Genomic DNA, 139,804 nt, shown 5'->3' on the forward strand with positions numbered 1-139,804 from the left:
ATTATATTATATTATATTATATTATATTATGTTATATTATATTACTCATATTATTATTATTTCATTATTTAAAAAACTTGCCAGGAAGTTGGCACTTTGTTAAATAGGACAATCTAAAAATTACATAAAGTAGGAAATTTCCAATACTAAACTCCACTCCACCGTTCCAAATTCCGCCTCCCCGTACAACGGACTGAACCAGTCAGGAAGTTGGCACTTCGTTGAATAAGAAAACCTAAAAATTAAACACAATACATGCTACTTACTAAAGGAAGACGAACAGTACTTGTGTGGATCCACTGCAATTTGAGCGACGATTGGCGCCTCAAGGACGACGAAGACCAGCACCATCGTGGTTTGGGGCTGCACCCAACGCTGGCTGAGCCTGGGCCTGATTCGTCCTGAACAACAACCAACGACCATAGAATAAAATTATCGTGAATTGCGAGCCTTGAGCGTTACCGTCCCTGGCGACCGTAGCAATCAGTATTGCACGTTGATCTACAGCTGTTTATTAGTAATTATATCGTTTTATTCGCGAGCTGTTCTTGTACTCAGACGGTATTCATTTATGCATCGATCGTTGCAGTCGACAACTCATGAAGTACTCAGCCGAAATCAATTTCTAATTAGATTACTTCAGTCGATATTTGCTCCTGCACTCAGCCTGAATTAAGTTATACCTGAATCCTTTTAGTAGGCAGCTGCTCGGCACTCGGCAGTTTATTAGTATTTCTTCGCCCGGTATCATCTGACGACACATAATATTATGACTATCATCTCGAACGATTCTTGACGCGCCCAAAAGTTGGCCAACTTCACACTCGTTCAACTTATTTTTCGGCATTTGCTCCAGAGTTCATTTTTATGCTGCGATCCTGAAAATTAAAATTAATGTCTCCTGCAAGAGAAAGATTAGTTCACAGTTATCAATATTTCATATATTTCAGTATTTCAAACATTTCAGATATTTTTCAATATTTCATCTTAATCTAGAAAGGGTGCCCCAATACCATGCTCAACGGCGGCGTGCTACCCGGACTGCATTCGGGGCAAGAAAGATGATGCGAACGACGCCTCCCCGTACAACGGACTGCAATGCACAAATGCAGCCACTGGGAGTGAGCGAGGGCTTCCTCACCGCTGCAGTTCCCGAATAGCTCCTTAATTGGCACCCCTATCAAAATTTTTAGCTGGTGGCGACCCTGAATTAGGAACCGCCTAGGACTCGGACCGAACGTAAATCAGCTTCTCTATGTCCGCTTTTTGGTTTACATTCCGGTCCCCGAATCAGACAGCTACCAGTGCCTGGTGAGGGAACTGAGGGGATTCTGCCAACTCTTGCCCTACTCCTAGGAGACCATAAAGTCGGCCAGGAGGTTCTGACTAGTCGCTGATTGCGATCAGGTGGCCAACTGACCCAGAATAACTAACGCGAACATAGCAACTCTGGGGCAGAGGCTGAAGTATACCCCGAATTTTGTTAGGTACGGAGAACTGGCAGGCGGCTAGCTACCTTGTTCGTAGCGAAGCGAGTCGTCCCATCACTTCCAAGCCCTCGCGAGCAGCAGCCACACCGAAGAGCACAGCAATTGAGGCGAGACGAATTCGCGACGTCGCTTTACATGGGATAGCGAAGTATCGTTGCCCCTCCCTGACTTACACAATTCACGTGAAATTCAATTTTTTAAGCTCCGATATTTTTAGCGTTCCCATAACTTGAATCTCGAAAACAACATTACTCATATGGATGGATGTATAGTTGATATATTTTATATTTTTCGACACTATATGCATCTATTTCTAATATTACTCTCATCAACAATTTTATGAATAAATTTAATTTTGAACAAATATTTTTTAATTATGGTGAAGATTAAAATGAAATTAATGAATAAATTATGATAAATGAATATATGATGAAATTATGATAAATGAATAATATATATTCATATATATATATATATGAATAAATTATGATAATGAATATATAATGAATAAATTATGATAAATGAATATAATAAATTATAAATTAAATGAATAAATTATATGTATGAAGAAGATACATAAGAGTGCGGCAACAAGGATCTCTTCGCTCACCAGCCAAGAGTGCAGGGGCTATAGACATTTTAGATTTAATTTGCAGGTGTTAAAAAATATGGGGGGGGGGGCTGTTCCGGTGCGCATGTTCCTTAACTTCGGGAAAACTAACGTGTCGAGATATTATCCGTAAAACAAATCTTCTTTTAAATATGGGACAATAAAAAATTCAAGGAGGATACTTAGATTTAAAAGTTGAAATGTGATTTGCTGATTTCACTTCAGTAAGTCCACCTCTTCTTTCCCAAATTGATCGAGCATATCACGGCCTTTAACGGTTCACAAACCAAAACTAATTTGAAAACTTGTTTTACATTACCTTCAAAATGGATTCATGACTCAAAAATGGATTTTTGGTTCAAATAATCTCTACATGGCTGCAAAACTAATTAATTTGTTTCTTCAAAAATTTGGCTGTGCCTGGAAGAGTGGATACATTCCACTCTTCTAATTCCCCGGCCGGCTTGGTTAGAAGGTTGGTGCATGCATGGTTGAAATAATAATTATTATTTCATTTATTATTATATATTTATTATATTATTATTTATTATTTCAGCCATGGGTGCATGTTCCACGCAAGGTGATGCGGGATGCGTTATGGACGTATTGGGTGTGCTATAGGAGCGTGTAATTAATCCCAGCAGTTATATAGACGATTCGATAATCACTATTATTATCGCTATTATTGTTATAATTAAGTGATTCCTACAACAGGTAAATTTTTAAATCCGGGCTTAAATTTGACAAAGTCACAACTTATGAGAACAATTTCACGTATGTATTTTTCGGCGAATGTACGGATATTCTATACGTTCACATCTGTAACCTGAACTAATTTCAACGTGAGAACAAGTTTCAGAGCTAATAACAACGATCAAATTCAATCTACTTACTATGGTAAAAAAATCATACATAGATGTAATTCAATTTATTTGAAAAAGCTGCGTTCAATACACACTCCAGCACTTCACGCGAAAATTCAAACCCCCATTTCATCGAAAGAATATTGTTAGGAAGTAACCTAATAAATCTTAATGCAGAGGCACTTGACCACTCGATCACCGTACTCCATGAGTGCTACAGAAACGGAAGATCGCAAAGGTAATCACATTGAAATGTCTTTAAAAAAAATCGTATAAGTATTTGGGAGGGTTTTCTCACTATATAACCTTGTAGAGTTTGGATGAAAACGAAAAATATCTTGTGAGTATTTTACCAAATAATTAATAATGCAATGCGAGGTTAAATATTATGTAAAACACATAATTTAAACACATTGTAGAAAGTTTAGGAATCAAAATCTTTTATCAGTGTTCACGAATACATCGCTAAACTGAGAATAAGCGTAAGGTTATTTTACAATAGTTATTATTTTTTGGTGCACTTTTTAATTAAAAATCTATCAATGCTTCCCTGATTCTTTCACACAAACAATTTCACGAAATAAAGAACATCATACAATAAAAAATGCTACCATCAGACCGCACTGCAGGATTACGATATCCTATTTAAATGCGGGAAGCAATACCATGATGCAAGGTTGTTATCTACTGCATGATCTGCATTAAATAAAGTGAGCACAATGCAAAACAGTAATTAGTGTACAAGTGACATCAACAAACTAAGGATTTGATTGTGAACTTTCATTCGTTTCATAAACTTTGTCAGCTTAATTACACTGACAAAGCAATTAAGTTTCTTAATTTTATATGATTAACATCTCAGTTAAGATAAAAGAAATAAGGATTTACTCTCTTTTATCTCAAGTACCGTAAGTGAGCAGTAACAAATCACAAGAAGTAACTAGTATTAAGTAATGACTAATCATAAGAAATGCTTAATCTTACGAAAAATTGTAAATACCACTAAATAAATGTCATACATTCAAGACGAGCGATATAAATGAATTAGAAACCGACTCCTATATTCTGTATGCTAAATATACCGCGGCACTTCAGAGATATCATGACTAACACAACAGAGTAACGCGGACAAGCAACAAGCAACGTCTAGTTCACTACAGGAGTTTTCCCGTTGGTCGCAGACCAGAAAATGCAGCTGAAGGCGCGTCGGTTGCAGGCGTCATGGTGGTGACGTGCCACCAAGCAAGAAGACGGGCGAGCATGACGTAAACATGGCTTAAGATTATATAAACGATAATCAGTGAATTTAATACATCTTAGCTAAGAACTTTAAGTCTAATTCACTTGCCTTTATTATTATCTTGCAATTAAAGCCCACTCATATCCATTATTCAATTCCACGTCTATTTATGTTACGATACTTGAAATACTTGAAAAAGGACTAATATTAGCACCTCATCATCCAAAAGTGAAATAAGGAATCAAAACGTTTCATCAATGAATTTCGCAAGTAACTTGATATAATCACTACAATAAAATTAACTCAGAAATTCTCTAAGGGACACAAGTAGTCAGGAAGTTGTGAAGTAACTTGATATAATCACTATAATACAATTAACTCAGAAATTCTCTAAGGGACACAAGTAGTCAGGAAGTTGTGAAGTAACTTGATATAATCACTATAATACAATTAACTCAGAAATTCTCTAAGGGACTAAGCTTAGGGAATAGGACTACAAGTAGACAGGAAGTTGTGAAGGTGCTGGTCCAGCGTGCAGCCATAGAGGCAGCAATGCTTGCGTAGCATGCCTACGGTGGCGTCCTCCACGGGCCAGCCCGGCAAGACGCTGATGGGGGCGTGACCGGAGGCCACGCCACGGTTGCTGTAAACTCCGTTGTCGTCTTCGTGTTGGTATGCGTTGTAGAGGTCGGTGAAGGAAGGGTCGTACCAGGTTTCCGTATCTACGATGGGAGGGCTTCCCTCGACCATGGATTCCTCGTTCTCGGCGCTTGTTGGGACAAATAAGACTTCTGAACTGACGGCAGGTTGACTTCTGTCAGACATGTACCCTAGTTTGTCGACATTTGATGGACTAAACCAGACGCCCGACTCAATCAAAGGGGGACTATCATTTGGCGGAACTGTCCTTTTCCGCCCGTTTGAAGGACCAGAGGATGTTCCCGAATCACCGTCGAGGATGATCTGGTTTGATAATGAATCGTGTTTATCATCGCTTGGTATATCATACCAGTTTTCTCCCGAGTCCGTGAGTGCTGGACTTTTGTTTGATTCTTCTGATTCATTGTGTGATTCTTCTTCTCCAACGTTTACTCGGTCGAACAAAAATCCCAAATCCCCGACAGAATGAATAGCTCTACCGTTCGTGGCAAGCAGCGTTCGATCTTCGGTGTTGTTCAACATACGGAACGTAAATAAGTCCAGCACTGACATTGGCCTGCGCCTGGCATCTCGGTTTGAGCCTTGCAATCCTTCATGGAGCGAATATCCCCCAATTGCTCGAGGCCGCGTGTCCAATGAAACCGGTTCTGAGGTATGATGCAGCCACCTCATCGGGTCGGCAGCAGAGTCGACACTGAACTCATCTGGAAACAAATTACATCTTTAAATATTTATAGATAAAGTTCAGCTGCCTTGGTACAGATTATCGAAATCCCTTCGTTTTTAATCTATGCCACTCAAGTTCAGTGTCGATACATTATTATTTCGTAAGATATTAAAATAAAATAAAAAATATCGATGCGACTCAAAGTTTGTTGTTGATAAATTTCATATCAAATTTTGTGTTTTGATTATTATTTTCATTATTATGGTTGATAGCTAAATTAAAAAATAATAATAAATAAAATTTACGACGATAACGAAATTCATCGAAACACAGCCACGAGTATTCAAGGAAATGCCATATTAATAACTTATTCCTGCACTTCAATGTTGAAATGAAATAAATAAATGCCTCACCGTCATCAAGTGATCTTTTCCGTCGCCTGGAGAGGTTGCAGAGTTTCTTTTTGAAGGAATAGAACTCCCGAGCCTGGCAGAGCTTGTGCACCTGGTGGAGGTCGAGCGCTGCTGTAGGCGGGGTGTGCCAGACGACCGCCGCCGCGATCACCACAAGCACCGCGAACGGCTTCCCCAACATCCTTGTAGCTTGAGCTCTTCAAATCATGGATAAAAAGGGCTTTGCTATATAAATGCGATCACGATGTAACAGCGTTTATACAAAGATTAAAAAAGTTAAGGCTTCACAAACGAATAAATCTCCAGATTGTTGTTATTTTCCTATAAGTAATCGTTGATACAATTCATAGCGCTACTAGTTGAGCATTCTAGTTTAAATAATTGAGAAGTCAATACAAAATATGTTCACAAATAACAAATGAAAGGCAAAAAAATGACACCTGGGTCCAAATAAAATTTCAGGTCATTTCAGAGTAAAAAGTGTACGCGGATGATATTAGATGATCTACTAGTGAACGATAAGCGTGTAATGGAGAACAGATTATCCCGGGGCTGCGGATTGCAGTACACTGTTACATTAAACTGTCTCGCGTCCTATGACGCATTTAAATAAGAAGCAATGGTTTTCTAATAATGATTCAATATTTTGCGTACTTGGCAGGTTTGAAAATTTTTAAAACAGTTAAAGTATTTCTGATATTTCTGAGAGACAAGCAAAATGGAGTGTAATAAATGACTACAGAATACAAACGCTATTAAATAAATATTACCTTGAACCATAGACACAATTTTAAGACCATTTCGTATATGGTTGCAACCTACGAAAATAATCCGTCAACTAGTATTTTTGAGGTTAAAATAATTTGTATTCGAGGAACTTACTATTTTAGACGATTAATAGAATAATTTCTGCTTCAGGAGTTTTTGCCGTTGCGGGTTCTCTCCTCCACCCATGCACACTGACAACGATGACAAACCAAGCAGCGAAGTCTTACTCAGTTCACGGAATGAAGATGATCAACTTCACGCTTGGCGTTATTCTCAAGCTACACGAACTAATAAATTGTCTTAACTATTTCAGTAACATAGGTCACAACAAGTAATATACAAGAAAGATAACACGAGGGGCATAAACATCTATAGATATAGTGTGTACAAATATCGGCTCGACAGCAGATCTATCTAGGACGGGAATCTGTCTAGCATTGAGTGGACTCCAGCAGCCGTCGTCTTATATGCTCTAGTTTCGGCCTCGTGTTTTGCATCGTAAGCAGCTTTGACAATCCGCGCTAGATACAAGGAAAAAGAATGATCAGGCATCAGCTGACTACTCGAGATGGCCATGGTAATTATTATTTGTGTTGGTGTGTTGGTGTCGTTAATGATTGCTTACAAATTATTAAAAGATTAAACAGATTATCTTTTTCAACTGTAGCATGTCTTGATTTGATTTTTTATTCACAAAAATTGATCCTGAAATGTTTGACGTTCACATTAATTATCGAATTTTCGACAGACCTAAAAAATTTATTTAAAATAATTGTTTTCCTTCAACAATCAGCCTATGAGGAACGTAACAGTTCAAATAGGTCTGAAGTGCGAAGTAAGTTTGCGCTGATAGCCAGAAATATTTGCAAATAAATACGAGTAATATTCTACGCCTGATATTTGTTAGCTAATTCTTTCACAGTTATTGGCTATAAATGATCATTTTTTCTGCATTATACTAATGCTTAATAATGCTGATGTTGCACCTCATTATTGTGTCCAGAAATCATAACAAATTCTTAACCATCCAGTCAAGGCGTCTGCAGCCAATGAAAGTATGCTTATTTATCGTTAAGTATTCAACAGATCAACAGCTCAATTATGTTACCAAGTCACATGCACCGAAAGACGTACGCAAAGAAGTACAATTTACTGAAGCGAATTACGAATGATTTTGAGTTTCACTTCAAGCAGATGTATTCACAAGACAGTAATAGTCATCCTTGAAATTAATAGAGCAATTTGGTGATAAATATCAATCCAGTGATATTCAAATTAGTCCAGTTACCCTGTTAGATCTGCAGGTTGCTCGACAGCGTGACCTTTACATCAGGCTGAGACTTGAGTCTGCTAAAGCCCGACAAAATAAAACCTAATTTCAATAAGCCATATTTATTTTAGTGTCTGCGTTTTTCTGGAACAAATGCTCCAATATGACTGCTTAAGTTTTGCTTTCGAATTAAACAAAGAACGGAACTGAATTAGCGCTGTTGTATATCCATAGGAACATCAAATCACTGATAATTGGGGAAATTGTTTTCAATAGATTAAAGTCAACTGAGCTCTCCGAATGACTGGCTCCGAATTACGGTCAACATGCTCGTAGAGACTGTCTAATAAAATGTAGGAAAACGATTATATAGAAACAATATTGCGTGGTGCGACTCAGCGGGTGATTTCAGTTCAAAGTATAAAATCCCATATAGAAAAAGACACATGGATTTAACATTCGATACCTAAATGCAGGGCGAACTGTCTCAGATACATGTATTTTCAGTCACACTGGGTATAATATGTAGTAGGCATGAAATTTAGGCTTTAAAACCCCTCATAATTACCTATTGTTAGATAAATTTTCGTTTTACGCAGTTTAAATTTCACAATTTTTTCCGATTTTATGGGTAAATTATGTGAAATAGTTTATTTACTCCAGAAAATCAAACACTGGCATGCATTTTGCAATTTTTTAAGTATGTAATAATTTGAAACCCCCAAACTAAAATTCCTTTCATCAAAAAGTTATATGTACTTCTCATGCAATTTACGAACTATTAGTATTTATACTCGAATGCAAAATTTTATATTTGTCTTAAATATAACATATTAATCCACAATGCGGTAAACTTACGAGAATTAAATTAGATTTAAATTTCAAATTACAAAGTGCACAGAAAGACCACAACGCGTTAAAGACTATCATTATGCAGATCAGGAAGTTACTTCCTTTTATGAACACTTTGCATTGTCAGCTAGATTTTTGTAAACTCGATCAGTGACACGTTTCCTGAAAAAGCCTTTTTTTACCTGCATTCAGAAAAAAAGGCTAGCTGAATTTGAGGAAATGCGATTGCTACGTGAGTCTTCCTGTTAAAGTTTTTCCATGCGTGACCTTATAATTACAAAACATCGAAGGCAAATGTTTTTACATAATTTTTTCGACATATTAATTTGCAACATTTAACCACGAGAAACTTCTGCACCCTAATGTTTTTTCCAACCATATGGCTACACTGAAAAAAATAGCCCGGCATCCTTTTCCCGCCATATTCGGTGACGCGTTTTAATTCAAAACAAGTAATGTGCAAATGTGGTAACTTCGGCGTATTATCTATTTCATACACTATATTTTTATTGCACGACGGAAGAGCATAAATGTTTTGTGAACAGAAGTAATTTCGTATATTGTGTCTGATGTTATTGCATTTTACTTTCTCATAATAAGTCTGTTGGAAACTAAAAAATAATTTCGTTTGTTGTAGCTCTCTGATCAGTGTGCTACGTGCAACACTATGGATACTATTGAGCACTACCTACCTGCTGCATTGCCAACGACATGCGCAGCCCAGACAAGAGCTGAAAACTAATTTAAGATGTTTGAATGTACAATTTTCTTTGTGTGAACTTTTGGGGGGAGGTAATAAATAACGATGATGATGTGCAAAGAAAAATCTTTCAACTTGTGACTGTATACATTTTGAAGTCAGGTAGGCTAAATGAACTTTAGATAGGCATGCTAAATAAGAAATGCAGCTCATATGTATGTGTAGGCCTATGCAGAATTTTTACGTGTGTATGACCTAAGTTATCATAATTTTACTAGTCCACCCAACTATGTTGTCAAAAGCTGTGCTGATTTCTGATGAGTAATGACCCTTGTTTTCTGATATTTTCTTATGTCATGTGTACTTTTTCAATTTGGAACTACCTATACATATCTTTTTGTATGATCTAAGTTATCAATATCATACCTATATTAGTCCACCTAATTTTGCGGCCAAATGCTGTGCTGAATTCTGATGAGGAAGGGCCTTTGCTCTTTGATATATATTTTTTTTAATGCCCTGTGTTGCTTTTCTTTTGCTTGCTGTCAGGCTCAGCCATTGCATCCACTGACTTTTCATAAGCAAAAATAAGTGGTCTGACCTCCATGCCAAGAGGTCCAAAACAGGCAAAACTACACAAGCTCTCAGGCCCAACGGTCATCCTTGCGGTTGTCCTGTGGCTTTAAGTCTACCCTGCGTGGACATCCGGAGAAGAAGAAGAAGTTTGTTGTAGCATTGCTTTTACCTTGGACTTAGGAGACTGCATGTCTGCCTGTCCAAGATGGTGTTGAAATTTGAGTTAGTAGGTTTTTCTGAGATTGTGGGGCACTTACTGTAAACTTGTTCTAGCTTATACATATAGTAGAATGTACTTATAAGACGTAAGTTGCATAATATCTCAAAATATCTGCCGACTGTCATCTGTCAGTGCCTCACTGGACAGTGACACACGAGGATGAGGCCCATGAACCGTCACTTATTTTAAAACACTCAACTTGCTACTTATCAGTAATAACATATGATTATTATTGTCAAACCACCACTTGTTTGGTTTGATCGTAGCTACAAAGCTGTATTGAACTTGCTAGAAAGTTTCTCAGACCACATTTCGCCTATTAGCCTATACTAGGTAGTCTATTCTGTTATTTCTCTAAGGATAAAATGGACAGTAATGATTGTAGGCCCGCGAGTGGTAAAATTTGTATAAAAAAATTAAAAGTGCTGTTTCAACTTGCGGCAGCAGTGGCACTGTCTGTAACTGTAAGGGTGTTGGCACTTGGCAGTTGGCATTGACGCTTGACAGTTAGCAACTGCCTTAGTAGCGGCGTAGCCTACTGCTATTGGATGGTAGGTACCTAGCTACAGTGCTACACAGTACATGCTGCATAGCTTGACCTTTATTGTAATTTGTTAATTTATATAATTTTATTGCATTTTGCCTGATGAATATTAATATCCATGCAAAAGTGAGCTGCAGCTTTATTTACATTACAATATTTTGACTCTAGTCTCCACCCACCGTCTTCAAATTTTCAGCCTAAATAATAAATTTTGAATTTTTTACAATTTCTTTAGTTACCATATTGGTGTGATTTCTAAGAAATCTGACCAAAACTTCCTTTATTAATATAGAAGAAATTGAAATTTTAAATGTGTTATTTATTCCTACTGGCTACAGTCTACCATCAACAACACTGTGAGTCTGTGACACATACCTATTAATGATATTGGTCACCACTCCTGGCACTCCAAACTACAGTTCACACTCAACAGATACTGCACTTACTTAGATTGCTTCTCATCACTAAAAATCTGATATTTATAATATTGATCAGAAGTTAGAACTTGGCCTACCTACAATTTGCAGGCACAAGGATCAACAACTACATGATGACTACGAAGCGGCTAACATAAGTTAGATTGGGAATAGGCTAGTATCAATAGTATGGTTATTGGCATTGCCAAGGCATAATGCCAAGGTTATAATAATAATAATGCCTTGGCATAATGCCAAGGTTATTGGCATTGATATCAGCTTAGACTCTTTTGCTAATCTGTATTTGTAAACGATTGCAGATTATTTGGTCCAATGGTTTTAATTGTGTTTAATGAATAAGCTGATCTTGTATTTTATTTAATGAACATATTTTAATTACAGGATATGTGTATCATTGAAATGAATCCTGTGATCCTGCATAATTTTCTTAGTAATGTGTGGCATAAGATTTGAACCTTATGTAATTTTAATGGCCTATAACTGTAGTTTGTAAAATAGGCAGAAACCAGCAGTGACCCAGTGAGCAGTGAATGGACAGACTGGAAAGTTGAGTGGTTAACTCTCATCTACCAGTATTTGTGTCAAACCAGAGAGATTTTGGAGTCATGCATTTTTAATTACCTGATCTTATTCAGGATTTCTTCCATATCTTATTTATAATGATGTTGGTATCCTGAAACTTCTTTGCTCTTGCAAAATTAAAGTCGTCAAGAAAGCCTTGTTTGCCACTAGGCAAGATCCATTTACTATCCTTTGTCTAAATTGTATGTATAAACCTGCAAAGCAGCATACATAATATTTACAAACAATTTCTTAAAAATCTTGTGAAACTATTATTTTTTCACTCAAAATTTGGAAAAATAAGCATCTTAATTGAGTTAGGTCAGAAATTATGCAATATTGGTTTAGAAGGTTTTTCATAAATTTTTCATAATTATAAATTACAGTGCTGTTTGAGAAACATCATGTTGCATTCAGAAGAGTCTATGACATGCAGGGTTGCAAAAAACACATTTTTTTTAAATTGCCTAACCCACCTAGATTTTATTCAAGAACCCTGGGTGAAATGGTAAAAAAAAATTCACTTATTTCATATATACCTAGCTCATAGTCCTTTTCAGTTATATTGACTATTCAAATTTTATGCTGGAGAGTATCAAGTATCAACTTAATTTCATTTTCCGTAGCATTTAATCAAATAATTGTAAATTTTTGCACAGTGAGCCAGTGATGCATTATTAACCTGTTGTATCACTATTCAAACAGTGTTGTATCACTAAACTGATCCATCTGTGTAAGGCACTTTTACACAGAGATCAAATCAATGTAAAAAACTAAATACAAATCAATGTAAAAAATATGTATTGAGTCAATTAACCCACCTCTGCAGTTTTCTTGTTTATCAAAACTCATATTTTGCAAGCCTTTAAAAATTTGTTAAATTTTTCTAAAATTTGTTAAATTTTTCTAAAATTTGTTAAATTTTTCTACCGTAACTTTTTAAAAATTGTCGGAGCACTGTGAACTTGTGCCAAACATTGAGGTTTCTAATATGGTACTTGCTCAGTAATTTCCAGGCTTGTATTGCTACTACTGATGAGGGCTGCTAACTAGGAACCTAAATTATGCAAAATTCAAAACGCACATTAAAAAAACCCACTAGCAAAAAATTTCCCTGAGTGTGTTATGTCTTTAAGAAACAATACATACCTAGACAGTTTGATATTACTTCAACATTGCCAGTCATTTTGTGAAGAATTTTAATATATGAATCTATTTAAAGAGCCAAATTATCAAGTGGTTTTATGTATACATGACAAAACCAATAAAAGTCTATTGACTTAGCTCCCCTCATTTCACACACTCAACTGTGGGCTTTTAGTAATATCTTTTTTTAAACCTGTTTTATGGAATTGCTCACAATGAGTGTTACAAAAATAATAATATCAAATATGAAATTATAGTCTCAAGAGGCATCAGGATTGGCAATGAGTAAATAAACTGATTAAATCATTTGATTTTTTATATATATTCAAATATATTGAGTGGCAGTCTTTAATTTATTTTGAGGTATCAATATTCATGGTTTAGTATAAATGTTAATGACAAATTGGAATATAAACCTGTTGCCTTTAGTGTGTAATAGGTTCCAATGAATTGCATGATTTTGGTACAGAGGCATCAAGTGTTGCAATACAGTGTACATAGATAGCAGCTTAGCTAATTCTTATAAGGCTATAAGTAGTCTTTAACTATATGACTACTGGTATTTGTTATATATTAATTATAATATACAATTCGAATGTGTTAGCTAACTTATATATTGAGAGGTTGAGATTGTATTTACCTTTTAGAAAGATTTTCCACCAATCTTTTAGAAAGATTTTTTGATAGTGTTGTTCACTGTGCTATCAGCTACCTATCTGTTATGTGACTTCAATGTTTAGAAGATCCACATTCCTGAAGTGTTGTACCATAAAATGGGGTAACTTCGACCGGCGGGGTAACTTAGACCACTTTTCGTTTTTTTAACAAAAACCCGCACAACTCAAAAACTATTTGACATAGAAAAATTTTGTCAATGGGCATTAAAGGCCTAATACTGAGGCTACATAACACAATAGAAAGATTTAAAAAGTTTGCATATCCAATAGGTTAAAAAATTAAAAATGTGACCCACAAAAAAAGCTATTATTTAAAGCCTGTCAGAGTACCCCCTCCAATTTTTTTATTTTTTGGTTAAATAACTCCAGGTTTTGATGCATTGTAGTAGAACTCTTCTAGTTACATATGCAAATGACAAATTTTAGGAAAGTGTCATAGTTTGCAAATGGGGGCCACCACCCCCAAATGGGGTAACTTAGACCACCTAATGTCAGCCCTGACGGGGTAACATAGATCGGCTTGGAAGTTAATGTAAAATTACCATATATAATATATTTTATGTTTGACAGCCTATTTATGTTTTTTCTTTATGTTTCAGACGTTTGACAGCCTATTTATGTTTTTTCTTTATGTTTCAGACTCTAAAGAGTCTCATATATGGTAATTTTAACTTAATTTCCAAGTCAGTCAATATTACCCCATCAGGGCTGCTATTAGGTAGTCACATTTCCCTCATTATGCAGCAGCGCCCCCCTTTTGCAAACTATGACACTTTCCTCAAGTTTGTCATTTACAAATGTAACTAGAAGAGTTCTACTACAATGCACCAAAACCTGGAGTTATTTGGAGTTATTTTACCAAAAATATAATTGATTTTACCACCCGGTCTAAGTTACCCCAAGAGCTGGGGTAACAAAGACCATCACTTTTTCTGAAATTACATAAAGACTATGAGAGGCAGGAGCCAGCAATTTATGGCAAGTGAAGCTAGAGTATAGACCTGTATTTTGCATGTTTCAATTTAAGTTTAATTTAGCTAGTAAAAAAATGGCATAGTGGTCTAAGTTACCCCATTTTACGGTATATTGAAGCCAGTAAAATGGTCGTTATTTAGCTATTTACCTTGCTCCATACAAACTTTACAAATCTAATGAATAGACTTGTCAATAACTGTTACTCAAAGTTGTAAAGACCACCTTGGTCATTCTTGAATAATTGCAATGTAAAAAATAACATTTCAAAAAAGACAAAAAGCTGAAAAAATCAAATGAATAAAAATAAAATAAAAATCATGAAAAAAAAACAAATTAAAAGAGTCGGTGATTTTTTATTTTGTTGATATTAAAAAAAAACATAAAAAAATCACCAACCTTGAGGGGCACAGTGTATGTAAATTTCATTAGAAAATAATTGTTTTAGGACCAATGTGAGTATTTCTATTTCATATTGAGAAAAACTACATTATATTTGAATTAACACCAATGTTGAAGTTTATATTGAACTAATATATAGTTCAGGTAGGGCTAACATAAAATAGTTACAAAAAAACTCTGTGAACTCAATTTCTTTTTCCTGATGTGACAACAATTGCTAAGAACTTAAACAAAATCACTAAATGGTTTTTGATATGAAGGAGAAATCTGGTGGTCACTTTTTTGATATCATGTCATTGTGATAGCAACTTCCTTATGTCTAGATCTCTCAACTAAATGACTAGAGCAAGTCATGGGACCTAGTATCATTTATTAAACTTTATAATATGTGGGACTTTCTCGGCCTCAAATCAATGTAGGCTTTTTATAGAGGCTTGATACATAGGTATATGATGACTGTTTTTGTTCAAAAATGCTTAATAGACTTTTCCTTGGTAGCATCTATCCTATATTATTGTTTTTGAAGTTTAAAACCATAAAATCAATTTGATGCATTTGTTAGTTTTATTTAAAGCCCACTTTTCACTCTATGGGCTTTTTCATAGTAAAAAAAAACAGCCAGCATTGGTATATGTGGGTCGCCTTGTGCAACCCTGAATTGACATGTATGGTATATAAAACTGTGTCCTAATAAACTTCAACTTTGATGAAATTGCATATCAGCTTTTACTCTATAAGAATGATAATTAGGCTTGAAGTACGAGGCGTAGTTGGAAGCTTGTTTTCAGTCAAATCTTCGTCTCATATTGCCATGGCATGAATCTCTACATTATTCCTGGAAATAAATATTCATATTTGAATGCTAAGCAGTTGTATCAGAAATGAAAATGAGCCTTAGACTTTGAAAAAAATTTTGAATCTTTGATATTTCCACACAACTAGGGTAGATCAAAATGGTTCCTATCAGGTTAGAGGGGTAATAACTGAACATGTACACATATCCTTTCAAATAGAAATTCTTAGAACTGAACTCACTTTTATAACTAAGAAGTAGTTTTAGTTTCAGCTTGCAGATCAGTGTTGAATATATTTATCTATATTCACATGCTTTCAAGGTTCCAACATAAATTTATTTAAGCAAGCTGATGAATATTTTTTTTTCAAAAAAGACTAAAGATTAAAATGAATACATGAGAATATATTTTATTCCTAAAATTCCACTGGTAAAAAGATCACGTAGCAAACAAGTTTATACATTTAAATGGCCAAATTTTAATGTCATTAGTTTGGATGATTCTAACTTTTGGTTTTTCACACACAATTGTTTTTCCTTTGCAGAAACAGGCATTTATCTTGATACCTCAGAATGTTTTACAGTTATGACATTCTGCACCCTCGTTCAGGCAAGCTGTCCATTTTGTGGCTAGTTGCCACTGGCAGCTTCAAGTATGACAAGAGACAGGATAAAGACTTCAATAAAGTCATCAATGTAAATGTACCCAGATCTTGGTAAGAATATGAATGTATCCCTTCTAATGAACTATAAGTATGTCATCTTGGAATGATAGCACTTGCCAATAACATTTGTGATCTCAATAATTAGGTACCGGGTACCTATGTCTATATTGTTGTCTTAATGTCAATAATTACGTACCTATGTTTAATTATATTGTTATTGAGTTCATTGTAATTCATTGTCCAGCTCACAAATTCTGAAGCATGTGCAAATCAAGAGAACTGGTGATGATGAGAAGCCCAGACATCTTTCCTTGTACCTCTCGTCTATGCTGATGTATGGGGTTGTGAAGATCCATGAGAGACAGGTTCTACTTCTTTACCGTAAGTTTATAATTTAGTGGTCATTAATTGAACCACAACTGTTGTGTTCAAGAATGTTCCAGCATTACGGTATGGCAAGCAGTTACTTGCTTTTTCACCCTCATTTGTTCTGAAGCTCCTCAAATAATTCCCTAGTATAATGATAATACTTCACAAATTTACTCATTTTATGTAATATGCTCTACAGTGAGGCAATCAAAACGAGTCTCATGTTAACCAATGCTCTTAGTCCCACTCCCACATCTTCTTGTTTTGTATGAAACTTTTAATCAAAGTTATGATGGCAAGTGCATAATTTTTGTGCAAGAGTGATGATGTTGCATAATTCAGTGATTCTCTTTCAGATGAAGCAGTCGAGTCCAAGATCCGGCTCTGCCAGAACAGGATTCTCATTGACCTTCCTGAACACCACATAGCTGCTGTGCTTCAAAGTGTTGAGCCCTGTGGCCCTCTGCTATTGGCCCCGTGTGATGTGCTCCCTGGAGCAATTGAACTTGATCCTGGGAATATTTCTCCAAGGAGTAAGATATTATCTCATGCTATTTGTTTCAATGTGTATTTCATTTAGGTATCTATTCATATTTCTAATACTAAGTACTCATTGCATTGTCTTTATTTGGATAAATGTTTGCTTAGCTGACAACATTGCATCTAATGATAATCATCTATGTTGTGCAAACACCAAAACAGTTGATAGTTCTTCTTATGCATGGATCTTATCTCTACCTTTGAAGGCCAAAAAATAATTATCTATTTAATTTTTAAATGATTGAAATTATACCACAATTTTTGGTACAGTATATATACGTTTGGCTAATTAACCTTGTGAATTAGGACCATTAAATTTTCTTTAAATCATCATTCTACTTTAGCTAATAAGTTAGACATGACTTTGTGGTTTGGACCTCTAATTTTTATGTAAATTTTTGGACACTGTTTGTACCTCTGAACCGATGTTCTTATTATGATTAAAAATTGTTTTTCCTTGTCTGATCAAGCAGTGTTAACAATTTGAAATGAACAATTAAGATTGCGAGATGGCTTTGCTATTTCAGAGATGGCTCCGGGAAAGGGACCGCTGGAGTATGATAGTCTCAGGCAGCTTACTTCGGAAAAGTGTGTATAAATTTGCTGTTATTCTTATGTATGGTGGAAAATTTTTGCCATTTACCATTTTTGTTCCTTTCGGTGATTGGCTCATTGCTGAGTTTGGCTTGGAAAAGTGCTCGTTTCTCGCGTAATTAGTATAAATAATTGCTACCGGTAATCATGGTCTGGTAATTTCCTTCCATCTCTTAAAAGTTACTTGGTATTGTTTCTCAATTGTTGGTTAAATTATTAAGCATTAAATTATTTTCAGCTGACTATGTTGTGGTGATTTTCAAGTCAGTTGTGACCTTAAATTTTTTGTTTTGCCCAATGCTCAATGCACTATGAACTAACATAAAAAATTACATCATTACCTTTTAACATTGTTAAATTGCTAAACGAATTGATGTTCTATATTATATCACAGATCTTCGGGGATGCAAACGCTGCAAATGCTAGAGGAGGACTGGGAGCACCCAGCCCACGTCTCCGGCCCTCACTCTGTGGCTCACTTGGACGACATCACCATAAGAGAGGTCAGAGGCCGCCATTGCTGCTAACCATACGTAGTCTTGCTAAATTAGGATGTGATCTCTAATTTCTGTGTGTAATTTTCACGATCCAGCAATTTTTGGCGAATATTTGAGACATGATTATTTAAAGAATTCAGTGTTTTCAAGGTTTTCTTTGATCGTTACCTCATCTCAAACCCAGCTTTTATTTTGAAAGAGACACTCGTATGGATAGTCTTTTTCTATATCCATATTATAATTTAGTGCAGCTTCATTCTCATATAGTATATCAGTATATGACAGCCAGTAATGCGAATCTCGAAATCCTGACTATTGTAAACATTAGCTGAGCATTTCTTCAAGCTTTTACCTCCTGAAAGTTGAATGCAATACATGCACCCTCACATGTTTTGGCTTCTTATATTGTCCTTTCTTCATTTACTTTAATGTGTCCTATCGTATGACTGACAGCTAAGTTTGGACTGTACATCAATTGAATTAATTTTCACATCTAGTTTTTTTTCGCGTCTCCAATTGTTTCTTCCGTCGTTCTGATGTATAAGAATGAGCGACAAACAACGTCGCCTTTGCTTGACAGTTTTTGCGTAGTGAATACTGCAAACTTCGGCAACAAGACTAATTTTTCTTTTCTGAACGTACATAAATTTTCACTAGAATTCCAACTTTGGAGCTACACATGGTATTCGATTTCAAGGACGACTCTAATGTGTGCTTATATCGTGCTTACATTGTAGGGATGGAGTGTTGTTGGCTTAGGCAACGACATCTCATAGATATATTTTTATGCTTATGTACAGCATAAGATTTTATTTACTGCTTCATCTATTTCCACTTCAGAGCTTGCAGAGTTTTGTTGTTGTTCAACCATATTCTGGTTGCAATATTGAAGCTCGTCTTCTGAAATTACATGCGATGTATTAAATCGAAGTTTATTATTCTGTATGGATTTGATATCTATTGACTTTCATAATTGCAGGTGGACTTGCGCCAAGTTCCTGTAAGCTTGCCTGCAGAGATAGATTTCGGGCCGCCGTTCTCTGAGCTGCCTGAAGATTGGATGAGGACAGGGATTCGTTCTGCCGTCCCTGAAATAACCCTGACAGCCCCTGATGTGCCTGCCCCTGATGCGCCTGCTCCTGATGCGCCTGCCCCTGATGCGCCTGCCCCTGATGCGCCTGCCCCTGATGCGCCTGCCCCTGATGCGCCTGCCCCCTGATGCGCCTGCCCCTGATGCGCCTGCCCCTGATGCGCCTGCCCCTGATGCGCCTGCTGTCCCTGAAATAACCCTGACAGCCCCTGATGCGCCTGCCCCTGCCGCTGCTGTCCATCTTACTGATGCCGTGCCCAGCGAAATGGTCACTCCACTTCCTCCTCGCCAGGTGCCTCTTCTGTTTTAACAAAGCATTGGCGCTTAGTCGGAAAACGTTCTTAGTTTACAATAGCGTTCAACTTTAAGCAAGCAGAGTTATTAGGTAATGGCATATTCCGAAATGAATTGGTGATTAAAACAAGTACCTATTTAGTATTGGTTGCACATGAAGTCGGGTAACCAGTGGTTGAAGTTCAGAGTACCAGGATTGAAGCAGAGAGGCGCGGGTTCTATCCCAGCTCTGTGCGCCAGCTTCTTGTCAGAATCGGCTAGGAGGCCGGGCGGTTAAGCACAGCAAAAATTGAGTAGTGAGTTGTGTGTTTGAGACCACATCAAGCTGTGAATGTTCTGCGATGTTAAGAATCGGCAACAGTCCTACGGCCTAATAAACGCTGAAACCGCTATTATTTATTATTGTTGTTTTCTTGTTTAGGACTCATGAGGCACTTCATTTTCCTTTAAATTCAAACAGGTTCGTTCCAATATCTCAGTGAATTGTATCCAATAATTTAGTTTGTTCCATTTTACTTTCACTTGTTATATCTCTACTGCTAACCGATACAGCATGCGAGTCACCCAGTGATCTTTGAATTGTATCTAATGCACTCAAAATTCTCTTCTGACCTTAGCATTAAACTATAATATTCAACGCTTATTTCCTTGTATGCAGAATGTGTTCAGACAACTGTGCCCTAATAATAGCACGTTTTGTGAGAGTTTACTTCTGAATGATGCACAACCTTCATCAGGTGTACATTGTTCGTCTAAATAGGTGTCCCATATTTTAGTTATTTAAATCCTCGGAACAGGTAATTTGGTAAGTAGTAGCTTTCACATATTTTTTAGACGCTAATTGTTCGACTTTCAAAATTACATTGGAGCACGCTTGTATAAACGACAGCATCGTTCAATATGCTGCAAATCAATTAATTTTAACGCATCGAATAGTTTCATTTCTGTTTCTTACGGGTTCAGTTTGATGCTTCTGATTTTTTCCAGGGAAGGATGGCAGCCCGAAGAAGACTCGACGAGAAGCTGCAGCAAGAAGTAGCTACAAGTGTTGGTCAGTCGTAATTGTGTTTTTCCTTTGACTTACTATAATAACTTTCATTCTTAACTAGACGATTTTTTTTTGTGGGGGGGGGGGGTTGTGTGAACGACGTGCAATGCCTTCTGCGGGACGGTTGCGGGCGCAGGCTTCTTGTATGTGGGAATTTGTACCTTATCTGGAAGTAAATGTTGTGTGGGGATCCCTCATTTTTATTAATAAAAAATCTTATTAGAAAACACCTTGAAAATCTTAGAAAACCTGCCTGCTGACTCACAACTAAAATATATTTTCCAATTATTAAACATTTTGTAATCATCCTACTATATATGTATTGATAATGAAATTTAACCTTACCGTATTATTATTCAGGATTTTTTTGCATGAATAACTTCAAAACGATTTTGTTTTTTATTAGGAGTTAACAAACATTACATTATTCTAATCATAACAGAAGTCGTGCAGTAAATTTCATGGTTCGTGGTGCTTTACGTTCTAACTATTGGGACTGACCATCACGATAATGATTTTACAATTTACGATCATTAAAAATTTTTCAGTTCTATATATTTCCATTGCCGAAACTGAATTCTGTGCTATGAAAGAGTTTGAATCTAGAGGGCGGAGTCAAGAGTTTCAATAAATTTCATTATGACTTCACCGTTTTACTGAATTTGACTGAAATTTTGAATTCCTATCGAGAAGTGACGTCGCTGTTGATGCTCGATAAAGCACATCGTGTGCTATTCACTATTTGTTGCTCTCGCTCCCGACCTTCTCCATATTTTTAAGGCATTTAATTAATTCACATTGTATGTTCTACACCCACAGTGCGCATTCGTCAGCTTCGAACATTCGTTGGTGGTTCGGAATAATTATATGAAAGAACGGAGTATTTATTGATGACCCTAATGAACAATGATGGGTAAATTTTAGCTGTTCGATGTCGAAGTATATCACTTATCCTTCCTGTTCCTAATATAATAGTTATCGATCATGCCGTGGAAGAAAACGCTTTTCGTTGGGTCATTTTGAAAGTGTTTTTGTTTGTATTGGTTCTCGCAACAATTGTAAGACAGCTAGCATAACGGGCAGAGGTGATGTATCTTGCTAGCTCTCATAGTTGTGTGTGGTATTTTCTGTGGGTATTGCAGAAGACGTTCCCGCCGTAACAGAAGCTGCCTCAGCCACTGCTCCTGTTATATCTCCGCCGTGAGTATTCACGTCACAGCCATAGCGTATTGTTTCCTGTAGCACTCATTAACCCCTTCTCAAACTTTTATTTTCACTGTAATATTACTTGAAATTTAAACATCGTAATTTTCGTTGATAATTGTAATTTTTATATTTTAACGTTCACGTCAAGACAAGTGTGGTGGCGATTATTAAATTAACACCCATTCGTGTCTCGCCAATGCCAATTCAAAATTATTTTGAATTATTTGTCTCGCCAATGCCAATTCAAGTTTAATTCGTTTGTTAAGTTGTATAACTTTGGTGGGCGTTGATTGATTTTGAATGGTTCTCCCGAAGACAAACATAATGATATAATTTCGTGAAAATACCAGCACCTGACAAGATTCATGTTTGTTATAATAAAAGATCCTGAATAAAGAAAAATCCTATGAACTGAGTGCCCTTTGAACTCTCATAGTCCGATTCTTTCCTTCGACTTGTATTTACTCCGAATAGCTATCGATTCTATTTGCTTGAAAAAAAAGCACAAAGATAAAATGAACTTGCTCATAAAGGAAATGGTAGTGAGAGCTTTCATTTAAGTAATCACCAGCTTTGAGAGGTTTGCGATCTACTTAAATCTTTCGGGTGCCCTTCCATCCAATTCGGTGCAACAGTTCACATCACTTGTTATATTAAAAGATCCTAAATCATATCAGGATCATATCATATTCAATTTTATCAGTATTCAGACTAGTGCGTAAACTGCAACTAACAGCGCGTTCGACGAGCAGGCTGTTCTCTGCCATCGAGTCAACGCCTGCTGGCGCGGCCGACGCTGTACCGCGCGCTCCGATCAAGCCCAAGCGCCGCACCAGCCCGCTTCTGGACGTCACAGAGGCGCTGCCAGCAGCTCCTGTCATTCCTAAGCGACGTACTCTTATCATGAGCGGCTCCGAGGTTTGTTCAACTTGTACCTACGACTTTCATTAAAATGTTCATGTTAAGGTTTATTCATTTTTACTAAGTAGTGACGGAAACTAGATAAAATGCTATGAGGTTTTTGGTTTCGTGCTTCAGTTTCAGAGGCCAATACGATTACACAAATCTCAAAGCAAGTGTATTGAACTAACGTGTTGTATAAGTATCTTACGTAGTGCATGTAATCGATCTAGAGCAAATCATGGCAAATGACCAAGGTTCGATATTACGTCGTCCTCTTTTTGCCCAGGTTTGAATACTCCTTGATGTTGTCGATAGTTCATGTGAATTATCGACATTCTTGTGTCGGTTATTATGGCGTAGACATAGTAAGCCCTTGTGTAAGTCTAAATTTGACAAAATTCTTGTACGAATATCGTGATTCAGTTGGCTCTCGCGCCCATCGACGCTGTTAAGAAGCCAGCTGCTGCTCGGCGCATTGGCCGTAGACGAGGCATCATCATCGACAAGTTTATCTACATTCCCAGGGAGAAGTTTCGTTTCCAGCTCCAGGAGGGCCATGAGACGCTCAGAGCTCAGGTAAGGCCACCTTGTGTTAAGAAACAGAGAGTTTAGAATTAAAGCCAACCTATAGGTATGGACACCCCTGACGAGATTGGAGTCTGATAGTGATCAATATTGTCTTGAAGTTGCTTTCCATTCCAAGCGATGTGAGTTTTTGCGATTACTCAACCCATATGCACGCAAGTCACCATAAATGGCAACTTGAAATTGCATGACAAGAGGCTCCCACGGTCCCTGGTTTGTGCTTGAATCTGCGTTATCGCGTTTCTACCAATCTTCTTTCTATCCATTCATACATAACATTTCCCACTAACCGCGCTCAGGAATTGAAATATTAACCATTTTATAAGAGTTGTGGCCCACACGCCAGAAATAACGTTTTTTTCTGACCAGTGAAGTCTCTGCTCTGGTAGTTAGTACAAGAACGGAACGGACACAAGACGGAGTATGCAACTAATTTATTGATGCATTAACAAGCGACACTAGACAAAACTAACAACTAGCAATCGCAGACTCTTTATTCTTCGCATTTCGAATTTGCCGTGTTTCCGTGAAGAGTTAATCACTAGTCTTCCGAGATAATTCAAGCTTCATTTTATGATGTACCTAGTAAAAAATCGTACGGATTTCTGATCTGTTTGGTGCAGAATTGTTTTTCTTTACTGTTTTGTATTTGCTGCATTAGATTCTGCATAGCTGTTCCTATATTAAGTGTCTGAAGTGGTCGCACAAATAACTGAATCAGCTATGTCAAAATAAATTTTGGCACTGATATCGGTCTGGTTTTTACAGAACTCACGGGATACTATTGTTGACTAAATTTTGGTACTGATATCGGTCTGGTTCAGTGCCCCGAAATTCGAACCTATTTCGCGGGATACCCCCGCGAAATTGAACTAAAATGTTTGTCTTACCAGTGGCCGTCGCGTCGAATAAAATGAATTTAAATTTAAATCGATATATATAGATAAAATGAATTTAAATTTAAATCGACATATATAGATAAAATGAATTTAAATTTAAATCGACATATATCGATAAAATTAATTTAAATTTAAATCGATATGTATAGATGACGAAACATTCATAACAAGAATGACCTTGTGATGAGTTTAGGACTTCGTAGTCCGTAGTCAAGGTGGTAACGGTAAACATTGCCACTTGCTTACCATTCTACATTGCTTAATCGATGTTATCAAAAAAGGCGGAACTTGATTGTCATTTGTCGTTAACTATTTATACAGTAGAAGTTAACCGTAGAACTAAATAAAAAAATGAAGTGCTTGAAAATATTGTATTTGATCCGGTGTACTCCCAATGATATTCTTGTTGTTAGGGAAACTACAATACGATCTTTTCTCGCTGTTTTCTCACTCGTTCGTCTCTCTTGGACTTGGTCGTCCAAATAAGTTGTTGGCATTTTCATATTTCTGGGGAATTGCTTATTTCTATGATAAACCCTGCTTCAATTAATAACATGACCTACTCTACACGTGAAAGTCTGTTATACGATAGGAATTCTAAGGTTTATTAGATGTTTGTATGAATTCGTTGCAAGTGTGTTCTGTAAGAGTGTTAACGTTTCAGGAAGAATTTGTGCGGAACTCATCACGCGACACTACAAAGCAACTGCAGATTTGGATCATTTCGACACTCCCATGCTTCCGCAACGTTCTCGCAAGGTATGCATTATTTCAATATTTGACTACCAGCATTGCAACCTAATTATTTTCAGTATAATGTTTTCATATATTTTGCATAGTCGTATTTTTTCTATTACATGTATGTCGTATTATCTTTTTTAATTATCTCTATTGTACGATTGTATTCGCATAGCCAGAGTTACTCAAACCACGTTTAACATCAAATGTTGTTTTCAAAGGTTTGTTTTTCAATGAATGAAATGCAGTAAACTTCAGATTTCAAGCTATGTCTTATGCTCTTTATAGTAACAATTTGCAAGATTAGTCAAGTGATTATATCAGAATCATTAAGATTGAATCTGAACACGTGCGTCCTGCTCTCTCTCCTACAGCGGGCGTTTGGGGACACGTTTGAGCGTGAAGCAACTGGCAATGACTCGCGCCCGCTGGGTAATTTATCGTCCTTCCAGTCTTCCAAAGACGCTTCCAGGTGCGTTGCCGCGTCAACTTAGATGTGGTTTGCCTCAATAAGTAGTGGAGGTATTTTTCGCCGCTATTCTGGTCTTCTCTGGGTTCTTAAATTTTTATTAATGTATGTAAATCTACACGTTAGTATTACTTGAGATAACGGCAATCCCTTGCTTATGTTTGTGAAAGGGAAGGCTATAATATACTTACCAGAACTGAGTGAGAAACCATTAATTGTTAAAGGTATGTTCAGGCTGTAGAAAATACATAATTTCGAATCAAGTTGTAAATAGCACGTACCCCAACATGCCATGCATATATAGCTTTCCTATTCTTCGCCGCTCTGTAAAATTTATCCCCACCCCAGTTATTTTTTTCGTCTTTTCACTATGCTAACGCTACTTTTTTCATGCCTTTTCCGCTGTCAGGACTATTTGGTGCTTTCAGTTACCTGGCGGTGATCAGCAAATCCCGATTTAACGTCAATTCAACGACCGAGATAATCCGCCTTATTTACGGTGAACTATTTCAGTTTTACTGCTACTAATCATTTAGTCGCTAAGCCACTACGTATTTGATTGTAATTGGTAGTATTTAACATGAAAATATCAAGCATATAATTGTTAACAGTTTGAAGACTCCGGATGTGAGCGCGCTATCCATCGGGAGCGCAGGCGCCGCGTCAGCAAGACCTGCCGCTGCAGCGCCCGGCAGCGCCTCACTGCCCCTCAGACGAGACCCGTCGCTGCGGCCCATCCCTGGTACGTTCGTGCTAGTTACTCGTAAACTATCTCGTCCACGGTGACGTAGGCAGATGAATAAATTTTAATCTACTAGTTGGATCAAATATGTTGAAGGTTGGTCATTTGCTGCCTGCAAAACGGCTGGTTCATCTTCCTCGAATGAAAGATAGGCATCTATCTTACGGAAGTGAATAGATATATGCTGATGCAGCAATGGGTCTTTAGCAATTTTTTATTATAGGTTTGATTATCTGCTTCAAGACAGGAGTCAGTTTCTAGATCAGTGATCCCCGAACTATTGCCGACCGAGGGCCGGTTGATGATCCGTTAACCTCCTTAGCTGCTGCCTCTTAAGGCGCAACATATGCAGGTGAACGAGTTGCAACCGGCGTACCAAGCGTTTGTGTACTTATTTTCTTAAAAAATCTTTTCTGGTTTCGATCGTTTTCCAGAAAATCTTCCCTATAATTTGTGACAAAAGAAAGACCTCCGAAAAAGAGCAGTACATTGAGGCAGTACTGCTCTTTGAGCAGTCCTCAGTGCAGTCCATATTCAGATAGGCGGTTTAAATGCCAGACAGATGAGAAGTGGGAGGTGGAGAGCTGATATAGACAAATGAAAAGAAAGGGTGGGAGATTGAAATGCCAGACACGAGAAGTGGGGGTGGGGGTTTGACATGCCAGACGTAGATGAGTGGTGGTGCCAGCTCCAGACAGCTTCGGCGTCAGAGATGAAATCTCTACACTTCCTCCACGTAATAGAAATACCATACATGGCATGCTGATGCCACTCAGTCTAATTAAATTTTACGAGTGGCTTAATGTAAATCGCGTCGTTGACGAGACCCGCGGGTCGCAAGTTGGACCACTGATCCATATGATCCTTACATTCCTATTGTTTTATCCTTCGCTCGCGAGTGGAATTCTTTGTACCGTGTGCATAGGATCAAATATATTTTAATTCTAATTCACGGTGTTGGTTTGGTTCGAAGGTTTTTAATCACTTACGTGTTCTCTTCCGATATGTGGACTTTTATCTAACTTCAAGTTTAATGATTATCTCATAATTGTTCCAGGTTTTTTGTCTAACTGATGAAATTATATTAAATTTTAGTGGATCGTCTCTAAATTTCGAAGAAAATATTAAATTAACTCACCATATAACTCAAAATTAAACAATATAACTCAAAAAATCCGCAAATGAAATTTTTCCCACTCGTCAGAGGAAAAAGCTACGACTGAAAGCCCATTCGTTGCTGGCCGCGACGAAGATATTCAAGTGGCGGCGATGGAGGACGCTGGAGTCTCGCGGCCCGATGGAGATCGCTCGCCCGCCGTCCACTTTGCTCCTGGTCTTTATGAATCGCCTGCCAGAACCGTCGGAGATCTGGATCTTGCACACCAAGGTATGAGACGTTGAAGTAGTGTCAACAATTGTTTTATTGCTGTATATGTATTCATTACTGATGTTAGGCTTGAACAAAAAAAATTGAGGACAAATTAAAATGAAAAAAAATATGACTATAGGTCCTATTTCACAAGCATGACGGGGCTATTTTTGATTCGCGTACGATAATAAGATAAAATTCGTGTAACATTGAATAGATTTGCGGAAACTGTACTTCAGTCAGAATTGGCATCGCTCTTTTAGATTCCAAATTCTTTACGAAGGAAAGAGTATTTTCTCGCTGTTTTTGTAGCAGATTTTAAAATAATTTTCTTTTGAATGAATTCTGATGATGCATTTTGTAGATAAGAAATAGTAGATAACTAACTTTAAGATTCACAATGCTTTTAACCGGATGTGCCCGTTGAGGACAGATGTACGGACTGTAACGATGGAGCTTGAGGACAGCCTGATGCCGCCACCTGCGGACTTATACTCAGTCGCTACAGGTAATTTCCTTGCCCCGTGCTCGCTAATAATAATAATAATAGCGGTTTCAGCGTTTATTAGGCCGTAGGCCTGTCGCCGATTCTTAACATCGCAGAACACTCACAGCATTTTGCGGTCTCGAACTCGCAACTCACTGCTACAATTCTGCTTTGCTTAACCGCCCGGCCTCCTCGCTGATTCTGACCAGAAACTGTCGCTCAGAGCTGGGATCGAACCCGCGCCAATCTTTGTACTCTGAACTGTAACCACTGGGCCACCCTGCACTCATCAGAGGAAGTGGTTAATTGATAGCACACGCAATTATTGAGCCAGGCTGTTGAAATATATCTCGAGGCTAAATGTTTTTAAAATAGTGGAGATGTTTTGGAGTTAATGCCAATTAAGGCTGTTACTCCCGCGGCACAAAAAGTCATTCCCCATTGCCTTCTGTTCTGTGACTCCTTTGAATTAGTGGGTGCAAAAGTGATCCTACTTGTAGAAAAATACGTTAGTACAGTTTTTATTTCCTGATGAGGTCAGAACATGGATTTATTGGTTAATTCTATTTCTCCTTTGCAAGAAAAATATCGTTTTGAAATTATTCACATTTATTAATATCCCAATTTCGTTGACTTCAGAGCTCTTAAATTTTTCCAAGCATTTTGGATTAATTGCCTTAGTGTTTTCAAAATGTATCCAATCTTCAGCTTCTTTATTATAATCACATAACAATCAATCTGTCACATTTCTCATTTGTGCGAGAAATTTTTAAATCCACAATACTTGAATTTAAAAATCAATTTTACCTCAGATGGCGTCCGGCAGCTCGTCAGACATCGTCCTCGCTCCCCCGACGGAGGCCTGCAGCAACACGTAACCGAGGCAGAAGTTCACATTCAGCCCTCAAAGAAGAGACCTTTGCCTGACATTCTGCCCAGGTAATGAGGTCTTGTGTGTCTCTCACGCAGTAGTGGGAGTTTGAACTGTAATTTTGCTGCGCCATAAGTTCGCTACAGATGGTGATTGATTTTTATATTATTAATAATATGTAGAACATTATCAGATAGCATTTTCAAATTTGTTGGACTAGTGACTTCTGTTCTCAAGCGAAATCATTTTGGTATCCATTCGTTTGTCGGGAGCTCTATGGAACTTCACCATCTAAATGGTCGCCATAAACGCGAGAGTGAGCGCGATCAACTGTTAACGGCTTGCGAGCGCTAATAATGAAAAAAATTATAAAGTAGCAGGCAAAGCTCGGGTGCTAATTATATACATGATTATGGAAAGCCTAATCAGTAACGAGTCCAAGTGAATTGTGTGATGTATCCAGTAAATTGGCTTGGCGTTTTGCGCGCATGACTCAGCGCGTCACTATTTCCACACGTGTTATTTCTTCTTAAATTTTCATCTCTAGCTTTGATTCCAAAAATTTACCGAGCCCTAGCTTCTAATTTTTCATGTTCAGACCAGGCTTCTTTTGATTTGACTTCATAATATTAGACTAAGCTTCTTTAGAATAGAGTACTTATATAGTCTATAAATTATTCTTGTTAGTTTCACTTGGTTTCAACATAATGATTGATAATAGTAATTAATTTAAATGTGTGATTTTGTTTTTGCATTATCACACGACTTCACACGAGTGCTAATGAAAGAAGTCGCAATTATTAATGTCCAACAGTGAGCTGGAAGACATCGCCGATCTGCCGGCTAAAAAGGCGCGGCCTGACGAAGACTTGCTCCCTGACATGCCTGCTCCTCCCGGCCCACTGGCTTCTCCCGCTCGTGAGCTCCGTGATATTCAGTCTAATCCTAGGAATATTTTATGGCTGAATAATTTGTGTAAATTTGAGATATCTAGAACACACTGTTAAGGTCGCACTCGTTCCTCTCATCAAGGCTAGCTATCTTCAGAGATAAATTGCGAGTTAGCGGAGGGGGGTAGTGTATTTCTGCCCGCTTATGCATAAATAAAAATAGCATCAAAAAGTTGAACGGTGCTTTACCGTATAAATACGAGTAACAGTACCTACGCTTTTTAGATGATTTCTACTTAATTCAAATTCACGTGTAATTGCACTTACGTGTAATTGCTATTCACTTGGAATTGCAGTGCCCTCGCCACTCGTAACGCACCTGGAAACGGCGACGCCTTTGGCTGGTCTTGAACGAGAGGATGAACCCATGGATGAGGCACGCGCTCAGTATCCTACCTTCATACCGGAGTCGATGTCCCCGATACCAAGAGTTGCCACGAGGTTTGCTTAAACTAAATTAAAGAACTAATATGTACTTAAAATTGGATGTGTCATTTTTTTCTAATCATTCGGAAACTGATGGAATTTCCTCTATTGTTTATTTTTGAAAACGTTATAATTGATATATAAAATCTCTTCGTCTCCAACACTTGAATTGATGCCATTAAACAACTTCCTAATTTTGTTCCTTATTTCTGCTCTTTTATTGGTCTATCGTATTAATTAAAAGACAAGTTTGAGAGACTCGAGTATTCCGTTTAGTTATTGAATTGCATGCGTCTACTAACGAAAATATGTGACTCGGGCATTTGTGAGATGACAGTTGCGTTTTTATATTATTCAACATTGATTATAATTGCTCATACGACTTCCTTCATTTTAGTTAGATCATCTCATTTTTAGCCCTCATAATTTGCATTTTCGCATTCATAATGCCCTCATTCATAATTTGCATTCATTATGCCCTCAATAATGCATTCATTTTTGCCCTCATAATGCAATGATCAAATTCACTGTCACAATGCTATAATTCGCCAGCCTCTCGCCTCCGGTGCCTACGAGCATTCGAGCCGAGATGTTGCTGCAGCAGCTGAAGGATCAGCATCAGGAAACTCAGTAAGTTGTTTCTAAGTATAGAATTTTCTCGGAGATATAGAAAGAATACATGTTTCTGTGAATTTGCACCCGAACGTTCCAGTTGTCTCCGAACAAATTAATTCTAATTCGCATTGAAAGGTTGTGATGAGAAATTCGAATCTGATGATTCGCTTGTTTTCAGAGAAAGGGATTCTGAGGCATCGCGGGCAATATTGTTCTCGCAGCTTCTACCTCCAAGAGCAAGCAGACGTGTGGTGGCTACCAGGTTCATGGCGTTACTGGGTGAGTGCCAGGTCCTGGAGATATTACTCATTCCCTAAATTACTGGAATATTTTTTAAAGCTTACTGAAATTTCATGAAAAGTTGCGAATTGTTGTAATTTTTTTACATTTATTCAAGATTTAACCGCACTTCACATTTATTTCAAACTTATTTATTTTTTAGGTTTTTATTGTTGGGGATTTTTTCAAGTTCAAGTTGAGAGGATACATTTTAGCAGAATACTAATGATCACAATTAATGTGCATTACAAGAGTCATTATCTCACAGAAAGGAAACGCGTTTCGTTGTAGCTATACTTTTGAGCAACCTGTGTTGCGATGCGTTTCTTTGTCGCTAGACTGTCCAATAGTTGTGTCTCAGCGCGTTCCGTTGTTGCTATGAGCTGTGTCACTGAATGGGGTCAACTGAAAGGTCTGCCTTAAGGTAGTGTAACAGGATTTCACGAGTATAGTAAGTAATTTCTATCTTATTTTCTAATGCGTTACAGAACTGCACAAGCAACAGAAAGTATTTCTGTCGCAAGAGAAGTCGTATGCGCCTGTCTATGTGCGTGTGCTGACGGACATCTGAAAGAATACTTAGCTCTGCAGCAGCATGACCGACGTCAGGGATTTTGAGTTCAAAACAATGGTCATCAGTTTAATGTCTTTTCAGCTAGAAAGTTCGTTGTGTGATTTGACGCCGATTTGTTGTTTTTTTTTCAAATCGAAGTAACTAGTCAGTATTTTTTCGCTTTGCTGTTTTTATTTCAGTTTTCAATCAACCAAGGAATACGTGCAATTTGAATAATACATTATGTGGTCTCAAATCATTACACAAAATAAAAAATTAATTTACTGTTCATCTAAATATATATCCAGATTAAGCAGAAAATTTAAACAGTAACGTAAGATGCACAAAAGATTTAATAATTAGCTTTTGCGTATGATATGGTCACGGTTTTCACTTCAGTTCTTACACTTTGCAAATAATAAAGTTGAAGGTCGCAATAAGCTAATGATTGCACGTATTATCATTAACTAATAACGTTAGATATCGTTGCTCGTATTGTATTGTAGTTGACGAATTTGTAGTTGTAGACGCACAGTAGACTTGACTTAATGTGCAGTTGTCATTATGTGTTATTAGTATGATTTCCAATAGAACGGAACATTTTTTGTATCGTTACGTTACACTTCGTTTATTTTATTTAGAAAGGATATATTGGTTACACGTTTCGCTTTTTATGACTCAATATGTAGACGAAATTCTGTCGGATTATTCTAATATTTTCTATGAATGACCTATTGAAGTTCCATTATATTTTCATATCGAAAATTCCATGTATGATTATCCCAACTAAAATGGATTACACAACACGGGTCTCTCCAACCTTTCCGAGCCTGAGGGTTGCAAGCGATGGAAAATGATATTTCATTGCAAAAATTAAGAACGTGCATTAAACGCCCTTCACGACACTACGCATATTGTTATGGCTGCTACGCTGCTTTGAGAATAAGATTGATGTTGACAAATGATTGTACTATGCCGTTATTCTTAACCTGCGCTTTCCTCTCATGGACCAGACGCCTAGCGTTGGGCTCGGAATCTCGTACCATTTTAGCATTTGGGTCCAGAAGGCCTTCATGTTATTACAAATTTCATAGAGCACTAGGAAAGGGCCCACTTGACGTTTTAATGTCGCCGTTTCTTTTTGGTTTGTTTAGTTATTGACTTTGTGAGGCAGCGTTATAGGCACTATGTTGGGGCCATCTGCTTTGAATGATGGAAATTAAGATCTTTCCCCATGACCTGCGACGAAATCGTGACTGCAAAGTTTAAATATGCGCTGCAAAGAAAGCAAGAAACTTCCTTACTTGGCTGGGTTAACTCTACCAGTTTCCAAGGCAAAAAATTTTAAATTCATATATACCTTAACGATAACGAATAGCAATTGAAACCCTTCATAGTTTCGAATTACGCTTGGATATGACAATTCTTAAACACAAGTGCCCTTTATCAATAATTCAACTGATTCATGATAATAATATACCGACTGAAAAATAATTTTATTATCTAGTATAAATAGTTCACATGTAGCCTTAATTTAAAATTGCTTTCTTCCGTTAAGTAAACCGGCTGGTGAAGCGTCCAATCCTTGTGTGTTCTCAACAGTTGAACTTGACCGGATTTATATTTGTAACAAAATCAAAGCAAGCGTAAAAAACGTGTCAATCGTCGATAAGTCTTTAGCCTCCATACAAACATTTATATATGTAAATGACGGCAGAGAAAAATTCATACAAATACATTTCCTGGCCAAAGCTCGGATAGAAACTGGCAAACGAATGATTTTTGGCTCCTTGCGTCAAGTTGGGGCCATTTGAAGCGTAACAAGAAATGGCATGGCTCCAAGCTTTGCCGAAAGAGGAGCCACTAAGATTTAATGGGTAGGGATGGCACTTCTCTCCTGTATAAACATTTTGAAGTATTGTGGAAACTGCATTCAAAACTAATGATGCAACGTAGAGACTTGATCACAGAAATTTCCCTAATCGAAGTCATTTATTACGCAAAGTTCCACTTCTGCCTTGCCTTCATATTTCTAGCAACATAACAGGCTAAGTATTGGATATAATATTGTAGATGGGCGAGATCAACTAGCGTAAGCCATAGCATCTATTTCGCACGTAAGTATGAACCGCTGTAATTTCTGCTTCCCTAGCAAGTTTCACACATATAAGCTTTATAAAAGCTCTCACCGTTACCGTAAGTACCAATGCAACAGAAAAAGCCCTTCGAAAAAATGTTCAGTCATAATGCGGCGAAGGATAGTGTAATATAAGGCACATCGCACACGAGAGATACACGACAAAACCTTGATTCAAAGACATAAGCTAAGCTCTTCTCCAGCTTGCTTGGCATAATGATGCAATTTTATAAATCCAGCAGTAAGATCCAAACTTTTTGGTTCCTCATTGCATTAATATCGCCTTAGTCCCAGAAGTGCAGACTTTTTTTTTAGCTATGCCCTTACAACTGAGCTGGCAATACCACACCGCATAGCAGCTCCCAAAACCAAGAGGTTGACTAGTTACAACAAACTTATCCTAGAGTACGTAATTCTCTGAAAACTACCGAGAATGGTGAGCGTAAACATTAGAAATAACAATATAGGTACCTGGGCAATATTCGTGAAAAATAAATAAAATTTAAAGATAACACTTCTGGAGTAATAGCTCGAACTCGTAAAACCTTACCTAGACATTAATTGTACACCACAGCACAAAAAAAATAAAGGACTATTTACTTCCTGAATGACAGACAGTGTGGTATTCACGTCAACAACGCTGCTACGACGTGAGAGCAAACCAATAAGGTTAGAAAACTATCCCACACTGAGATCCCGAGAGGCTTCACAAGGAGCAGGGCTGGTGCTGCGTTACCTAAATGTTGATCATCTCGTCTTCAGAATCCGATGGGACCACGTTGAGCGATTGGTAGCACTGACGCTTCAAGTCGATTGCATGAGACCGAACCTGCGCACGATAGCGAAAATTTATAGTGTGGTTCGCACTTGAGATTCTCCATTGATGACACTAGGAATTAAGAACAGTTAGGCAATTTTTCCTGGCGAAGAGATGGCTGCAATATAATGTAGACAAAACTTGATTCATCAGATGTCAGGGCAGCGCATAAGCATTGAAACTAGCACATTAGCTAGTAAGGAAATTCGTACGGTAAGAAAACAGCACTGTCGATGTAAAATAAGCTGATCCTACTTTCATAGGTCAAAACTTATTCGTCAGTCTCATCGACAAAAAGTCTCAAACTCCAAGTGTACGCCAGCTAGTATAGTGAGCAAGAAGCAGAGTTAGTTGATGAAGAATTAAGACGGAACAGGGCAAGAGCAACAGGAACAAATAAGGGACAGGCGAAGAGTAACAAGAACAGAGAAGGGACAGATGAAGTTCAACAGAAACGAAGACAGAAGGTAGCTTGGAGTAATAAGACAAACTCGCCTCTTGATGTGTGAGGTTGCGGCAGAAAAATGGACGCAAATATTCCTTGTCGAGTTTCAGGAAGCCTCCAAGTTGCTGGTGTCCGTTCAAGATAGCAACTCTGGGCCCTTCACTGCTCTCTTCTTCCGTCATTTCCGACATGTGTTCCGAGTCTACAGCTTGTCCCTACCGAACAATAAAGTTAATTTCAATCAAGGTTTTGTGACCTAGTAAATTTCGAAATTCAAGACAAGTTAGTCTAAAAATTTTTAAAATGTAACCGTCATGCATTTGTAACCACCAACGATTTTGTTCCAGAAAGAAGTGGCTGTTTTTGAGATCAATATAAAAAAATTATTTGAAATTATAACAGATTTGGCAGTGCCGAATTTACCACACCGATTGATGTCAAGAAAAACTGATTTTTTCAGCATAAGATCACATTCATGCCTCACCCATTCGCGTGTTTTACTCAGCGTCAGAGTCTTCTTCTTCCGCACTTTCTTGATGCTTTTCTTAGCGTCCACTTCAACATACTGAAAAAAGTGATAGTATATTTAAAACAATATGGACGCAATCATCCATTGTGAACCTTTAAATACAATTACTAACATGACAATATCGACTGAATAACGAGAGAATTATCAATAAAAATATATCAACCCAGGTCTCCTATAAAATGCAGTTTCACACTGACTCAGAAAAAAAAATTCATGAGCAAATTCACCAAGATTTCTGAATCACAAGCGAGTTAAGTTATGCGTACTGAACTATTGAGTAGTCATATTAACAAAGCAAGGGCACTTCCCGACTTGTGTTACCTTAATTAGCGGTACAACAGAGCCTCCCAGGATGAAGATGGTGAAGAGCACGATGAAGAGCGCAGTTGTGACGAGCACTCGACGCTTCTCATCGCTGAACTCCAGGTGAAGGGACAGTGCATACGCGATCGCTCCTCTCAAACCTGAGTCAAGATGTTGGTGAACCCAGGATAATTTAAAACCCCCATCAACTCAAGTTTATCAAGAGTGAGGAAATAATATTTCTAGCAATACAATCACGTTTTGACTTTTATAGCTCTATCAATAAACATCGCTAACAATATTTATAATATTTCATTCCGAGTTTGTGTTCAAAAATTTAAAATCTTTACACCTAATTAAATTTACTATCGTGCTTGATAATTGTCGCTATCACAACCTACTTTTTTGCTACGATTAGTAAATCGTCTACAGAGAGCATTAATAGACAGACTCAACACTGAACTACATGACGAACATCATCTTGGGGGTGATGGGGAGGTCACCAATGAGTTGACTTACTCACCACTGAACCACATGACGAACATCATCTTGGGGGTGAATCTTCCTGGGGGTGATGGGGTGGTCACCAATGAGTTGACTTACTCACCACTGAACCACATGACGAACATCATCTTGGGGGTGATGGGATGGTCACGAAATTTATTCACAAGGCACGCGAGAGGAAAGATGTTGCAGGCTCTGGCGACGAGGCAGAGAACAATGCTCCAGCACAGCAGCGCCACCTGAAACTGTAAATTAGGTCTTTATTACCTCTTTATATTAATTATGGATAAAATAATCATTGAAATAGAAACATTAGCAACAAACTTGCTAATTGCTTTTGCTTCCATAATTATGGCGTGAAGCGGTAACCTTGTGAAACTTGAAACACTCAATTCTCTGATGTAAAATAGATATTTCTCATATTTATTAGAATCCAAAATTTCAATTGACTATCAGTACAAGTAGCAGAGTTCGTTTCCAGAAATCTAGAGTAATATAAAGCTGTAATTCCTTAATGTTTCAGCACCAGATCAACACAAGTAAAAGTGAAATCAAATCTGGCTACCCTCTACAACCACCACAATTCATAGTCTGGGGAAAAATTCAGTTGAGAAAAACTTTCCTAAACAAACACCCGCTGAACCAAATGAAAACAATTAATCATAGAGCACTCAAGTTCTTGCAAATTTACATGGAAACGCATTCATGCAGAAAACGTGAAGCACCAGTGACCTCGAAGTGATTAAAACTTGCCCAGAGGCAAATAAGATTATTGAATAAAGTGAAATTTGACATTAGCTGGTGATGCAGTGCTTCATGAACGCAACACAAGTCCTCAGGATACAAGAAAAAATTAGGAAAACGTTTCACACACGAAAAAAGAAACGCCAAGTCACACAAAACCTCAGACCTCATCAACATGGACTAACTATTCTAAAAAAATTCAGAAACCTCAAGATGAAAGGATAAGTTTTTAGATGACATAGAAAAACAACATTAGCCGAGCCATAGCACATCAATACTTATGCAAATTTTGTAAGACCTGACGATAGGCAAACAAATTTTGTCCCAAATATTCCCTATCACATCTTGAACTATAGTATGATAAAAAAACACAAAGATTTATTCTGCAGCGAGTGAGTACTTCCAGTATGGTGGACTCTTCGTTTGTAATTAATCCTGCTCACGATAAAAAGCTCGATTATGCCAAGTGTGTACCTGGTGCTGGAAGCTGAAGAGCGCCATGCCGAGGTAGATGAAGACGATGCACTCGGAGGTGAAGGCGAGCGTGCGCATGAGATGCTGAACTGTGATTTGCAGCACAGGCGACAAGTTGTAGTGCGTGTAGTGTGACATCACAACCCCGCAGAACAGAATAGCCATGATCCCTGATATATGGTGCAAAAATGCAAGGCATCATTAAATATGACTGCAATTTAAGTTTACCTCACATTACCATACCAGAGTAAGCGATTCTGTAAAAGATAGGCTGTTTCCTCACAAATCCCGATAAATTGATTTAATACGAGATTAAAATTTGAACAAGTTCAATGAATTTTTAAATATATACAAAGTAATAATCCAAGAGCTTGTTTACTTTGTTCCTATATTCCTCCTTATCGGCATAAGCTATCCATGAAAGTTGTGACAAATTCTGTTATGCATTGCGGTAATCTATTCATCACGACTGATAAATTCCAAATTGCCTTGACTACCCTCGATGATACACATCGAACAAAATCAAGGAAAACTCATAACACCTTGCATCTAATTTCAACTCACCAGAGAGATGTATTCCTTCGGCCAGAGCATAGGGAGCATAAATGAATATAATGAGGATACAGAGCTCGAGGGAGGTGTAGTCTCTCAAGGCGATGTGCTTGAGAGTGATGGCAGACAAGAGGCCAAAGAAGACGCCAATGCCAGCAGACCCAAGAAACATGAGGCAAAACCGCCACACGAAATAGAGCAGACCTTCCCCAGGACTCATATCACCGTACGAGGCGAGGTCCAACACAGATCTGTGGGGTGTAATGGAACTTGACCTCTTAAAAGTTCGGAAGGAATTCAGCACCAAATGGTTACATAAATAAATAGGCAGTCAAGCAAGCAAGCATTTGAGACTCAATAATGAACTTCTAGCTAGAATAATAAGCATATATAATTTAATCATTATCAAATAACAGCAAAAGGAGGATAATGGCGTGGCGAGTTTTATATTCCAAGTTCACATGTAACATTAGAGCAAAAAAAAACCTACATTGACGTGATGAGTTAGTTATACATTGCACATGTAACACAGTAAAAACTGGACTGACGTGATGAATTATATATTGCTGCTGCACGGTATATATTGCTGCAGCACATGTAACATTGTAAAAATAAAAACTATACTGACGTGGTGAGGTACATATTGCTGCTGCACATGTAACATTGTAACAATAAAAACTATACTGACGTGGTGAGGTACATATTGCTGCTGCACATGTAACATTGTAACAATAAAAACTGGACTGACGTGGTGAGGTACATATTGCTGCTGCACATGTAACATTTAGAAGAATAAAAACTAAACTGACGTAGTAAGAACGATGGCAACCGCGTCGTTGAGGATGCTCTCTCCAAAGACCAACATGTAGAGGATGGGATCCACTTGCAGGGCATTGAACAAAGCCAGTGTAGCTACAGGATCCACCGCAGAGATCAGAGATCCAAATGCGAAGCTTTCAACAAATGTCAGCTGGTATACAACATCTGCCTAAAAACGAGTCACAATTAGCATCATGTGGGAAAACATCTTATAAAATGTAGGCTTAAATATGAGAGGATGTGTCTTCAAGTATACATATAACATGAATGCCAAAAAATAAGGAGAACCAGTAATTAAGATGTTACAAATAATCTTCATAGATTTGTTTTTACACTAAATTTCTATTTAAAAATAAATAAATACCCAACCACCAAATAAATGAAGGCTGATAATCTGTAATTTCATTGGTATTTGATGTCTCCATAACACATTTTCAGCTGAACGAGCATTTAGTTAAGGATGAATATGTAACGTTGAACTTACCTTGCCTAGTAGGTAAATGCCTCCACCTATCACAAGGGCCGACACTATGGTGCCCAGTATGGCAAACACGAGAATGCTTCCAATGTTCTGGAAGAAATTACCCTGCACAGATATAAAAATTCATTTTAGTGTTGATAAGAGGTTATTTATCATTTATGAATTTCCCATTAAAAATAAATTCTTAAACTTTGTTCTTATGAGATATATCAAACAAGACTGTAAAACAGTCTTCTCATGTCACTAGCAAAGGTGATGAAAAAATTTTAAACATGAAGAAACATCAACATGTTAAAAATATTAGCAAAAACCTTTTGCAACGTCAACTTATACAAGTTTAAAGTCTTGGCAAGCATGAGGACTAACACGTTGACTACAATTGCTTCATCTTGTACTATTATTTCATTTTTTGTACTGTTTATAAACAGGGTTACCAGACGGTCATTTTTTCCGGACAAATTCCGTGATTTAGCTTTTCTTAATTGCGTTTGCAGGCTAGAATTTATGATAGGGGTACTTCCTAATTAAATTTTAAATACTGCAAAAAGAAAATAAATGGAATTTTTATAGCAGACCTACAAATAAACTAGTATATATTGAGTTATTGGCCTTTTTGGCCATTTTTTGTTCTCAGATTCGGCCAATTTTAGGCAACCTGAATTATGTACCACTTTGTCCTGGAGAAATACATTTTGTGGTTCGCATATGTACCACTTTGGAGTCAACATGTTAATCAAAAGTGAAATAGAGAATGAAGCAAAGTCAAGTTTATTTGGTGTGACACCTCGACAACATGAGCCTAAGGAGCAAAGATAGCCTGGGAGCAAAACCCAGGACACAACCAAGAAATTCATTACAGGAACCTAACAAATATTATTAGTGGAATCAAAAATATTTTGGTCATACCTTATGCAGATTGTAGCCAGACTCAAAAATAATTGGAGGCAAGAACACCAAAAAGAATATTGTCGGTGAAAAGGCTTCTTCTTTCTGAAAACACGGAAGGACAAAAAATCAGTCAAGATTTTAAGGTCATTTTGTCTGTTTGAGAGATTGGGAAGCAATTCAATGTAGCAACTAAAATAAACATTATAGTTTACATCAATCACAAACACACTGAATTATTTATTAGAAGTCATCCCTAGAAAATTACCTGGAAATTGGCAATGTTTTGACTGGAAAGAATCTTCAGCACCAACCCAATAAATGCACCTGAGAAAAATATAACACACGATAAAACCAAGACATGAAGAATGATACAATGTTTGATTTTTCTAACACAAACAAAAAATAATATTAACAGAAAATGAATGAAGCAAAATGAATTGGAGAATAAATGAATTATAACATGATCATGTGAAATCTGGTGCTTTCAATAAGGTAATATACTTCTTAAATTGAAGCTTTTTTTTTTGTCAAGTGAATTCAACAGAAACAATTTTAAATAATTACCAGTATATAAACCCAGGTACCAAAAAATCCAGGATCCCATGAAGGCTTTTATAAAGAACCCTTAATTTGAGAATAATCCTCACCAACTATGACGCACGCCACACTTTCAGGGAGATAATGCAGCTTGGTCTTCAGCATGAAGAATATGAGTAGAACACACAGCCCTGAAACAAGAAAAATAAACATGTTTGCCTTTGCATTTCTATTGCACTATGCAATAAAATAGAATATTTTTTTTTACCATATTTGTTCTATTTTTAAAGGTCAATACAGTTTGAAAAAAGATAAAAAACATATTACGCGAGTCTTCTTTACAAATCCCCCAAAATTAATAATAAGCTTTGACATTGTGTATTTCTAAGGTTGAAGCTGAAATTTTTCTAACAATTGTGTCATACAGGGAGAGAAAATAGCTTGAGAAACAGTCAACCTTAACCACACCAAGTTATCTAGTAGAGATATGGTAGTTTATCAAGGTGGGACTAAAGAAGCCCTATCTGCATTGATTATTTTGCAGGAAATATTTATGTTCAAACAGGAATTATCATCCAAAACCTCAGATAGGTTTTTTGGGATTGAGATTTCAGCAATTTACTGTAGCCTGTAGGTAACTTCTTATAAATTATTTTAATTTTCAAAGTTAGACTTTCCAAGGTAAATAATTAAAATGTTTTTGATTGCATTTTTTAAAACAACAGTGATCGTATTTTTGTAACGTCACTGAAATGAAAAGAAGTCTGGATCCTGTTAATAGTTCAAGCTGTAAAAATATTGTTCGATCATTCAAGCAATAAATCATGACATAGCTAATGGGATCAAGTATACCAGTTTTTTCTGATTTTAGCAGCAATGCTTTGGGAAAGTAACAGTAATATTTCATCTACTAAGGTTGCAGAAGAAGAACATAAATCCCCAGTATATAAGATTTTATTGTTTGTAATCAGAAAAATGTAACCAAAATAAGCCATACCTAATATGCACAAGATGAGAAAGATTGATAGTGAAGACAGATGCTCCTTTTCAGCAGCACCAACTGCTGGCAGATCCTCGCTTTCATTGCATGAATCGGTGAGATTACCAATGAACTCATTCCTGTGTGGGGGTGAAGGATCATATTTTAATTGCACATTTTAATTCTAAGTACCTTACCGACATAAATATTGGAGATTTTTATTTTGACGACTGTGATCACAAAACAAAATTTTATAGCTCACCAATGAGAATTTTTCATACTTTACCTTTCTGTGTCATCAACTGATGCTGGCAAGCAGTGTTGTGGATAATACTGGACCAATTGACGGACTGAGTCTTTGGACAGCAAGCATGCATTGCCAAGTGTAGTGTTCCCAACTTTGAGGACCAAGGTCTGAGATGGAGCTGTTGTGATAGTATCCTGTTCATGACCATTGTTCAGTTGACTGTTGATATTAATAGTCACTGTGTTATCCTGGTGTTGCTGTTGAGCAGAAAGTTCAATTGATTTGATAGGACCTTCATTAGGCTTAATAGACTGAGGCAAGATGCCTTCTTGTTGCAGTTCTGGTTTGACCTCACTCAGAGTTACTGATGGAATTTTCCCATTCAAGTTGATGAGGCTAGGATCCCCATTTCCTGCTGCTACTTGATTGTTTGTCAGAGTGTTGATGTTCACTTCAGCTTTCAAGGTTTCATTTGCAGATGCCTGTGCAATTTATATGGATATTAGGAATAACATAGAATTCGTATGTCAGTTTGTCAGGCAATTTCTGAGGTTCCCCTGATGATCTATCAAAACAAAATTTGGCATCGAATTAAAATAAACTTATAGAAAATATATCTAACTTGTGAAACATTATAGATAGGTACTAAGAACCACATTGAATCACTTACCTTGGCAGGATCCTGAGAAATAGCTGTTTGATCTTCAGCTTTAATTCTTGGTAAAATGACATCCCTGTCTTGGCTATCCCCTGAGGTCTCTCCTAAATTTTTAGTAGAAGGTGCCAAACTTAGATTGATTTGTGAAATCAAATAAAAAACAACAAATACAATAGTAAAAACAGTGTGCTTCTTCATGATTGAGTTCTGATTTGAGGCTTCATGATATTTTTGGCATAGGTATATACTTCTCTTCAGAGGGAAAATTCAGGGCACAATGGCATCTACAAAAACCTCATGACTTGGCCAAAGATGTAGAATTTTTATATCTGAGCCTGCCAAAAAATTAGAATTGATTAAATTTTCTAATGACTTGCAGAAAATTATATACGTATATGAGCACCTGAAGAATGATTTGGTGGATTGAATTACATCATTCTTAGAAAACTGGCCTGACAATTGTAATATGAGGTTGTCTTAATGTCAAGTAAAACATAATTTGAGTAGCTCAAAAAATTAGTCCTTTATCCAGGATAAAAAATTATCAAAAATAATACCTTTCCTTCTCACCTATAAATGCATTACGAATCAACTTCTTAAACTTTCTTACAGGAAAATCAACATATTTGGTAAAGTGAAACTGCTGCTTTGAAGGTGCCACTTATCCCAAGATGTGTTTTAGACTACCGTCAACCGGGGCTACTTGGGACAGTTTTGAGTGTTTTTTTGTTAATAACTGTTAATAACTTCTTATGATGAAACATTTCATAAACAAGTTTAGGCTTATTTTATAGCTATTTTCTAGGGCTATCGAATGACATTGTCAAAAAAATTCCATATGCTATTCATAAGGTGCCAGAAGCAAAAAAAAAGTGTCCCAAGTAGCCCTGTCAAACGGGGCTACTCGGGACACTTGGATTAAAACTTCGTTTTATAACATTTGAAGCATGCAGAGTGTACTCATCCATTACTAACAGTACTCTGAAGTCCTCCTCTTTCATTGTAGATGATGTAGAGGCTGTCTCTTATACACATCTAGATGTGTATAAGAGACAGTGTAGAGTCTGAAACATAAAGAAAAAACATAAATAGGCTGTCAAACATAAAATATGTTATATGTGGTAATTTTATATTAACTTCCAAGCCGGTTTATGTTACCCATCAGGGCTGACATTAGGTGGTCTAAGTTACCCCATTTGGGGGCGGCGCCCCCCATTTGCAAACTATGGCACTTTCCTAAAATTTGTCATTTGCATATGTAACTAGAAGAGTTCTACTACAATGCATCAAAACCTGGAGTTATTTAACCAAAAAATAAAAAAATGGAGGGGGTACTCTGGCAGGCTTTAAATAATAGCTTTTTTTGTGGGTCACATTTTTAATTTTTTAACCTATTAGATATGCAAACTTTTTAAATCTTTCTATTGTGTTATGTAGCCTCAGTATTAGGCCTTTAATGCCCATTGACAAAATTTTTCTATATCAAATAGTTTTCGAGTTGTGGGGGTTTTTGTTAAAAAAATGAAAAGTGGTCTAAGTTACCCCATTTTACAGTAACTTTCAAAATAGCATTTTTCACCATTTTTTTCAGGAATTTTTCAACGCTAGTAAATGTAGTATTTTTCAACTTCCTTTATACTACATAGATAGGAAAAATGTTGACCTTTACACCACTATATTTAGTTTTGCAATATTCCAATTAGTTTTGATACTATAACAGTTTTACGCCGTGTTGGAGGACTGTCCCGAGTAGCCCCCCCTGTCACGAGTAGCCCCGGTTGACACTTGACGGTACTTTGAGCCTCTGGCCACTGCATTATTCCAGCCGCAGCTGGACCAGTGACACCGGGATTGGGCGCGGGGCAACAACAACAAGTCAACAACTAAGCCAAGTCATAACTTTTTTATTTCAAACTTCACACAGATTTTGTTTTCTGGACTGCACTGAGGAGCCATGTGCAGAGAGTGGATGAATGTTTCACCATCTTTGGCGACGCTTCAGTAGCAAAATTTACGCCTTCAGAAGATCTTGCTGACACATTTAGATTGTAATTCTTGCATTCAATATATTTGTCAGTCTTCGGCCAACTATTTAGAAAAGAGTAAGGTTTCCGGTACGTTGGATGGATCAGGATGCAGTAAAGCTTGTCCGGAAATCGGTTGCGATGAGTTCCTGCCAAAAAATGTAAACAAAATGTAGTAGCGGTCACATTAGAGCGGTCAGACTGCATCATCACATGTTCAGTTGACACTTGCTCTACAATCGGACTGTTTTTAGGGTAAAATTAGTTATTTGGGGTAAACCGTGCATGCAACCTTGTAAATAAGTTCGTGGCTTGTAAATAGTTTTTCATTTCTCAGCGTAAATGGCTTTTCATTAAAAATTACACGGCGACGCATCTTGAAAATGGTTGGCGACGCTTTGCGCTTAAAAACCCATATATTGGCAATGCTGCTTCCACCTTCTGCACCTGGGCTGAGGAGTACCATTTTATTCAATTTAATATTTTCTTGTTCATCCTGCCGAAATAATGGCAAATGGCAATTTTTGCATCCTAACCCACCAGACACCTCCACCTGTGGCAGCAGAGTTCTTGATGACAAGGCATACAAATCTATTATCCATCTGAAATGACAATTTTTTTCCACTAGGGAATCTCTCATGTCTGATGTCCTGCAATTGATTTTATACATTCAAGTCTGAGAGTCTCCTGTTATGACTAGAATTTTGCTTCATTTTCCTTTTGTAAATTCAGAATATCTGTAGGGTAAATGCAGTATATTCCGACACATTAAGGATGCATCGAGAAATGAAAAACTATAAAAAATAACCGTATGCGTTACTCAAGTTCTGTTTGCTTTATGTGACTCGCAAAACACCGTACTACGCGCCAGCAATTATGAAACATCACAAAATGTTGCCAAATTTATTTAAAAGCCTTTAGAATGCAAACCTACCAAATCCCAATATTCCGACACTGTGTGGCAATATTTGGCACGTGGTGAGGCGTATTCCGTGGTGAGGCATAAATTCTACTGATATGTAATTCCGTCATCCACGTATTTGAATTCCGTTTGCTGTGTGAGCTGTATTGGAATACAACACGTCTTTGAATTAGAACACTAATGAATATTGAACACTACTTAATTACGCTTTCAATTAACAACTATTAAGCTTTTAATTGAGAAAATTTTAATTTTTGTACATAGCTTGGAATGGTGTGTGTCCAATTCAAGTTGTGACGGAATTAGTTTTCATGTGTCTAAATCCATTTCTCAACTTAATCATCTATTAATTTATTTACCACTTGAAATCAGCGAATACAAGTATACTTAAAGGATTCCCACTAATATATTCACAGATGTATTTAAAAGTCTCAAACCATAATATTCTTCCTATACAAACAGTTAGGTATTCACTATTTGGTAGAGCAAGGTCAACTGTCAAATTTGACACATTTTTCGATGATCTCACTGGTACCGTCAACCGGGGCTACTTGGGACGGTTTTGAGCGTTTTTTGTAATTAACTTCTTACGATGAAACATTTCATAAACAAGTTTAGGCTCATTTTATAGCTCTTTGCGAGGGCTATCGAATGGCATCTTTGAAAAATTCCATATGCTATTCGTAATGTGCCAGAAGCAAAAAAAGAGTGTCCCGAGTAGCCCCGTCGAACGGGGCTACTCGGGACACTGGGAATGAAACTTCATATTAAAACACTTGAAGCATGCAGAGCGTACTCATTCATTACTAACAGTACTCTGAAGTCCGCCTCTTTCATTGTAGATGATGTAGAGGTAGAATAAATGACATTTTCTGTGATACATTTATGATATGATGACATTTATGATATTGCCATATACATTAATTACCGTATTATTGATGTGCAATTATCGTATTATTGATGTGATATTACCGTATCCATGAACATGCCATTGAGCATTTACAACAACCTTGTCCACTGCAAGCTTCATATCAGCAGCCTTATAGCATTTTTTTCGTATCAGTAAGCTTACAGGACGGCTCGTAATTTCACATCATTTTAATTGGGTTAAGTGAATTTACTATAGTAAAAAAGATCGTGAAAAACATACCTGAAACAGAAAGGAATATTTTAGTGACAACCAACGTATCTTTTACAGAAATAAATCGTAGTTTAGGTCAATTACTTTTCATTCTATGATGCCTGGTGCACAATTCTATACATGACATGCTATGCACAATTTTGTGATGACTGGGTGCAACTTTTATGTAAGTAAAATTTTTTAATACGGCGAATATTTTTTTTGCTACAGACCTTAGCATAAGTAACTTTTCAAAACAGCGTTTTTCACCATTTTTTCAGGAATTTTTCAAAGCTAGTAAATGTCGTATTTTTCAACTGCCTTTATACTACATAGATAGTAAAAATGTTGACGTTTACGCCACTATATTTAGTTTTGCAATATTCCAATTAGTTTCGCTACTATAACAGTTTTACGCCGTGTCGGAGGTGCGTCCCGAGTTGCCCCGCCAGTCCCGAGTTGCCCCGGTTGACGGTAGTGTGCATTGTCTCTCTTTGGATCTCAATATTTTCCCGCTAGATGGCCACATAGTGACAAAACACAGATTTTTCAGAATCAGTTCATTTTTAATTTCCTCATTTACTTCAGATTTATACCAATTTCTTATGTATAATAATGCTGGTATTGAGGATACTTTACTTGTCTACTTATAGGACTCAAAAATGAGCTTGAGGGAGAGTCTAAAAACTCTCTGCTTTGCCACTATGGATGGCCAAGACCTAGTGTTTTGGCAGTAGTTCGACGCGCAAATGTATGATGTCACCATTTCAACCATCAACGAATGCATGGAACTAAAACAAAGCTTAATATAAAGGAAAAACTAGAGAGGTGACGGAATTACCCACGATGTCGGAATATACTGCGTTTACCCTATCATTGGAGTGATTGGATTTGGATCAATCATTGGAGCTACAGTATTTCAGAGAAAAGAGAGATTTATCCAGTCAGGCCAATCCTGGCTCTGGCTGCAGAAAGTTGCCAAATAAAATCTATAGAGGCATTATTCAGGCATAAATTACCTAATCATTGGCAACAATTAACAAATTTGAGTTGATAATATTGATTCTTTCATTAAGACAGGATCTTGAAGTCAAAACTTCAAGTTCAATATCTAACATCATTAACATAATATTCAAGGAAATCCAGTGAAAACTGAGATGATAAAAACAGACATCAATTTAAATAATGTAACATCAATAGCCTATCATATTCATATGACATATCTACAATAATCTACAACTAGTCAACTACCTAGTACCTACAGGCTACAAGTGCTACAACTAGGTAGGTAGGCTAGTCTACATTCTACAACATACACCTCATACAACGGTACAACCTGCTCTCATGTCCTAACGACTAACGTTACTGCGGCAACATTATAACGTAACTTATTTACTAGGCGAATATAACGAGTTCGCTCAGTCTCCGAGACTGAGCGAGCTGTGGCCTGTGGCTTGACTAATGAGTTGACTTGAGAAGTTGAGAGCAGCGATCCTCAGCAAAACTCATGTACTCGGCTGGTTCGGAAGAGGAGTCGGTTATTGTTCATCAGTATTTTTTTCCTGTAAGTGCAACGTCATTCGTTTTCAATTCGAGGGAGAAATGCTGATGCTCAACGGCGTGCTGCGTTTAGGTATTCTCGCCCCGTGGCAATTTATCCCACTGTAGAATTAAGCGCCTCCATGGATGGACGTCGCCAGGGGATGCTGACAAGATCAAGTAGTCGGCACGCACAGGTATTCTAAGATGTCTAGTCTACTCAAGCGTATTCATGACGCGTTCAAATATCCATTATTATTTGAGGCTCCACCTGTGATTTCTGGGTACCAAATGAGTGGAATGTTTCTGTACTCAATAAGAAATTAAAATCAGGAATTGATACAGTCATGCAATAGTCTCGCAATTACTACGTTTAATTTTAGGATTTCAACACCAAACAACATAATGCAAAGAAACATATAGACAAAGTATTAAGTTCATTATTTATATTAGGACGTAAGGTTGGATTACTCTAAATTATGCTGAAGTTCACACCACACCTCTTCGAAATAAATATGTCATTAGGAGCCCAATATTCATGGGAGGGGTTTTTTTTTAATAGGTCATTAATTTTTAATAGATACCAATTATCTTGATTGACCGTCACTTTTTATCTTAATTGACCGTAAAACTATCTCTAAATGCATCTGTAGTTTTAGAAGAAAGCATAAAATTTTTTTAATAATCTGAAGCTTTGGTTAAAATATGAAGTAAACTCTCATTTGGAATGACGCGAAATTAAATTGTTTTTCATATGAGAACCAATAATGTATTCATCTAGATTGAATTGCATGGGAATACCCATGCAACCAATAATGTATTCTAAGATTGAATTGCATGGGAATACCACACTGTTTTTGCGAGTACTCAAACTAAATGGAACGCATCGGCAGCAATTGAATTCTTTTCACTTCATTCCGGAACAAGTATACATTCCTGAACCGTCGGATACAATTCCTGAACCGTCGGTGACAAATTACCTAGATTCGTTCCTATTATTCTTGCCGGACTTCACACACGAAGTCAGGTCACCATTAGCGTCACATTAAATTAAATGGACGATCCAGGCAATAACAAAGTCCTTCTCATAGTTATTTACAATCGAGCCGTTGCAGACTAAGCGCGCAATACCATCAGGCTTGACGTATCGTCAGAGCTCTGTTGCTGTTGTATGCAAAAGACCTTTGAATGATGGTAATCAAAGCAAAAATCATTTAGAATTGTTTATTTTGTACTGAGCGCTTATGTATTCACATGTTTTCAATATTTTGAGCAAATAAACTATGCGATTGAAGAGAGAAATTAGTCGACTTTCTTCAAGCCAAAATGAAGAAAATTGTACAGGGTAATGAATTACACTCCACATCATTATCTCCTCTTCTATTTACTACGCGCTTCCAAGTTGTAAAAAAAATTAATAAGTCCAGACTCGAAATTGTATCTCAATTAGGTAACAGGCAATATTTGTATTCATTAGGCATATCAGGGAATGAAGAAGCTGTAACTTAACGAAATGCCGAATTTCATCAAAAAATGTAGAACTCACCCGATCGACTGTGCTAATTGTTCAAACCATGAATATCCTGAAGGTTCATCTAAGGATAGCATCGCTGTACGCAACCTAGGTATTTAATTCGTGAACGAAAATAACTCGCGCTGTATTAAACTGAGAAATGCCCATAGCAGTTCATCACGAAACGTGTCTTATCAAAATGTTTGGTAAATCAACTCTACCTAACCTAAACACTGGCAGTCAGGAGAATCAATTTCACCACTTTTGCATACAGAGGAGGAAATGCACAACTGTACTTTCCAAACCAACATGCTTAGAAACTGCAGCTTATTAACAAGCTAGAGATCAATGATAGTGAAGCGCCTACAAAATTGACAACATCACAAAGACACGTCGCTATCAAATCAGACGTGGAAAAATTACTAATAAAATTCCGAATAAGTTGGACAAAAAAGATTCATGGCAACAAAAAAGTAGAGAATAATAACCGGACGGCAGTTATGAACATTTCCGTCGTGCATGGAAAACCCAATGACCTAACCAAACAAAAATTCTAGCAATCGGGATAAGAAGCAACAAAGTGGAAAATTTATGAAACATTCGAGAGCAAATTAAATGTTCTTAGTTGAAATTAAAAAAAAAATACCTACCCACACGAACCAGTAACGGGCAAGACTGTATAGGAAACTTCGAGGAATGTTGAGGTTAATCAAAAAGTGATAAGCAAATCCGATCCAAGTAAGCGCACGGCTAAAAATTAATATAAGCAATAGGAAAACAGAGAGCAACCCAGATAAACAAGCAATGAAAGCGTAACGCTACAACGTGATGAGCGGAGTCGAGGGCAGGCGCAAGAATGGTTGATAGAAACAGTGTTCTGTAGTTGGAAACACTGTTAGATTTATTTAGAATAATAATCGTTCAGCAATTTTGAAAAAAGATTTAGACTTATTAAGGAATATGTCATGATTACTGAATTTCCGAGGTCAAGCGCATCCAAAGTTCATCAACCGCAACATGTCAGGAATACAACATTACCTGACAAATATAAAATAAGTAAGCCAATAAGAACAAATTTTATTGCATATAAAGGAGGTACCAGGATGACATTGGAACAGACATCGAATCAACATGACGAAGATGAGTGATGGAACTTGAGATACAGCATAGACAGATGTTGCAAGCAGCAGCTCAAGAGGTTCATTAATGTATCACCTTATTTCAGGATAGCCTTCACGTCATTGCATTCATTCATTCAATTTAAGTCGGTGTACATAAAATTCCAAAAACATTGTTTTGAACATTAGAACATAATATAAAAAGAAAAGTTACGTTGCTGAAGAAAATTGGCTAGAATTGCATCACATGTAGCGCGCAGAGTTCGAAGAACGACACAATGACGCCGTCCTCGTCAGAGCAGCAGCGTCATGTTACATATTCAGAAATGACACGACCTCATGGATGACGCGACCGTGGAAGAACAATCCTATCACAAGACTTTCGAATTTATGCATCAAAATTCAACCAAAAAATAAAGTGAAATTTGTCAATATTTTTCAAACCACTCATGACCTAATAACAAATACGAACCAATTAACAAAGAGTATCAACCAGAAATTGATCATTCACCAGTCATCGTTGAAATTGACAGCCAAATCATGTTCGAAAATACCTTTACAGATCACTGAATTTTACTGACGAAAAAAAAAGCTTTATAATATGACACAGGAAAAAACTAACCGAAATAAAGGGATCCTATGATTTAATTCCGTAAAATCAAAAGAATTTTGTAGTGGATGAGAAGGTAATATTTATTTTTAGGTGAAATAATATTTATTGAACAATTTAATACCGAAAGATAATGATGCTATGCGATACGTACCCAGGTAAAAATAAACTGAACATAACATATCCGTTAGATCGAACGGAACAATAAGCTAGTGACATGACGGTCTGCAGTCGCGATACTAAAATCAAATGAATAGGATAGGGTCTTGAGACAGTATAACCAAAAATATTAATGCTTCAAGTGATAAATTGCATATTAGACAAAGTTCACAAGTCGAATCAAAACGCAAGCCTAATACAAACAATCGAAAAACAAAAATGCAAGACTTTCAGTCACCGAAGACTACGGGCATTATACAATAGAAACGAAAATGATAGTTCCATGATACCTAAAAAAATAACAACGGAAAACAAAAGAATAGCACGAAAAGGATTGAGTGCTCTTCGGCACGTGCGCCACCCTTACATTGGTTACTACCTACATAATAAGCGTTGTAGTGGTTGGTTCTCACCAGAAGTTTACACCAATACGACAGTTCCGCATAGCGAAACAGACGTCACCAAGCTTTATGTACATTTATACAGCATTAATTAAGAACTAGAGTGTCACGTCAGACGTCCAAGTGGTCACGCACTGGTCCAGGGAACTACGGCATACACAAGTGTGATAACAAACATCACATTAGAAGCCCACACATCAGTTTTAATATTACGAAATACACGGCAATTTGCGGATGAAGTTGCAGATTCAGTCAAACTGATCAAAAGAACTAGAGAATACCAACACACGAAGGAGACGTCACAAATAATACTAGACGCAAATCGTGATCAAAACCAAAGTTTTCTATAGAGATTAGATTTAAGTTGGTGCTGATTCTGGAACAAATGGCAAGAAATACTGTAAACTCTTTACCGCCCAAGCTTAGTACATCAGAGATGCGACTGAATCCCAGCCTTTTGAACAAACGTTGTATTAATTCGAAATTTAGCAATGATGACTAACTGAGACTGATACGTCAGAACTGCAATGATATTACGTGTATATTAATAGAATGAGCCAAAATATGTTCAGCTATAGAATGAGCCAAAATATGTTTCGGCTAATGCTCGAAATGATTGCTGCGAGTTGGGAAAGCTGGTATCACGAAAACAAACGTAAGAAAGCACGTGAAGTTAATTTCGAGACCACCCGACTCAGTACCTGCGTTGCCTGATCCCCTAATGGCAACAACGTATAGAAAACAACAATGAAGTCATGCATCGGCTACTGCTATGGCCTGGCAATCACGTCACTTCAAGGGAAAGAAAGCACATCACAGAAATTTGATGTGCAGCATTGCACACACGATATAACCATGTACCAGCTACAGCATAGAACGGCGAACAGTACAACATCTGCCTAATGTGCGTGGCTTCAACAGGATAACCACTCAACTGCTAACAGTCTTGCCATGATACAAGTCTTTCTATAAACGGATATATTATTACAATTTAGCCCATAACAATTCAGCAGCATGAAAAGTTCAAAATATTTTGGTGAACTTTATATTTTTTTGTTCTTTGATGTCAGCAATTACAGGCCCAACATCACACCAAGATGGTTCAATTAGAACACTAATGTATAGTTTACTTCATTAATTAATAACATAGACATCTGAGTAACAGTCTCGTTTCTAATAATCTCTTTGAATGACTGAGTTCCAACTTTTGTTTCCGAATTCTAGCGTTCACATCTGCAACTATCAATACAGAATTGTTAGCAGGCTATAAATGATCGGCCAGCAAACCATCCACCCCACTACCTGAGACTGGACATAGTCAGGTGTCATCCAACAATGTCTACAGCGAGACAAGCATCCGAGATTTTGTTTATGGCTCCGTTCCTTCTCTGAGACCGACAACAATCGTCTAACATTGATGGCTGCCAGCAGAAGTGCGCTCGACTAAGTCGAAAGGGAAGTGTGAGCCATAGAGCTAACACTGACCACGATGGCCAGCGCGCCTCTGCTTCACGATGGTCAGCTGTCTCTGAAAAGATACTGGTCAAGTTTGGCACATCTGACCACGGGCATGGAGGTGGTGGTTGTAGTGGTGCCGCTGGTGCTGCTCTTGCTGTGCACTATATTGTTACGCACAGGACCGTTACTCATACTATTATTTCCATTATTATTGGTTTTGACAACGCTGTTGTGAGGAAGGGTAGAACTTTTATCATTAAGGACACGGTATCGCGACGAAGCTTCAGTGGTGCTCCCGTTGCTATTACTTCTCACGTGAGCGTTACAATTGTTTAAAGGAGAGTGGCTAGAATTAGTAATGAGTCTCTGGTGACCACTTTTACTCACAGTCGACGAGGTACTAGTTCTAAGTATTGACGAAGACACGGCAAAAGACGAACTAGTCAATTTGTTAGAGCTATCTACATTATTTACACAAGCAGGGCTACTGCTAGCGCTGCTCACGTTGCCAGTGCAGGCGGCTGATGATTCTTCACCACTATTTTGAGAAACACCTTCACTGACTTTAATTTTATTATAACTACACTCATCACTTGATGCCGTCCATACACTTTCACTGTTGTTCACTAAAAAAGAGCCACTACTAACTGCACTAACATGGCAGTCTAAATTTGTCACGGTTCTTACACCAAAATCGCGATTCGTGGAACTATTGCTCGACGACACATTTAACAAAGAATTTGATATATAAAAATTACCAGATGAATGCTGAGAAATAGCAGGCGGGCGATGATTGAGAGCGACATTAGAAGGTGATGAAGGTATTCGAGAGAGGCGAGGAGGGTTGATGATTTCAGGTAAAGATGGATCGATTTCCACCAGTTCATTATCACAGGCGCTGGGTAATGGCTGAGTTGCTGCACCACTGTTAGAGATGGACGCATCATAGGTAGAGAAACGTGAGCTTGGCAGCAGTGAAAAAATATTGGAATGTTGTCTTGATGGCTGAAACTGACTACAGCGGTCAGGACTGAATACTGGCGGCAATTCTTGAGAATTTAGAAGCAGCGATTCTGAAGATTTAGAATCGATCCAGTTGATTCCGTCAACACATGCGTGAGACGAGCCCAGCAGGACATTACTCTCAACATCCTCATTGTCTTGCCTCGAGTCTCCTCCCAATAAAATACTAGAAGGAATGCTCATTTCAACATCAGTTGTCAAGCCTTCATTCTCGCCCTCCATAACCTCAGCCGAGATCACATAAGACTGCAGGTAACTTGGGTCCAGTGGTGAGCTTCGACCTTCGCTTTCAGCTTCGCTCTCTCCGCCATCCGCCTGATCTTGCACCACACTCCTGAACTCGGGCAGACTGCATGACACCCTCTCATTGCCAGGCCGCCTGCGGCACAGTTATCCCAGTTAATTTCTTATGGATATAACATTGCATTTCCTTAGATGGTTATTAACAATGACAGTAGAAACTGCACAAATCTTCATCAGTTAGTAAAGAGATATTTAATTATCGGATGAATTTTATTTCGAATACCGAGTGTACAAATTTTGCTTCAACTGAAAACTAAAGTAACAACTCCATTCATATATACACATTTTTCCCCGAAAATAACAGGAATAAATGGATGCAAAATTGTAGTGCTTCAAAATTGTGAGGAATGTTTGCCACTTGCTGCTGAGAAGTATCACAAGACAAGCATCTTGCTTATCATCCAATTCATCGATTCTGAAAGAATCTACTACTAAATAGTAATTGGTTATCACAAATTCATTCAGATCGATAGAAATAAAAACGCAAAAGAACAGTTTGTTAATTCTTTGGAGCCATTTTTTTCGATCTAACGACCCAATAATTTCACGTATGTAAGTGAACACGACGCCAGGTCGCTAGATGCATGATGCACAAGATCAATCAAAGATGCTGTATAAGCTGATCCTCATATATGATGAAAGCCAATTTAGCTTACATGAGCCGGAGCCGCAACGATTCTCGCCAACAAACAAAATATTCGGTGAACACATTGAAACCAAACGTGAAGAAAAGGATAACTAAAAACTTGAAAAAATTAGATAATACATATATTTAGAGTAGTAAATAACAAATTTCCTTCAGATACTCACATTTGGAAAGCAGACACTGAAGGCAATATTTAGGGAGAGCTCTTGACAGTATATTGGTTGACCACGCACACCTACCATCGTAGCAACGGCTAGACCATTTTCTACGCTACACTTTTGTATAATAACACATCTATTTATTGAACATGGTCGGAAGTTAGCTTTTTTTTAAGGAACAGTTGCAGAATCTAATGGAAGATTGCTAACATATAATAGAAGTACCACCAACCTCGAAATGTAGAAGTAAATTGAAATGTGATTGTGTTGGCGCTGAACCCCAAGCCACGACAAACATGTTTCAGGCAGAGCACTAACCAGAGTGCCGCGGCTGAATGCAGCTGGGTGAGAATATCCCGTGTGGCTGAGGTCAGTGCCACACCGCAGTGCTCCACTGCAGCCACGGCCGAGGGTGCTCGGTCATCAAGACTAGCGCTGCTCAGTCGGTCTATCCATATCCTGCAACATTTACATTTGTCATCCACAGAGTCAGGCATCACTTTATTCAAATTACTTCATTTTTATGCTTAGTAGTGATGCAATGTAAGAAATTTGAAATTTAATGATAAGAATTTCTTCATTATCTTGTCATTCTGTTTCCACTAAAATGTACCTATTACAAACACCAACATTATTTGGGTAACAATTTTAACATTAGAAATCTCCATCAAAATGCTTTGGAAAATATCATCTCATCCATCTTTAATGTTTAACATAATTCCTTAACACATACTTCCCGAAAAAAATCATTTTAAAACTACAAAATATGAATAGCAAAAGGAGAGAAACCAACTACAAGCCATCGACTTGTCAAACACTAAACCCTAAAAATTTCCAAATACTGATAAAGATTGCAGCTATCCTGCACAGCTAATCCTGGAAAACATATAGTAAATTTCAAATACGGAAGCCAGAACTGATCAATTACAGAATAAACATGTGAATTATTAATTGTTTCCTGTGATTAGATGTAATTCCAAGGCTAAAAGAAGAAATAACACGAGAAGCAATGAAGGTAAGGATTCTACCTAACAGTTAATTCAGAACAGGGTTCAAATTACATTCGATCCTTTGCTTACCTCCCTCCTCTGCCAAGGCGTCGTCTGGCAAGCGTAATGTGACGACGAGAGGGATTTGATATGTGAGAAGTTAATAAATTATTAGGAGAAGAGCCTTCTCTGCTTTTAAGGGAAGGAGCGCTGGCGTCAGGGCCTGGTAATGAAGATGCATTCCTAGACATTGACGACAAATGTACAGGTGTAAAATCATGTGTAGGGGTGCGTGGTAATTGGGGTAAACTGGTTGATGGTTCAAATTTAGATAAGGAGCCATCTAGAGGCACCAAATTAGAAGATAACGAATCACTGCCACACGAAGTAAATGTGGAAGAAGTCGATGGAAGAGAAGAATGTCCACTAGGTGGAAATGAGAATGCAGGAGTTAATAGTGATGAGCTTAATAAAGGAGGTATTGGAGATAAGGCTGTTGAGAATGTGCGACGTATAGTCGGCATTTGCGATAAACTTGGAGAAGGTATCCGCGGGGGAGTTTGTGATGATAGTACAGAAAAGGTTGGAGGAAAATTTTGATCTGTGGGGAGACATGACGAAGGTGGGGAGGGACTGCGGGGAAGATATTCTGGAGGGAGGCTTGTGAGGGAGTATGGGGCATGGTTGGCTCCCCCTCCTCCCTCGTGAGGGGCAGCCCACACTGTGTCCTCTCGGGGCTGTGGGAAAAATTAATTGTCTTTAGACTAAAACCATCAATAAATATCTCGGTATTTATTCGTTTTTCGTTTTTTATAACAAGAGCAGGTGCAAATTATTGGCAGAATTTGGCTTCTAAGGAAAAAAATGAGTCAATCACTTAGACAAAAACACTTCAGTGTGCGAAATTAACTAAAAATATTTGCGTGTAAAATTTTTGCTTAACATTCATCATTTATCAACGACTGATAGGTATCCACTTACATATGTAGCTTGTGGAAAAGTTGCCCTGTTAAGCTCATAAATAGCAAAACGTTCGAGCGTCAACCTACTATAATTACAAAAGTAAACTGCTCACACACAAATAACAATGAACACAACACGAGACACACAAGTCAGAATGATTCAAGTGATGAGTCATTATAGATCACAGGCATGCACTCACCGCGTGGTATTGGCAATGATGTCTTCTGATGAACGTGAAGGAACCGTCAGCGTGAGCATCATCGTCAGACTGCGAGGTGCCGCCACGTCCACCGCCTCCTGAGCCCGTTGTATCATCCTCCTCCAATGACTGTAAAAATCAGGAAGCTAATGTCAACAACTATATACTTGCGGCTGTGAAGAGCAACATCCGAAGTTAGCCAGTAACGGTATAGGAAATTCTGGAATAGTTACTTGGGTGTGGACGATTAAACAAGAATGAGTAATAATTTATAAAAGGCAAGTATTAGTAATACTTTCTGTGTAAAAATGAGAGCAGCGGAAATAATTACCGAGGGATAGGCATTAGCCAGCAAATAAGGGTCTGGAGGATGGGAGAAGCCTGCATGCTGCCGCTGCAGCCCCGAGCTGGGCTGACCAAGACTGGCGTGCAACTTGGCTTTTCTATTTTTCCTCTCCCTCTTTGCATTGTCCTGCAGAAAGGGTAGTAAATAAGGTTTTAATGATAATTAAATGAGTTCTTAACATGAAAGATTAGAATCACATAGGAGCTTCACCAGAATGTGGAAATCCCAGAATTTTCCCAAGGTATTTTTTCTCAGTACTTCTAAGGACGAAAGAAACTAAAGACAAATCAGAACACTTGCAAAAATTATTTATTTGGAATTCAACATACAATTAGTTGAACATAAAAAGTGGAACGATCATCCAACTAGAAAATTTTTAAGGCACATCAGAAATCTTTACGAATTTTACTAGAACTTAAATAATTTGACAACGAAAATAGAGAACATTAATGGAAGAGAAATATATTCTGTAGCGACTCACTTTGTTGCGGTGAGCAGCCGAGGCGTTGGTGAGGTTGTTGCGGTTGTGGCCAACTTTGAGCCAACCAGCGCCTCCCCTCGCCCCGCCACCACCGCCGCCAGCAGCACTCGTGGCCGCTAGCGCTGAGGAGTTCAGATGATTGGACACTAAAGGAGCGAAGGCAGACCTTGACATGGGCCGGCTGTTGAGCAGTTCTGAGATGATGGATCCTGACCAGTCCTGAAGCTCGTACCTGCACACCATAGATTTATTCAGTTATGGCATAGATTATAGCACTTATAGCTGGATTACATGCATCTCTCAACATAATCGTTGTCTTACATGCAAGTGTTCTAGGTATGGAACATTTGAATGAAAAATTTTCAATTGAGATTGTGTTTAATCAGCTATATTAAAAAAGGTGAGTTTGTCCTCTCCTGGACACTTTCAATTGTGTAATAATGGTCATCATTTAACCATTATTAATCTTTATTGATTGAACCATAACCATTATACTTGACCTCGACGTCATTTAATAATGGTTATGAACGTGGAAGACAATTTTTCTGACCATGCTTAGACATGCTGACCTCATTGGCATTTTTGCACATGCACATCCTCCAATGAGCGGGGTCTCAGCAATGAACAACGCGAGAGAGAAAAATGTGAGAAAACTTCCCCAGATGGTAATTGAGATACTGTTAATATGACGTCAGTTTTCTGATAATCAACATCTAAAACGTGGATGATACTTACCGCTTTTCAAAGATTTCAATATGGAGATGCAGCAACTCCCTCTTGGTCTTCTCCCGCCGGCTAACCATCTGAAGCATTGTTAAACTCTTTGTCAAATCACGCTTGAGTTTGAGCATCTTCTCGTAACTGGATTCATCGTTTTTCCTGTTTTTCCGAGTCTGCATCTTCTCAGTGCGTTTTCTGAATGCCACATATGGGTCGCTGGGTGCACTTCCAGCACTCTTTTCAGATTTGACCTAGCAAAATAGAACAAATTTTTAGAGTATAATAAGACCTAAATAGTTATACTAAAACTAAAAATTATGGCACATAAATTGCACTCAAGGATTTAATTGGGACATTCATAAAAAAATGAACAACATTAAGCATGCACTATTCAAAAATGTATGAGTGTAGCTGTGTTAATATACTATAGAAGTCATGTCTAGCACCAAAAATGTATGAGTGTAGCTGTGTTAACATACTAAGGAAAAAAAATGTACGAGTGTAGCTGTGTTAACATACTAAGGAAAAAAAATGTACGAGTGTAGCTGTGTTAACATACTAAGGAAAAAAATGTACGAGTGTAGCTGTGTTAACATACTAAGGAAGTCATGTCTAACACCAAAAATGTACGAGTGCAGCTGTGTTAACATACTACTAAGGAAGTCATGTCTAGCACCAAAAATGTACGACGTGTAGCTGTGTTGACATACTATGGAAGTCGTGTCTAGCACCAAAAATTTACTGAGGAAAAAATCTGGGATTGATTTCAGTGCAAGAAACTGGCCCCTGACAGCTTCTCAGCAACTCTAGAGGAGAATAACTTACAGGCAAGAATAATTCATCAACATAATATTCATTTCACTTTAAATGTTTAGAAAATATTAGTCAGAAATAGAAATGCAAATTGTACAGGTAAGTAGTATGTTTATAAAAAGAACTTGTCCCAGGAAGCATAACAATATTGACATAAATTCGATGCACAAAAATTTGAGTTTTTGAAATTCAGTACAACAATTTAGGATAGTGATAGTTGTGGCTACTTATTGGTCAAATAATTGATGCAATGGTTTTCTCAAAAAACTTCCACTACTGTGCTGATTAATAATTTAAATTTGAATTGTTTCAAAAACTTTGCTTGTCTCATTTATAGGATACTACACAAAAGTTATTTCCATCAACAGTGCAGAGCACTAGCGCTCTTGCCAACAGAATTCTAAGAGCAATTATGAAGTTGCTCACAAAATGAATAACGGTTGATGTGTTTAACAACAGTAGAAGTAAAAGGTTTGAATGAGAATCATGGAGACTGACTTGCGGTATGAGAGTGTGTTGGGTTTTTAGACGCTTGTTGAGCCAGTAGTCATATACAGCAGTGATGAGACCATCGTCATCCTTAAGAAGAACTTTAGCTTCCTGCAATGTGACGGCCTTCAGACCAGAGCTCTTCTCGAGACGATCCATCATCTCTTCAAACTGAGGGGGATCAAGAGGAAGCAGCTCCCCTTTAGCAGCTTGTTGGGACAGCCATTCCTCATCTTCACTGTCCATGTCATAGTCAGGGATATCTTGCTCAGGGTTGAACGGCAGGATGTGTATAAGTTGTCGAGATTGCTGTTCATAAAAAGAAATTATTATTTGCACTAAAAGAACACAATATATTACAAGATCTGAATATATTCAACTATTATGCATCATATATATGCCATAGCATTATTTTGGATAGTCATTGCCACAATATTTTTATCAGAAAACTTCATCTATATTCACAAAGTATTGGAAAAATTATGAACATTGATCAGTTTAGCGAAATTATTGCCAAAAATGCAAAATCTATTTTTATTAGCTTGAACTGAATACTTTGACCAAGATTGATAAACAATTCCATACAGTTTTTAAGAAGTTTCATTCAAACAAAAATATTATTACTCTACAGAGTTTAGTGCTAAAAAATTGGCAGCCAACTCTTAACCATTGGCTCTAGTGTAAGTATTAAATGAAATATTAGTCATAAAAATAGCATCAAAAACTCTAATAATCAAAGCAAGTTGACACTTGTTTGTATGACTGTGAACTCTTCTACTTAAAGGAAAGATAATGTAGAAATGATCAAAAATAGGCTATGCTTGCAAAAGTTACCTTATAATCAGGAGGGTATATTTTGGCATGGGTACTGTCAACTGCATACACCTCAGGAACAGGGATAACTCTGTGGTGGAAGATGGCCTGCTGCAGATGGTGCTCCTGGAAAACAAATATCAATATAGACAAAACTTCAGACCAAAATAGATAAGGAAAATGTACTGAGAATGACTCAAGTTGAATAAGAGAAGGCTGTAAAACTGCAATGAATTTAATACCTTTACTCTCGTATCTTTCTCTTCAAACTTGCTTAAAATATTATGGTGCCATTTCAAACAATTGCAAATGAGAATTTACATAAAAAACATTGATCAAACCGGTATATATAAAATGCAAAGTAGAACACGCTCCTGAGAGATAAGATTATTGCTAGTAGGCTAGAAGCCATCAGAAATGAAGAAGGATGATGATTCCTTCGCTCTACAAACAATTGTGCTCATGAAATTGCAAAAAGAAAATAAATTTCATTTTGCTATTGAACTAGTGTGACATGTATGTGCAGGTCTTAAGACAAGTTAGGAAAAGTTAAATAAATATTCAACAAAATTCTACTATTAATTTGACTTGAATGATTTCAAAATTCACATGATACAATACCAGCAGTTGATTGTTATACTAGGCACATCCCCTAGATAAATTAACCCCAGCTGAACCAAGACTCCATCCACAATATAAGTGAAGCTTTTCAGCAATATTACTCTACTACCGGTACCGTTTTTTTAGCTTTTGTTCTGCAAAATATTTTTTTCAAAGTTGATCAATTTAGTTTGGTTTTATATTGTGTATACACAGCAAAATTCAATTCAATGTCATAAAAGCTAGCATTTGACTTGGTGACAAATTAGATGTAAGCAGTAATGTCCAAGACACATATCCAGTGATTTCTCCAACAATGTGTAAGTAAAAATTGCACAAGATTTACCCAAATCTACTCTCATCCATGTGTGATCTTGGTCCTTGCTCCATCTAAACTTTGTTGAACCCTCATTGCTAGGAAGACAATCCTTTCAATTTAAGCATCCTGTTACACAAGATGTAACTCCAATTTACCCGAACCCAAATTGCATTACCGTCAACCAAGGCTACTCGGGACGGTTTTGAGCATTTTTTGTTAATAACTTCTTACCATGAAACATTTCATAAACAAGTTTAGGCTCATTTTATAGCTCTTTGCAAGGGCTATCAAATGGCATCTTCAAAAAAATTTCAAAAAAAGAGTGTCCCGAGTAGCCCCGTCGAACAGGGCTACTCGGGACACTTGGAATAAAACTTCATTTTAAAATATTTGAAGCATGCAGAGTGTACTCCATTACTAACAGTACTCTGAAGTCCTCCTCTTTCATTGTAGATGATGTAGAGGTAGAATAAATGACATTTTCTGTGATTTTTACTTGTTTTTCCTTTATTGATATGATATTACCATAAACATTAATTACTGTCAACTGGGGTGACTTTGGCCAAGTTTTTTATTTTGTTTTGCAAACAAAAACAGGGTCATAAACGCTGGGGGTCATAAACGCCAGGGTCCTAAACAAGGTCTTAAACGCAGAGTGACTTTGGCCATCATTTTTGACCCTGCTTTTGTTTGCAAAACAAAATCAAAAACATGGCCAAAGTCACCCCAGTTGACGGTACCATATTATAGATGTGATATACTGTATTATTGATGTGATATTACCCTATCCATGAACATGCCATTGAGCATTTAGAATAACCTTGTCCACTGCAAGCTTCATATCAGCAGCCTTATAGCATTTTTTTCTGTATCTGTAAGCTCACAGGACGGCTTGTAATTTCACACCATTTTAATTGGGTTGAGTGAATTTACTATAAAAAATTAACTTTTTATAGTAATTTAACTCATTGCAGTGAATGAGAGAGCGCATTTTCTCTCGTCGACGAAAACTTGAGGTCACAGACGAACGGACAGACGGACGTGGCAAGCACAACAGTGCTCGTTTATGCGCCATGCGCTCGTTTATGCGCCATTTTAATTGGTTTAAGTGAATTTACTATAAAAAAAGATCGTGAAGTGAAAAACATACCTGAAACAGAAAGGAATGTTTTAGTGACAACCATCATATATTTTGCAAAAATAAATCATAGTTTAGGTCAACTACTTTTCATTCTATGATGCCCGGTGCACAATTATACTTATAGCATTCTATGTACAATTTTGTGAGGACCGATGATGCACTAATTTTTCGATAAGTAAAATTTTTTTCGCCGAGTGAGGTAAATGTAATCAATATTCTTTGTTTTTAATCCATTTTTTTCTTAACTGGACCCTTTGCTTACTGAGGTTCTACAGTAAATGCATTTTTGGGGGTGTCCCGAATAGCCCCGGGGGTTTCCTGAGTAGCCCCGCTGTGTGGAAATGGCCGCCATTTTTTTTGGAATGAGATAGGACAATTCCGTCAATTACGTTTTCAAGCTGACACCTGGGTGCATCTTTTATGTAAGTAAAATTTCTTAATACGGCAAATATTTTTTTAGCTACAGACCTTAGCAGAAGTAACTTTTCAAAATAGTGTTTTTCACCATTTTTTTCAGGAATTTTTTGAAGCTAGAAAATGTAGTATTTTTAGACTTCCTTTATACTACATAGATAGGAAAAAGGTTGACATTTACGCCACTATATTTAGTTTTGCAATATTCCAATTAGTTTTGCTACTATAACAGTTTTACGCCGTGTCGGAGGACTGTCCCGAGTAGCCCCGCCAGTCCCGAGTAGCCCCGGTTGACAGTAATACACAGCACTCATGAGAGGCTGCCACTCTTATGATGTCTTGCAATATACCTGGTCAACTGGGGTGACTTTGGGCACCACTACAACAGAAACAAATGGCAGCAAAACAAAATAATAAACGTTGACCAAAGTCACTGCAGTGGCCAAATTTACCCCAGTCACTTTGGCCTATGTTTATTATTTTGTTTTGCTGCCATTTGTCTCTGTTGTAGTGGTGGCCAAAGTCCACCACTACATGTCAGTACTTGATAGTACTGACTGCGTGTTGATCTCTGTGATTGGAATTGGGTGCATGCTGACCTCTGGTCATGACCTTTAATGGGAGCATCTGGGTTCCAGAAAAACTTTTTTATTCATGGACGGATCACTTTGAAACTTGCTACACATGTGTAAAACAGAAATCTAAGACTTTTTTGCTCGTGTCAATTTTTCAAAATTAAAAAAAAAATATGAAATTCTTAGAAAATGGCCAAAAAGGGGGTACCGTAAAATGGGGTAACTTAGACCGGCGGGGTAACTTAGACCACTTTTCGTTTTTTTTACAAAAACCCAACCAAAACCTGGAGTTATTTGGAGTTATTTTACCAAAAAAAAATAATTGATTTTTCCACCCGGTCTAAGTTACCCCAAGAGCTGGGGTAACAAAGACCATCACTTTTTTTGAAATTACATGAAGACTATGAGAGGCAGGAACCAGCAATTTATGGTGAGTGAAGCTAGAGTATAGACCTGTATTTTGCATGTTTCAATTCAAGTTTAATTTAGCTAGTAAGAAAATGGCATCATTTATAAGAAAAAAAGTAGTCTAAGTTACCCCATTTTACGGTACCATAGAAAACTATATCCTCCTGAGATTTTAAAGTTACAACATTGAGATGCATTTGATGTGTAAAGACCATATCTATTGATTTGTCATGGTTTTATTCAAAACTAGAATTGTTATAGGCGAGAAAGCATTTTTCATAAAATTTTTTATTTTACCCTTTTTTCAAAATATTTTCATAGTATGGCAAATTGAAAAAAAGCTACAACCAATCTCTAGATCTTTCATTTGCAAATCAAATGGTATATCTCTCATCACTGTAGCTTAAAAACTACCGTCAAATGGGGTAAAAAGGGACGGTTTTGAGCATTTTTTGTTAATAACTTCTTACCATGAAACATTTCAGAAACAAGTTTAGGCTCATTTTATAGCTCTTTGCAAGGGCTATCAAATGGCATCTTCAAAAAATTCCATATGCTGTTTGTAAGGCACTAGACGCAATATAAAAGGCTCCTGAATTAATCTTGAAATGGGGTAAAAAGGGACACTTGAAATAAAACTCAATTTCAAACATTTGAAGCATGCAGAGTGTACTCATCTATTACTAACAGTAGTCTGAAGTCCTCCTCTTTCATTGTAGATGATGCAGATGTAAAATAAATGACATTTTCTGTGATTTTTACTTGTTTTTCCTTTATTGAATTGATATTACCATATTCATTAATTACCGTATTATTAATGTGATATTACTTTATCCATGGACATGCCATTGAGCATTGACAACGACCTTGTCCACTGCAAACTTCATATCAGCAGCCATGTAGCATTTCTTCTGTATCTGTAAGCTTACAGGATGGTTTGTAATTTCGCACAATTTTAATCGAGTCTAATGATTTTACAATAACAAAAAAAATTGTGAAAAACATACCTGAAACAGAAAATGTTTTAGTGACAACCATCATATGTTTTGAAGAAATAAATCATAGTTTAGGTCAATGACTTTTCATCCTATGATGCCCAGTGCACAATTCTATATACCGGTATTGCATTCTATGTACAATTTTGTGACGACCGATGATGCACTAATTTTTTGATAAGTGAATTTTTTTTCGCTGAACGAGGTAAATGTAATCAAAATTCTTTGTTATTAATCAATTATTTTGTTAACTGGAGCCTTTGCTAACTGAGGTTCTACTGTAAATGCATTTTTAAAGGTGTCCCTAATTACCCCGGGGGGGTGTCCCTTTTTTACCCCATCACCCGGAAACGGCTGCCATTTTTTTTTTTTGAATGAGATAGGCAAATTCTGTCAATTACGTTTTCAAGCCGACATCTGGGTGCAACTTTAATGAAAGTAAAAATTTTCAATACGGCAAATATTTTTTTCGCTCCAGACCTTAGCAGAGGTACTTTTCCAAAATTGCACTTTTCACACTTTTTTCAAGTGATTTTTTTAGCGATAGTAAATGTTTGATTTCTTGACTAGCTTCATACATAATAGGGTAAACGCGGTATATTCCGACATCGTAGGTAATTCCGTCACCTCTCTAGCTTTTCCTTTATATTAAGCTTTGTTTTAGTTCCCTGCGTTCATTGATGGTTGAAATGGTGTCGTCATACATTTGCGTGTCGAAATACTGCAAAAACACTAGGTCTTGGCCATCTAGTTCGAAAATATTGAGATCCAAAGAGAGACAATGCATGCCACGTGGTGAGATCATCGAAAAATGTGTCAAATTTGACAGTTGACATGGCTCTACCAAATAGTGAATAACTGTTTTTATAGGAAGAATATTATGGTTTGAGACTTTTAAATACGTCTGTGAATATATTAGGAATCCTTTAAGTATACTTTTATTTGCTGATTTCAAGTCGTAAATAAATTAATAGATGATTAAGTTGAGATGTTGGATTTAGACACATGAAAACTAATTCCGACACAACTTGAATTGGACACACACAGATCGTTCAAAGCTTTGTACAAAAATTGAAATTTGCTTAATTAAAAGCCTAATAGCTGTTAATTAAAACATAATCAAGTAGTGTTCAATATTCGTTAGTGTTCTAATTCAAAGCCATGTTGTATCCCAATACAGCTCACACAGCAAATGGAATTCGAACACGTGGATGTCGGCAATACGTATCAGTTAAATTTGAAGCACTGACGCAATACGACTCACCACGTGTCGAATATTGCCACACAAAGTGACGGAATATAGGGATTTGCTAGGTTTCCATTCTAAAGGCTTTTTAATAAATATGGCAACATTTTGTGACGTTTCATCGTTGCTGACAAGGCAACAGAACTTACGTAACGCATACGATTTTTTTTATAGTTTTTCATTTCTCGATGCGTCCTTAATGTGTCGGAATATACCGCGTTTACCCTAGATAGTAAAAATATTGAAGTTTACACCACTATTTTTAGTTTTGCAATATTTTGATTAGTTTAGCTGCTACAACATTTCTACGAAATGTGGGACGCGCGTCCTTATTTACCCCGCCCGTCCCTTTTTACCACGTTTGATGAGCCTCGCTGATGAGGGAGGGAGAGCCTCCCTTAAAAACTCTAAGGAGGATTGCAGTGAAAATAAGTGTGAATGTTCAGTAGAATGCAACACAACAAAGTCCCAAGCGCATCAAAATAGGTATTCAATGTTGCAAGGATGCAAGACTAGACATTACTGGATTTCAATTCCTGTCAAGGATGATGCAAACGACTGCACAAGAACCATCCCGGTTTCTGGGGTACGTCGGATGGATCAAGATTCAGGATGCAGTGAAGCTTATCCGGTAATCAGTTGCGATGATGCAGTGAGTGAAGAGTACGGGATATACTATCAAAAATGTATGCAGCATTTTCTTATTAAAAATTTCTGGCGATGCATTTCGAAAATGGCTGGCGATGCTTTGGACTAAAAATCCATATATTGGCAAATGGCAACACTGCTTGCACCCTTAGCACCCTGGATAAAATTTATAGTCACTTTTATTAGTCAGTCACCTGGCAAACCATTTTGAGGAAAGCTTTCATCCTTGGGTAAAAAGCTTTTATAAGAGTGAGTTTCCAATCCTAGTATTCCACACTGGCAGTGGGCAGGATCTAGTCTGGAAAAGTCCTATTTTTGTCTGAAATATCGCGGCTCTAATATCATATAATTTCAGTAGGTATGAAATCTCGCGGCTCACGTAGAAATGGAATCACGGCTGGCAAATCCATAAAACCACGGCTCGAAAAATTCAGTCGCAGCTCGCCAAGTAGATATATTCCATACTAGGGCAGGATACATGGATTGAAAGTAAAAAATGAACCACCATTTTTAAATTCCATCCAAAACTTTTTATAACTAATATTGATGTCTCATTTTTTCATTGTAGCTATGAGGTATCCTGCTTAATTAGAAACAATTAGAAATAAACAATTTCAGACTAATAAGCATTACTAACACATTACTAAAAAGTAAAAACTAGATAATAAATAACTATCAGCATCTGATTTACTTAAATACATCATCATAAGCATGTTTAAATGTTCAAGTAGGCTAAGTGTATGACTGTATGCTATTATTACAATTTCGAATAAAAATAAGAAAATGTGTCTAGCCGTCAGTTAACATTCCAACAATAGTTAGAAAAAACTTTTCAGTAATGACCCACTGACCCAATACCAAAATAGGTACCTAGGACCTAGGTACCATGAGTCTTATTTAATGACAACATTATAGGGCCTACTTCGACAGTTAGGTAGCATACCTACCTAGGTTTTATTCCACATATTTAATTAAAGCACAACGAAAATAACGAAACTAATATTTAATCAACCTATAATGCAATAGAGACAAAAATTTTAACAAAAACAGTGTGTAGTATCAATATTTAACGACTTTAACTTGCGACATCATAAATTTCAATAATTACATTGTTTTGAAATTGGCGCGCCAAATTCCAATATGGCTGCCCACACACAGGAGACGAAAGCAAGACACAAGTTTTGTACTTACAGTTTCTTCCTCCTTTTCCATGCCCGTAGGCATTTGAGGCACAGTGCGATTGCTTGCATTATTTAAGTCAGTGTAATCAGATATTTCCTCTTGTAAATAAATAGGTATGGGTTTGGTGGCGTCGAGCTGCCTTGCACGAAACTTGCTCATTTTGGCAACACGAGTTCTACCGCGCGATCATTTCTTACTAACACTCAAAACTTCGGATGTGGGCGGCTTGAGGGGCCGAAGCCCACTGCAAATCGCGTAAATAACCCCTATAATCTATCCATGTTGTATTTCTGCGATGCAACAAACAATAAGGGAAAATATTGTAATAAAATTGGCGACACGAGTGTACAGCCTGCCTCAGTTCAATGGCGGTCGTCCCGCACGCTAATGTGATCGTCCCGCCATCTGCCGGCCTAAATAGAATTCATGAATTTACTCAAATATCGCAATTATCTATGGTATTTTCCAACTTTTCTGGTCTTTACACCTCAAAAAATTCATAATTCACCTATGAAAGTCATTTTAAAAATATTTCATACCCCTGATACGCCTCATTTTTTACGCAATATTGTTGAATTTTCGGAAGGGGAGTTTTCTTCGATAAATGAACGACAAAAAACTTATTTTAAGGCCAACTCACATATTTTGGAGATAATCCCGTTGCTGATTGCTATTTAGACATTGTATTATGGCAAATGCTGGAAAAATTACGAACATCAAAATTAAACCTACTGCAAAGATTTCATTTGCGGTTACCCACGGAAAAATTTGTGACTTCTCATGATTGCTTATGCAGGATTTAGCCATCGGAGCAATAAATGAATAATGGTAATTTACCATTTATATGACTGAGAGCTTACAAAGTTAAACAGTTGATCTGTGCGTGCCATTTTATTTTAATTCAATGGTCTGCATTTTGAGCTTCATGAGCCTATGATAAATTATCTGGACTCATTAATTAAAAGAGCGACCTGCTTTGTTTGTGTTTAACTTCAAGAAATACTCTATAAGTGGTAAGACAATATAAGAAAAAATAGAAACGCTTTTCTATTTCCTTCTCCAGGTTTAGTAAACATAATTGATACTGTTGAAAAGCTTCTATGATGCTGAAGTTCCAATTTGAGAGTTCTGTTGATTTCAACGACCTTTTCCATTATAGCAAGTCTACCCATTCGCCCAAATATTAGTTGAAAAGCTCTTTCGATAAGGAAACCTATTTGTATCAATTTTATCTTCAATTACTTGAAATTATACTTTCATTTCAAGTGTTAATGAATATGTTAATCCACCTACCTGTCTCTTTGCAAAAAAATAACTATTAGTATTGGTAGGAAGTATATGATAAAAAATATAATTCAGTACTCACTGCAGTGAGTGACAGAGAGCGCATTTTCTCGTCGACGAAAACGTGAAGTCACGGACGGACAGGAAAACAAGGATGAGGAAAACAACGCGGCGTTGGAGTATGAGCCAGATTTTGCGAAAGTGTGCCTTAAGGGTATAATTTGTTGATGTAAAGAGTCAAAAAAATTGAATAAGAGTAATGCATTATTCGCAGTTTCCCCGTAGAAAACGTCCAAGACTTTAATCGGCACATGGGTGTGTGCGACGCAAGGGTGGACAGTCCGACATTTGTACAAGTGCTCTTAGGTTCTAAATGGACCACGCTGTTGTGCTATCTGACGTTTTACGGCTGGTTTCAAAGGCCAAGACAAGGCAACGAACCTAAGATGTTTATAAGTAAAATTTCGTGTGTCAACTTATTTCAACACCCCGCTCGTGGCTAGGTCGCGCGAAAGACTTTAGATCTAATCTTCATATCAGAGTTATAAGACAATACAGGCAATAATTTCGCAGTGACCCATGAATTTTACCAATTCGCTTGACAGGTTATCAGTAAACCTTTTACAGGATCTTTTATCAACAGCACTCCGCTTGCTTGTGGGTAGGTCGTGGGAAATCTCTCGATTTCAACTTCGTTCGTAAGTTAAATTGTCGTTGGAATATACGGTAGTCTCAACTGAATCAAGAATTATACGTTTAAAAGTGCGAATCCGATAACACGTGAATGCGATCCACGCTCCTGTCACACGGAAAGAGCTTAGGGTTGCCCAGTAGAGTTATAATGTCCCCCGGTAACGGGTTGGCTTTTAGATTTACCAAGTCCCACGGGAGGAGCCTCGGGTTGGCTTTTAGATAATTATTGAAGTCACGCACGGGAAGAGCCTCGGGTTGGCTTTCAGAATTAAAGCCATGCACGGGAAGAGCCCCGGGTTGGCTTTTTGAATTAAAGCCATACACGGGAAGAGCCCCGGATCGGTTTTTAGAATTAAAGCCATGCACGGGAAGAGCCCCGGATCGGTTTTTAGAATTAAAGCCATGCACGGGAAGCGCCTCGGGTTGGCTTTTAGATTATTAAAGTCACGCACGGGAAGATTCCAGGGTTGCCTTGCATATTTATTAAATCACATACGTAAGACCCTCGGGTTGTATTTCAGAGTTGTAGTCACACGCGGGAAGTCTGAGGTTGGCTTGTTGATTTATGAAGTCACACGGGATAAGCTGCGGGTTGTTATGTAGATTTATAATGTCACACAGGAAGAGACTTGTATTGGTTTGGACGAATCGGCAAGGAGGCCGGGCGGTTAAGCACAGCAGAATTGTAGCAGTCTGTGATCAGAGATTTTCTAGTAGGTAGACGACAACGTGTCAGTATTAACGGAACCGTGTCAGACTGGGCATCAGTGCGCAGTGGCGTGCCACAAGGAAGCGTTATTGGGCCTATTTTGTTCGTTGCTTTTATAAATGATCTGCCAAAAGTAGTGTCCAGTGTGTGCTCCATGTATGCCGACGACACAAAAGTTTATAATACAGTGAAGGATGCGTCAAATAAAGCGCAATTACAAGTCCTCTACAACAATCACTAGGTCCCTCTACTAATACCAGCAAACATGCATCTAAACTAAGTGCATCTCTTTCCTCTGTGAAAGTACGAGGCAACGAGGCTACGAAGCCTATCCTCATTGTCTGGGGTCAGCCCGACAATTTTCCTCGCTAAAAACATTTCGCGTAATCCTGTTCAGCAGCATAACCGGTAAACCTTCTTCGACTGATCTCAGATCTGTTTTTTTTTTCAGTTGTGTTGGTAGGATTCTGCATTTATTGAACCATGTACCATGGGAATATGGAAATTATTGTAGTCGCCATATATACATGCGTGAGAACTAAATCAATAACAACAAATAATACTCGCGTATGATTATTTAGTAAATTTTTGTAGCGGATGCTTTGTTTTGCTGCAACTTAGAGAGCGACCGAGTGACATGGAAAGCAGTTGTAGAGCTTCCATGCCTCTGGGCCTCCCGCCCCAGCCTGAACGCTCACCTCCAGTATGATGGGCGAGCTGCTCACGCGTGCGGTGTTAACGAATGTGCTCGGGTCTCGCAAAATATTCAATATGTTCCTTTATCCACTGTCGGGTGTTTTATTTCAATAACTTTTAGATTCGTTTCGCATTGACGACTGGCAATGCATTTGTAGACAAAGAGGTAAATAAATATTATCGATTTACTGTTGTAATTCATGAGATTATCGAAGGAAAGCCACCATAAGCATTGCACATGTGGCCGCGCACATTCAAGTTTGAATGTCGATTTGTTCATATATCTTCAAAATTGCAGCAGTCGTAAAAAGTACCATCATATTTGTTGTGCTCTGTCATAATGAGTGTTCTAAAAAAGTGTATTATGTATGGATAAAATAATGCGACCTTGGAGAAAACTCGCAGCCAATACGATGTAGTGTCATTTATTTACAAGATTAACTTAACTAAGAGAAGTGATATACTTAATTCATTTCACCTGGAACATATGAAGTTGTTCTGTCATCAACCAAACCAACTTTGAAACTTCCTATTATAAATTATGGGTCACAAAACAAGCTGACAATATGGGCTAAACTCACTCTAAAGCCTCAATTGTGTTGTGCTTCTAGCGTTCAAATTGATCAAAGTAAGCTCTAGTATTAGTAGAATAGGACTTAGATTATTGTTCAAAATTAGTTAAAATGTAAGTAAATTTTGCATGTATGGTATTTACCCAATTTTTATCCGATGTACGTGGATTGAGCCGATAACACCCGCACGCGACAGCAATATTAGATTAGTCAATAGCATTGACATAAGATTTTTATATTTTATTTACCTAAATAGTTTAAATCAGTAAAAAATTGAGTTCACGAATATAAAAACAATTATTTTGTTCAAAGGATTATAGGATGCCTTATATGTATCATAGGCACCAGCTGGACTTGAATCAGTTATTATTCAATTCCTGCGATTTGTTAATATCACTTCTTTTGACTTATATTACATCTTGTGTAAAATGCCAGCTCTCAACTCCCATAACTTTGCGCTTTTATTCGAAAAAAAAAACATAAAAACTCAAAGTTTCCTAAGACTAGGCTTAACTCGCTATGAAGGAAAGCGTTGTTAATACCATTTTATAATATTAGCCCGAGAGAGAAAGGTGTTATATAGGATCGAAAAAGACTTGATGCTGTAAATAATTTCATTGTATTAGTTCAGTCAAAGCTACGTAAGTAATGAGGAATAATCGAAGACGGTAATTTACGTTTAGCCGTCCACTGTTCAATAAATCTTCGAAGAATTAGGTTAAATACGACGTACATGTATTGTGCGTGAACTGTGAATGAGCCTTAAAACTTAAGTCTTGAGTCGCGCTCTCCTATCATGGAAGGGGCCGAGAGAGACAAGCTGATGCTGCAGCAAAGAATTTCTTCGCTGGACTTCATCCTTGACGACGATGATGAACTTGACGATGACGACACAGATGACGATGCTGTGAAGACGAAGCGAGAGGCCTTCAGGAACCTCAAACAGGATTCATCGGTGGGACTAAATATTTTTACACTAGTTAATTGTTATTTATGAATAGATTTATTGGACATGCATTACCTTAAAAAAAATAAAACTGCAAAATGATGGATAAAATTTTCGAGAAATAATACTGGAAATGCAATTATAGCTTGAAAAAGAATGTTGAGAATGAGTCTGAACATTTTTTCAGGGAACTCAATTATTTTAGGAGTGAAATATTTAACTTCTTTTTGCACACAATTTTTTTCACAGCCATGTTACTTATTCAAACCTTTTTCATAGCAAATCTCTCAAACTTGATGAGCTGAAATGAAACATTATCTCGTAAATTCGATTGTTGAATGGGGTTTCGATCCTTGCTGACATATCGCAAAAATGGCATTTTGTAAAGTGTAAATTTAGTGCATCAGATACACAAAATTAAAATATCTAATAAATGGAACATATTTTTTTTCATGGGAGTGGCTATTGGACGTTTCCTTTCTGGTATTGCATGTCTAGAGTGAAATGTAATCTTTATCACATTTTTCGTCACAGGCTTCCATCGATTTCGACGACCTGCTTCCTCACGTAGGCGAGTTCGGCAAGTATCAAAAGCTGCTGGTCTTCCTCGTGTGCCTGCCAGCCTGCATCCCATGCGGCATCCACGCGTTCAGCCAACTCTTCATGTCGCCGGTCCCGGACCACTGGTGCCGGGTGGGCGGTCCGCAGTTCCGGACTGCTATCGCCGATATCCTAAGGACACAACAACTGGAAACACTACAACTAGAAAATCCTGCGGTCACAACAACACCAGAACTAACTGAAAGTTTAATAGATAATTTAACAGAGTCAATCATCAAAGACTTTGATTCAGGTAAATCAAATACTGAAGGTTCAACTGGAATGTCATCCACTGAGAACCCTACTGAACTAATTACAGAAGCTCCGATCACGTCTACAACTTTTAGAGGTCGACACCATCACCAACAAAAACATATCAAGAAACAAAAGAAATATTTCACATTTCCCAGTTTGCTTGAGAGCAACAACAATGGTTTTCACAATAATAATTCCAATAATTCATCTCATGGGAGTCGCACTGTACAAAATTCCAGAAAGTTCCTCATGAACCCATTGCGACCATTGGTCGAGGCAGCGCCCAGGGGCTCCATCAATGTTGTGAGGCGCTCTAGAGGGGCGGATGAAACGAGCCACAATAGAAATATTATTCGACATGGCAAATATGTACTGACTGAAGAAGAAGGCCATGAAAACCATTCGCACCTCGATGATGACCAAGTATTAAACATTTTTGCAGCCATCACCGCGTTAGAACAAAAGCTCGAAATACGTTTCTCGCTAGCCGAAGAAAAATCAAGCGGTGAGTTGCAAGTTACATCAGACTCTACCAACGAAGAAAAAATTAGAACTGCATACAATTTTTATTCTCCGTTACATCCCAGGGAAAATATTGAATCTGAGCAGGCATTGAACCCAGATAGTTTTTCACTTTACCTCCCACAAACTGATGGCTCTACCACATACAATATTCCCATACTAACTCCTTCTCTAAAACTCAACGAAACCGACAGCAAATTGTACGATCAAACCATAAGTGACAGACAAGTCAAGTTTCATCCTTCAGGCAATCAAGAAGGTATTGCTGCAAATAGACGGAAATATCGCGCGAACACAGCTTTCCGGGATAATGGATCTGAGAATACTTCAGCCTCTTATATCGCAGCGACTTCGACCTTTTACAACAATCCTTCAATGGAGATCAAGAACTCTAAAGTGCGATGGTTGCGAGCGTACGCTGAAGATGAAGATTCTATAGAGAGGCCAATGGGAAAAGAGAGAACAATTCGAGGGGATACTGAGGATGGAAAATTTATGGAGACGACAATGCGGATGGAAACTGAGGATGAAGATACTCTGGATGATACAGATTACCTTGTTGAGAACACAACAATTCCGGTCGAAGACAATGACAGCAATCGACAAACTGAAACTGTCAATATCCGAGCTGAGGATTTCCAGTTGCGAGTAGAGAAGTATATCAGAGATATTTACATCCCGAAAGAGGTAAGATACTTTTGCAATAGTTAACAAAAAATATTCAGTATTTTGTAATTTCGTATGGCACTAACCTATTTTATGAATATAATTTCGCAAACGATTTTGACAGCCTTAAATCAGAAAATTTGGTTATAGAATCCTAAAATTTGTCAAAGTCCCCAACAATGTGCAATAGCATTCTGTGAAATTTGTTATATCAATCTTCTCCTGAAATAAATCTTTACTAATTCATTTATATTGTTCATCTCAAACTTCCGTGTCTTATCAGGAATTAAATGACAGCCTGGGCAAAGGGATGCAGATTCTAACTTGCATTCAAACTCACTGACTGCCCCATTAACTTGGAATCTTTGCTGCTGAATTTCCTCATTAATTTTAAAAGTATTTGAACGAAATTATTTTTAGTTATTATCATTTTTTATATCTGAACTGAGTATGATTGCAAGCACAAGACGATATTACTAATGAAAATATCCTATTTGTTCTCTTATATATTTTTCAGGCGTCAGGCAAGTACAGCTGCTGCCAGAAGTACGACATCGAACCCTCAACTGCCCTGACAGCCGCCAACACGACCCAGGCGTGGCCTGTCGTAGACTGTAACCATGAATGGGTCTTTGACACATCTACTGTCAAGTCATCAATTGTTATGGACGTGAGAATAAATAAGAATTGTATTCACGGATAGCTTGCTTGCCTGAAAAATTATTAAACAGCGTATTTATTATAGTTTGATGTTCTGATGTAAGGGTATTTTTGAATTGAGAGTCTAGTTATTGTTACGAGCATTTTCAAGATAGAGGTCATTTGATTAGAATTGATAGTCGAAATATTGTTATTTTTCGTCATTATCAATGATCAGAGAAGTAACTAAATTACCAGTTATATTGTTTTTATAAATGAATAAATTAATTCACTTTGCGATTGATCAACATTAAAAAACACCAATGTGGAGTGGAGAACGGATTAGGGGCTAGTCGACAAAATCTACGGAGTTTAGACCTAAGATTTAAGTATCTTGCCCGATCTGTGAGCTCCGAGGTTGCTTTTGATTCATGAGAGACGAGTAAATCTTGACATATTTATTTATATTTATTATTTAATACTGTATATATGTATCTATAGATAATAAATTGATGTCATTGTGCTGTTCAGTTTACTTTAGTATGTCATCGCGCCATCTACCCCACCATTGCTCTGGCTGTCCTAAACATTGGGGGCATCATCGGGGTGTACTTCTTCGGCTCCCTGTCTGACAGGTAAGAATTTTGTTAGCATTTAGAACTAATAATTGGTATATGTTAAATCATCAATATACTACGAAATCAACAGTTTTCTGTCTGCAGAAAACGACAGTTAAAATCAAGATGCAATTGTCATTATTTATTTACTCGAAACTCTCATTTAATGTCAAAACCTTAATAAAAAGTTTCTCGTTTTCAATATTTTCCCCAGAAGTAATTTTGGTTTTATTAATACACTACTGAATATTATAACATTTTGTGCAAAAGTTTTAAGTTTGAAGTCTGGAAAATGTTAATACAAATTAATGCAGCAGCTAATGGTTAGTGTAAGATTGTTGTGCCGTTTAGATCCTGTCAAATTTTGCAAACCGTGGAATAGCTAAGACCTGTATTTCAAGAATCTTATTCGCGTGATACTTAAATTGGATCCAATTTCTTCAATGAAACGTTTCGGTTTTAAGTTGTATAGTTAGAAAACAAGTTAATCCTAACATATGAATAAGTATATATGAAGTAATGCAGGAGTTAACAACAGCCAAAGTTGGGAAATATTTTAGTAAATTTAAGAACATTTTAATACGGGTTTTAATTTTAAATCGCTAATAAAGGAATGTGTGCGCCAGGTTCGGGCGTCGCGCATCTTTCCTGCTATGCCTGGGCACCGAGCAGGTGTTCGCTCTCGCCACTGCCGCGGCCCCCACGTACGAATGGTGGCTTGCGTGTCGGTTCTTCGTCGGTCTCACCATCCCGGCCATATACCAGATCCCCTTCATCATTTGTGAGACCTCACATTACTGATAGATTTCTGTATCAAAATATATTTAGACGCAGAATAATCATAAAATCCATAGCAATATTAGAAAAATAATGATTACAATAATATTTCCATTTCATCGTTCCATTTTTGGGTAATAAATATCATCTATTATATTGAAAATAAATTTAAAATTATCAAGTTATCCGGTTATGGAGTGATTGATTAAAGCCAATTTTCCATTCTTCGGATACCACAATAATTCAGGGCCAAAAACGTAAACTTTCTTTACGATTTACGTAAACGTAAACAAGTTCTTTGAGATTTGCATAACTAGAAAAGAAAAACACAGCTGGAGTATCAGCGTGTATTACTCACACGTAAGTATTCGAAAGGACCATGGATTAGGAGCAAGAATTATCCGTTGAAAAAAATCATTTGAAACCATCGTTTCATCAGCTATGTTTAATTATAAATGTTTATTAAATGGAACAGCACACCATCAGTACAAACAAACAAATAATTTGAAATAAATTTTCATTTGATCATCCAGGAAAGTTCAACATTTTTTACTAGAGAAAATTTAAATGCCCATAACAAAAAAAAAAGATGTTATTGAAGTTATGGTCAGTTGAAGCGTAAAAATTAGAAACTATTTGGCTAACATATATATTAAGTTGAAGTTCTTTTTTATATCTAGTTTCATTGACCTATAATCTGTGAGCAGCACTCATGGACCTGAACTTCAAATCTACATTCATAAAATTCTGCGCAATTTCTCATCACAATTTCTCATCACAATTTATCATCACAATTTCTCATCACAATTTTTCATCAAATTTCTCATCACGATTTCTCATTACAGGAAAATGAATCTTCACATGTTCCGGATTGTTACGGTTATGTACAAGCAAACAAGTGATACACGCTTATTTCTTACTCTGCTCTACTGCAATATTTCTTTTTCTAACCCATTCACTACGCGTTGTTTCATTACTCCTCTGTGATGCATATAGCATTAGAGACGATCACATTTTCCATCAGCGATGGAGCTGGTAGGGCCAAACTACCGAAGTTTCGTCACGGTGCTGACGTGTTTCTTCTACGTGAGTGGCATGATGATCTTGTCAGGAGTGGCGTACCTCGTCAGGGACTGGCAGCTCCTCTGCGTCGTCACGTCACTGCCTTTCTTCACTTATATCATCTACTGGTGGTGAGCTACGTTTGGTGAACAATAATAACGGCACGTAAATCTTACTTGTTAATCTTGCGCTCTTATATTAATAAATAAATGATGATGTGCACGGATACAGAAAACTACTCAAATGTTCAAGTATAGGAATATTAATTTTATTGAATTCTAAATGATAATATAGAATTCATTTTGGTTTTAAATCTTTATCCCTCGTGCGTATTACCTTCAAGATTGTATACTCAATCAAAACGAATCAATCCTGTTATTTGGATTACTAATAACCCAGCATAGATACTATTGTCTACCATGGTGACGTGGATTTGGACATTCCTTCAAAAGAACCATATGTGACAGGCCATTTTAGGCTTGGAAACAACCGGCGCTAAGCTGTGACAGACAATTCCTGCATGAACGACTCAAAGATTATTAATTATAAACCGATAAGATTTGTATATGATATTTATACGCATATTTTTTACAATTGATCTTGGCATCACATATAATGGTAATTAAATACAAGTATTCCAACGACTTAACAGGTTTCTGCCTGAGTCCCCCCGTTGGCTGCTGGGTCGCGGTCGCCTCCACGAAGCCGGCCTAATTCTGCAGCGAATGGCGCGTGTCAACGGAGCCCGACTTCCAGAGTCATTCCAACAAAAGCTGTCGGTAGGGAGAACCCATACCCATCTTAAATTAACCCATCTTAAAATTAATACCAATATAAGTATGTAAAATTGATCTTTGTCATATGTCGTTCATGAAAGATAGCAACGGTCGCAATCTGCATGAAGCGAACCATTTTAAGTTGCATAATTACGTTAGTGCAGTCAATACATACCGATAATTTAACCTGCATAACAAAAAGTGATTTTTCATCAAAATTTGTGATAATGAGTGCACTCATTCAAGTTAATACAGTAATTTAGAATAATAAATATGCAACGCTCATTTATCAAGTAATAGATTTTATATGATATACGGTTGTTGTCAACTTGTATAGTTTAAGGTTACAGTTCGTACATCCCGTAATAAATTTTGAGGCCAGCAGCTAAGCATCACTAATTACTGTTTCACCAATACTTGAATCTAATTTCGGTAAATGTTGTAATTATCATCAACATTTCTGCACAGGAGACGTGTTGAATAGCGACAAGAGAAATAATTGTCAGACCTGTTAAAAAAGATACAAAGTGCACCCAGGGTCAAGGAAAATACACATGTGTAGCACAAATATCACTCTTTGCAAATATCATGAGCCATTAGTATTTAACATCCCTCAATGACTTCTCAACGAGTGCATGTTTCTATGTTCGCCCGAAATTGATCTAATCAATTCACTGCCACGGTACCAGGCAAAGTTGTAACAGTAGGACTTGGCTTCGTTGTAAACTGGCAAGGATTTATGGGGATTTTACAAACACTGGCAAGGACTTATGGGGATTTTACAAACACTGGCAAGGACTTATGGGGATTTTATAAACACTGGTAAGCACTTATGGGATTTTATAAACACTGGCAAGGACCCATGGGGATTTTATAAACACTGGCAAGACTTATGGGGATTTTATAAACACTGGCAAGGACTTATGGGGATTTTATAAACACTGGCAAGGACTTATGGCGATTTTTTTCTTCCTAGTCCCGAATGTTGGCCCAGCAAGCAGCCAGTCGAGGCTCGAGCAAAATATCAAGCAACGTCGACACTACCGATAAGGCAGGCTTCTGTGGGCTGTGGGCGACCCCCAACATGAGGCGTAAAACCCTCCTCATCATACTCGTCTGGTGAGACTTGTTGTCAGTTAAAGGATTTTCCTTTATCATTGAAGGACTAATACTAACTTCTTTTCAAATTCTAGGCAACATATCTCTGTGATTCTCAAATCTATTAATCTAACGTTTTAGCTTCATAAAGTTAACACTCGTACACATGTTTAGGAGTGTTTACATTTTACCTTTTAATTGTTTGTAATGCTTCGTTTCTTGACTAAACTTGTGAATCTTGTGCGATAAATATCATGTAGGACGATAAACATGGACAGGCGGTAACTATGATAATGTATCTATTGACAAAGGGAGGAAATGTCCATCTAAATGGTGCGTTGAACCTTCTGTCTTCAGAAACAGTAACCGTCGTCCACGCTGGAAGTATCTAAAGACCTGGTAACAACAGAGACAAAATGGTGAAGGGTAAACTTAGTTATTTACCACACATGACTGGGTTGTCTATTCCACTTTTCCTGAAAGGTTCGCGAACGAGACGGTGTACGTGGGGCTGAGTTACTACGGTCCTGTTATGGGGGACAACGAGCACCTGGCGTTCTTCCTGTCGTGCCTGGTGGAGGTGCCGTCCTACCTGCTGTGCTGGGTGGTCATGGACCGCTGGGGGCGCCGCTGGATCTTAGGGGTCGGCATGATTGTGGGGGGACTTTGTTCAGTGGCGACTGTGGTTACGCCTGCCCGTGAGTGATGCATCAAAATGATTTAATTTTGTACTCTTTAACTTTAAAAATACCGGGTGTCAAAATTGGAGAAAAGCGGCGACTATATTGTTTATCTTTAAATCAATAATTAAATTAAATTTAATTTTAATCAATTAACAGCACCTCACGAGTTCAGGTACTAATCTCAATATTTCGAAAAGAGGTAATCTCACAAAAATATTACCATAGTACAGAATCCACGGTAAACTTCACGCAAGGTTTATTCACAGCTTTCATCGAGTTCTTGCGTTTCAATAACGTTTAGTAAAATTTGTCTTGCTATAGAGAGAATCGGGTTATAAGAGAATTTTCTTCAGAGAATTATCTGCAATGCAAACCCATCTACGATTTTAGCTATTGCATTTATGTTCGTCCATTTATCACACGCAATCAAATGCATACAATAAATATGTGGATAAATGCTTCCACTTCAGTACCCTGAACTCCCTTCGAAGTGGAGTTAACGATGGTTAATTTGTTGCAGAGTCGAGCGTGATGGCGCAGAGTTTCTACCTCGTGGCCAAGTTCGCCGAGTCGGCGGCGTTCCTGATCATTTACCCGTTCAGCGCTGAGCTTTTCCCCACGGCGGTGCGGGGCGTGGGGATAGGGTTCGCTGCCTACGTCGGGGGAATTGGGCTCGTCGTTATCCCTTTCATCAATTACTTGGTTAGGGGGACCGATCATTTGTTGTTTGTCAGACTATAACTTATTATTACTTCCATTAATTGTTTGGTTAGGAAAGCAATGCCTGTCGTTTGTCAGACGATATCTTTGCATTATTTTTACTTTCATCAATTGCTTGGTTAGTAAAGCAGCCCTATGTTGTTTGTCAGACGACATCTTATTATTATTACCTACATCAATTACTTGGTTAGGGAAATATTATCTGTTTGTATCGGAAGAACCTTCTCATTGTTTCGTGAATTACTTGCCAATCAAAATACTGGCTATTGTTTGTGTCTAATGGAAAGTGTATTCCCACAAAATTTCTGTAAGTTCTAAATATAATTTAGTGTATTTAGGTGAGCTAATGAACTCTCTAATTGTATTGAAAATCAATATTGACAATTTCCATTATCTGAAATTAAATGTTCCTTATGATCGATTTCTCATTAGGCTGGTCTCTATAGATATTATTTATTGAGAACATTATCATTTTGTTATCAAATTGTTAGTTTGCAATTTTGGAATATTCTCTTATGCGGTTGGATTAATGTGAAAAATATCTGAATATTGCGTATTGTTATTTTTATAGTGCACGTGCAGAATTTAGTATTTTCTGGGTCGAAAAAATGCGCATCGCGAGGATGAGAGTCGAGCTGCCGTACGCAGATGGACTGAAGGAATTTTTCTATCTATAATACATGCATTCAGAAAATAAATAGGGTCATGTTGTCCAAATATTGACTCACTCTCTGCACGATGAACCGATACTGCTTTTTGCCAGGGGTCAGGGTCAGGGTAACCTACTCAAGGCAAAAGTTGCATCACATTGTGAACTAAGTCTTGTTCATTTCTCTGCGTGTGTGACCACCAGGGATCAGAAATGTTGTCTCTGCCCCTTCTGATCATGGGGCTGCTGTCTGTGGTGGGAGGCGTCGCGGCCTTCCGACTGCCAGAGACTTTGCACCAGCCGCTCCCCAACTCACTCAAGGAGGGGGAGCAGTTCGGCGCAAGCTTCTCCTGGGCAGACTGCTGCAGTTGCAAGCCTAAGCGCGATGAGTCAGAGTCAGTCTTTTATTTACCTCTTGGAAATTGTCTGAATGTGAACTGAGTTGTGTTTTATATATTATATATTATTTTTGAATCAAGCATGGAATTAATTCCAACGCAGAACCCAATGATTATTAGGATTTATTAATTGTTTGGGCTGATTTCGCGTTCAAATTTGTTTTAATCGAACAAATTTAAGTGTAAGAAATGTCATGAATCACTGAATATCCTCTGCAAATAATGACGATTGAAAACACAACTACGCACTCGGCCTTGGGTTGACAATTCATCTGAGTTACTGCACATTAATAATGGTTATTCCATCCGGCAGAAAATTTATTCTTATAACTGTTTGTATAACAATTAAGTAACCTAAATAATCATTTATCTTATTTTATATCCAGCAGCGACAAGGAGTCTTTCACGGCGCACGAATCTCGCAAGTATCGCGATGAAATAATCGACTTGACAAATCTTAACCTAATCTCAAGCGAAGAAGGGAGACAGACTCGTCAAAATCGTCGGTGTCGTCCCACGTCGTCGCTGCTCGCCGACGAGAGCGATTACGCAACCGAGAACGAATACAGCATCGACGAGGACCCGTCGAGCGGAGACTCGGGCCCTGGCGCAAGAGACACGGGCCCTGGCGCAAGAGACACGAGCCCTGGCGCAAGAGACACGGACCAGCGCTCGAGCTTCAAGCGAAGGAAGATGGCCAGCCGACGTGGTCAGTATTCAAGGGCACTCTCGCAGTTTGCTGATGAGAAACAAGAGCTTGAGAGGCCATTGAAACGATTCCTGTCATCGCACTCTGAACGTTCCCGCACAGTCGATCTGTCGTCTTTGGATGAAATCGCCCCTTTTTCACCAACTCTTCGCCACGGCGATGGAAGGATGTTCCTTGCATCAGGAAGCAGCCGAGATGCCATGGCAATAGATTCGACATCAAGAGAAATGCCACGGCCTGAAGAGGCGCTACGGCATATACGAGCACCTATCAAGAAGGGTAAGTTGGTCAAACAAGCGAGCATCGTTCCGATCATCACTGACTCGTCAGGTGCCATGAAAATGACCTTTTGGATGTGAGTTCTCTCATCGCACCATCGTGTTTGATGGGGGCTCTTTAGTCCGTACGACAAAGTTGAAAAATAAATACGGTCTTAATTGCAAATTTAAATTTTGGGTATTGCAGAAGAAGTTGTAAGTATGAAGGTAATTTATTTCAGTTGTTAATTAAAATTTAGACGTAAGTTGTAAAACATAAACATGAAAAGCCTTCGAACTCAAGTGCCATTATCATATAAATTTTGTGTTTACATTCATTTTATTGATAAGAAATATGAAATCCGGTACTTCCGTCGGAAATTTATGTTATTCAATTGCCAGCTCTTTTAGGCTCTAATTAATACAAAAACAATGAATGTTAAACTTTTATTTTAGAACTTCATCCAAAGACCTCAAAACGTCAAAACACGTGAGACAGCGGACGATGAAAGGAATTTAGGAGACCAAGTTTCGAAAATAGTTCTTGGTAGCGGTTTCATACAGGTTCTTCGATGTTACAAACGAATAAACCCGGCCCCTTTTAACTGTAGCTAGCAAAAATAAAATTTATATTTAATACGGCAATACCTAAATAATATTAAATTGTCACAATTAGTGACATTAAATTCGCTCCCCAAAGCAAGAAATTACCACACGTCTGTCAAAACAACCAGACGGATCTCTGAATTGTAAATTAGAGGTCGCTGAGTGTCCTAAAAATTGACCGATCTGTCCTACAATATTTACCGTTATTCTATCGAAACAAAATAAAAATAGCCGTAAAATAAATAAGAATTAAATAATAAGCTAGACAAGCCTAAAGGTTTGGCTACCTATTTTTGTATAGCTACAGCCTCACACCCACCATAAAATCTTCTGCCATCAAGTGGAAATGCGGCTTAGAAAATGAAAAAGGCTTTTTAAAAAGGTTTGGAACAAATAGTACTGTGATTCAAGTAAGAAGCTAAAGCCCAGAAGTTAAGATGGCCCACAAAAAGGAACAGCCCAAAATTAACTCTGGAGTCGGCATTCTTCTAATTAAAGAAAGAGTGAATTTGCGCTTTCTTCGAATATAGATAAATAAAACGAAGAAAAAAGAGAGATCACTCGCCCCTACTCACTGCAGTGAGTGAAAGAAAGCGCGTTTTCTCGTCGACGAAAAGTTGAGGTCACGGACGGACGGACAGACAGACAGACAGACGGACATGGCGAGCACAATAGTGCATTTTTTCCAAAAATGAGAAAATGCGCTAAAAAGAGAGATCACTCAAGCTTAAGAGAAATTGAGAAGGGATGGCTTCACGTACACTCCTGGCTGAACAAAATAAAATGGACGTTCACACCGCAAAGCCTTACTGCCAACAAGCCTATTTACAGACCACACCTATCGAAAGGTACGAAGAAGGAGAACACAAATCAAACAACTCAAGAAATTTGGAAATTTCTAACCGTTCCAGGATCAATTCAGTTGCATTGAGCGAGGCAATCTCAAAGAAATTTTTTATATCATAGCTCATGAAGTGAGTATTTTTGTCTCTTGAGAGCGTTTGGATGGCATGTCGTATTACAGAGAAGTTCTCATACACGAGTTGTTCATTATAAACTCAATACAAAAGATGATGTCCAACACTTCCTATAATATACAATTTTTCATGATATTATAGGCTTGTTTTACGACTGATTTTTATTTAAAAAAAACTTCCACTTCATACTTCATTTTAGGAGCGGAGCGCTGTTGCAATATGCCTCCGCGAAGTATATTATCGTGTCATGTATTTACCGCGAAGCCAAATCGTGGACTACACGCCCACTCAGTGCAATCAATAAATGAAGCAAAAATAAATAAATGAAGCAAAAGATGCCAAACCTCAGACATAAGTTCCTTATGTGTGGCGATAACCTGGGGCTGAATGTGACGCGAAGACACCAAGGGTAGAAATTAAATGACGAGATCGTGATAATTTTATTAACAGTTGCGTTTAATGTTTTATAGTAACACGATTAAATTCATCCAAGGGACAACACACAATTGACTGTCAGCAGAAAGACATAGTCAGCGCGGCCCCTAAACTAAAACAAAGACCGCAACAAATTATTAGCTGCACGCTGTACCGTTGCTCTCAAGCGGTGAATTGCGCGTGCATCGAAGATCCTATACTGAGAAGGGAAGAAATAGCCCACGTATAACGAGCATGGAAATTCATTATTAAAGGGCGGTCAATCGATAGAAAAACTTGTCGTCTGTTGAACTTTGATGCAAAACTAACACAAAAAATGTATTGAATTAAAAAGACACAGGAATTGTTGTTCAGCACGTCATATTACAATACTGCTAAACAGCCTATTCACAGGTTCATATTCTAATAACGTTCTGTTAAAACAGGTACTACACAGTAAATACATATATTACAGCGGATATCTAAAGGAAAACAATATCATCTTGATCGTTACCTAATATTAGGGAATTCATCACTCACTTTTCTACTCTTAACAACACTCGAAATATTTTAATAACTACGTGCAGAATCTTCACTAATATTGGCCCAACGGCTGCATGAGTATTTCAGTTACATGAATATGTTCGCCATAGCTCCGGAGCATCGATTGTGCTATTCAACACACGAGATTTAGCTTGCAAAATGCAGATCACAAGGAAATTCTATCGTATCTGCACTGCACAACTGCCTTGACTCTCTGCATGAACGCGGTGGTATTTGACTCCCTGCATGAACGCGGTGGTATTTCAGGAACAGCAATCGTTGTTAGGCCGTCAGTCGAACCGCATTCGATCCCTATGACAAACTGGAATTTATTCCTAGGACATGGTTAATAAAAGAGCACTCGAACACATACGTGCACATTTAGAAAGAATAATCACATACAATTGAACTTCAAATTGAAAATATGCACTCACAGCCACAATATAATGATGGCTCTCAGAAGATACATGCTATGAAGCTTCAATATAAATCACGAAACGTGTAATGAGCTGTTAGAGCTGATTATGTTGCAACGAGCAGAACTAATCATTAAAAGCAGTGACTGAGTTCGAATCTACATATGTTTTTATTTTTTTTTACTTTTAACCACGAGTATCTCATATTAATGAGGTTGAAATTATTCGCTGTTGGAAGAGTGAAAATTTACTGACTGATCATCAATTTTTCAAAGCTCACAATGCCTGCCAATCTATTAAATTGCTGAAAAAAATGATGCTATGATATTGCAAAATAAGATTTACCGATTCAGTAGCAATTAAAGTAAATGAACTGATTGAATATAAGGCGTAGGTAATAAGCACATTCTACAAAATGAAGTTCCGTCCCTGAATTGATCACGACATGCTAAATACTGCATGCAGAGGTGCTATAAGTTCATCAAAGCGTCTAAATTGTTCACATTGCAGCGAAGACGTTAAGATTCATCAACATCGGTGAGATGGACTATTAATCACGAACAAATTATGGTCAGCTGTATGCTTGGATCAATAAGTATTAATCTTATGTATACAATACTCGAGAGTTAACATCGTGAGACGAACACACTCGACCATTGGCTATAGGTTCTTAAATCTAATGACTAGCATTGCACTCGCGCCCAGCCTAGAACTGACTAAGGCCTTAAATTAGTTATCCTAGTTTCCTTAGGCAACCGCATGGTCGTGTCAGTTCAAGCAAGTTCGGTTCAAACCTGCTCGTATAAATTTAAAAATTAATCATGCATATGAAACATTTTTTCGTGAAAATTATGAAAGTTTTAAAAGAATTCAGGTAATATTAATATGTAAAATTAATATGTACTGGAACAAAAAATTATCCGCAAATATCTGACACTTGACACCGATCAATTCGAGCGAGAAACTTACAGTTTTTATGAATCATGAATGGACTGACACGACTATTCGACTATTACACACAAACATCAGGTTATATATATCCCTAGCTGCAGTGACGTCGGTGCTGCATTGGTAAGATTTGTGTACGAAAATAACGTGAGAGACGCATTTATCAATCTTGTATACCCGCCCACACAACGAGATAAAGTAGACAAGTAAGACTTCTGTGTGATGCGACAAACATACATGTTAGCTTCTTATGTGATGTGAAAAACAGAAAAGTTAGCTTCTTGTATGTTGCCACAACCTGATAAGTTAGCCTCCAGTGAGCTGCCACAAACTGATAAGTTAACCTTCAGGGAACTGCCACAAGACAGACAAGTTAACCTCCTGTGAGCTGCCACAAACAAACAAGTCAGCTTCTTGTATGCTGCCACAGAAACAGGCTGAGGTCAGTCAATTGTGACTGAAATTTGCTCAATGTTTCCTAAACAAGAAGTAAGAGAACCTTGAACATTGACGTGGAAGAGCCATTAGTGAATGTCCACCCGAGCTTCAAAAATAGATATTTGTTGCATGGGAGATGGTAGAAGCTTCTAGACCTGATTATGTTCTTAGAAAATCTTTTTAAAGTCAAGTACAGAGCTTTTCATTTTTAGAGAGGATGATAAGAAAAAATAATTAAAAAAATACAGATCCTTAACATAAATAACGTGTGAAATGCAAATAATATTCATTGAAACCTCGGAAGTTTACCTTATCAGAAGTCGACATTCTCAGAAGTCGATGCAAAAGTTTGGCAAATACGTGACTCGCAAGCCGATTAGATTTTACTACCAACCGTTATTGGCATGCGCTCAGTCGCCGACTATTTGTCTTTAGCCTGCAGCGTAATTCAATTGGCGTAAAACGACCTCGACTTTGTTGCTCTTTTTTAGTATTTTATGTAATAATATGCATTTTAACGCAATTTTATTCCAAATTCGATGCACCTCTTAGAAGAGATTGATGTTGACCACCAAAGGACTATTGAATTTCAAAAGTGAACTCATTTGTGATTTCTAAGAAAAACGATATCCTATCAACTGGTTGTTTGTCCTGAATTTTTAAGTTGGTTTAACTTCATAGGCGTCATTTTGACTCGGTTAAACACTAGCACTAAGCTGAACTGCACAACTACAAACGTCCTCAGTATCTCATGCCTTATTTAATTTTCATGTCTGAAAACGATTCGCCTAAAACAGATAAAGCTTTTTCTTCCTGGTAACAAGAATAGTCAAAGAGAATATAAATTAAGATACTTGGATGCCAAATAATTCACATCATATCAATAAACAACCAAAACCATATCACAAAGTTCCTCAGAACAGAAGGATATCCGAATAATTTTCTGAAAGATACGAAGGTGCAAACGAGTTCAAGAAAGATAGTTGGTTTGGCGTCGTAAGCTAGTGAGCCTGAAAAGTGCTATGTTGTGCAGGAGTGACATTTCATATGTTTCTGTTGTCTAGGAAAGGATCCAATAACATCAGAACTAATTTATCATTAAAGACTAGGCTTAGTAATACGGGCGACGGAGATCGCTTCTGTTAATTTTACATTGTCTTTGGTAGCTTGCTGCATCCCGCACACCCATTCTCGCATACCCATTGGAAATTAGAGGCGAATCCAAGAAGATTTGTCATCGGTCACTGAATATATTCACCGAGATGCCACCTTTTATTTCCAATAGGACTACAGAATTAGAGCTCAGCGGACAAAAATTAATTGAAATCTTTGAACATCGAGCGACACATAGAGAGCTAAGTTAATAGTAACACTTTACCCGTCACTGTAGGGCTGGGCCTTCATTTGAATATTATAAGGTCCATGGAGCTTTGAGCGACAAGCGGTTCCTGTTATGGAGCACAGAGTTAGTTTCTTTGGATAGGAAACTGATATTCTAATGAATTTGTCCGCTAAAAAATTCAATGCATCTAGCAGGTGACAACTCAGACAAGCCCAAGTAATTAGCTGATCAGCAGATATTTCTATCAATTAGCAAAGAAACCGGAAATTAGGAACTTAATTTTGCCACCCGCAGACAATATGATAGTCAACGATTAAATTCAACGCACTTGAGAATCTCCGCTCTGAAATGTAAAATTAAAGAATGTGCAATGAAATTTAGGACCGCATTTTTACTGTGTAAGTTAATTTCCTTGATGCTTGAATGTTCCTATTGATCAATAAATCATTTTTGCCGGAAATTTCTATGTAATTGTTGTCGAAGGCGTTTATAAGGGTCATAATGTCTATGAAAACAGAAAAACTACGAACATTTCTATCAGGAAGAAATACTTCACCGTCAGTAAAAATTTGCTCGATTTGAAGCCAATCCCATCATGAAAACCACTAACTCGCTGATATTCTATAGGGTTAAAGCTGTTAATTACTGAGGCGTACACGCCTTACGGACATAAACTTATTTGCATTGATGACGCGGGCGAATGACAGGAGTCGAGACCAATGTAGAGTGGAGATGTAGTCAGCGGTTTCATCGCGCATTTTGATCCATGCCAAGAAGTGGGTCAAGATACGTGATCTATACCAAGGAGTGGGTCAAGATGCGTGATCTATACCAAGGAGTGGGTCAAGATGCGTGATCCACTCAAAGGAGTGAGTCAAGGTGCGCGACCCACACCAAGACACCAAGAAGTGGGTCAAGATGCGTGATCCACAAGGTGATCGAGTGTCAACAAGCGCGATGCTCCCGTAGCTGCCAGCGGTCAGCTTGGATAAGACAAACTCTTCACTCAACCGCAGAAACAAGGATGAAATTAAGGCGCTATTTTACGTTCATTAACATGATTCGTCAAACTCCATTTGAAATCATATGTTAATTAAAGACGTTCATCCATTATAAAGTTTTCGGAGATTAACAAAGCAGTGTTAATGTTAGCTTTCTTTCAAATGTCCATAAATATTCAATTTCTCTTTTTATATCTAGCAAATTTTGAATACCTACATTATAAGCAATAATTACATGTAATAGATATTTAACGTTCAACATCAGGGAGGAGAAACAATGTATGTACACCGAAGCAAATTACTAAAGTGGCTTCAAACCTAATTCAAGTCAACGTATTCACGCAAATAATTCCTACACAATTATCTGCTAAATCTTACAACTAAACATGTAGAAAATATCAACTTACATTTCATGAAAACTAACTTTCCTGTCAACAGTCACGCAACTCAGCTAAAAATGTAACAGAGGAAAGCGTAACGATTAATTTCTTTTACTACAACTCGCTCCCTACAAGACAGGTGAAACAGACAGTCATTATTTGCATGTTAATTAAACACGCAAGCTTCTGAAACTCTTAAACCGGATCCGCCATTCGCTATTTAACAAATAAGCATTTCCGCTCACTCTGATATGTTCACCCACACTTAAAATCAACCTAATAATGCGAAGGTCAAATTTTCATTTATAATTAATTTTATCATTAAAAAATCTAATAATGAAGTGATCAACAAATTTATCGGCCTTCATGGAAACTTCTCTCATTTTAACAATCAAATAATAAATTAAAATGATTACTGCTATTCAAATCGCGTACAAACTAAGATTAAAAATAAACCCTACTGAATAGGGCATTAATCCTACTCGACTGAGGAACATTTCACTGGTGGTAGCAGGCAACTGCCAAGAAGCTGCCTTCTGCTGAATGAACTGTCATCGATCAGCTGCACGACGAGAGAAATAAGAACTACGCTGGACACGAGATGAGAACTCTACGCACGCACAACACTCTGGTCAAACCTTACATCAACTGACATCACCGATCACCGAACTCAGGACATTGGTCAAATAGGCAAACAATCAAGCGTACTGTCAAGAAATCGTCTCCGTATAATAATTTATTCATTAGAGATTATCTACGGAAGAGACATATAGAAACAATATTTAATATAAAATAGAAGAACCTTTGTGATGCCAGTCAAATCTCATGCCACGCAGTTCGTGATATCGTCAAAACTTAAAAAGTAAATCGAAGATTAGAACTTCGAGATCATTCTGTGAGAAACCAACAACAATTCAAGAATAATTTACAGACGAACAATTGAGAGTACCATCAACTAATCTCTTCGTAATGGTAATCCACTCTTGAAACAGCATAAACAACAGTATGCATCGCTAGACAAATGACACGGTCTATGTGGTTCCTTACTTTAGGCAGGAATAACCATGAACACTTAGGAAGACTCGTCACTGCTGGAGTCGTGTGCCGCCTCCTCGGCAATCGGTTGCTTTTTCAAAGCCTCTTCCCTGGCAAGAGCTTCCGCGTCTTTCTTGGTGGCCACGATGTAGTCTCCGGGGCCACTGGGCGTCGTGAACTCCATCTCGACTTTGTATTCGTGCCGCGCTAAGTAACGCACGTACTTCTCTGGCGGGTCTTCGCTTGTGACGCTAACACTCCGCATGACACAGTGACTCACTGTCGTCGCCGGCATGGTGAACTCGACGTAGCAGTGCCTGCGGGAACCAGGAAATTGTGGTGAGGCGCTACAAGAGTTTGGTTAACTCAGATTTTTGGGACAAAGTAAAAAGAATTTCTTTTAGGGATAAAATTACATTAGGGTGACATTGGTCATCTCATGCATTAACCATCATAAATAAAAAAATTTTCTCTGTTATACAAACAATATAAACGGTTTGAAGGAGATGCCATCAATGAAGAGTAATCTGAAGCTCTGAAAAAAGAAAGAACCTAATTTTCAGGCTCATATGGAGCGACATTTTTCTGTTTTTTTTAGATATTTACATCTAATTATCTGAAATTTGGGATGCAATTTCATCGGCTCATGAAATTGCATACCTTGTTTTCTAGCTGCTAAGTCACGGCCGGCGCGGTCGTAGCGTTAAAGTTTACCGTACTACAATATCGCGCCAAGACCTACTCTCCTTGGAGATCGTTGATGCTCTGTCTCTAGAACCTCATTTGCGTGGGTGCCTCTAATTTCCTCGTGTTAGCCTCTTGTCGTAACCGCCGGCGCCCGGCCGTAGCAGTCACCCACGTCTGCTGAGCTTCAAACTTTGTTTGCGTGGCAGGTTCATTCGGGAACCTCGATCATCTTACGTCGGAATTTTGTTGATTATATGCGCTGTCGCGCACGGCTAAGCCTATCTATAAAAACGCCCGGCCGCAGCAACAATGTTGTAATGTTACTTCCTCTGCCATCGCTCTGCCCTCGGCCGATAGTAAGGATAATCACCCCAAGGCCACAGAAACATTCTTAGGCTCCACATTCTCCACGAGTCTTGCCGCTGAACCCCATCCCAGTCTTAACCATGCAACTTAATACCAATTTTCAAAGTATTAATTTAATCTATAATCTAGCTAATTCAATAACATATGTCAGACTTCACCCAATACATTCCATACTCTTACCATTATTCGTCTATTACATTAGTGAGCGGTCGCTGAACTCTATTAATCTAAAGGCACATTTCTAAGTACTCTAGAAAATATTCCCCGTCTCACCGGTCGAGTTTGTCAGGCTTCTCGTCGTACGCGGTGAGGTTCATGCGGCACGAGAAGTTATGCATGGTGTAGGCGCCCTGCCCCTCCTTGGGCAGGCGACTCATACGCCACACGATAGCGCGGTGCTGGTGCTCGTATTTCGCCTGACCAGACGTGACCTCCATCAGCGCCGGCTCTGGCCCCTCCACGGCTCCCTTGATGCGCTCAATGCCCTTCACTTTGCCCGGTCTGAACACATTCGGTCTCATTTAATTATCCTTTGGTACGATGAGAAGAATTATCACTCATTCTGTTATCACTCAGTTACACTTTATGAGACTTTAAAGACGAATAATTTATTTGAAATTAATTATTTGAAACTTAATTAAAAGAGAGAAATTAATAACGATCAAGTGAATAAAAAAAATAATAAGAAAAAGAATTAGACTCAAGAAGCAGAAATTTCAAGTGTTTGGTACAGGTCAAAGAAATAATATAAGGCAAATAAGCTCAATTTTTGTTCGTAGACTAAATGATTCGCAATCGTAAGGATTGCGCATGGCAAAAACTTAATACTAAAAAATTAAAAAGCTGTTCATCAGAAATAAAGTAATGCAAGAGCAAACAATTTATTCATTTTCCAAACATTTTGTCTTGATTTACTAGGAGAACTAACCTGCGGTGAGCGGACTTCACAGAACCGTATCGGAAGTGTTTCTCGACGCGGAACATGTAGATCCAACACTCAGGTATCGGGAACCTCACAGCCACATCCTCGCACGGTACCTGCCCCAGCTTGCGTCCACTGAACCCAGGGATCAAGATCTCGCTCTGGATCTCGACCTTCGTGCCCTCCGTGATGATCTTCGTTTTGATCTGTAGCGGCAGCTCGCGGTTTTTCGGGGGGCGAACTCGGAAGCGCATGAGTTCGATGTAGCAAGCGTCTGGAGGCTTGAACCTGGAGTGCATTGCCAAGGGACATTAGATCCGAGTCTGTCACCTAATAATTTTTATCAGCTTTAAATCCTTACGTAAAGTGTATGTTGTATAGCCAAATTCGTCTGCCATTCTTTGCTGTTCTTTCTTCCTCCGATAACATTTCCCGGGGGAAAAATGACTAATTCAAATTAGAATTGTCTCAGCCCAATTGAAATATTGCTATACAATAATTTACACACATGTCAGCTGGCGGACTCGTTAGCGGGCCAACTTTTGGCCTCGATTTTAGTTGAAGCCACCGCACTTCTTCGAACATGACGGGTTAGTTTGCTCATGTTTAGGTACTTCATTTATATTTTGACGTTTAGGTTTTAATATCTTCAATGTGAATTTTAGTTTAAACAGTTGTTTTTACTCGTGTTATTGGTTTTTGAAATTAAGATGGAGCTGGACTCAGAAACGTTTTCCCTCTATGAAATAGTGAATTTTTTGGCTGTTTGCTTTGCTTTTGAATCCTTGAAATCATTAGAAGTATAAGGACACATCTTTCATGGAACTTAAGGATTTGTATCATTAGCCGGGGGTCTTAAAACTGAACTATAATTGTAATCCTTGACTGCTGTTAAAAATTTCGCTATTTCTGAATGTGTATACCATCACGCATCATCTCTGGATAAGATCTTCATGATATTTAGATTAGTGAAATATATTTTGTGCCCTTATATTTATTGTAATTTGTTTATTATCAACCTCGTGTGTCAGAGCCCGGGGGCAGAAACCTCCAATTGTTAATTATATTTATGCATCTACGACGCTATTACTTACTTTATGTGTCGCGTTTTCTCGAAGACGTCCTCTTCAACGCAACAATGGAACTCGATGGCCTCCAGTCTGATCCACTCTTCGGTCACCACGGGGATGATGTCGTGGCGACCCACCACCTCCTTGCCTTGCTTACGCAGGTCGTTGATGCCAAGGTCAACATCAGGCATACCTGACGAGGTTAAATAGTTACGACTGAATTTATGAACTTTTTGAGTTTTGTTAGCCATAAATTCTTAAATTTTTATCACCAACTTCAAATAAACGAAATGTTTTGCCCTCACCCAGCATAAATATTATATATAGGAGAAGTAAAAATATATTCAAAGGTCATTATAAAGATTGTTCAGTAAAATAATTATTTTTTATGCTCGTTCCAACCGAATACTGGCGTCACCCGAGAAATGCATCTCCTAACCCCGGATTGAGTTAATGATGCATAAGAGACAGCCAGTCATCATAACGCATTGCATACATTAAACACAAATTCAAGTTGAACTCTGCGGTTGCTAGGACCCAAGTGCAATCATAAAATATCGATGGTACAACCTAAATCAATGGTTCATCACTGTTCATAAGTAAATTGTGTGAGCACACTCGACTCTTCTGATATTCATAATGAACTCTGTTTAAGCTAGTGTTGTAGTCAGCCATCAAAATCATGATACTCTACAACTATCATATATATAAATATTTTTTCCATCCTAGGTTACTATTAAATATTCATTCTAAATCATCGTTTACGTTAAGTGGGGAGCCCGACCTGAGAGGAAGCCCAGGAAGAAGATGCGGACTCTGGCGATCATCCTGTGGACGGCGCCGCGCAAGTCCTGCTCGAGGTAGATCTCGTCGACGGCGGTCAGCTGCACCTCCTCGGTCTTGTATGTCAGCGCGCGGTCTCGGTGAACTGTCAGCTTGAACAAATGTTCCTCGATGATCGAGGCGAACACCTGCCACATAATAATGTTATTTATTAGATATAACGACACAAATGGATGTTGCTGAAAATTGTGAATGTCATTGGAATGGCTGCAATCGTATTTTTAGGAAGTGACAATAGTAATGCCGTTGGCTATGAAGGACCGTAGTTTAAATAAAATCATTGAATATTTAGCAAAGAATCAGAATTTCAGAATTTTGTTTATGATTTACTGCGTCAAACATTAAAAGACGTTGGCTATGATGGCATTCACACAGAGACTGGACAAGGGAAATAATAAGCTATCGAGTAAACTAGGAAGGAAACATATTTTCATTTAGCATGTTTATCGATGATTTTCTGAGCTCGGATCAAAATGTTTGAGTTCTAGGGTGTCTGAGAGGCAAATTATACGCTTCTACAAAGCTTGGATAACCGAACATCGCTTTCACTGTCAGTCAATTAGAACCCCGTCAGGCTTGCCACCTCGCATAAAATACACTTTAAAAAGACGAAATTTCGGCGGTGTACCTTGAGATCCTCGTAGTTCTGCGTGCCAAGCTTGAGCAGCTGCGAGATCTGAGGCGCGTGCTCCACTGGCATGCCGAGCTTTCGCACGTCGCTGGCAAACTCCTTCACTCCTTCGTAGTCGCCCGCTATTGCGTACTGAGCAAACTTCGATAATTTCGTTGTTATTCGTTCTGCTTTACTTATCTGGCCAGGCCTGACGCCCGGACGCTCCTTGTAGAACATGTACTGGACCTTCACCGTGAAAATTTTCCCGAATTGGTCAAACTGTTGCGCTCCTGCCATGCAGAAAAATTGTGAAATTGAAACTGTTGACATTGTTGAACGAAGATTAATTCTAATATGAATTTGTCTAATCGAAGATTAAGAAGTTTGGCTAATTGCTTTCATATTTTTAAAAATTTCATGAATTATCACGTGATATCACCATGAATTACCACCTCATTGAAAATCAACGAGTGGTAGCGTCGTGTCCTAAAATTAGAGAAGAGATCTCACCGATATCCGAGACGGAGTAGCAGGCTTGTAAGGGCAGCTCGTGGAAAGGATCTTTGTCGTCGTCTTTGTTGAAGAGTTGCAATGCGCCGCCGTCAGCGAACTTCACAAATACTTTCTTCCAGAACCTGAAAAAGTTCAAAAGTTCTTAGAAATAAATGTCGTGCCTACCAAAGGATTACAAGCGAATGTAACTACGAAAAAAAATCGAGCTATTAAGAGAAGCGTTCTAATTCAAAACGTTTACACTACGTAATCGTGAAATTAAAAAAAATACAAGAGAATAAAATGCAATAATAACTTCGAAAATTTTAATTTGTCTCTCGCAAAGTGCAATGAAAGAGGAAAGTCAACTTAGTAAAAATCCTTGATGACAATTAGAATTTCTATGTATTATAGAGAAGCTACAATAAATAATATAGTTACATGTAAAAACGTGATGGTAAAAACTTGTCCTCGAGAAAAAGTTTACAAAATCAAGTGTAAGCCAAAGAAAGCTGATACTAAATTCGATCAGGCCGAAACGATCAGGCCAACGACTCCCGAGCTGAAATTTCGCAGATATCTACCAAGCAATCGATAGCGACAAATGTCTAACTCCTTCTTCATGTCATTATATTTCTATTCTAATGGGATGAACTTTTTTATGTTTTATCGCTCGAAGAAATCTCAAGTGGTTGCATTAGTTATTTCAGTTATCCAAAATCCATTTACTTGTTCCATTTACAGACACATTATGGATTTGTTAGCTAACACAGACGAATAAGGCACATCACAACATCTCTAAACACACAAAAAATTTCCAATTTGAAGCCTATACTAACGAAGCATTTTAATGATTTTAATGATAACAGCTCTTAGAACAACACGCATAATTTACAATGCACAAGCTTCATCATAGCGCGACAAAAAATGTGTTGCTGGTGCGCACGGAGAGCACAGGTCAACCACACTAAAATGGTGCGAATTTCAGGTTGAAGATGAAACGTTACTGAAGAATCAGTCGTCCTTGTCTTAATAAATGCGGAAGTTGTGGGCAAATTATAAACAGTCATACAAGGTGTGAAACTGAAATGCATTTGTTCCATACAAAGGAACGGCATCTAATTACAGTTTTACAACAATAATGTAAAACATGTTCCTCCAAAACAATTCTCTGACAGGGACAGTTTCATATCAATTTCTTGTTTCTGTGAAACTTCAGATTGCAAAAATGTTTCGGAATAGACTAAATTTAAATGTATATGAGTAAATCTTCGCGTTGAAAACGAAAATTTTTCACTCATGCACACCGTGTGTGAGCAGAAAAACCATGTGCGGAAAACTTGAACATATTTGGAATATCATTTAGTCTCATCCATGCTCAACACGCTTCATATATATAAAGCCAAAATGAGCTCCGACAAGCGCCTGCACTCTAAGTTTGAAGCCGTATAAGCGATGTCAAGAGCGAGTAAGCTTGAAAAAATACGCGTACGAATCTAGTGAATCTAGTGAGTTGCTGGCGAACATTAGTTGTGATTATCTGGCGTACAAAGTGGTGGTGCTATACGTATACACAGCTAAAGATAAAACACGCAGCAAACCTGTTTGTGACAAGAATGCGTCCCTCACTACCGGCTAGCAGCCTGTTCGATCAAACAAACCATTACTAACTAATCAAGAAGAGCAGTGATAACCGACCACACATTTTGGCAGCCTATAAGTGGGCGATTCGTTTTCGTTTAAGAATTACTTGAAAAGAGACCATTAATTCTTATTGCAAGTAAATCCCCTACTAATGTCGACCAAATTAGAAGCAAGCTTGTAAATAACACTTCACCTTTGAAAATCTCGATACCTAGGCCGATCAGATCAGAATCATATCATATTAGATTTGAATGTATTTATACCATTAGAGTAGTTATTCTGATTTATTACACCTTTACAGTTTTTATTTGAAGGAGATTACCACAACATAATTTGTGTGCGAAATATTCAATATGATATATTGATGAGAGAAAGGTAAGATGTCGGCCTGTCTTTGATATAGGTGAAGCAGTTATAAAAATGTATGGAAGATCAATCTTTTCTACGTATATTTCCAACATGAAGAATAATGCCTCAAAATGCCAAAATTATTTCAATTGTTAAGATGCATGTACTTTTTTTAGCAGGTGTAGTATGACGAATTTGAAATATTGTAGAAATTTATGTTATGCTCAAATTTCAATTCAAATCAATACTTGAGCTTGTTAGATACACCATAACTATGATAGTTGACTCGTCTAACTACACAATTTTTTGTCGAATGCTTCCCGATACCTACATTTGGAGGCTCATTTTGTCTGCACAATATACGAGTATACACAATCGTGCCAAAATCTAACACAATTTTCAATTTTTTTCTCTCAATTTTGATACTTGCACTTCAGGCACTCTTTGCAGTTTTGTCTATTTAACTAACCGATTTAACTCAACGAATCATAATCAGTGGCTTTGATATGAAAACAATATATGATCACAAAGAAAACGGACAATATTTAAATCAATATAGATGTAAATAATCAATACAGATGTAAATAAATTCTGTTCTGTGTTCAACGGTTTCTCAGAAGTTAGATGCAGCAGCTCAAATAATTTTATGACTGACTATATATATTTGAATCATTTGGTAGTTGACTTGAATGAAATCAAATGGCTTGTTAGCTGAATATGAGCTTAAATTTTCTACCAGCGGCTCATATCAGTATAAACTAACAGACTAGTTGAACATTTAATACTCCCAAGACGATTTTTTGGTCTGATTGGAGGTTTGAACACGGTTTCAATGAAGAATTTAAATGTCATTTTTCAAGCTTTCAAATTCTTATGAGTAAAATAAAAATGATTCCATTAACTTTCCAAATGAATTCTTGTGTAAACTAGTCATGCGGTCTTTCCACTATACACATTTCTTTAACTATCAACACATACACATTTAATTTTGAAAACTATAAAAATTCGTGCGATTTGCCTCCATTATATCGTTGGTTACTCTTGAGGATGACAAAAAAATAATTATTTAGAAATTCCGAAAACTTCAATTTTTCAACACCACACAAAATTTATCTTCGATACACGAAATGAAAATCTTTGTCTCACGTGTCGAATGACTTTTTATCGTCCAATATCAATTTAGTTCCCTTCTGTGAAACACAACAAAAAAGCTAAATTAAACCACCTGCTTCTGCATTACATTGATATCAAATGAAATTGAAATCAATTAATGCAGATGATGTTCTTACCTTTGACCAGTAATTTTCTTTTTAGACATTTTATTGTCCAATATCAATTCATTTCCCCTGTGTGAAACACAACAAAAACAGCTAAATTAAATGCCTGTTTCTGCATTTCATTGATATCACATACAATTAAGATCAATTAATATAGATTATATTCTTACTTTTGTCCATACAATTAAGATCCATTAATACAGATGATTTTCTTACCTTTGACCAGTAATTTTCTTCTTGTTGGGTTGTCGCAAGAACATCTCCCAGCCGGGGCCAGTGTACGTGATACGCGGGAACTCCTCCAGCTGCGTCGACTGGTCCTCGTCGAACAGCGGCGTCGGTGGCGTCTCCTGCGAGTCCGTCCTCTTGAACTCCGGCATACCTGTGCCATAATTATGTTCACTATCGTCATCACCATTTTTAGCACCATCATTATCAGCTTCTTGAACTCGAACAATCCTGTGCCGTAACATATTGTGCTAACCCAACTGACATGTTACTGTAATATTGATTATTACTGTGAAATATTGTTACTGTGCCTACCTTCCTGCTCTGTGAAGGATAGCTCGTCTGGGGGTCTGTCGAAGGGGTTGAAGCGCGGCGTAGCGTCCGCAAAAGCGGCGGTCGCGGGCAGCGCGGGAGGAGGCGCCAGCGCCGGCACGAACATCGAATCGGCGGTGACATCAGACGACGAGTCTGGCCCCGCGGGCCTATCGAGAATTAGATCTTACATTAGCTACATTGGCATTAAATCTGTAAAATTCGTGTGGATTGGGGACTACGTGACTCGTTCACAGATGTTCTATAAAGACAATTTTAAAATAGTGAACATTACTACGGCATGCTTCGTTGAACCTATAGAACGGAAGTTGCCTATCGAGAGCTGTGACTAACACATTTACGAATGAGTGAGTCTTCTACTTAATGATCGTCCAAATATTGGACGATCATTCAAAGAATGTAATAATGTAATGTAAATAATGTAATGTAATGTAAATAATGTAATAATAAATAATTACTTGATCAAATAATGATCAAGTAATTTTGTTGGCTTAAAATATAAGTTTTGTTTTAATTAATTTAAATTTGATTTTAATTTATGATTCTAAAAGTTTATGAATTCTGTTACACCAAAACCGGAAGCTGTAACCTCGTTACTTTGTAAATTTTATAAGATAATTTCGACTACAGCGTTTGGTTTTTTAGTGGATCCATTTGCCGAAATTGTGTTCACGGTCAATGTTTTGATCTCCAAACTTATTATTCATTTTGTTAAAAAATTAAAGACAAACGGGATGCGTCGGCCAGCCAAAAACTCCTCACGCAGTGTTCGACGATATCAGTACATGATTTCATACATTCAACGATAAATCTCACATTTTTCGGCCTCCGGGAGTGAAATTTAAGTAGATGTATGCTATGTTTAGACATTGAACATTTCACGACTAAAAACTTTAAAGACAATATTAATTGAAGGTCGCATTCGTTCTCTGAACAGGTCCACATCTCTCACTTGATGACGACGGACATGGGAGTTTCGTCGGACTCATTGGATCCTTCCCTCTTCATGTGGTGCGGGGTGGACTGCGGCGCCGGTGGCGGCTCAGTCATGCTCAGGAAAGAGTCGAACTGAGCGTTGTCGCTGAACCCAAACGCGTTCGAGGCCCCACCGAAGCCGGACATACCGCCAGTGTCCCCCCATGGCGATGCACCAGCTGAAAATAGTTTAAACATTTTCAGCTGGTGCGTATTTGAATGAATATGTCTACTTCAGCGACAGAAGCATGAACAATTAAGTAAATAGAGAATACGGATTGCAGCAAAATTTTCAAGCAAATGGATTGAAATACATAGTAATATTACTGGTAAAATTTCAATAATCACAATATAAAATTACTTTAATTAGGATAATTTATCATATCTGGGAGCACATAATTGAGTACGTCGAATAGGTACTTACTTTCTGGTGCAGCAGATGCAGACCCGAAGGGATCGGCTGCCCCGTCATCGACAACTGCATTTTCAAACCTCGCTGAAAAAGCGTCGAACTCCTCATCGGTCGCTGCTTTAGATGCAGGGTGCAACGCAGGAGCGAGAGTTGGTAGAGCTGACGGAGCAGTGCTAGGCGGAGCAAAAGGATTAACCATTGTATTGCTCTCACTCTCAGCAAAAATATCGAGAGCCGCTTCGTTTCCAAGTCCAAACAAACTGATTCCGACATTTGGAGCAGGTGCACTTGTTCCAAATAAAGTTGCTCCTGTCGATTCTGCTGTGGAGAGTATAACATTCGACATTGGCTCACCAAAAAGTCCTAGTGCCGCTGCGTCCATTTCGGGAGGTGTGAGAGCTGTCGGAGCTTCAAATGTACGAGCTGATGGTAAATCTCCGAAAATATTTGTTGTCGTTGGCACGTCAGGTTCACCAAATATATCCCCACTTACTATTGGTTGGTGGATATCAACTTCACCAAACAATCCTAGGGTGGTTTGTTGGTCAAGAACTTCAGGAACAATTTCAGCTATTCCTCGACCAGGATCTACGGAGGAAAGTGTAGGTACACCAAAAATACTTTCAGGAGATTGTAGCTTCGATGTTTTACGCTCAGGTGGGAGTGGCTTTGGAGGCTTTTTTGGAACACCAAAAATATCTTCTGGAGATTGACTTTCTGATGTAGATTCTGGAGGAACTGGAACTTCGTGTTCTTCAGAATTTGGCACTCCAAATATATTGGAATGGTCGATTTCATTTGCTTTGTCTTCCGGACTTGTAATAGAAACTGGAAATGATGTTTCAACTGTCGAACTTTCATCGTCCACTGTAGGAAGAGATATTTCTTTTTGTTCTATCGATTTGAAAGCTGCGTCAACGCTTTTGCCATGAACGGCTTTTTCGTTTATAACAGAATTTTCGGCAAATTCTTCCAGAACTAATTCAGGATCAACTGCTGTTGAATCTCTCCTAATGTCGGAATCTACGTCCGTAGTCGTTTCGATGACTGTTGGCTCACTGTCAGTCTTTTCACTAACCTGTTCGGGTGAACCAATGGAACTCCCTTTTGCTACAAGTTCATTGGAGTTCTCCTCATTCTGAATCACACTATCGTGTGCTGGGATAGAGTTCTCAGCGTCAAACAATGATGCGGCTCCTTTTGGTTCCTCTTTCGCTTCTGTTGCGTCGGAAATTGCATCATCCGATAGCAAATCGAAGCCACCTGATTTTTCAGATTCCGATTTATTAAATAAATTCATAATATCTTGTGTTGACTTGGGTTTATTCTGAGGAATTTGCTCTCCAAAAAGATCGATTTCATCTGAAAGACAGGGTTCTATTGCTTCGGAATGACTGGGTTCTACTTTTTCGTTTTTATTGTCATTGTCTTCAAAAAACTCATCAGATTCATCGTCATGTTCGATAGTTTGACCGAAAATAGCACTGAATGAGTCAGACTCCTTTTCTGGTGCAGTCACATGAATGTCGGGAGTCGGACTCCTAGTATGTTGAGAGTTTCCAAGAGATGGGCATGGCATCATAGTCGTGGAAAAGGTGTCCTGCAATTTATCAGTAGTATCTTCCATGGCTCCAATGACGGTTTGGAGCAGATCTTTCGTTTCCTTGGATGGAGGGGGAGGTCTTCTGGGTGGAAGAGGCCGGTCATTTGTTCCATCATTCAGAGGTGATCCAGGTCGTGAAGCAGGTCGTGAAGGCGGTCTAGATGGTGGTCGTGAAGGAGGTCTTGGAGGAACTGCCGGCGATGATGGCCGACGGGGAGGTAAAGGTCTTGCAGGTGATGCCGGGCGAGGTGGATGAACAGATGGAGAAGGTGGTCGAGGAGGAAGTGATGGCGAAGGAGGTCTGGCTGGTTTTGACTCGTCTTTGAATAAATCAACGGCAAAGTCATTATGACTGGTAATTGCTGAACTGAACAAATCAATATTTGCTGTTGGAATTGAGTCGTTATTAGGCACATTGTTGGACGATGACTGGACATCAACTTCACCAAACGGATTAATGTCGATCGGGTACGAGCTCGCATCACCAAATAAACCAGCACCAATTCCAGAAGATTCCCCAATTTGGTCAGAGAATGGGTTTATACCTTCATAATTAACGGATGAAAAATCCAAACCTCCGCCATCAAAGAATGGATTTACCATTGGGTCATTTTCTGCTGTAACAGCAGGGTCATCGAAGAGGAAGGGGTTATTTGAAAAATCCATTTCGTCCGAATTAACAACTTTCTCAATCCTTAATTCAAGAGTTCCGATTCGAGGATCTTCAATTCTGCCTTGCCCGGAAGGATGCAGGCGGCAATAGTTGTGTCAAAGGGATCGATGTCTTCGTTGTCTTCTATCTCATCAGCTCTCAATTCAAGAGGTTGAAGGACTTGAAGAGACTCGTCTGATAAGCCCGTGTCCTCAACGGAATCGAGTAAACTCAACGTGTGTTTGGGAGCTGTTCGGTTTTCTCCACTCCTTGGATCGAAGTCGTCGAAATTTTCAGTATCGTCCGTATCAGCCAAAGAAGTATTATTCTCACCAAAACCGTGAGATCGGTTGAGAGTCTTCAATACGACTGAATTGTATACAGGAGCACTTGGTTCGTTTTTCTCTGCAAGCAAAGTCGTTTCTAGTTCTTTTATTTCGGTTTTTCCAAATTGGTTTGCAATGGAAGTATCAAAAGGGTCAAAATCTTCTTGCTCAGCGTCTGCGCTAAGGTTGAGGTTGCTCGTCTGGGGTTGAAGAGATTGACTGCAATCTGTCGGTGTTGTTGCCAGCAGACACTGTTGCGGAGGCTGAAGAGGGCGCTCTGGCTTACTCTTCAGATTCAAATCTTGTGGAATATTTTGAATAGTTCCTGAGCTGCTATCAAATTCGTCTGCTTGAGATTGACTTAGTAGTTCGTTTTCTAAATGCTTCAGCTCTGTTGTTCCTAATTTGTCTGCAATTGAGGTATCAAAGGGATCAAATTCCTTCTCTTCACTAGTCGTTTTTGGCAGTGATGGTGCGATAGGTAAATCTACTGGATTATCATTATCAGTGTCCGATGACAACAGACATGTTTGTAAATGAGAAGTCGGTTGATCAGATCGATCGAGTGTATGATGTTCGGGAGTAACCGCTCGAGGATCAAAGTCGTCAGCGTCGGTCAGAGGAACAGCTGGTGACGATAAAAGTTGCGATTCTAGTGCATGCAATTCAGTTTTTCCGAACTGTTGAGCTATGGAAGTATCAAATGGATCAAAATCGTCCTCCGCTTCAATTTGAGATGGTTGATATTGAGGAACTAATGTCGGATTCTCGTCGATAGGAGTTGCAGCTAGCAAACACTCGGGGGTTTGAGGACGAGCTGGTTTCACATCCAAAGAGAGAGAATTGTTTTCAAGTGCTGAAGTTAAAATATCATTTTCTGATGCTGTGGAAATTGGAACTGGCGTAGTGTCCTCTGTTTCGGCCAATAATTCCGACTCTAATACTTTAAGTTCGGTTATACCATAAGAATCTGCTATGGATGTATCAAAAGGATCAATATCGTTCTCCAAGTCTCCTACCAAATTATTTTTTGAGTCATTGCGAGCTAAAGGTTGAAGTGCAGGGGCTATATCTTCGTCGACTGGAGATGTCACTAGTAGGCAAGCGGGGCTTGGTGGTCGTGGGGGAGGTTGAGCCTTTACTTGTAATGTATCCTGATAAATTTCTTCATTGATTTCTCGCTTTTCTAAAAGTTCTTCTTCTAATGATTTTATTTGTATTTTATCTGCAAAAGACGTGTCAAAGGGATCTAACTCCTCGATTTCTAGGGATTTGGCTTGAGGTTCTAAGACAGCTGAATCGTTGGTGTCGACTTCAGAAGTGAAAAAGTCTTTCGGAGAATCCGGTTTGGTTGATTCTTCACCTTCTCGTGGATTAAAGTCAAAATCGTCTGATTCTCCTCTAGTCAATGGAATAGGATTATTTGGACCCGATAGAAGTTCACTTTCAAGGACTTTAAGTTCTGTTACTCCGAACGCATCAGCTGCGGATGTGTCAAAGGGATCAAAACTTTCCGATTTGGTAATGGTACCGCCAGAATGTGGCTGTAAAGTAGATGCGAGGTCTGCGTCGTTTTCAGTGGTCTCCAAATGATCAATAGGTAAAACTTTATGCACGATAGACGTGTCAAAAGGGTCTACTTCATCGTTCGTCAGAGGGTCCTCATCACTGAAGAGGTCAGGATTCTGGGATCCCTGAGAAGGTGGTGCAGGTCGAGCAGGTTTCTCACTCTGAGAAGATTTGAGTATGTTATTATCTAATTTAACATCAAATGGATCATCATCTGCTTGAAACTCATTGACTTCCTTTTTGTCTAATACTTCGTGAGAAACGTACGAAGTATCAAAAGGATCTTCGTCGTCGTCCAATCCAAGCTCATCAATTTCCTTTTCTTTAGCTTTAGCAATTGATTCGTGTGCTAGTGAAACAAATTCAGCATCAAATTCATCTAAAATTTCACTTTCGCTGCATTTAGGGATCAGTGATTCATCGGTTACGTCAACATTATCAATCACATCAAATTCTGAAATTATGTCATTAACCGCAAGAGCCTTGGTCGAAATTTGTTCTTCTGAAGAATCAGCGTTTTCACATAAATCGGGAGATGAAGCTGTAGCTTGATTTTTTATCGCATCAGCTTCAGATTTCTTCCTGCATTGATCAATGAGAAACAAATCGGGCACTCCTACTTCGGGCAATTCTTCACTGAGATCATCACTTCCGAATAAGATATCATTTATAACGTTTGATTCTACTGTGTCAGCCTCTTCTTCTTGCTTTCCTTCTTCACTTTTAGATTCCTCTTCAGCGTTCACTTTCTTATCCTTTTCAACCTTTGATTCAGATTTAACGTCTACTTCGTCAAAGTCTCCAAGTAGACTTATTTCATTAGCATCGTCTGTCTTGGTTTTTATTGGAGTTTTTCCAGTTAGAACTTCAACGGCATTGCCCAAACTGACTAACTGTATTTTTCGTTTCTTCTGAGGCTCTCCTTTTTTGGTTCCTGCAATCACCTGAGGCTCTGGTTCAGGTTCAGGCTCATTGATGTGAAGAACTTTATCGACAGCAGATGTATCGAAAGGGTCTGGCTCGTTGCTATATTCATCCGAAGGACTGTCGGGGATTATTAATTTCAGTTCCCCACTCTCTACCTGGTCCACATAAGTTGTGTCGAAAACGTCGGCGTAATCTTCAGCACTAACTTCAGGTAAATCTTCGATTGGCTTAAGTTCAAGAAGCTTCTTCTTGGGAGGAGAAGGCGGCCTATCATTGACGACTGTTGCCTGTGTTTGGCCTTCGTCAGATTCGTCGTCGATTCCTTCCTTTTCTAAATCTACCCAGTTCTTAGACGCGGTTGCTGGAACTGGAGAGGTACACGCGGACGCCTTTTGAGAATATGATTCGACGAAATCTGGGACCGGCCGTCCACCGTCACTTTCTAGACCCTTTTTTGTTTGGAAGTAACTCGACTCTTTGATGTGCTCAAGATTATCAGAAGTTTGTTTGAGAACAGTATCAGTGGTAGCAAGAAAACTTTTCCAGTCTTTTTCTTCTCCCTCTTTTGGTGAGGTCCGGGATTCAAGGTTAGATCTAGGATAGTGATCGGTCTCGTAGACGTCGTCTTCCTCGAGGACTTCAGTGTCGTGATGTTGCTGCTCCTCCTCGGCGAGTCTGCGCGCTTCTTCTGCTTTCTCTCTCTTGTATTGCGCTAGTTCCTCTTCAGTGAATATTTCATCATCGTCGTGTTTGCCCTTCTTCCCTTTTATCTTCTTCTTGATACCCTTTTTTATTTTGTGCATCGTCTACTGTCTAAGGATTGACCCTGAAAAATAGCAAGAAAATTTGAATTAGAACTCTACTTAGTTAGAAATGAAACGAATTGTCGCGAACTGAATAAATTCTTTGGAAATAGTAAGATATTATGTGCTATGAATTCTTGTATTTCGAAAAATGTCACAATGATTGGCTGGATAATTTGAATATGATGCGAAGTTTGGGCGAAGAGAAGATAGAGATTGAGGTGTACATTAGATTAAAAAACTCGTGTATATAAATCGATACAGTAATAATTATTTCTAACGGAATCTACATGCAGCAAGGATTTGGATTTGCATCTGGCGTGCACCTAAGGTAAAGAATCAATCAAATTATTCGCCTGTTGTCTTGAATAATGATTCATTTTGATCGAGGCGTGGCTATGTCAGAAATAATCGATGTAATTCTGATGCTAAAAAATCGCGCACATATTGGCCATGACAACGCAGAGGGACGTTATGCGGTAACTTTATTTACACACATTATACTCGAGTGAACTTTTAACCTCCGTTAACGTAAAATAGGAAACCCGTCAATTCCTATGAACGCAGTATTCTAGTCACAGACTCGCAGAATTTTTTGTTTGCAATTATTCCCTAAAACACCATTTTCGTTAATTTCTTTCCTCAAAACGTCGAATGAATTGACATTCAATTTTGAACAATTCTTCACTCTGACATCTCGTTCATTTCAGATCTATTAATTGTAGATTACTTAATTGGCACACCATAAAATGATGCGTCTGGTAAACTCTTCAACTTTAGTCAGAAGTTAACGATCTATTTGCCTCTCCTCATTCTGCCTCAGGCATTTAGTGCGACGTCGCCGTGGTCGATACAAGCAGCAAGGTTGTAGAGTTCTCTTCCGGAGCTTGAGATCCACGCGGTATTTTGGGGCAGAACGAGACTCAGACTAACACATGTCGGGCCATTTCACACGTGTCGGGTGTTTCACACGTGTAGGATGTTTCACACGTGTCGGGTGTTTCACACGTGTGGGGTATTTCATACGTGTGGGGTGTTTCACACGTGTCGGGTGTTTCACACGTGTCGGGTGTTTTACACGTGTCGGGTGTTTCACACGTGTCGGGTGTTTCACACGTGTCGGGTGTTTTACACGTGTCGGGTGTTTCACACGTGTCGGGTGTTTCACACGTGCAGGTGTTTCACACGTGCAGGTGTTCCACACGTGTCGGGTGTTATACACGTGTCGGGTGTTCTATACATGTGTGATGATTCGTACGGGTCATATGTTTAACACGTACGTTTCAGGTATTTCATAGATTCATTCATTGGAGAATAATTTTCTTAATATAATATACTGTGAAATTATATAAAAAAACTTTCCTCGATTGTGATATAAAATTAAATTTTTGTCTGAGAGGAACTTCTTGACAAGATGGTGGTTAATAGGAGCTATTTTCTCGTCTTGACAGTATAGAGAAAATTGATTGTTCCCGGCAGTTTTCTTCTAGAATTATCCAAATTTGTCCATTTCATATTCAAGATAATTCAATTTCAATACGATTCAGGAATATTCTAAAAAAGTTCAAGTGGAAATAAAAAGTCTTTGATGCCTTCCAAGACCAAGTGAATGTTTTATTTGATGCGGGGATTAACTTCTAAGCGCCTGCTATGGCTTCACGCTTGTGGTGGCATGAATGGCATCGCTTCCAGCTCAGGCCGAGAGCAGAAGTGCAGCTTTAGGCCACGACGGTCACGTTGATAGAGCAGCATCTCGACCAGCGCATACGCTGCGTACGCCACAAGAACAGACAGTAACCGAGACAGAGACGCGGTGAGCGCATACGCTGCGTATGCCACAAGAACAGACGGTAACAGAGACAGGGACGCGGTGAGCGCATACGCTGCGTACGCCACAAGAACAGACACCACAAGAACAGACAGTAACCGAGACAGGGACGCGGTGAGCGCATACGCTGCGTACGCCACAAGAACAGTGCGCATTTGATGCTGGGATATTCAGCCTACTTGTATTAGCAAATATCACAGTTTTTGCTTCAAATATCACAGCAAGTAAGCGTGAGTACACAGGCCTGCGACTAAATAAGCGTACGGACTTTTTACTTCTTAGGTCTACAACTACTGAAGTAATTATACTTAAATTAGGCTTCTGTCCTCAAGTTTCTATTATAGGTGCTTCGTACGCGCAGGCTTTAGTTCTGATCCGTAGTGTACAACTTTATTTTTTTATTAATAAACTATTTTGTAGTGGAAGTCCGAACAGAAAATACAGATGTTAAGCTAAATTATTGCTACGCTTATCACATTTTAAGGTTGAATTTTAGTTTTAGGTTATCGAAGGAATATTTTTCCGATATTGTGTGATATTGAAATTTTCGAAATCGTGTAAGAAACTCGAAACAATCAAACGCGAGCGAACTCAATATTTAGTTCTACCACATTAACAGTAAACGAGTAACTTCTTGAAACCTGATAACGTAATTCTATGCGTAAGAAAATTGATATCACGGCTTTTATTACATGAAGTTAACGAAATTACGCTGAATATGAATAAAGCTATGTCGTTGAGGTACGTACCATATTTAAATTACTTTGGTTTACAACGACAATTAATTAACAATTACAACGACAATTAATTAAATTCAAAAGCTGACTTATACGTCAGTATCATAATACATAGGAATGCTTGGTCTTCGTAAAGATTAGTTCGGTTAAAAGAATTTATTTATGAGCGTATAGTTCATGTTACATTTCATTCTTGCAGCGCAATATGGCATACAAATCTTTGATTACGTTCGAGAATTGATGATTTTCTCAAATTTCGAAACAAATTCATTCTGATCGCGAAATACCAAACAAAAATACTCATATTAGGAATATTTGGGCTTAATTATATTATGTTTAATATCTTTTTGAAGTTTTATAGAAAGGAAATCATCAGATGAACTCGATACGCTATAGTCAAGTCATGACTTGTTTGGGTAGGTTTTAATAATACGTAATTATGTCAAACATTATAGCGCGTGCAAATATTTATTACATCATTAAGGTAGTTGAAAAGTTACAACAATAAACTATCATAATTGAGTACGGTACCTTCGCATGAAACGAATCGGCACAAAGATTTTTGAATAAGAAATGGGACCTATGAATAAGAAAGTATAAGAAGAAATAGGACCTGTGAACACAAAGCTTTTTGAATCTTTTCGAAACAAGCATGAGAAGAAATAGGACCTATGAATGAAATAGAACTCGGTAGCTGCCGTCACATCGCACAGCAAACAAATCTATTGACTGCAGACTTTTAAAAAGCTCATTTATGACGAAAATGCATGCATTCAAAACTGGCAGTCTCTCTTAAATGATCTAGTTATTGTTAAAAAAATGAAAAAACGAAGAAGTTGGTTGATATGAAACGCAAAAAAAAAAACATTATAGAAGGTTTTCTTTTGCCAGGCTTTAAGAATATTTGAAAATGTCTAATTTACAATGAAATACTAAACTCTAATAAATAGCGGCGTCATGCGAGGATTAGAGAAATGCATGATTATTGACTCTAGGATATTTGGGTAATGGACTTGATCACGATTATCTGCAACACGATTATCTACATCGCGATTATCTGCATCACGATTATCTGCATCACGATTATCTACATCACGATTATCTGCATCACGATTATCTGCATCACGATTATCTACATCACGATTATCTGCATCACGATTATCTGCATCACGATTATCTGCATCACGATTATCTACATCACGATTATCTACATCACGATTATCTACATCACGATTATCTGTTTCTTATCAGAAGGAAACAACCGGGCAGTCGGGATAGGCTTGCTGTATCGTGATCGACCTCGCGCATCTGAGGCCATCTTTGACACATGGTCAAATCACACATCAAATTAGGTGAGAAAGAAACAGTGCAACTCAATATGAGGTAGACAAATATTCTATTCATGCTAAAAAATTTTTATTCCGTAGAAACACGTCAATATTGCTTCCGTGGCAAATTTATGGATTTAAAATTTTTCGTTCTGACTTATTCATACATAGGAGAAGTCAGCGTCTGCTCGGAGCTTCAATAAAAAGTCATGATCACAATCATTCTCAGGAGTATGAGCCATGCGCGATGCTGAAACTGAATAGATGTCGTTTATAGTATATTTATTTTTTATTATTTAAACTACATTTCGTGAAACGAGGCTTTTCGATGCCAAAGATTTGAAAATGTAATGAAAAACGCAGACCTGAACTCTCACAGTATTTCCTGGAAGCTTACACCACGGATGCTCTTCATGAAATTATTATGAAATCGGAAGACTTCTCACTTTTCATGAAGTAATGAATCTTATATACGGCCACGGGAAACTAAAAATTTTATTTATTGTTCTTCTATAAACTACCTAGTAGTGGCCTTTTCAATCGATTAGGCATAATTAACGCACTAAAACCACAGATCAATAACGTGTCTCATTGAAGACAAAAAACGACAAGACAGAGCACATGGGAATTTCAAAGCCAGTTAGATTCCTCTGCATTAACGGCAGAAATATAACAGACATAAGCCGAAGTTCGACAACAGATTTCGTGCATAGGAGAATAAGAAAAAATGAATCCTCGTGGAAAGCTTGACACCGGATAGGCCCACCTCGTCGACTGCCACGAAGTTGAGACGTCAATCATTCTTCGCCAGCGGCCTTAATTTGCCATCAAGTAACGAGTAGCACCGATATAAAGAAGAACCTGAACGAGAACTACGCTTACCATCAATCCATCGTATACGAGATGGAGATGAGCAGCGGTGTTGAAGGAATCACAAGACAAGAAGCGCACCATGGCAAGGGTCAGAGGCAAGATGGCGAGCACTGAGGGCTCTGCTGGAAGTCCCGGAGTGCCGAGAGCAGGCGCTGCGCATGCGTCTTGCCTGCGGCCTCAGCGGCGCTGGTGCGCAGGTCTCTTCACTTCGACCGATGGTGGCGACACGCGCAAGTACACGATGCACAGCCATGGCGGGGCGTACATGAATCACTCACCTACATCCTGTGCAGCCATGGCGGGGCGCACATGAATCACTCACCTACATCCTGTACATCCGTGGCTGTGTGCATACAAATCACTCACCTACACAGTGCACACTGCACAGCCAAGGCTCCACCTACAACCTGTACAGCCATGCATGGCTGAGCGCAAGTATATCTCACCTCCATGGCACAGCAATGGATGTGTTCAGAATAACCAGCACACAATAGTCCGCTGTTCCGCATCCGCCTCTCGGTTTCATGTATTGCGGGATAAATCCCAAATAATTGACGGGAAACCATAAAGGTGCGCGGCTGGACAGCGGGCATAGCTGCTGTTGGTGAAGCAAGAGGCAAACCATAACAGTGACGCTCACTGACATAGCATGACGCTGAGTGACGCTGAGCTGTTATACATAGAGTGTTGCACTGCAAACACACATGATTTGTTTTGAACATGACAGGGCGGTCCACTCAAAGTATTTAAATTGCCGCGTAGATGACGTGAACAAGCATGTTTGTGGTTGACATGTGATGCCGTTCAAGCCGCTCGAGTCCACACATATACATTTGCGTGGCAGCTAATTGGAAAACGTTTTCATTGTGTACGTTACTGGAGCGTGCGTGCTCAAAACAAGGAGTATAAATTTAGAAACACCAGTTCACTCTGATGTTTTTTGAAGCGTGCACAATACAATGGACCTAAACTGCGCGATGCTGATAGTATTAAATATTGTACATCCTCACCCACGCAATGGAGTAGAGCAAAAATATTTAACGGTCTCAGCTTGATACAAGTTTCCGGATGACATTGTTGGGAAGAAGATTTTCATGAAATTCTCTTTTAGGAATTGGTTTTAGGTACTATATTTCTTTACTTCTCGTGTAAGTTCTGTGACAAGTTCATGTAGACATCATGTGTACGTCATCTTTTTGCATTCATTTCGCATCACATCTCCAGACACGCATGCAAAACTCATGTGTACAACTTTTTTAAAAATTGCGCGCTTTTCTTTACTGAAACTTAACACAGATCAAATGAGATCAGAAAATTCCGTACTTGCTAATTATATTCGATCATAACCGCGAAAAATTCGTCCTGCGTGCATTCATTACAAGTTGAATGTAGTTAGCAGAATGACAGATTCTCAACACTGCTAGGAAAAACGCCATAAGAAGGTCTGACCGGCATTTTAATGGCCAACTCCCCGTGAAATTAAATTACGTCGCTGTTCTTATATCCTGAAAACAACCTCGACACGGCGCAATTTTACGGAGTGGCTGGCCACCAGAGTACCAGTCACATCGTTTTTTCACCGCTATTTCGAACAGTGTGCATTCAAAATACAACTCCGTTGTTTTTTAATGATAAATCCCGTCTTATTGTCAATCGCTTCAGCTTGAAGAGTGAGCAGTTGAAGCTCTGGACGAGCAGGGCGTTACTCAGTGTATGAAGCAAAAGTACCAGAGGACCTCACAGTGCTGTCTATTCAGCTCATGAAAAATATTCGTGAAAAGGCGGTCTGTACAACAATGACTTCATCAAACACGCATTACTGCATGTAACCTGTAAGCCATCTAAAATGAATCGGAAACGCAGCAACGCGCATGATCTGAAAAAATGTTATGCCATTTGAGTGAGATGAACGAAGAACTTACTCTTCGATAGACCATTTAGCACCCATTGCCATGCGAGGATAGCGAACATATAGTACTAAAGTTAATGATTTTTTGTACCATCATGCGGTGTCGCCAAACTTGATAAAACTACGCGTTGATATATATTTCAAGCGAAATGAAATTATTGCAAGTTACCTCTCCTAATTCATCACATCATGAACATCACTTAGATAACTCGCGACTTTTCTGATTTGAATAAATCATGCAAGAATGTCGCGGGCTAGGACTTAATATTCAACCTCGGCATTAATTTTCATAGAAATAAATAAACATCTGTTAATTCACTCTAGAAATTAAACTAAAAATTATTAGGAAAGTTTACCAATGACATTCAAAGCCTACTCAGAAGCATATCTGTACACTGTACGTACAGCATTCACATGCCACCGAGCAAAGGCACTGATGTACACTCAGTGTAAAATAAGCAGTGTTCAGTGTTTACGTCCTTCAGGTTCTTCATCATCGAGAAATTAAACGCTCGCGCGCCGCAAAATGCCTGCAGACGCGAGCTAAACGGTCAAACCCTGACGTTCAAATGAGCTGTTCCATAGCGCTCCATCAGTTGGAATGCGTCATTATTTACTAGATCATACGAAAAATTCATTTTTATACAATGATATCCACATTCAATTAGCGTCTATCAATAGACTCTGAAGAACAAGTCTCGTTCGTAAAGCTTATATGACGCTCTAATACTGGTCGCTTTTGATTTTGAATGCTCGAGATTCTCTAGGATACCCTGCATTGAGCTCGGATGCACTCTAACGTTTCTTCATTTCAGCACAGAATTTAAGCTAATTATGGAGAGCCATCAGATGGTTAATGGCCTTGATGACACGGGAGCGCCAACCCTGCGTTGAGCTTATGAGGTTATGATGGCTTCAGCAGCAGTTCAGTTCGGATTACTATAGAGTCATTTCGGTTCATGTGTATTTCGCACAGTGTAAACACGTAACTAAACAAGATATAATCTTGTTTAGTATAATAAGATATAATCTTGTCTAGGACTGCCAATATTACGGCGCACTTGGTAAATGTTAAACTCAGATTTTCTCAAAATACTTTTGCCGAGCGATGGACCTGACAGGTCATCACTACACGCCATGTCGGCCATCGTGAAAACAAAAATTTGAGCCGTACTGTTTTGTGCCGCCTTATGTTGGATTGAGGGGAAATAATGGTTTACTTCGAACTTATCCGATTGTGAAGCTAATAGCCAATTAATGATCACTAAGGTAATGTGAATATGGCTTACAAATGAGTTGTTTGGCAATAAATATTGCCTCGTGACTGAAGGAAATGATGACCAAAATTTTTGATGCAAGAGACGAATGCTCTATTTTAATGACCGCAATGTTCATGACTTGAAAAAAGTGACGTAGGAAGAAATCTACTTAAACATTACCAGATTAATAATTTTGTTGCATATTTTTTATTAATGACTACTGATATTTTTGCTTAATGACTAATAATAATAATTATGAACTATTTTATATAATTTAGCAGTAATATTTTCAAAGTTTTGATAGTTGTGTGTCTCATATTATACAAGCATGACGTGAGATATAATGTAGAAAAAATTCCACAGAAATAGCAGTGTACATAAAGCAAGAAATCTGATCAATCCTTTTTTATAATTTTAATGTAAGAACTAATTATTCATAATTAAATAAAATAGGATTGAAGCCCTGTAATAATTTGGGATCGAAGTTTATTTAAACTGCTGAAACGCAGGATAAAATGCAGCACCATTCGCTGATGAGCGACTAACATAATCATTAAGTATGTTCCCTCAGAGGAATGAGTGAGACGTTGTCCAAATTGCATAAAGACGCACTTCTTGCCTTTGTGTGTGTTATCCATCCCGGGGCCATGCTTTCAAAAAAAGTTAAGAGATCGTAAGTTCATCAGCCAATCATTGTCGGCCTTTCAAGCAAAATCCACCAATCATAGACAAGAAAATAGAGCGTATAAGTACTTACGTTCATGTATCAAATTTTGAAAGTATGGCCCCCGGTTTGGCCTGACAAAATTGGCGTATCAGTGCTACGCCCGTTTTCGGCTCGTGCTGTAGTAAAGAAATTGTAGAGCTATATTTGGACAATGTGACCCTTTCATTTTATTGTGTTAATACGCCGGAGAAAAATGAGCGCTGACAACTGAGCGCTTCATTTTTTTTTTATTGAGCGATTCATTCATTTCTTTATTTGCGGAGAAACTGCATCGCGCACGCAAAATTTCTGGAAATATAATACGGTTTAACCTGCTAGCAAAAATTCAAAAATATAATTAAATGTTAAAGCTCAATTTATGGTGACATTAACAATTAACTCCATCAAAATTTACAATTAATTCTCGATTTAATGGTGAAAATCCGCTGATACAATATGATCACCAAGCGTGGCAACGAGATGCTTGCGTTTCGTCATTTTAATAGAATGTATTGAATCTAAAATTTTACCCTTTTATTTTTTATAATAGATCGGCAATGAATAAATTTCTGTTCAAACTTCCATGCTAAAATTTCTTCTTTGATGAATTAGATTTCTGCCTCACAAGTTCTGTAATGAAACCGCGAACTTGAACGCGCTTATACTTGATAAACTCGAAACTTGTGCAATAAAAAGTTATCAATACAAAACTTGAACAAGATTGAAAAAACTTTGTGAAAATTTACAACAAGCTTCCACATTTGAATTCTAGGTATTCAAATTACACTCATTTTGAAACTTTGAAGGTAATCTAGAGACACGCAAACGCAAGGTAAAAACGTTCGCAAGTCGTTCTCAAGATGCGTGTAAAGGAAATGCAGACGACGACAAACCACCTATCGTCAATGCCACTAACTTCGCCACAGCACTTATGTCGCCACCCTTCAAAAGAGACTATATATTTTGTTAACAAAACTGACCTTCAACTTACCAGCGCAATCGAAAAAGCTTCTTAGTTATTATGGGGCAATCGAACCCATCAAATAGAAATTCTGACCAGTATTATACGGCTTTTACTGACGAACGGCACGTTAAGTGCAGTAACTGCTGAGTGGCGACTTATAGTGTCATTGACGGTACACGTGTCTAGAAAAGTGAACATATACGACGACAAACAACGGGCACGTGCCGGCAGGCAGTAAAGGCGATCGATCTGCCATGGAGCAGCGCAGGTAAGCGTGCCACGAGGTGTACGACAGAGGAACATGGCAAGGCGAAAGTTATTGCTCAGTCATCCTGGTGTCAGCTTCCAGCTACCAGGCTTTCAGATGCAAATTTCTTTAATGACGGTTGAGTTATTCCTAGAAAAAGGTTTTCACTCTGCCTGCTCTGACCCAGCTAGCTCTGGGCCGAGCATTATCCAATTAGCAGCGGAAACTGCTTATACTCGTACGTTGATTTTCGCAAGCCTCCTTGATATGATCTGTACTATATATAATTTCATGGTAAAGAGAATTGTCGGTAAAAGGAAGAGTTGAACGCGGAACACAGCATTAAAATAAAATAAACCCTAGTAATGATAAATCTGGAAATTATTGCACCAGCTTCTAATGTCAGGAAAATTTAAGGGTGTATTATGCTATGAATTACTGAAGAACATTTTTTTATCACTACAACATTTTCTTGCTATTTAGGCCTATTTTCTTGCTTAGCTTGCAACGTTACGTGACTGGAGTGCTGGAAGGCGCAGAGTGACGCACTCAAAAGAAAAAATAAGCTTATCGACCGCACTAGACCTCGTAACTCAACTCAGGTATTCACTCTAATTTGCTGTGAATTAGGAACGAATAAATACTTAAATGCAAGGGAATAAGATTAAAATAAAAATGTAAGTGTACTAATCCAAGGGTTCAATTCTGCAACCAAAATTCATGACTATGGAGGACGATAACAGACATATGAATATCAATACATTTTTATTTACACGCTGTTGAAAGTAGGAACGAAGTTTCTCAGATTCAATACTAGTTGATAAATTGGTGATCTAACTTCTAATTAAAATTTTTTATTCAAATATTGACTTTCCAATCGAACAAAGGATTTCTAAAACTTACCTCTCTCCATGGCTTGTTGTCATTCAGATGAGAGGAAAGAAGTTTTGCTGGAAGGCATTCAGGTCGAAGTGATGTCAAAGTTTCCATGAATTCTTCATGTGATGTCTTCTTAAATGTTTCAAAGTTTTTTCTTCATTCAAAATTTATTGGAGAACAGCTTCGTGGGTGCAGTTGAATGACGTATTTTGTTGTCTTGAACTGAAGAGTGACCCGTGACTATGAGAGACGGCTTCCACTATCTCATTATTTGTTCAACGCAGTAATGAAGTTTATTGAATTCTTGGTACTTGTGCTAGTGTTCCGGTCCAGTAGATGCAGTAGCAGCAACAAGCCACTGAGTTTAAGCAACTTCAGCAACTGGATTTCCGATATATTTAGTACAGTTGAGGAACACAGATTTGCCTTAATACGACTGTATAGAATTGAACGTCATATGCCTTTTGGAAAAGTAACCTTATGAATTACTCGGGATATACTCACAGTCTTTCGAACAATATTACTTATTGATCGACATTAATAAGTAGCAAGTGACACAAAAATTACACTTGAGACAAACATTAGTGAAATTAATACAGCAAACTCATGATCTATACGCTTAACTTATGATGCAAACATAATTCAAGAAAACAGTTCCACCGTCCAATATGCAAATCCCTACACAATTGTTAAACTTTTTTTGAAAATTTGGCTGTGGTGTGGCGACGAAAATTGAAGACGTTTGAAAATTATGATTTGGAATTTACTGTGTTGTAATATTCATGATCACAAACCTTCAATCGTATAGGTTATTTTAGTCTTTATTAATTTACAGACAAAGAGTTCCTTCGACAGAATTTTGCAAAGTAGCATCGAGTATCGTATTTCAATGCTGCAGATCATCACGTGAATGAAGATCGCGTACGTGGGACTTTGGCACTAATATTATACTAAAATTATTTTTCAATGACCAGCTATGAATCCATATACAATCGTACGCTCTCATGGCTTAAAGGATCACCCCAGATGAATAACTGTAACAATTCGACTTTCATTTGATTTTTAATCCTTTCGAACTTGTGTAATAGGAAGTCATTGTTAGAGATGCAGCATAGAAAGGAAGTCATTGCTATAGAGACGCATCATAAATTTGAGTTCTTCAAAGCTTTCGCGTGTATAAACCTAAATCATTTAGATGCGATGAAGGCATTTGGCGTCATTGCACTCATTAATACTCGAAAAATCAAGGTTACCATGGAAACATAAACTGGCACAAGAAATAATTTTCAGCTGGATATTAAAGGTTTCATTTAATACTTTGGCCTTTCATAGCATGATGCAAAACGCAGCATGCCTTTCATATGAGATAGGATATCATCACAACGCACGAATGTCATTACACTTATGATAGAATAAAACGTAGCGTCTAAATTCATCAACAAGGTAATAGGTAAATCTATATACAGACATCCATCATGAGCATGCGTTAAGGAGACATTCATATTAATCTTGGATAACAATGCATAATAAAGATTCTAGTCAAGGTAGTCATGGGTTGATATACAAATTTGTTAAAGACGTAGTCAAAACAGTGTGTTAATATAAAGCTTATATATACTTACATAAATCTTTAGCTTATATCTTATTTAGGAGATCAAGCATAGATATCGAGCGGCCTTCTGAAGGCCTGATGTGTTTGCAACATGAGCGCGTGAAGATAATACATTTAATTAAGAAGCTTGTAATAAACAGCGAGCGATTAACCCTTGAATCTTGTCCAATCCCAGGAACAAAGAATTCTTTCCTTTGTTACATAACCTATCCCTGAAAAAATTACAAATTACATAGATTTTATGGGAAAAGGAGGCAAGCTTCCCGACTTCATTGTTCGATTCATAGTCTTCCGGTAAACGGCCATGCCAACAACGAAAACATCATCTAAATTATGACCGCTAGCACTAAATGGTGCAGCGTTGAATAAGTATCTAGATGTTATATTGTTTTGGGCTGCCTTCAACGGCCTTGCATTCATCTTTTGTTTAAATATGTCAGTTTTATATAGACTTCATCGAAAATTCTTCTCTTAGTTTCTGATTCATCACACTCATTATAAGTTTAGATGTAACACTCATGCTGAAAATAAGAATTTAAGAGCAACGTTCGTCTCTTGAATTCGGATTAGTAAGAAGAATTACAAGAAATATTTAAAGCAAATTTAATACAATTGAAGATTTGCTCTGTGTTGTAAATTTTCCAGTAGCTAGAATTATTGGTGCTTATATAATGACTTACGAAACATTTAAAGTGCTATAGTAAATCGTAATTTATATGTTATCGCCGCCTCCTGACACTGTACCGACACATAGCCATGCTAAGCATAAGATTACGACCTCCATTGATATAATAATAGTCCAGGGAATAATAGAATATGAAAGACATTTCAAGGGATAAATTACCCATGCATTTGGGGTTATCAAGAGAATATATTAAGTCTAAATATGGCTTGACCATACGAGGAAAACGAGCGATCAATATTCCTGTTATTGCTTTACCTTGGCATAATAGTTTCATGAGAGCTGTGCACAGAAATACTATTCTTATATGACAACAAAAGCATAAACTACGTTACCTTTTGTGTGTTTTATATACATTTTTTGTTTGCACTCGAAATAAACTAATCAAATAACAATCGATTACATCACTGAAAAACCTGATCAATCCACACTACGTCACCACTATCCTTCCCAAACTGCAAATTAATTATTCTCGAAGTTTTCAAAGCGGCCACCGAAAACAATTTCGACAGAGATTCAATCTAAGTAAATTCATAAAACAAAATTCAGACCTTATGCTATTTATAAGACTGCAGCCTCCTTTGGTGCTACGACAATGTTTATCAGCTCTGCGTAGAATATATCAACAGCGTTTTCCATTCTACCTTACCTTTCGTATCTAATTATAAATAACCTTTGGGCCATCATCATATTTCGTATGGCAGTGATCAACAACTCGACGTCAGCCTAAAGTGTTTCAACATTGCTGCAATGAAATAAATTTGCTCAGCTTAATTAGAATCCACAACAGATCATGGTTCCAGGCTTCATCGTAAACATAGTAATAAAATTGCTTGGTTTCAGGCTTCATTGTAAACATAGTAATAGAATTGCTTGGTTTCAGGCTTCATTGTAAACATAGTAATAGCATTGTTTGATACTTTCACGTGAAACGGCTCTGCCAGAACAGTTCAGTGCACATTCCGTCATCGGCGAACGGTGGAAGCCTCATACGGTAATTCTTGCCTGGATATCGAGCTAAGAAAAACCGAAGTAATTTTCAGTTATACCTGGCCATTTTCACCTTATGAGGCAGTATTTTGAAGACAAATGACACCATGAAGAATCTTATTAAATTTCAACGTTATAATATTTTACTCTGAGCAGTTCAGCTGTCAACAGTGGAGAATTAGCGACATTGCTGCTGCATCACAATCAACGTAGCGGGTTCTTCTTCATCTAGGAGGGACTGTCAGGCGGACTCTGTTCAACAGAAAAGTAAATATAATGAGCATTAAACTCCTGCGTTATAGTAGGATATTAGCTAAAACCCTGTTAAGAACAATTTATTTTCTTTACGAATCAATATTTTAACTAAATCTAAACAATTTATGCGTGAAATTGGATTATTTGTGTGTCTTTAGGAACGCGAAAGTTAATTACGCTTAGTTCCGGGTGCCAATGCAACAAACATTCGCAGATGGCGTGGCATTGCCGGTCAATAAAAGACCTCCCTTCATTGGCGACCAATTGCCCCATCAAATGAAGCGGTCCACGATATGATGAGCGCGAGTCATTCAGTGAAAAGGGGCAAGAGTATTTCTCAGCAAATCTATATAGTTTTTTTTAAACATACGTCTTTGGCATACAAACTTTTGAAATAGTGATTTTCTCCGACAAATAGTTTATGATTTTGTTTGAATTATTCCAAACAAAGCATCAAAAACTCGAAATAATTTTTTTAACGTGCTCGTAAAGCGTCTCTTAATAAATGAAGCCAGTTTTTTTATTCATTTTTCATTTTTTGGTAAACAAATTTGATTGATAAGATCAAGGATGGATTATGAAGACAGCTAATGAATAGAAAACGCAGTTCTTTACAGTTCTCCATGGCAAATGATGTCATTTGTTTCGTTCACATGAACTTGGTAAAATAAAAATAAATAATAGAAGGTTGACAGCACGAAATAAATATAGACTTAAAGAGCCTTCAAACTTTTATCGGAAGGTAAATATGAGAATTTGCACAGTGAAATCACATGAGAACTTGCTTCCTAAGGTTACAATGTAAACAATTCTCATCAATAAAAAATCAAATTCTGCTTCATGCCATCTCTTCCTCTCAGCAGTAACTGAATTTCTATAATCCTATCCTTGAACCACAGCACAACATTGCATTTCCATAAGAATTAAAAAGTAAAGAAATCATCAAGTAATTTCACCACATCTTCAATGAAAACATATGGGAGACCGACTCCATCACCAGCTCAGAAACTTTAGGCAGACTAATGATAGAAGTTCATTTCTCTACTCACACCTGACTATTAAAATTAATACTATCTACTCACACATGACCTCGATTAAAGTCACTACTATCTACTCACACATGACCTCTATTAAAATTACTACTATCTACTCACACATGACCTCTATTAAAGTCACTACTATCTACTCACACATGACCTCTATTAAAATTACTACTATCTACTCACACATGACCTCTATTAAAATTACTACTATCTACTCACTCATGACCTCTATTAAAATTACTCCTATCTACTCACACATGACCTCTATTAAAATTACTACTATCTACTCACACTTGACCTCTATTAAAATAACTACTATCTACTCACTCTTGACTTCTATTAAAATTACCACTATCTACCAGTACCAGTATCTACTCACACATGACTTCTATTAAAATCACTACCATCTACTCACACATGACCTCTATTAAAGTCACTACTATCTACTCACTCTTGACCTCTATTAACATTACTCCTGTCTACTCACGCGCTCCTGAGAGACCAGGGAGCTGCGGTTGCTCTTCATGCCGAGGTCCATGCCGAAGGGGTTGAGGTTGCGTCGAGGAGGTGCAGGAGGTGCGCTGCGTGTCGAGTACTCGGAGGCTGAGCGATGGTGGTGAGGGTTAAACCCGCGGCCTTCCTTGCCAGAGTGCCTACCTTCCACGCCATAGTCACTGCACACGTCATCACAAGTTACATGTGGTGCATGACACTATACCGCCCTGCAGTGGTGCATGACACTATACTCTCAGAATTTGCTGTCAGCAACACCAAAAGAGTCTTATCTATGGTATATCAAGAAATGAGTAAAAAATATTACATTAATGCCCAGAATCAATTTTATATTTTAAATCAGAATTGGCATTGGGAAATGCTGCGAAAATGAAAGTACAGTACGGACAATTACCGACCTACCTGTGTACGGACGCCTGAATTGATGCTCGGAAATGATGCAGAGATGAAGTGGCCCCAAACTCAGAGCGAGGCACAAGAGGGCTTAGGTCGCCAAGGGAAATGCCACTCATCTTTCGCGCAACAGAAATAGGCACATTAGGTTCGGCGAAGCCTGGATCGTCAATAGGTTGGGAACCGCAGAAAGAAGTTTCGAGGAGCATGTGCGATGGAGAAGGCGATCTTCCGCCTCCTATGGACCCAGCCTCTGAACCCAGAGATGACAAACGACTTCGTCGACCAGCCTGTGGAGGAAGTAGAAAATCGGCCCAGTTGTCGGGAATAGGGGATTTGCGTTCGGACAGAGGTACTTTGTTTTGTGTAGATATAGTTGAGAGCTTGGCAATGCAATCGTTCACAGGGGCTAGGAGTCTTTCTAAATCGGAACTCTCATCGTGGTTGGCCTTGTCTTCTCTCTTCTTGATCTCAGCAATCTTTTCTCGTATCGTCGTCAACTCTTCGCTAGAAGATTGGCTACCTAATCTTTCACTATCTGAAGATTTTTCTGAACTATCGTCCCGGTCTGGAGTGGAAGTCAAGGATCGCAAAGATGCAGGCAAAATATCTTCAGATAATTGACTGTCTAATTTTTTCCTCGGAGAACTCAAGTCGTCTGGGTGGTAGGAGTCGTTCATCTTGCTGGCATCAGCACGCATCTGCTGTGTTAACTTTGGCTTTCTGTGTGGCTCTGAAGTTCCGGATGGTTGGGGTAAAGGCTTTTGCTGCTGCAATGTTTTTATTTGTTTGACTGGTTTCATATTTATATCAGGAATTTCTTCAAAATTTATCCAGCTCTTGGGTGCTTCAAGGGGAGTTGTCTCTCTTGAAGAAGGTGACTTTCCTTCTGATCTCGTTCTTTGTTTGGTTACTGCCGCAAAATTGATTTCATTTCCGTGCAAGCTGTTTTCTCTGCGCTCACGTCGCAAAGTACGAGGACTCTTAAGACCTTCTTGACAAAAATCCTCCCAGCTTTTAGATGATTGCCTCACAACATTTTTTGCAGGTATGGTTTTTTTAGGTATTTTTATATTGATCTTCTCAGTTTCTAATTCACTTCCTTGCTGGTCAATTGACTGCTTAAATTGTTCTAAGCGACATGGATGAATAGGAGTGGCACTTCTTGGTCTCTCGATAGACTGGACCATCTTCAAACTACTCGCACGCTCCTTAACTGGTACCATGGGGGTAACCTGAGACCGCTCTAGCGGCAAAGTAGTTGGTACGTACGGCAACTCATCTTCTTCGCCATTATCGTGTCCCACTAACTTCTTTATCTCAACGTCTGAAGAAACAGTGTGATCGTCTTCGATTCCAAGCTGTTGTTTCTTTTTCAAATAATCGATTTCTGATTCTCTCTCGGATTCTGATATGGAATCTTCTTCGGGTGGAATTTTAACTTTAAGTTCTTCTTGCTTTGGTGCCTCTGCGATGACTTCTTCAGTTTTAGGAATAACTTGAGCACTGTTCTCTACTTCTAAAACAGTGTCTTGCTTCTCTTCGGCTTTTGCAGCTGCTTTCTCTGCTATTTCTTTTTGTCTCTGCTCTAAATCTTCAATGACTGATTTATAGGGCGATGCAGCTCTTACATGAGGCTTTGGCTCTGTTTCATGATCTTTCAAAACATCAACATTACTTTTCATTTGTTTATCAGCTTGGGGGGATTTTGGTCCACTACCTCTTGCTGTTTTCGGGGCGAACGGGTCATCGTCAGTAACCTCACTTCGATCAGACCCAGGTGGTGAAAATTCTTTATTTGAATTAAATGTGAATTCAATTTTCATAATTGCTTCGCTTGAAGACTTACTTTTTTCCTCCACTCGTTCTTCGTCCCCTTTGGAGGTAGGATCATCTTTTCTTTTCGATTTCGGCTTGAAAATGGAAAGAACCGTTTTTCTTTCCAGAGATTCGTCGTCAAATTCTCGATCTCTACTTTTGCTTCTACTTCTTGACCTGCTACGTGACCTGTACTCATTTCTTGCGGATTTTATCAATTCGCTAAACGGACTCTTCCTTCCGGTCGCTGAACCTGGCGAATCTGGTGTGACGGGACTGAGGGCGGCATCACCCCTGCGAAACAAACTCGAAAACGAACTTTTACGTGAAGTTGATGGGGTTGAATTGCCACTTCCAGGGCCTGCATTTTCTTTATTTTTCTTTCCAATGTACTTCTTACCAAATTTTGGCGAGGCCGTTGGAGTGGTAGAAATAGATTGTTTTCTTGCTGAGTCGGAAAGTATTGTTGCCGAGGTTTCTCCATATAAGGGTGGAGGTGGAGGAGGCACTGGAGCAACGCCTGTTTTTCTTAAGTCTTTCAAGTCAGGAATGTGTGGAGGTAGCACTTTCTTCCCTAAACGAGGTGATTTTGACGAATTCGGGGACTCAGATGACTCTTTTCTTTTGTGTGTGGCTTCTGAAGAACTCATTTGGTTTTCAATCGCTCGTGGCCTGTTCTCGGAGGTACCGGAACCTCGTTCGGGCGTATTACGTGGCGAAGATTGATGTATTCTCGTAAGCTCCTGATCAATTTTGTCTCGTCTCTCCTGGAATTGTGATTTCTTCGGTGCCCCAGAGTCCGATGTTAAAGACTTGGTGGACGTCGTAACACTTGAAGGTGTTTGCGACGCATCAGAAGAATTAAAAGGAATCAATGTAGGGGATTCAGAGAATTCTCGATCGTCTGTTGGTGATACTATTGATTCTAAATTATCCATTGCATAGTCTAATAATTTGTTTGTTGTCATTGGAGGGTCTTCCAAATCTATGCTGGGTTGTAGTATGGGCTTATTACCACAGAAGGAAGTTTCCAGCAGCATTCGGTGAGGTGATGGTGAACGCCGAACATGGGACCCAGTTGAACCTAAAGATGACAGCCGACTGCTGTGGCTACTAATTACAGGTAATAAATTCTCACTAAGCACAGAAGAAGAAGATTCCTTCCGATCAAACTTTGAAATCCGTAAAGCTTCTTCGTACTTTTCAGTTTCTGCCTTCTTTGCTTTCTCTCTGGCTCTTCTGAGTCTCTCTTCTTCGGCTAACAATTCTTCAGTACTAGTCTTAACATCGGACATTTCTTCACAATAATCTTTCTTTGTGTATCCTATGAAAAGTTCCTTATCGGGAGTGGAGTCTTTCGAATCAGTGTCGTGTGCAGATGAAGTCGAGGCAGCGGACACACGAATCCTAGGTGATGTTGGCACGGTGAGTGCTGCTATCTTGATGCTCGGTGAGAGAGGCGAGATAGGCTCTGACGCTTCTCCTATGCCTACTAACGTGTTTCTTTCGTCGGCACTGCTTGAATCAGACGTAGTCTTATCCATGCTGAGATCCTCGAAGGATGCGAGAGGCGCGGGACCCATTTTCCGCTGCCGGGACGAGAGGCTTGACAGTTTCTTTTGTCTGACTTTAGTGAGCAATCGAGTATCAGAACATTCAGCAGCATCGACATCTTCGTTTGCTCCTGAAGTCAGAAGAGATTCATCATCAGGATTGTTAGTGGTTGGAGAACGGCTTGTACTGGCAAGTGAGGCCATCGCACAGGCTTAAAACCGTGCAGTGGAGTTATTGGAGATTTAGTTAGAGGACGAAACTTAGAGAGAGTGCAGGAGTCAGCAGGACGAAGGAGGGGGAGCGTCGCGTCTAGGCAGCGGGTGGGTCGTCCCGCGCGGCAGCCTTAGGGCGCCACGTCCCTCCCGACCTCGTCGTCACGCAACTGCACGGTAAACAAGGGTTAATTATGAGGCGCTGTCTCACAAAGGTGCCAATTATGAGATGCCATTCATATCAAATAGGATAAAAACCTCATGCAGGCCTCCATGAAAAAACTAACATTGACTGATGAGACTTTGTTCATAATATTTGTAAATCATGATTATAAAATATACTGAAATTTCTCTGGTGTTTCTCACGAAGGCCACTTGATACTTATTAGATAATTCAGAGCTATGACATCAACCGTGAATGATTATTCGTGAATTATAATATGTGTTCCGCTCATGCTGAATCACATCCTACTCACATTAAATTTGATAACTGTATTTACAACAATTCATGAGCCCCACAATTGAACTATACGGCAGAATTTTATTCATTTCTCTGCCTGGTTATATCGATTTCAAACGACAAAAAATAAATATTGCAAGCTAACAAATATTTCAAAATAGTGACTGCCATTTCGCGGATATTTAACTGCAAAAAAGCGAGAACTCAAAATATAAAATTACAAAAATCTTATAACTTGCCAATGGATTAGCCCGCCATGGCTTGGTTTGGATAATTTAATTCTGGAATCCCATTCCCGTAAAGCCTAACATCGTATATGCTACTATAACTTATGTTTTATAATTAAATACAGATCGCTTTAAATCCACTTTTTACACAGTAGATAGGACTTTCATTTTACTTTCGTTTCAAAATATGAATAAACTGTTTTTTTTTTTTGCAAAAAATGTTTAAGTTGCAAGATTAAATTTTAATTTTTGATCCCCCCCTTTCCTACTATTCTTTCCTATGTTTCCTCTAAGAATAAAATTTGGGTCATGCAACATCCTGGACACGCTCCCCAACTAAAGCAACCACATTTGTGGTGCCAGACATAAAAAAAGAAAATCCTCTCACACACACTACACAAAAAAAATCCAAAATAGAGACCGTCATTTTGTGTTTAATCAAGTACATGAATACAAAAATTCAAAATTTGAGATTGAAAAAGATCTTATATTCCGAAGCTGTAATACGACATGCATACGACATATTTAGTGAAGATAATTTTTAGCTGCAAGAAATGGATAATTATTAAATAGAATAAATAATTAATAAAACATATTAAGTGCAGAATATTTCCCAACGTGGTAGTGAGGTTCATCACAACCATTTTCACGGACTATATTGCTTCCATCTGGGTTTAAATGAGCGCATGGCAACCGACAGCTTCATGACCAAAGCTGGAAAATAGATAACTAGCAACTTCTCGGTCTGGTGCTGCGTGAAGCAAGCAGGGTCTGGTGCTGAGCTGAACTATCAGGGTTTGGTGCTGAGCTGAACTATCAGGGTCTGGTGCTGAGCTGAACTAGCAGGGTCTGGTGCTGAGCTGAACTAGCAGGGTCTGGCTCTGAGCTGAACTATCAGGGACTTGTGCTGAGCTGAACTTATTATATTCGAGAGCTTCCACTCGTTCTGAACAACTCCACGCCCTCCTTGGTTACAACTTTGTATCATTGCGGCAAACTTCAATACGAGGTCATTCTGGTGTAATTTTGTAAGAGATAGAACTCTTTGTCTCGCTTTCTAGACAAAGAGTTCGGAACAATAGTGATGCTCAATATGTGATACCAGGAGCCTCGAGCTGCAGGGTGAAAATATCTCCCAATCAAATCTGCATTAATTCTATTTTCCTGCACTTAGCACCAGATCGATCCCTGCACGACCAAAATGCACATAAAGTCAAATCAGAATCTTTAATGTGCCTTGTAGTAATATATTTTTAATAAGTATCACCTTACCATCACCAGTAACTATTCTCGTGGTTGCTGTATTCATCCTCTTTATAGCGCATTTTCTCATTTATGGAAAAAATGCACTATTGTGCTCACCATATCCGTCCGTCCGTCTGTCCGTCTGTCTGTCTGTCCGTCCGTCCGTGACTCCACGTTTTCGTTGACGAGAAAATGCGCTCTCTGTCACTCACTGCAGTGAGTACTGAGTTATATTTTTTTATGTGCTTTAGTCTACCATGTTTGAACTATAAAAACATCGCTGAGCTGTCATAGTAGACAAAACTGCATAGCGCACATTTAAATATGTTTCCCTAATGATATTTTTCCCACCAGTATGTTTTATTCGTGCTAAATACACATCATCTATGAAGCTATAACATCTTACAGCATAACATCTTAGAACGAACCATTCTTCATCTTTCAGTCCACGGTAATTCGTCCCCAAATTTAACTATCTCTCCCCGAAATTTTCGAAACAATTTCATACAACGGCTAAAATATAATAAAAGATCTTCCGTGAATTGAGAGTTCGGACATGACATTGTATGAACAATTGCAAAACATTGCTTACATTTTACGCAGTGAATAACATTACTGTTTGTTTCCATGTAACTGAGCTGCCTTCATTCATGATTAAAGCGGAAAATTCATGCTTCATGAGGTAAATAGTGCGAATTATTATGATAATTTTAAGGGGTTTTATTATAGCGAGTCAAATTATATTGATTATTAAACCTAACGATGTCAATTAAATTTACTGATCACTATTATTAAACGTATTATTAAACGTTCATAATCGAGGCCTCACGATTGAGGCCTCGATTATGAAAGAACTATAGTTAAAGTATTAATCAGCTCAAAAATTGCTCAATTTAATGCACTAAATATAATAGTTTGATAAGGTAATCCTGCCTGTTCATACAGTATTCAGCACAAGTTATTGATAAAATTTCATTTATCCGCAATATCTCTTATTTGAAGCGTTTACCCCGAGTTTCACCACATGACTAGGATAACCCAAACGTTTCTAAGCTCGTTATGGCTGACCGCTGCCGGCCATGGCAGTAAAAAGTTAGTTCCCGCTCCTTTTATGGCGTTTTTAGGAAGCATAACTTGCCCGTAAGCCTTAAAGAACGGTTCAGCAGCCCTAAACCAATTTGATGAAAAATATAGAGAAAATTTTACAGGAATACTCAGAAATATTCTCAGAAACGATACGAATTGAACTAAAAAAATAATAACTCAGTACTCACTGCAGTGAGTGACAGAGAACGCATTTTCTCGTCGACGAAAACGTGAAGTCACGGACGGGCATACAGACGGACAGACAGACGGACAGACGGACGGACAGACGGACAGACAGACGGACAGACGGACGGACAGACGGACGGACAGACGGACAGACAGACGGACAGACGGACGGACAGACGGACATGGCGAGCACAATAGTGCATTTTTCCATAAATGGGAAAAATGCGCTAATAACTTCTTTGGCATCACAGTGGCTAATGAGAGCAAGTTGCGTTCTCTAATGTCAAGAAAAGCTCCCCATTTTCACTTCGGATGCGAATAAATAGGAATAAGAATATTGTTCATTTCAGTTCAAGTCAGCTGAATCTAAATAATCAAGTCCAAGTGTAATTAAAACAACACAATTTTGTGAGAATCTAATTTCCGGAGAGCCTCCCGAACACGAAGAAGATGAACACAGCTCATTGATCAGTTAGAGTACAAAATTTTGTTCACACATTGGGTTTAAAAGTTTCAAATCATTTCTAGACGATTTTCTATATGATAAAATTACTTGAAAGTATGTTGCAAACTTCGGTAATGTACATCCCGGCAAATAATATCTTAGATAATATGACTGGTCGAACGTGATATTGCATGTCGAGATTAACTAGAGGTAGTCAAGATATAACTAAAATCGCATGTGTGACCTTATTGAAAAAGAGTTCGTTGAAAAAAGTACAACATGCGCCCGACGGTATATGGAAGAGACAAATTAATAATTTGAATTTCAAAATATCATCTATTCAACTCGATCGATCATTTCTACCTTCATAGCTTATTTTAGGAATGATTATAGTTAGGTTAGTTAGGAGTGACACCAGCAATCGATTCTAAAATCTAGAAGCGACTTACAGCAACAATATTGCAATACTTTTCCTTTTTTAATTAAAGTTGTTGAGAATGACGTCATCACAATGAACTCAAAAGGCTGCGCATGAAGCAAGAAGCAAACACACTGCAGTGAGCGCTCTGGCGGCCACTACAGCCAGCTCGTCTGCACGCGCCGGAAAACTGCCCTGCTGTGGGCATGCAAAAAAGCCGGCGGGCGACGACGCGTCTGCCGCAGACAGCGCTCATGAGCGAGATCTGCTTTTGCTCTTTGCAATGTCCAGAGTCTGTCAAGACAATGTGATGAAATCGTGCAAAACACTACTTGGCAACACACAAAGTCTGTCAAGGCAAACTGAAGATGGCCTTTTTCCTCTCTTTGGTGATGTATAAAATCTGTTGTGTCTGAAATATAAAGAAAATAATAGAGGATCAGGTGCCACACCTCTAATGTAGCCGCATCACATCTCTAAGCAGACGATCGCAGCTTTTGACCGACGAATATAATTCCCGTATATGATCGACCAGACATTTGGCCCCGTGACATGCAGGTCGTATAGAATTTTTGAAATAGAAATATCTACACGCAATTTTATTTTTAATCAAAATGAAAAAGTAGGTGTGTTCAAATATTGAGTAGGTCAATATTATTTTTCTTGACATTTTCAGGAAGATGTTGCCAATGTTGTTCATTTCTTTAATTTCAACTAAAAATAGGAGAGTCCGATTTTTTATAGTTTGGTGGCAATGAGGCGCAGCAATTACTGAATTAATTTAAATGGTATTCAGAGTAAGATACGTCATTTGCAAAGGAATTCACTGTATTATATACTGTGGGTCCGGTGTGATTTAATTATTGCTCATAATGCTTCCGGTATGGTGTTGCTTACGAGCTTAAATGCTCACGATGCATTTTTAAAATCTTCCCAGAAAAATAGAAGAAAATAAACTGAGTTCTTATAGGGGATTTTATTCTTAATGTTATTTTGTAGTTGATGTGTGTGTGGCGTATAATCTTTGCATCTGGAAGCTTCTCTCCCATTCTTAGACTTTGATCCACGAAAATCCTTAAAGTTGAGGTTGATTAACATGCAAGACTAATATTGGCTTGAAGGGGAAACCATGCAAAGTCATTAGCAAAGCATTCACTGAAGATCCTCTGCCTCATCGTAGGTCTTCGAGGGGGTTCAGATGCTGCTGGTGCATATTACAGCACCAACGCCCGGTGACCGAGTGGTCATCTTTAGGAACGTCTATAGGGCAAAGCGTCGAGAGAAACCTTTCCCTTTGCTGAGAATTCCAACGTCGCCTTCAACCTTTTCATTAAGTGCAATTCTTAACAAAGGTCAACGACAGAAACTGCAAAAGTACATATGAAAATACGGGAATACATATGAATTTTCCTAATAGTCTTTTCTGGCTGCAACTCTGCAATCGCCAATCGGCCCCAAAAATGCTGCTTTGACCTACATTCCGATCGCGAGGTAACTTTTTTAAGAAAGAATATTTATTGAATGAATTTTGATAAATATTAATATGTATCAAAATTGTAGTATTATGTCTCCTTAAGGTCTGAAGACGGTGACAATACCACAGGGCACACAATGCCTCACGGTTCACAGTACCTATTGCCGGAGACAACACACGCGGTGAAAAATATTATTTAATTAAAATACCAGGTAATTAAAATACCAGGTGGTAATAGCATTTACCACCTTTAATTAAAATACCAGGCAAATGACGTATCTTGCACTGAATACCATTTAAAGTAATTCAGTGATTGCTGCGCCTCATTGCCACCAAAGTATAAAAAATTCAGACGCTCTTATTTCGCGTAGCTATCAATGTAGGCTCTGAACACAACGCGATATAACTTGTAGTAGAAGTTCACAAACATTATTAACCTTATTGTGTTCAACACGCAAGTCTTTCACCGATTACAGTTAATAAAATACATATCTTGAAATTGAAGCCGTTGAAACATTTTTTATTTCATAAGCAATAATTCTTATAAAATGACTCATAAAGATCCTGCACCTCGCCAGGAAGCACAGTGACATCCTTCACATCTCTGAGGGCTTTGATCAGGATCTTGAGGTGAACAAATTTCCTCCCTCAAAGGATTATAAGTTACCCCATTCGACCTCGAGCTTCCCTCGTTGTGGCGAGCTCGGAAGTTTGATGAGGACGTTGTTTTAATCTCTCTCGCTGCTCATGGCCCTCACAGTTCCGGGGTAGAGGGAATACATTATCCCTATCACGCAGATAATTACTACATGGATACTCCTGACGTACTAAATGGTGAATTCTGAATATTTTCCGGCTTAATACTGACATTCAATTGATCCATTCAATTAACTATCGCGAGACGAATCCAAATAAATTTAGTAACTTTTTTAAATGGCGTAATATAATTTCATCCCTTCTATGAATTTCTTTCCCTTTTTTTGCTCGTATTACTCTTAACGGATAGAAATAACGAAATACAATTTAAATTCTCCGTGGCAAATCCACTACCTTAATTCTTTCATGCTGCAGTAATAGGATTTTACAATTAGAAAAAAATATTCATGCGGACAACAAAGATCGCTTGGAGAGTTCAAAAGATTTTCCTGTTCGACGCTCCCATCTTAATGCCGCGTCACACTCCGAGCATGCGAGGAGCCGCAAAAATGGAGAATTGTCAGAAAATTATGACCGAATGAGAACTTGATTTTTAATAATTCATTTGTTGAACGATGGAATAGCGGAAAAATAGTCACGCCTTCTCTTTACCCATACTTGGTCAATTTTAAAGTGTTCAAATAAATTTTTCTTGTTTTACAACCCTCGTTAACACAAGCCTACACGAGCGAACCAATTCTTTGCATTGAGTACTAATCCATAAATTATATTATTCAGTGTCATCTGAATTAGCCGATAAGTCTACAGTAATAAGTACGTATCTCTTTTCCCGTTACGCCGCAGTGTATTAAACTTCTCCAGTTAGTGGTCAGGCAGCAGGAAGCCCAAAGGTTCGGCCATTACTTGCAATTGCCAGCTGATGGCGCGCTAACTTCCACCAACCTGAGCCAGCTCATCCCGTCATGCGAACCAAATGATAATGTCTTTGTACTCTCATGAGGCCTTGTGCCCAGTGAGCAAGTCTTCCTACCCTCTCGAGTCTTTATACATCAATAATTGAATCTTTTTACCCACTCAAATCTTTGAAGCCTCATGATCAGGTCTTTGTGCCGTCTCGATTCTTCATACCTCAATAGTTAAATCTTTTTACCCACTCAAATCTTTGAAGCCTTATGACCAAATCTTTGTACTTTCTTTCAACCCCAGTGGTCAATTCTTTGAACACTAATGAGTGTCGATACCCCAATGAAGGTCGTTATACGAGTATATCCTCCTTTACGTCATTTAAATTTTGATTGAACGTTGTTTGACGATGTATGGCCATCCTTTTCTCATCCACCAGCGTTTCAGAATGACGTATGTATTTCTGGTGCATATCTATTCTTAGAAAAAAACATTGACCGAGCAAAGCACGTTCAGCCGTTGGTCGAATAACACTCATGGAATGGTAAATAATAAAGGATACGGTGCAGTATTTCTGTTCATATTGTAATTCCTAAGCTACATTTACAAAATTTCTACACATCAGATAAGTTTCCTTCACTTGCTCTCATAATTGAAAAACGATTAATTAAATTGCTGCTAAAATAAAAATTATAACCTTCAATCAAGTGGTAATTTTTAAGATGTTTCTGCAAAGGACTTCGTTTCCCTCTGCAGCGCTGTTTCAACTGGATAAGTCGAACATTTAGTCTGTTAGTGTTGTTTGTTCGAAGCCTGGTCTTACAAATATGTAGTGGCTATTCGAGCTATCGTTACTAATACCTATCGTATCTAAATATTATAACAAGATGACGTCAATATTATCGGAATTCAAAATTCGAGATCTTGAAAGAAACAATTGCAGACATGATATTAGTAAGTTGTATACACGGGGAAAAAAGTTAGATGCAATATTTATTCTCAAATCTCGCCCATTAAGTAGATTCTGATTAAAATAACTTCATACCACAACTTGCAGTGTCATACCGATTGATCCGCTGGCCTGGCTCATCTACCACATAGGCGTGAACTTTTTTTCCACTACCTACGCAACGCCGTGTTAACCTGTTATCCGGAAATCTTCTTCTGATAGCAATTAATCACATCTCTCCAGTAAGCTTATAGTTTCACGAAATAATAAAATTCCAGATATAACTCCAATTCTTCGGAGTCATCATGTATCCCCAAATACCAATCAAATCAATTTAAACTAATTCTTGGAAACATCGTCTGAATTCTAGATGTTTCCCCTGATTCTAGATGTTTCCTTCTTCTTCTAGACTCTGGATGTTTCCGAATGAGAAAACCCACGAAAGTCACAAAAGGGGCACATTTTAAGCAATGATCACTAAATTAATTGGTTTTAAGCTCAGGTTCCAAGCTGTGATCGCTGATGTATAATCACAATTGCCGAGCCTTATAGGGTAGGGCCCCGAGACGCTGTTCAAGCAAAATGCATGGCAAGATCCTGAGCCACGATCCCGGTAAAATGCGAATGGCAATAAAGACCGGCCAATTATGACCGCTATTTGTTTCAAAAAGTTGTGCTGTCTTAAAACTGGAAGATGACGTAGACTTTATCGACCAATGAACATCTTCAGTTCTTCATGCTCTGTGAGAAGCAGCGAGATAAACTGTGAATTCCTGTCAATTTTCCTTAGCGAGACTCATACTAATTCACTTAACCTTCTCTGAATAATATAAAATTTAAAGAGGATAATCCACCAGTACGAATTTTTAAATCAGGCACCAAGGAAGGGCTCTTCTAAATTATTAGAACTTATAAAATGGCGAAATTAAGGATGCCATTTAAGATGTGCCTTTTATAAATCAAACAATAATAAAGTTTTATATATAGTTTATATTAAACAAATATGAAGTTTTAACAACGACTGCTTCGGTAATTTATTCCTTTACGAATTTTGGTATCTTTTTCATTTTCTATGCCTACACAGACAACTATCCCCAATCATAACAATCAATTTCATTGCTTAATTCTATTTCTAGCAATCACCCAATCTTAACAATTTCTCCTGTTAATTTCATTTCTTAGGAGCACGCTACTTCAAAGTACTAGAAAAAAAAGATTCATTCGGAACTTAAAGGGAGCAGTTGCAACCAAAACAAAGCTTCAGCGTGGAGACCTGCATCTTGTACTCACAGGAAGCGTCTTCATTGTGAACGGTTGTGCTCCTCTTATGTATCAAATGAAGCCGTCGGCCTGACAGTGTCGCAAAGGAACATTTTAATCACAAGTCAAGAGAGGTGAGGAAGTTGAAGAAAGTAGATTGAAACACACCAAAAGCACAGGCACTTTTGCTCACAGAAAATCTCACGACCACTTTAATCAGACTCTCAGGACCGGCATGTCACTGTGGGGTTCGGGAAAAGATAAATAGAGCTGGCAGCGCTGTTCCGGATCGCGAATAATCGCCGTGAGTGTCACATGCAATGGCTTATTGAGGCCCAAAATGTCCGGCCTTTGGGGCGAGAGCGGAAGGCCGACGAGAGACTTTGGCACTCACAAGGGCTGCACTGGACCACATCCAGCAAGCGAGTCTCCGGCAGCTCTGTAAGCTATTGATTTGGCTTGGGGCGGGAGGGGAGGCTGCTCGGCCATTAGAGGGGAGGCGGCTTAGCCATGAGAGGGGATGCAGCTTGGCCATGAGAAGGGAGGACGGTGTAACCAAAGGGGTGAGGGCGTTCCGGTGAGGAGCATACGCCACATCTGGGCACTTCTGAAGCCCTCTTACGGTGGAAACCAAGAGGCGTGGTCCAAGTTTGAGGAGAAAATTGTCCCGATCAAAAAAAGAGATTCGTATTTTCAAGTTTTTTCTGGTGAATAGTTGAGGTGAGTGGGGAATATCTCTATACCATACCACATTCATTTCGGAACAAATCGACTTTCGTGAAGACAAGTAATTGCAACAGTGAGGGATAATATCCAAACCCTTAGAATAAATTCTGGAGAAAATATGAAATTTGGTTCAAATCTCAATTAAGAATTGGGTTGTCATTTACTACCTTTCGACTATAAGTGAGTGCTCTACGTGGAATTATAATTCTGATTCCATTACTTATAGAGAAACGGAAGGCATTATGGGACCCCAGCGTTTTACCTGGCTTCGACATACGAATGAGTTTGATGAAAACGAACTAAAAATTAAGAAATATTCACTCTGTTGCACCAAAGGAAAACAGATATCAATCAGTCAGACAATTAAAAAATGCATACATTTCATTTCGCTTTATTTGACGTATCAGCAATTTTTTGGCTGTTTTGGGAGCCTGTTTGAAATATGAAGTTCAATTTTCCAAATTTTTTTAGCTGCATTCCACACGCAGGGTGAGCACTGGAATAAAAATTCCCGCCTGCCCGTCCTCAAAAACAGGAAATTTCAAACTCAAGTAACGTTTCCGCGATCACATAAGTAAGGGTACGTGTTTTCGATGTATACAGATAAAGCATTTTCACTCCTGAGTCATTAATTAGAATTTCTGTTTTTACACTCATTTCACTTTCATAGCAGGAATTTATCTTGAGCAAAGTAAGTATGTAGATCTCTTTTAGAATCCTTGGCCCCACAGCAAATCGATTCTCAGTATTTAATTTAAGCATCGGTTTAAATATCCTACCCGCCCGTTATAACTCGTTCAAATATCCTACTCGCCCGTTATAATGCGTTCAAATATTCAACCCACCCGTTATAATGCGTTCAAATATTCTACCCGCCCGTTATAATGCGTTCAAATATCCTACCTGCCCGTTATAATGCGTTCAAATATTCAACCCACCCGTTATAATG

At 38.2% G+C, this 139,804-nt stretch overlaps 10 protein-coding genes across 13 annotated transcripts; 4 read left to right on the plus strand and 6 right to left on the minus strand.

The window, feature by feature from the left end:
- Positions 1-3,013: 3,013 nt before the first annotated feature.
- LOC108681640 lies at positions 3,014-7,135 on the minus strand. Of its 2 annotated transcripts, XM_047885763.1 has the most exons (4): positions 6,826-7,135; positions 5,944-6,140; positions 4,658-5,567; positions 3,014-4,581 (listed from the first exon to the last, which is right to left on the minus strand). In XM_047885763.1, the coding sequence occupies exons 2-3, from the start codon at positions 6,122-6,124 to the stop codon at positions 4,684-4,686; spliced, it is 1,065 nt and encodes a 354-aa protein (XP_047741719.1). In that variant the 5' UTR covers positions 6,125-6,140; positions 6,826-7,135; the 3' UTR covers positions 3,014-4,581; positions 4,658-4,683. The 2 variants fall into 2 exon arrangements, with proteins under 2 accessions (XP_047741719.1, XP_018026182.1); XM_018170693.2 differs by having other exon boundaries at positions 3,014-5,567.
- Positions 7,136-16,405: 9,270 nt separating this feature from the next.
- On the plus strand, positions 16,406-19,745 carry LOC108681634 (meiotic recombination protein REC8 homolog). The gene is made up of 6 exons (XM_018170686.1): positions 16,406-16,577; positions 16,771-16,907; positions 17,252-17,428; positions 17,963-18,023; positions 18,424-18,532; positions 19,506-19,745. The coding sequence occupies exons 1-6, from the start codon at positions 16,435-16,437 to the stop codon at positions 19,743-19,745; spliced, it is 867 nt and encodes a 288-aa protein (XP_018026175.1). The 5' UTR covers positions 16,406-16,434.
- A 26-nt stretch (positions 19,746-19,771) lies between these two features.
- On the plus strand, positions 19,772-24,447 carry LOC108681635. The gene is made up of 6 exons (XM_018170687.1): positions 19,772-19,908; positions 20,898-20,961; positions 22,101-22,158; positions 22,917-23,082; positions 23,491-23,643; positions 24,421-24,447. Exons 1-6 carry the CDS (start codon positions 19,882-19,884, stop codon positions 24,445-24,447), a joined length of 495 nt encoding a protein of 164 aa, XP_018026176.1. The 5' UTR covers positions 19,772-19,881.
- Positions 24,448-25,105: 658 nt separating this feature from the next.
- Positions 25,106-32,788, plus strand: LOC108681636. Its single transcript, XM_018170688.2, has 12 exons — positions 25,106-25,127; positions 25,216-25,310; positions 25,664-25,761; positions 26,370-26,500; positions 27,705-27,887; positions 28,303-28,377; positions 29,169-29,295; positions 30,042-30,145; positions 30,474-30,618; positions 31,156-31,233; positions 31,397-31,497; positions 31,986-32,788. The coding sequence occupies exons 1-12, from the start codon at positions 25,106-25,108 to the stop codon at positions 32,066-32,068; spliced, it is 1,242 nt and encodes a 413-aa protein (XP_018026177.1). The 3' UTR covers positions 32,069-32,788.
- Positions 32,789-33,534: 746 nt separating this feature from the next.
- On the minus strand, positions 33,535-43,525 carry LOC108681643 (sodium/hydrogen exchanger 8-like). Its single transcript, XM_018170697.2, has 15 exons — positions 43,177-43,525; positions 42,546-42,988; positions 42,278-42,399; positions 41,391-41,471; positions 41,009-41,067; positions 40,762-40,845; positions 39,859-39,960; positions 39,365-39,543; positions 38,568-38,806; positions 38,004-38,173; positions 36,889-37,030; positions 36,300-36,442; positions 35,934-36,014; positions 35,500-35,664; positions 33,535-35,016 (listed from the first exon to the last, which is right to left on the minus strand). The coding sequence occupies exons 1-15, from the start codon at positions 43,360-43,362 to the stop codon at positions 34,924-34,926; spliced, it is 2,289 nt and encodes a 762-aa protein (XP_018026186.1). The 5' UTR covers positions 43,363-43,525; the 3' UTR covers positions 33,535-34,923.
- A 6,454-nt stretch (positions 43,526-49,979) lies between these two features.
- Positions 49,980-69,899, minus strand: LOC108681642 (enhancer of polycomb homolog 1). 2 transcript variants are annotated; one of them, XM_018170695.2, is made up of 10 exons: positions 69,509-69,898; positions 61,993-62,097; positions 61,168-61,467; positions 59,872-60,107; positions 59,137-59,368; positions 58,641-58,781; positions 58,310-58,438; positions 57,238-57,884; positions 56,477-56,617; positions 49,980-55,430 (listed from the first exon to the last, which is right to left on the minus strand). In XM_018170695.2, the coding sequence occupies exons 1-10, from the start codon at positions 69,656-69,658 to the stop codon at positions 54,089-54,091; spliced, it is 3,423 nt and encodes a 1,140-aa protein (XP_018026184.1). In that variant the 5' UTR covers positions 69,659-69,898; the 3' UTR covers positions 49,980-54,088. The 2 variants fall into 2 exon arrangements, with proteins under 2 accessions (XP_018026184.1, XP_018026185.1); XM_018170696.2 differs by having other exon boundaries at positions 55,210-55,430; positions 56,391-56,617; positions 69,509-69,899.
- Positions 69,900-74,249: 4,350 nt separating this feature from the next.
- Positions 74,250-85,117, plus strand: LOC108681637. The gene is made up of 12 exons (XM_018170690.2): positions 74,250-74,408; positions 74,934-76,463; positions 76,960-77,112; positions 77,613-77,716; positions 78,325-78,479; positions 79,500-79,668; positions 80,190-80,316; positions 81,290-81,432; positions 81,895-82,109; positions 82,615-82,796; positions 83,668-83,858; positions 84,251-85,117. The coding sequence occupies exons 1-12, from the start codon at positions 74,250-74,252 to the stop codon at positions 84,927-84,929; spliced, it is 3,807 nt and encodes a 1,268-aa protein (XP_018026179.1). The 3' UTR covers positions 84,930-85,117.
- A 3,539-nt stretch (positions 85,118-88,656) lies between these two features.
- On the minus strand, positions 88,657-105,519 carry LOC108681641 (protein stoned-B). Of its 2 annotated transcripts, XM_047885762.1 has the most exons (12): positions 103,150-105,519; positions 102,703-102,904; positions 101,733-101,899; positions 101,406-101,571; positions 99,522-99,563; positions 97,939-98,063; positions 97,444-97,718; positions 96,757-96,943; positions 95,997-96,165; positions 94,909-95,190; positions 94,254-94,481; positions 88,657-93,244 (listed from the first exon to the last, which is right to left on the minus strand). In XM_047885762.1, exons 1-12 carry the CDS (start codon positions 105,404-105,406, stop codon positions 92,965-92,967), a joined length of 4,380 nt encoding a protein of 1,459 aa, XP_047741718.1. In that variant the 5' UTR covers positions 105,407-105,519; the 3' UTR covers positions 88,657-92,964. The 2 variants fall into 2 exon arrangements, with proteins under 2 accessions (XP_047741718.1, XP_018026183.1); XM_018170694.2 differs by lacking the exon at positions 99,522-99,563.
- Positions 105,436-113,846, minus strand: LOC108681638 (protein stoned-A-like). The gene is made up of 2 exons (XM_018170691.2): positions 113,793-113,846; positions 105,436-109,040 (listed from the first exon to the last, which is right to left on the minus strand). The coding sequence occupies exon 2, from the start codon at positions 109,015-109,017 to the stop codon at positions 105,436-105,438; it is 3,582 nt and encodes a 1,193-aa protein (XP_018026180.1). The 5' UTR covers positions 109,018-109,040; positions 113,793-113,846.
- Positions 113,847-123,227: 9,381 nt separating this feature from the next.
- On the minus strand, positions 123,228-128,810 carry LOC108681639 (PHD finger protein rhinoceros-like). Its single transcript, XM_018170692.2, has 3 exons — positions 125,245-128,810; positions 124,817-125,003; positions 123,228-123,283 (listed from the first exon to the last, which is right to left on the minus strand). The coding sequence occupies exons 1-3, from the start codon at positions 128,808-128,810 to the stop codon at positions 123,260-123,262; spliced, it is 3,777 nt and encodes a 1,258-aa protein (XP_018026181.2). The 3' UTR covers positions 123,228-123,259.
- Positions 128,811-139,804: the final 10,994 nt, after the last annotated feature.

The sequence above is a fragment of the Hyalella azteca genome, unplaced genomic scaffold (genome assembly GCF_000764305.2).
Source record: "Hyalella azteca isolate HAZT.00-mixed unplaced genomic scaffold, Hazt_2.0.2 contig3047, whole genome shotgun sequence".
NCBI classification, from domain to species: domain Eukaryota; kingdom Metazoa; phylum Arthropoda; class Malacostraca; order Amphipoda; family Hyalellidae; genus Hyalella; species Hyalella azteca.

Excerpts from the sequence above, each read along its gene's own strand:
- LOC108681640 (XM_047885763.1), bottom strand. The coding sequence starts at position 6,124 with ATGTTGGGGAAGCCGTTCGCGGTGCTTGTGGTGATCGCGGCGGCGGTC. Across the intron at positions 5,568-5,943 it reads GAAAAGATCACTTGATGACG|ATGAGTTCAGTGTCGACTCT; the intron begins GTGAGGCATTTA and ends ATTTGTTTCCAG.
- LOC108681641 (XM_047885762.1), bottom strand. The coding sequence starts at position 105,406 with ATGGATTTTTCAAATAACCCCTTCCTCTTCGATGACCCTGCTGTTACA. Across the intron at positions 95,191-95,996 it reads GAGAAAACGCGACACATAAA|GTTCAAGCCTCCAGACGCTT; the intron begins GTAAGTAATAGC and ends AATGCACTCCAG. Across the intron at positions 94,482-94,908 it reads GTGAAGTCCGCTCACCGCAG|ACCGGGCAAAGTGAAGGGCA; the intron begins GTTAGTTCTCCT and ends GAATGTGTTCAG.
- LOC108681634 (XM_018170686.1), top strand. The coding sequence starts at position 16,435 with ATGTTTTACAGTTATGACATTCTGCACCCTCGTTCAGGCAAGCTGTCC. Across the intron at positions 16,908-17,251 it reads ACAGGTTCTACTTCTTTACC|ATGAAGCAGTCGAGTCCAAG; the intron begins GTAAGTTTATAA and ends ATTCTCTTTCAG. Across the intron at positions 18,024-18,423 it reads AGGCAGCTTACTTCGGAAAA|ATCTTCGGGGATGCAAACGC; the intron begins GTGTGTATAAAT and ends ATTATATCACAG.
- LOC108681635 (XM_018170687.1), top strand. The coding sequence starts at position 19,882 with ATGGTCACTCCACTTCCTCCTCGCCAG. Across the intron at positions 19,909-20,897 it reads CTCCACTTCCTCCTCGCCAG|GGAAGGATGGCAGCCCGAAG; the intron begins GTGCCTCTTCTG and ends GATTTTTTCCAG. Across the intron at positions 23,083-23,490 it reads TTATCATGAGCGGCTCCGAG|TTGGCTCTCGCGCCCATCGA; the intron begins GTTTGTTCAACT and ends ATCGTGATTCAG.
- LOC108681636 (XM_018170688.2), top strand. The coding sequence starts at position 25,106 with ATGACCTACTCTACACGTGAAA. Across the intron at positions 25,311-25,663 it reads TTCCGCAACGTTCTCGCAAG|CGGGCGTTTGGGGACACGTT; the intron begins GTATGCATTATT and ends TCTCTCCTACAG. Across the intron at positions 26,501-27,704 it reads GTCGCTGCGGCCCATCCCTG|AGGAAAAAGCTACGACTGAA; the intron begins GTACGTTCGTGC and ends CCCACTCGTCAG.
- LOC108681643 (XM_018170697.2), bottom strand. The coding sequence starts at position 43,362 with ATGAAGAAGCACACTGTTTTTACTATTGTATTTGTTGTTTTTTATTTG. Across the intron at positions 42,400-42,545 it reads TCAGTTGATGACACAGAAAG|GAATGAGTTCATTGGTAATC; the intron begins GTAAAGTATGAA and ends ACCCCCACACAG. Across the intron at positions 39,961-40,761 it reads CTGGCTACAATCTGCATAAG|GGTAATTTCTTCCAGAACAT; the intron begins GTATGACCAAAA and ends ATATCTGTGCAG.
- LOC108681638 (XM_018170691.2), bottom strand. The coding sequence starts at position 109,017 with ATGCACAAAATAAAAAAGGGTATCAAGAAGAAGATAAAAGGGAAGAAG.
- LOC108681642 (XM_018170695.2), bottom strand. The coding sequence starts at position 69,658 with ATGAGCAAGTTTCGTGCAAGGCAGCTCGACGCCACCAAACCCATACCT. Across the intron at positions 60,108-61,167 it reads AACACACTCTCATACCGCAA|GTCAAATCTGAAAAGAGTGC; the intron begins GTCAGTCTCCAT and ends CTATTTTGCTAG. Across the intron at positions 58,439-58,640 it reads TGGCTAATGCCTATCCCTCG|TCATTGGAGGAGGATGATAC; the intron begins GTAATTATTTCC and ends TGATTTTTACAG.
- LOC108681637 (XM_018170690.2), top strand. The coding sequence starts at position 74,250 with ATGGAAGGGGCCGAGAGAGACAAGCTGATGCTGCAGCAAAGAATTTCT. Across the intron at positions 76,464-76,959 it reads ATATTTACATCCCGAAAGAG|GCGTCAGGCAAGTACAGCTG; the intron begins GTAAGATACTTT and ends TATATTTTTCAG. Across the intron at positions 82,110-82,614 it reads GACTGTGGTTACGCCTGCCC|AGTCGAGCGTGATGGCGCAG; the intron begins GTGAGTGATGCA and ends AATTTGTTGCAG.
- LOC108681639 (XM_018170692.2), bottom strand. The coding sequence starts at position 128,810 with ATGGCCTCACTTGCCAGTACAAGCCGTTCTCCAACCACTAACAATCCT. Across the intron at positions 125,004-125,244 it reads ATTCAGGCGTCCGTACACAG|TGACTATGGCGTGGAAGGTA; the intron begins GTAGGTCGGTAA and ends TGACGTGTGCAG. Across the intron at positions 123,284-124,816 it reads CCCTGGTCTCTCAGGAGCGC|AGTCCGCCTGACAGTCCCTC; the intron begins GTGAGTAGACAG and ends TCTGTTGAACAG.